General features: G+C 43.7%; 1 protein-coding gene across 1 annotated transcript; it reads right to left on the bottom strand.

Moving 5' to 3' along the window:
- Positions 1-8,985: 8,985 nt before the first annotated feature.
- LOC124776009 (actin cytoskeleton-regulatory complex protein PAN1-like) lies at positions 8,986-119,085 on the bottom strand. Its single transcript, XM_047250850.1, has 11 exons — positions 119,062-119,085; positions 84,013-84,258; positions 71,504-71,764; positions 69,536-69,643; positions 58,001-58,285; positions 49,801-50,057; positions 40,616-40,883; positions 30,606-30,809; positions 28,425-28,955; positions 17,978-18,184; positions 8,986-10,075 (listed from the first exon to the last, which is right to left on the bottom strand). Exons 1-11 carry the CDS (start codon positions 119,080-119,082, stop codon positions 9,662-9,664), a joined length of 2,802 nt encoding a protein of 933 aa, XP_047106806.1. The 5' UTR covers positions 119,083-119,085; the 3' UTR covers positions 8,986-9,661.
- Between the last annotated feature and the right edge of the window lie 10,670 nt (positions 119,086-129,755).

Here is a 129,755-nt window from a genome sequence, read left to right as displayed (position 1 = left end):
ATACACTCCAAAACCCTGCTGCAAATGAACGTTAATGATATAGGCCTGTAAATTAGTAGATTACTCCTACTACATTTCTTGAATATTGGAATGGCCTGTGCAATTTTTCAGTGTTTGGGTATGGATCTTTAGTCGAGCGAGCGGTTGCATATGATTGTTGAGTACTGTGCTACTGCATCATCATACCCTGAAAGGAATCTAATTGGTATACAGTCTGGACCGGAAGACTTGCTTTTATTAAGTGACGTAAGTTGCTTCACTACTTCGAGGATACCTACGCCTAAGTTACTCATGTTGGCAGCTGTACTTGATTCAGATTGTAGAATATTTAGTTCGTCTTCTCTGGTGAAGGGATTTCAGAAGGCTGTGTCTAGTAACTCTGGTTTAGCAACACTGTCGTCGATAGTATTACCATTGCTACCGCGCAGAAAAGGCACTGGCTGCGTCCACCCGCTAGCATACTCTACACACGAATACCGTCCATACCTGTCATGTAAGACCAAAGGTGTCTTCAACGGGGCGTAACTTTTCCCAAATCTTCGGAATGGGCCAGAACACCGATTGAAAGTCATATCTCTGGCCAGAACACGGATTAAAAACCATATCTCTGGAGAACGTGTGCTATCTTGCCAGTCGTCCAGTCAAAGTGAGAAAGAAATGTTGATGTCAAGATCTTTTTCTTTGATTGACGAAGCGCCCTTCGCCGATCACACGTAGAAGCATTCTCGATCATATATGCAACACGTTTATCTGTAACTGTCGCTCAGATTCTTGGTATTTTGTCTTGTCCGTTATAGTGTGAAGTAGGTTACTACACCGCACAACACAATTGAAGGATCACTTTTTCGAAACCCCGTAATTGTCGCCCACTGAGAGGCATAAGTTTAAATTAGTTTAAAAATGTGCGTTGATAGAGATAACATGCGAATAATCCTTGATACCTGCTGGAGTGTCAAGTGGTTCCCTACCTCCAGATGTATAGGACTATTCGCAGGTTTTCTCCGTAAAGTCACACTTTTAATTTATCAGTAAATGTGGGCGGGTGCTATCGATGGAATTGCCCAACCGGGGGGCCTTAGAAAGACCCTTTGCCAGTGTCCCTCCCTTCCGTGATCTGTCATAGGAGAGCGTAAAACAGGAGGGATGAAAAAGTATAAGCACCCTTTGCTGCTTCAGATCACATTTAAAATTCATCGAGTAGTTTCTGACGGCCCCTAGTGGTTCCATCCTACACACCAGACCAAAAATTGCTGTCGCACTACACTCCAAAGGGGAGCGATCACGTTCAGTGGGGACGTTGGTCGAAGAAATGGTTAGAGGAGCGTTGCAGCGCCCGTGAATAGTCATTAGCGTCGACAGTTGTCAGAAACATCGCCCTGTTGCTCATCGTACTGAGAGCGGTCGTTCTCGGCCACAAAGTGTGTGTGAATGAACGCCCAAGAGAAGTGGTGGTTTCATTGACACCCTCTTTGGCACCTACTGAGACCTTTTCGTGTCGATTATAAACGTCTGTGCATAAGAAGGTTGTGTGACGACCTACCCATTGAAGAATTTTTGGGAAATTTGGTGCCTACGTGACTTCATTGATCCACCTTACACTTCACATGAGCTTCTGATCACTGGCCTTTTTTTTTCACATGTGATGACACTTAGCTGTTTGAAGCTTCGCCGACTCGAGAGTGACGTCGCAGGGCGCCACGCTTTTGCACCGTTATGCAGGAAGATTGTGGGCGGCTTTGAGCTAAACTCCAAATTTCACGGACCAAATGGCTGTAAGCACTATGCGACTTAACATCTGAGGTCATCAGTCCCTTAGACTTAGAACTACTTAAATCTAACTAACCTACGGACATCACACACATCTATGCCCGAGGCAGGATTCGAACCTGCGACCGCTGCAGCAGTGCGGTTCCGGACTGAAACGCCTAGAACCGCTCGGCCACAGCGGCCGGAATTTCACGGACTGCTGTCTGTTACTTTATATAGCTGCTCCGATCGTGCACCGTTGTTGGTAACCGAATTTTGACTTAGCGCGACGTTAAGGGGATACGGAATCGGATTTTGGGTTAAAAAATCGAATTTTTTTTTATTGGCGTATTATATTCTGCCATGTTTCCTCTTTAAAATGACGTATCATACATAGCTCTACTACAATTATAACTATTTTATTTTTATATATTTGTGAGATCGGGTATTGCGCTTTAGTTATACACGTCTCTCGTGGCTGACCATGAACTTTTTGGCAGTACCTTTAAAGTGACATGAATTCAAATATCCCGGTTTCCAGCGACTATTTATACACTAGTTGCCCGAAAATGTTTCTCTCTGGTTTCCTCAAGTTACTCTTTGACTTTGTGGCGGGACTGTTTTGTAAACAGTGTGATATAAGAAAGTAGTTGTTGTTGAGTTATTTCGTATTTAGTGCTTCATTTTTCGCAGTGAAAATGCCTAGAGCTAAAGTAAAAGTATTTAAAAAGCGTGTGAACTGGCAAAAGAAAAGAAATAATGATTCATTAGCAAAGCAAAGCAGTTCATCATCATCACTGTTGGAAAATGTGAATCCACTTATTACTGATTTGCCGAACGAACTTACACCAAATGAAAACAGTGCTTCTCATAAAAAACTAAGAGATTTGGAAGAGAAATATAATTTACTTGATAGAGGGAATGAAGTTTTTGAACTCATTGATACGAATATATTGTGTGAAGCTCTTGAAAACAGTTTGTGCTGCAAAAAATGTCATGGAAACGTTTCTCTGAAAGCAGAATCCCATGTTGGCCTGGCTGCCCAGTTTAATTTAATATGCAGTGTTTGTAAATACAGCTGTAAGTTTCCAAGTTCGGTTTCAGTAACTGTAAATAATGGATACAAGAAAACTGAACTTTATAGTGTAAATATTAGGTTAATTTATGGATTGCGAGCAATTGGTAAGGGCAAAGCAGCTGGTGATATGCTATGTGGTGTTCTAAATCTTCCAAGTGCACCTTCAAAGTTTGAAGCTTACAATTATGTACTAGGATCTGCAGTTGAAGATGTAGCACAGAAGTCAATGCAGGTTGCTGTGGAAGAAGCAGTGGAAGAAAATGACGGCAGTCGTGACCTCACAGTGGCGTTTGATGGCACGTGGCAGAAAAGGGGCCACACCTCCAACAGTGGTGTTGTAACAGCAACTAGTGTTGATACTGGCAAGGTTATTGATGTTGCAATAATGTCTAAATACTGTAGGTGCACAGGCAGGCTGAAAAATGAACACAGTGATGACTGTATTGCTAATTATTATGGTAGTAGTGGTGGCATGGAGGTTGCTGGGGTGAAGAAAATTTTTCATCGCTCTTCACAGTGGTATAATGTTCGCTATGTCAAATATCTGGGAGATGGTGACTCTAAAGCATTCAAAGAAGTTTTGGAAAGCAAACCATATGGGAACAGTGTAAATATAAGCAAACTTGAATGTATAGGACATGTGCAGAAGAGAATGGGTGCCAGGCTGAGAAGGTTAAAATCAGTTATGAAAGGGAAAAAACTAGATGATGGGAAAACCTTGGATGGCAGAGGAAGATTGACTGATTCCATAATAGACCACATTCAGAACTGCTATGGCCTTGCAATCGGGCAAAATACAGGCAATCTTGAAGAAATGAGGAGAGCTATATGGGCTTTATATTTCCACACCGCATCCACGGATGAGCATCCACAACATGGTTTGTGCCCCAAAGGTGAAAACAGCTGGTGTAAATACAATAGGGGACTAACAACAGGAGAGAAATACATTCACCACCACAGTCTACCATCAGCCATCATGGCAGAAATAAAGCCCATTTTCAGAGATCTGGCTGACAGAAGTCTTCTGATGAAATGTCTTCACGGAAAAACGCAGAACCCCAACGAGTGCTTGAATAGTGTGATATGGCATCGTCTCCCAAAAACAGTGTTTGTCGGAATTAATACACTACATTTTGGTGTGTATGATGCTGTGGCAACCTTCAATCTTGGAAATATAACTAAATGCCAGGTCCTTCAAAAGTTGGGTATGTGTGTTGGTTCCCGTACGGTACGTGCTATGTTCTTTTTAGATCAGCACAGACTAAGGCATGCTGATAATATAATCAAGACATTAGTGAAAAAAGCAAGACAGGTGCAGAGGGGTGCCAAAAGAAGACTTGAAGATGATTATGAAGACTGTGAAGGGGGTATTAGCTACGGATCAGGAATGTTTTAATCTTCTTTCTCCGTTTCCCGTAAGTTTACTTTTTACTTCATCTAGGAACATTATCTCAGGTACTGGTCAACCTAGAAGTCTGAAATTTTTATGACGTAGTGACATAGGTCCCTATTACATACTGAAACAACGATTTTTTAATTACTTGATTTACAAAAGACTTAGGGGTGATAGTCTAGTAAAAAGCGATGGAAAAAATTTACTTAAAAATAAATGTACAATATCTCTGTAAGAAAATACTTTGACAATAAACTGTTGTTTCAGTATTGTTGTAACATATGAATGCACATACAGTAAAATTTTTACCTCTCTGTCTCCAGTAGTTTGTGAGAAAATGTTCCCTATAGTAGGCATATATTAACATTGCGGGGATAGGTGATTCCGTATCCCCTTAAGCCCCTGTTACACGACGGTAGTCTTTACATTACCCTTCTTGCTTCCTTTTTTTGTCATTTTCCCTTCTACTGCCAATCTCTTCTCTACCTATTTCCTCATCACCTCGTCTTTTCCCGTGCATGCTAGGTTCCACGTTTTGAATCTCAGTGTCCATTGCAGGATCTACGACTTTTTGTAAGTGGAGACTGTCATATTAGCTGTTGGATTAGACCACTGCCGTAGTGAACTACAACGCGCATCACAGTCTATATTTTGAAACGTAAATAACATATTCAGTTTGGATTACGAGAATTCACTGCATCTGGAAGGAAATTCGTATAACAGTTATGATGCTTTGTCACGTGTCACTAAGAGTGACATTTAACGGGTCAAATACGAATAGAGGGCCTTAAAAATAACTCTAGATTTTTAGTAGAGACTCTGACACACAGTACGAACTAAAGTAAAAATATCGTAAGGTAATTATAGTTGCTATCTGAAAATACATTTCGTAATTACAACTCAAGTGGAGACTGCTATAAGCCTTTAGGAATATCTGCCTGTATTAGGAATCAAGCGAAGTAGTTATTACAAAAAGAATTGTTAAGAAAACAAATCGTGAAAAAAGTCCTATAACTGTGGGGAGACTACGGTGTCGATTTAAAAGATACTCCAGGCGCAATGGTCAAACTTTCTGGGAATATTACTCAAACATGAGCAAGACAATGTGTTAGGAGGACACGGGCCTGGAAACCTTTTGTTTCCATGTCAGAGTTGAATTTCTACAACTCTTCAACAAGTTAATCATTCACTTCAAAACGAACCCTCATGCGTGAATAGCGCATTTTCACAAAAGTGAGGGTTGACGCATTGTTCAATGAACCATACGCAGAAGCGTGCTCGTGCCGAAAAATCAGCTGCTGTTGATGCCTGAAACACTGTGCCAACAGTCATGGGGTCAACATAACTTGTTGCAGCTAACTGTCAGATGCTGAAATTAGGGTAATAGTCAACTGCACGGTGAAATTCCTCGTTAAATTGAGGTGTCCTCGTCCCTCTAGCCCTCCCCCAACTGCGAGTATTAGGCTTGAACGTCTCATGGTCCCTAAGACGACGATCAGCTGCTTCAAATGTCCTCCTCTCAGGGCACTGTCGTTCTGGAAATCTCTCCCGATACAAACGTTGAGCTCCATGGCCGCTATTATCTGCGAATCCTCACAGCAAATGGGTATCTGCGAACTCAGCAATTGTGTGCACTACCATTGAATTATTATGGAAACCAGATCCATGATAACCACGAAACAGTTGACGCTACGTGCTTGCACAGTCCGTGGTGAACACTAAACATCTGGTGATACATGCCTGATGCTACGAGTGAGTCACATATCAAGATGACCTTCGTTCAGTTGGAATAACGAACACTGGCGGTGGACCGAAGAATTACAACTTGCTGTACATTATTACCGAACATAACCAAGAGGATATGTTGAACGTTTCGTGTAAGAAAAACTAATGCTGGTACGCTCTGTTTCCGAGTTTCCCGTAATTAATTTAATTATGAAGATAAGTAAAAAGTAAGCTCTAACATGTAAATAAAGCGTTTTCGCACCCATTTCGATAGAACGTATTTTATTTCTCTTTGCGTGAGGAATGTTTCCTGAAAGTATGGCCATGCCTGTCTGTCACACCTTGTGTGTATTTATCGTACAGAAGAAGACTGAGAAATCGACTAAGTATTATAATTTCCTCTGAAACATAATATTGTATCTCACGAAGCCGACAAAATACACAGGAAATAACACTATAAAGAAATTAAATTGAAAATACAGACCCTAAAGTGACGTCACGGCAATCATTACCGTTAGGTCAGTGGTCAAAGCCGACAGCGGATAAAGAGGAAATTGCGAAACAAGCCGTCGGTTTTGACCACCGACGTGATGAACGCATAACAGACGACGTAAATAATATGCCGACTATAACGTCATATTATTGGCGATATTTTGAAACGTTCACGTCGCAGGCAGTTTCTCTTATTGGAGTTATCTTCAACGGAAGAAAAAATAGTTCGAATTACCACTATGATCGATCGTACATAAATAAAAGGAAAATTTATTGGAAATAAAACGAATCGATTACGGTAAAAACAAGTTGTACAGCTGTATAGGTCAGCATGGCGCGTACTACGAACTAAAAAATTTATATGTCGTAAATAAATCGTAATTAGCATCGGAAAGTACACTTTAGCTACATAACTAAAGTGGAGACAGTGATACACAGTTCCCAAATATGCGCAGTAGTAAATAAAAATGATTACCAAAAGAAGAACTTTAATTATTTATCGGAATGAAAACGAACCAAGTATCGCGTAGAAAGTATTACAGCAGTAATGGGCGACACGATAAACAGTTCGAACTAAAAAAGAATTTATTCTAAAGACTGATAAAAGACTGCTAAATGAATAAAATATTATCACTTCCTGCGAGACAGAGTAGACAGTATCTTACTTCTCTTTCACAACAGAGATTAAAAATATAATTTCTCTCTTAACCATCGAAAATGATTTAACAAACAACAACGTAAAGAAATGAAATTCAGAACCTCCGTGGTCAAAGCCGAGGGTCAGTATCGCAAATTCTTCTTGACCGTCGACGGCTATTATCGCAAAATTGTCTTGGCCCGCATTTTGTTAGCGCGTCGCGGTTGAATGTACTTACAGTTTGCATGGCAGCATCTGTAACTGTTGGTACCAGCGGTGATCCAACCGTATATCTGAATGCCGAGGTGGGGCGCCTCTTCCCTCGCCGTTCAAATGGTTCAAATGGCTCTGAGCATTTTGGGACTTAACATCTGAGGTCATCAGTCGCCTAGAACTTACAACTACTTAAACCTAACTAACCGAAGGACACCACAAACATCCATGCCCGAGGCAGGATTCGAACCTGCGACGATAGTGGTCGTGCGGTTCCACACTGAAGCGCGGCCCTCGCCATTCTACCTGGCCCACACATCGGCAGCTGCTGGGATGGCGATACTCCATGTTAGGATGTTGTGCATCTATACTTTCGGCGATTCGAAACGAGCTTGCTAACAGACCGTGTTCGGTAACAATGCACTTTCGAACACTTCTCCATATAACCCAAATAATTTAGCAACTTCTATAAAATGACCATTGCTTAGCAACTGAAGTGCGACGTTCATTGCGACTCACTTGATTTTACCATTGTTGGGAGTAATCATCTGTGTAGCAAATAAATCTGAAACCTTCCATTTCAGTGCTCGAACAGTAACGCCTCATTATAATATACATTGTTAGGTATTGTGAGATGGTTCTGTATGTAGAACAACATATTCAAATTTCCTTTAACAAAACGCTTACGTACAGAGCAGATTAATATTTCTATTGTTAGTCTGGTACAGCTTCTGTTGGATACTGATTAGCGCAAACTTTTTTTATCGCTGTTAAATGAAATTAAATTAAATTTTGTTACATTGAGCTGATTTCACATTTTCATCATCTGAGAAAAGTGTCAGTATTACAAGTTATGTCTTCTTGCTTTTTGAAGTCAGTACATTACAATGTGCCTACTTCACATACAGATTCTATGTGGGTAGAGTTCTCATACATCGATTAGAAACTATTTGCCAATGGGGAGAGGTAGACTACTTCTCTCGCTATTGACTGAGTGTTACGTCTTAAAAATTGGGCAAAAAAGAAAACGGGAAATGAATAACGGCTCTCCAGCGTTAATCAACTACCGAGGGCGTTTAGACTATCAGGTCTCATGATGAACCTAACCCAATTATGTTCTATACTTCTGTACCGTTCCTGGAGACGCTAACGCTATAAGAACCAAATGATGAGAATAAGCTGTACATTCTCCTATTTTCGAAGGCAATATAATTGTATCATCAAACCGAGGTTGGTTGTCGTCATGGAAGACAGTAACTGAACTGTACCTCGGCACACTTTCAGGATAAAAATGGAACAGCAAATAATTGAAATATGTCATATTTATTCACATATAGTGTCATGTACAAAAGTATAAAAATTATATAAAATTACTAACTTACGTATCACACCAGTACAGTGACAATAAATACTTAGTGATCTACAAGTTCAGCGTCACAGTACCATTTTTTTTTTTTTTACAATTTTCCATTTGAATTACAGGGACGTGTCGTACTTCCTATCGAATAACAGTTTTTGGTTCTTTTTTCATAGTTATGTAATGGGTAGTGCTAAAGAAAATTATAATGCAGATGATTAAAAAACTCACGTACTTCTATGTAAACAAACATGTTCACAGCACAGAAGTACATATAGGAAGTCTTTTTCTGCACATTGTTGACAAAAATGTACACAAAAGCAAGCAATAACAATAAGCTGTGATTCATACGCTATATCTAACGTACAGGACAAAAATTGTGATAAGAAATCAGTTTGAGGATTGTTGAACACAAAAATTTTGAAGGATCCTGATATAACGTCAAAAATGGGAAACGTTCACCAAATCCAACTGGTAATTCGCCAGGCACATCAGAATAAGTACAAGTGAACTGAGCTGTGTACAAGTCTTTAAGATAATGTGTGAGGGTCACTTAAGGTAGTGCTGAGCCAAGCAAAATAAGTCATAGTGCAGTTAATAGAAGAACCATTGCAGCACTCAGGAAATACATCGCAATTTTAAATACTTCAGTCGGTTTACTTTAAAGCAACACTTGCTGAGTCTTCGATATAAGCAGAGTCTACGCTTGTTTCCATTAACATTGTTTCTACGGTAGGTCCTTCTACGACTGATTCGTAAAGGTAATTCTACCTTACTGCTGAAATTCATATTACAGGAACTAAACTATGCTAGCCGTAGAGAACTAATGTTACAAGGAGACAAAAGCAGAGAGCATCTTTGGATTTGTGTCCGGCATTGGTGACATAATTAAGTTCTGTATGTCATGAGGACAAAAAAAATACTTGTAGAGCATCTCCTATGCTCCATTACATCAGCTGGGAGTTCATCTGATCCCTGCTGGAATCGAAGGTTCGTGTGCTGCGCTGACGCGCGCTGTCGTCAAGCCACCGGCGCCTTCTCGCTGGCTACCTCTGTCGTGTTTTCCACCGCCTTCTCGCTAGTTGTTTCGGTGGCGCTGCCAACCGCCTTCTGACTGTTTGTTTCAATGGCGCTGTCCACAGCCTTCTCGATAGCCTCTTCTCCAGCCTTATGGTCAGAAGCAGCAGCAGCAGCGCCCTGGCTGGCCTCCCTCTTGCCCTTGGTGTCTGTGGCTGCGTCCACGGACCTTTTGGAGGAGCCCTCAGTGGCGGGATCCGTGCCAGGGTCGAGGATCTGCACGCTGCGCACCGGCGTCGGTGTCCTGTAATACGTGGGCCTCACTGTGGTCGTCGATGTGCTCGGAGTGGTCGAGCTCGTCGAGCTGACGGAGCTGGTGGAACTCTCAGATGACTCTGTCACCTGATACACTGGACTCTGCGATCAAAGAAAGAAAGAAATTTTTACACATGCCACGCTACTGAAGGCTGTTTATTAGAAAGGATTAATTACTTATTTTCTGTAAAAAATGCTGCACAGCTTCAGTGTATTTAAATAACAGCATCATGGTATCATCAAAAGCTGGTGTATCGTATATTTCTTCGCAGAGAACCAGTGTTGGTCAACCGACCGTTTTTAAATCATCTACACATGCATGAAAGTACGTAAGAAACTTTATGGACATTGTGTAACTGTTTCATTTAGTCACTGCAGCTAAAAGCAATTGCATGTTCCAGTCACATTAATGCGATCACCGCCTATATTCTTCGTCATCGTGCAGTAACCATTCAGAAGCAGCAGGTGGCAGCACTAACAATGGAGGGTATACAGGGTGTTACAAAAAGGTACGGCCAAACTTTCAGGAAACATTCCTCCCACACAAAGAAAGAAAATATGTTGTGTGGACACGTGTCCGGAAACGCGTACATTCCATGTTAGAGCTCATTTTATTACTTCTCTTCAAATCACATTAATCATGGAATGGAAACACACAGCAACAGAACGTACCAGCGTTGACTTCAAACACTTTGTTACAGGAAATGTTCAAAATGTCCTCCGTTAGCGAGGATACATGCATCCACCCTCCGTCGCATGGAATGCCTGATGCGCTGATGCAGCCCTGGAGAATGGCGCATTGTATCACAGCCGTCCACAATACGAGCACGAAGAGTCTCTACATTTGGTACCAGGGTTGCGTAGACAAGAGCTTTCAAATGCCCCCATAAATGAAAGTGAAAAGGGTTGAGGTCAGGAGAGCGTGGAGGCCATGGAATTGGTCCGCCTCTACCAATCCATCGGTCACCGATTCTGTTGTTGAGAAGCGTACGAACACTTCGACTGAAATGTGCAGGAGCTCCATCGAGCCATGAACCACATGTTGTGTCGTTCTTGTAAAGGCACATGTTCCAGCAGCACAGGTATCCCGTATGAAATCATGACGGGGAATCGAGGAAGTACAGTACATACTGACGAAACTAAAATGAGCTCTAACGTGGAAATTAAGCGTTTCCGGACACATGTCCACATAACATCTTTTCTTTATTTGTGTGTGAGGAATGTTTCCTGAAAGTTTGGCCGTACCTTTTTGTAACGCCCTGTATAAAGCGTCTCAGAGGATGTGGAAAAAAGTGCAGTCGTTGACTTGATGCGGAAACGGAGCGAATTATCTGACGTCCAAACGGGTATGGTCATTGGGTTTCGAGCCAAGGATGGAAGCACTTCTGAAACCGCTTAGTTTGTAAATTGTTTGCCTGTTATCATAGTTAAAATATACCGTGAATGGCAAAATGGTAGTACCCCAAATCAGCGTCAAGGCAACTGTGGTGCACCATGGGCCATAAATGACAGTGGTAAACAACGACTGGGAAGACACGTACGGGCGGATAGACGTGCGACTGTTGAGCAACTTATCGCTCAGATGAACCAAGGAGCTACCAATTCCTCAACGAACGTTGCTGCGTGTGGGACTCCGCATTAGGTGTCTGGCCCATGTATTCACGTTGACTGCTGTTCATCGGCGACGAAGGCTGGAATACGCACGTCAGTATCGCAACGGGACTTTCACCGAGTGGATACAGGTGGCCTTTTGAGATAACAGATGTCTACTTAAGCAACAGTAATGCCTTCCTCTACACATGAATGCAATTCACCTCATTAGTTCCCTCTTTCCCCTCCTTAAATCTCCCTTCCCCAAAACTCGCTATACTAGTAAACATCTACTTTACACACCAAGATATTAACGTACATATGCAAAAATCTTCATTACTATTGCCAATTTTTCTCATGTTTATCATTATCATTTGATATTTTTTACTGTTATTATTATTGCTTTTATCATAATTTGTATGTATAGCACCTGTTGTAAAATACTGCTAGCATTTACTTTATTAGGTCTTAGTCATCACTCTTTCTTCATACTGTCACTAGAGTAATCTAATTTTCTTATTTAAACTATTGTCATGATGTAACTCTGATGTGTGAAATGCTGCATGTGTGAAACACTGGTCTGATGTAACAGAGGGTCTTATGGTCCTAATCTGATCGGGTTAAATAAATAAATATTGGCGTGTGGTCTGGGGAATGTTTTGTGGAATTCCCTGGGTGATCTCGTCATTCTGAAAGGTATGAATGGCGTGGCCACAACCCGCCTGCTTAGCTGGATGGTAACGTGCACGCCTCCCATGCAAGCGGGCCCTGGTCCGATTCCCGACCGGGTTGGAGATTTTTTCCGCTCGGGGACCGGGTGTTGTGTTGTCCTCATCATCATTTCATCCTCATCACCGGCACGCAAGTCGTCCAATGTGGCGTCGAATGAAATAAGAGTTGCACTTGACGGCCGAACTTCCCCAGCTAGGGGCCTCCCGGCCAACGATGCCATACGCTCATTTCCATTTTTTGCCTTGGCCACAGCGTCTACAGGAAACCTACACTCACCGATCTGTACTTGCATGCCATCAGCCATCACCATCCGGCACAGAAGCTGTGATACAAGAACATCAGAGATCGACAAGCTTGCCCCTGAGGTGAGCTATATACGCTAGGTATTCAGGAATAACGGCTACAACTATCACCAAATGAATGAAATCATTTTAAGTAAAAGTAGCAATCAGGTTATCGACGAGGAGCAGGAAAAGAAGCTTGCCATGCCGATAAGTAGCCTGCTGAAGAGACACAAAATCAAATCGATCTTCAGGCGACCTCCGTCGAAAATCCAACAGTTACTCAGACCAGTTGAAGACGTGGCTATTTTAGAACACCTGGGGTTTAAAAAACACGTTGAGTGTGCGACCAGTCTTTGGTCGGACCAACAGTGGATAATGTAGAACAACGCAGGCAGACGCATGGAAGTTTTATCGCCTACACCGCCCCAAAATTCCGCTTTAGCTGCACATGCTATTGAAAACGGCTACTGGATCAAATTTGACAACATCTCTGTCGTGACTCGCACCAGCGATTTCTGGGACAGTGTAATTAAAGAAGCAACTGAAATAAAAGTCGCTGACAACACTTTTTATACGGACGGCGGCCTGCATGTCAATGTGGGGCATCGAAAGTGAAACCAACATATGCCCATACATAGCTATCGCTAGCACCAGTGACGTCACAAGGGGCAACTACGGTACGTTTTATTCTGCGTCACTTTCACGAAACTCTGCATTCTTACTTACTACATGCTATTCACATAACTTGTCTCAACCATGGTAACTGGGCAGATGAAACTCTGTCGTAGTCAGACAGGGATATTTCCTGCCTAACAAACTACAAGGTGATTCCATGATGATGTTACAAACATTGAGAGATAATGGAGAAAGGTAAATGAACCAGTCTGATGTAAGAGGCCCTGATCCGAAATATACCGAGTTGAAAGTTTTAAGCGAAAATCGTTCTGATACCTCAGACAGTGGACTTTTTCTCTTAAAAGCACTTTGCTTTTCATATTTTGGGAGGAGGTAGAACAGACGAAAACAAGAAAAAATCTCTAGTAAACATGGACTTTGCATACCTTAAGAGCTATGAGCACTTATTCAACTTCGCTACTTTGGAACTGAAGTCTTTCACCAAACCAAGTGTCCATAGCACTTAAGCTATGCATTTTAGAACCCCTGCTTACTACAACATTTTTTTCTTGTGTTAGTTGTTACTGCCTTCTCCCAAAATATGGGAAGCAAAGAGCTTTCAATAGAAGCGGTCCACTGTTAGAGGTATCAGAAGATTTTCGCTTATAAATTTCGATTAGATCTTTACCGGATCAGTGTCCCTTACCTAAAACTGATACATTTATCCTTCACAAGCAGCCCAGAAAGTTTGTAACATCATCAAGAAATCGCCCTATATAACTCAAAATAATTTCCTTCTTCGTGACCTGTGTGAACAAACTCTTCAATTAGTTACCAGAATGAGATTTTCACTCTGCAGCGGAGTGTGCGCTGATATGAAACTTCCTGGCAGATTAAAACTGTGTGCCCGACCAAGACTCGAACCCGGGACCTTTGCCTTTCGCGGGCAAGTGCTCTACCATTTGAGCTACCGAAGCACGACTCACGCCCGGTCCTTACAACTGTACTTCTGCCAGTATCTCGTCTCCTACCTTCCAAACTTTACAGAAGCTCTCCTGCGAACCTTGCTGAACTAACACTCCTGAAAGAAAGGATACTGCGGAGACACAACTGTACTTCTGCCAGTATCTCGTCTCCTACCTTCCAAACTTTACAGAAGCTCTCCTGCGAACCTTGCTGAACTAACACTCCTGAAAGAAAGGATACTGCGGAGACATGGCTTAGCCACAGCCTGGGGGATGTTTCCAGAATGAGATTTTCAATCAACTGTCTGTGCTTTACATACTGTTTGTAAATCACTTGCTTGGTGGACTCCTTGCTTCTGAACTGACAGAAACTGGAAGACTTTAGCACATATGCTCTGTGTCTGAACAGTGTCAGTAGTAATAATAATAATAATAATAATAATAATAATAATCTGTGCTCACCAACAGAGAATTCAAAAGATGACTAGAGCATTCTGGAAAACTGGAAACATTTACAGTAAATCATGTCTATCACTTAATGTGAAAGTGAGACAATGAAACACCGTCATCAAGCCAGAAACCTTACACACATGAGAAACGTTGATCATGTGCCTGAAAGTTGCACTTGTAAACATGATGAAACTAGAGAGGAGAAACACTAGAAAAATCCTAGGGTCCAATAAGCAGAAGAGCGCTACAGATTGCGGGGTAGATAAGAGACCGAACACATTTGTAACATAGTACATAACATGGGGAAACATCGGCTGAAATTTTATTGAAATACGGAGAGGATGACAGTCTGACAAAACAAACAGACCTTGGAGTACACAGAAAGCATTAAGAACAGGAAGTCCATCAAATGTTTCAAATGGCTCTGAGCACTATGGGACTTAACACCTGAGGTCATAAGTCCCCTAGAACTTAGAACTACTTAAACCTAACTAACCTAAGGACATCACACACATCTTTGCTCCAGGCAGGATTCGAACCTGCGACCGGAGCAGTCGCGCAGTTCCGGACTAAAGCTCCTAGAACCGCTCGGCCACCGCGGCCGGCAGAAGTCCATCACCTAAGTCGGAAAACACTGCAAGGATGCTGGTATAACAGACATTGAGGCATTCTACGAGAAAATGCTCAAAGTGGAATGTGGGCCAAGAAGTCAAGAAATTCAAGACAAGACGAACTTGGTCAGAAGAAAGGAAGAAAATGCATAGTGAGAAGACAAAAGAAGTGTGGTACCGGGGAATATGTCACATCAATTAGTCCTCTTGAAGCCTGTACGTATATAATAATAATAATAATAATAATAACGTGTAGGCCCTACAGCAATCTAGTAGCTATTATGCAGTTACTGTTGTGCTCTCAATTAGTTCGTTTAACTGTTGAGAAGTGAATAGCGAAGCAGTTTGTGAACCATTGCGAGAACTACAAGCAACGTGGAGAACGCATTTTTATGAGATATTTGAAAGTATGTGATGTGTATGTCCCAATTTTACTGTCATAGATGCATATCATATAGTACAAAGTGTGTGTGTAGCGACTGGACTGTATGAAGAAGATGTTCATAAATTCATCTCACAAGCTGTAATCTCAACCACATTGTTGATTGTTTTGGGGGAGGAGACCAAAGGTCGAGGTCATCGGTCCCAGCTGATTAGGGAAGGATCGGGGAGAAAGCCGGCCGTGCCCTTTCAAAGAAGCCATCCCGGAATTTGCCTGAAGCGATTTAGGGAAATCACGGAAAACCGAAATCAGGATGGCCGGACGTAGGTTTGAACCATTGTCCTCCCGAATGTGAGTCCAGCATGCTAACCACTGCGCCGCCTCGCTCGATTGCTACCACATTGTGTTAGGCGTTAATGCCACTATTTGAAAGCTATATAGTTAATGGTGGCTTATTCAGGGTGGTCCATTGATCGTGACTGGGCCAAATATCTCACGAAATAAGCGTCAAACCACTTTTTTCGTTTTGTGATAGATGGCGCTGTAATAGTCACAAACGTATAAGTACGTGGTATCACGTAACATTCCGCCAGTGCGGACGGTATTTGCTTCGTGATACATTACCCGTGTTAAAGTGGACCGTTTACCAATTGCGGAAAAGGTTGATATCGCGTTGATGTATGGCTATTGTGATCAAAATGCCCAACGGGGGTGTGCTATGTATGCTGCTCCGTATCCTGGACGACATCGTCCAAGTGTCCGGACAGTTCGCCGGATAGTTACTTTATGTAAGGAAACAGGATGTGTTCAGCCACATGTGAAACATCAACCACGACCTGCAACAAATGATGATGTCCAACTAGGTGTTTTAGCTGCTGTCGTGGCTAATCCGCACGTAAGTAGCAGACAAATTGCGCGACAATCGGGAATCTCAAAAACGTCGGTGTTGAGAATGCTACATCAACATCGATTGCACCCGTACCATATTTCTATGCACCAGGAATTGCATGGTGACGACTTTGAACCTCGTGTACAGTTCTGCCACTGGGCACAAGAGAGATTATGGGACGATGACGGATTTTTTGCACGCATTCTATTTAGCGACGAAGCGTCATTCACCCACCAACAGCAGTAACATAAACCGGCGTAATATGCACTGTTTGGCAACGGAAAATCCACGGTGGCCGCGACAAGTGGAACATCTGTGACCTTGGCGGGTTAATGTATGGTGCGGCATTATGGGAGAAAGGATAATTGGCCCCCATTTTATCGATGGCAATCTAAATGGTGCAATGTATGCTGATTTCCTACGTAATGTTCTACCGATGTTACTACGAGATGTTCCACTGCATGACAGAATGGTGATGTACTTCCAACATGATGAATGTCCGGCACATAGCTCGCGTGCGGTTGAAGCGGTATTGAATAGCATATTCCATGACAGGTGGATTGGTCGCCGAAGCACCATACTGTGGCCCGCACGTTCGCCGGATCTGACGTCACCGTATTTCTATCTGTGGGGAAAGTTGAAGGATATTTGCCATCGTGATCCACCGACAACGCCTGACAACATGCGTCAGCGCATTGTCAGTGCATGTGCGAACATTACGGAAGGCGAACTACTCGCTGGTGTTACACGTATTGCCAAAGGCATTGAGGTTGACGGACATCATTTGGAGCATTTATTGTATTAATGTGGTATTTACAGGTAATCACGCTGTAACAGCATGCGTTCTCAGAAATGATAAGTTCACAAAGGTATATGTATCACATTGGAACAACCAAAATAAAATGTTCAAATGTGCATACGTTCTGTATTTTAATTTAAAAAACCTGCCTGTTACCAACTGTTCGTCTAAAATTGTGAGCCGTATGTTTGTGACTATTACAGTGCCATCTATCACAGAGCGCAAAAAGTGGTCCTACTAAAACATTCATATTTCTTTACGTACTACACGAATAAGTAATAAAAAATGGGGGTTCTTATTTTAAAAAACGCACTTGATATCCGTTTGACCTATGGCAGCGTGATCTAGCGGGCCAACGATAGCGCCATCTGGTTTCCCCCTTCGCGCTAGACAAGTTTCGTTCTTTGTAGTTTTTTCGTTTGACGCCTATTTCGTGAGATATTTGGCCCGGTCACGATCAATGGACCACCCTGTATAATCAGTATTATAATCTTACGAAATAGTGATATCGGTAATTATCTTTAAAAATACTCCAGTGTCATGATCGAACGACAATTGAACCCTTTTCTTTTTGCCCCTCAGAAAATTTCATTTTAACCCTCAGGGAACAATTACGCTGCAAGTAACCCTCAAGGGATATTTCACCCCGTGTGTTTGGCACTGGTGTAGACGTACGGACCGACTCACCGGCGTGGTGGAGGAGGATAAGGCTGCCGCTTGCTGCTGCTGCTGCTGCTGTTGCGCTGCGCGAACCGCAGCGAGCATGCGCAGGAAGAGCGCCTCTCGATACTCGTCGGGCATCAGCTCCCTGGGGGTGCCCACGGCCGAGCGGGCGCCGCCGGTGCGGTGCTGGATCTGCGGGATGTCGTACGGCAGCGGCTGCGGCGCCAGCACCTGTGCGCATACCACACCACACACCGTAGCTCCACTACTTCCGTCTGAGGTGCGTCCCTTGTAGCCAACGCTACTACGAGGGGGTATCCAAAACAAACCGGATTTTTCTTAAAGTTATATATTTTCAAATTGTTTACAAAACAACCTTATTCCCTTCAAAATACTCTCCATTACAACTAATACATTTGTCCCACCGCTGCCTCCACTGTTCGAAACATTTTTTGTAATCTTTAGAAATGGCTGACAGTTCCTCCCCGTTTCTTTCCTTGACTTCTTCAATGTCGTCAAACCGGTGTCCTTTCACAGGCCTTTTCATGCTTGGAAATAAGGAAAAGTTGCGCGGAGGCAGGTCAGACGAGTAGTGTGTTTGGGGCATCGGAATGATACCATTTTTAGATGAAAACTGTCTAACGAAGATGGCTGTGCGCCCAGGTGAGTTCTCGTGGTGGTAGAACCAGTCTCCTGTGTGCAAAATTCGGGCCTTTTTTAACGAACACTGTTGCACAATCTTCATAAGACTTCCAAATAAAAGTTCTGATTGACGGTCTGACCCGGGGGAACAAAATGTGAACGCCCTTGGCAGCAAAAAGCAAATCACCATTGTTTTGATGTTTGATTTGACTTGACGACATGTTTTTGGACGGGGTGACGATGACGTTTTCCATTGGCTTGCCTACTGCTTTTTTTCTGGGTCGTAACCATAGCACCATGAGTCATCACCAGTAATGGCCTTTGACAGAAAATCTGGATCAGTTTCAAGCTGTTGTTTCAAAGCACGACATGTTTGAACTCAACGTTCCTTATGATTGCCAGTCAGAACCCGAGGAACAAATTTGGCACCAGCCCTTTTCATTCCCAAATCTTTCGTTAAAATTCGCTGATAACCCACTTATGTCTGACAGTTGATCAGTTATCTGTCGACGGTCTGTGAGCACAAGCTCTCGAATAATTCAATATTTTCGTCCATTCGGGCAGTTGATGGGCGTCCAGAACGAGGTTTGTCATCAATCGACATGTCGCCATTTTTAAATCAAGCAAACCACTCGTACACTTGAGTTTTTCCCATAGCGTCAGCTAGGTAAGGTTCACTGAAAAGTAATTCCTCCACCTTCGTAACTCTTCAACAGCTGGCAGCACTGGTATGCGGCAGGTACTGGTGGCTTGTTCCGTAGCCTCTTCTCTACAACCTCAGTTGGCGGGAAGCCTTAGAATTGAACAGTTATGTTGCTAGAGTGTAAAGTACGGAACCCTGCGCAAACGGTCTGTCAATGCAATTTAAGCAACGTACAGTCATTGATTCTTGACAGCAGAAGGTGTCACCCCAAAGGTGATTCATTAGAGAATGAAGGCACTTTATGGTGATTATGTTGATGTGAATACTGTGCGTCGTTGGACGAGTAGGTTTAAAGATGTTGTGGCGGGAACATCTGACCTGCGTGACAAACAGAGTTGGATGTCGTGTGACAGCCAGCACCGAGTTTCACAAGCAAAATGTTGACAGATTGATTCAGGACGATCGTCGTATTACTCAGAAACTGCAAGCGCAATCGGCATTTCACAATGACGTGTGGGTCACAATATTGCCTTGCTTGGCTATCGGAAGATCTGTGCACGATGGGTACCACGGATGCTATCACAGCAGAACTTCAGAGACTGAATCTCACCACCGTACGGCATCCTCCATACAGTCCAGATTTACCACCGTCTGACTTCCATTTGCCGATAATGAAAGACGATCTGCGGGAACATTACTATGCTTCCGATGAAGACGTTGAGAGGAGACTGTGGTTGCGGAAACAGAGTGTCGACTTCTTCCACGACGGCTTCAGATACAGGTCGCTGAAGCACGATAGCTTTGTAGTAGGCGCTGAAAATCCTATAACCTCTCCTTCACCTCTTCCCTCCCCCTTTCCCTCGCAGATGCCCATGTTTTAGGGGGCGACTGCTGCTTATACAGACTTCGGAACCACTGTAACTGAAGGAGCGTTTATTGAATGGTGTCGACTCCTGACAGCCTTTCGGATGACGAGTGGAAAAATACTTTGCAGTGTTCCAAAATTCCATCCTAAAAGAACGTGGCATTCAAAGTTAAAACTTTCAGGACGACATACAATATCAGTCATACGATTGCGAAATGGAAACGTGTGTTATCCTGTACATACCAACAGAATTGGAGTTTTAACCGCTCCATAGCGAATATCACCCCTCTGAACTGGCAGATCCAAATTACCTACGGCTCGTTTGTTCCCACTACTACAGTCAACAACAGGCAATCGTCAAACTGGGAATGTTCCTACCAACAAGTGTGACCAACCGGAAAACTATGGGCACTTCGCAAGATGCTTCCAAGAGACGGAGATGCATCTTCAAATTACAAGATGCGAAAGCACTGAGGTACAGCCACCGAAATACTTGTTTGGCTCCACAAGTGTACATCAGCGACTGTGTAAGGTGTCTGTAAGATAAGAAGAGGCAGTAGTTTTTGTATTGTTTGCCAAAGAGAGTTTTGTCCCTGAGTACATGGGTGGAGTAAATGTCTTTGGCAATCAGAGGTAGTGTTTCGTGCGTGGACCTCGGTTTCGTGTAGGTAACGTGACTTGTTTCTTGCCAGCCAAGCTGGTTACTATTGTTACGTTGGCGGTTATAGTGTGGAGATTTATTTTCGGGTGCTGTTTTTTCATGTCTTTATGTATGGAGTGAGGTAACAAGTATCATAAGTTTTGCATTTGCTGCAGTCGATTACTTTTGAACAACATTGTTGTCTTAGTAGCCATCTCATATTGATCACGTACCTGTGAAGGAAATGCTTATATCACAACTTAAAATTCTTTGTGTCGAAGGATTGTTCGGTTGCACAGGCGGAGATCTATAGCCTCTGTTTCCAATCTTGACACGAAATATCAGTTTATTTCTGTGCTTGTTCAATACTTTCAGGATCTGGAACATCTAATTTTGACACGAAATATCTATTTGCTTCTACGCTTGTTCAACACCTGCAGAATCCGTAGCATCTATTTATAATGTGAAGACACCTCAACGCTTTGTATCAATAAGTTACTTATTATTCAAAGTCAAAGAGAGACGCCTGCGAGTAAGCTTAAATTTCTTAGACTCACAGCACTGCTATGTAAAAACACATGGCTGCATGCAGCGTTCACTTGCATCCTAGATGCTAAAGATAGCAGTCGGCTTATGAGAGAGAGAGAATTTTTGTCAATATATAGCTCTGTTGCGAGTTGCCATTGCGAAATTTCTGGTGTAATGAAAGTTAAGATCATTCAAACTCAAGAAATAACATTGGAACTATTCACAATTTTGTAGGGTAAGTATTTTCTGGAAAATACAAGCTAACCTATAATTAAAAGATACGTGTTAGTGATTTATTCTGGGGTAATCTCGGCTCAATGATACAAAGTATTACGCTGTCCTCTAGGTCGGTCGAATTAATGCAAACTGGATTGGTGGTACGAACATTCACACACAGTTACGCTTATTTGAAAGAAGATTAATGTTCCTTTCAAAGGGATTTAATGAAATCTTACTCACGGAGCTCCAATCCATTTTTCATTAAGAACGCTGTCATAGCGCATCGACGGATTCCGGCCGATCTATAGCTAAGGAGTGACAACACCTAGTATGATTTCAGATTTGGCCGAGAAATTGCAGCTTCATCGACGAACAACCAAAGATGTTTTCTAGTGAGCTTTAACGTCACTGCATTACTCAAAGGAAACATACATTTTCGCCCATTACTACATTATCTCAAGACAAAATAAGTTACGACGCTAACTAAGAATGTTAAAAGTTCTTTTCAACATTCTTCCGTCTTTAAATATCATAATGCTCCCATATAAAGAACTGTGTAAGATCAGGACCACAAAATCAAGCAATAATTAATTTAATTGCAATTAACGTCATTTGAGATAGTTCACTTCTGACGAAGTCATTGTTAACTACAATATTAGCTGAGGCGTGTACTTCTATTCAAATGGTAGAACATCTAACCGTCCCTGTTCTCTTGATTATAATATGGGAATGAAATCTTAACTGTCCTTGTTTTCTTGGTTTAAATGCTTAATTTCGAACATTCATATTCCCTCTTGATGAATGAAAGCATACTTTTGACACGAATTACACAGTCATGAAATTAGTTCCTTAAACCTCTATTCACGCATTCCACTCAGCGTGATTTATTTAACAGGCACTGCATAGCAGCGCTCTGCAAATTTATTTCAGGTCAATATTTAGCAACATTATTGATTTCAGGCATTGTTGCAGTACACAGAGAAGGACTGTTGCGCATTAAGGTCAATTCTAGGACCACGATTAAGAAGTCTGGAACGTGTTTAGCTTGCAGTGATCCTGTATCTATCTCTGTATAATTTCCAACGAAGTGTCAGTTTTTCCACGTGAATTTAACCGACGACAGATAGCCTTCCTAAGTCTTGATTGTTAAACGGAAAGCTAAAATATCGAGTAACACAGATAGTAGCTTCTCACGGTAAAATTATTAAACTCGGGGAACAGATAGCAAATTACCATTTTAAGTCTAATGTAACAGAACAGTCACACACATACTAAGCTCTGCAGTATTAGTTACAGTATACGAAATTCATGTATCACAGCAGTATAAAAGCAATCATTAATAAGTTTTCGTGTGTTCGAAAAGTAGCTACCAAATCCTTTTTAACAAATACTAGGCCACGTTCCGTATTACATTTAGAGCACTGCATTTGGAAAATTCAGAACTATATTCAGAAAGCTGCACACTCATGCTATGTTTATTTTACAGTATATAGGCTACATATCTTAATAATTACACAACGGTCACAATTAGAACATTCCACTCTATATTGTGAATATTACGCCTATATATTACATTTAGAATACTGAAGTATTATAAAATTAGAAGTTAAAGTACAAAGATTACAGCTAATACCAGAAAAAGAATCAGCTTTATGTCATTTTTAGCTGGGTGTTTATGTTCAGTATTAATTTCTTGCCTGAGTTATTTATTTCCAGTAATGAGCCCCATAAAACCTACTGGAGTGAAATACGGTTGTAAACTATCAACGCTCTCAGCTTAACCTGGAGGAAGCCGTTTTCCTGTGTAGGCTGTTTTACCTTGTAAATAATCACTTCATTTCATGGTTTAGTTGTTAGCTAATTCACTTCCCCTGTCCATTGTCAAGCTACCTGGTGGTAAAAACAATATCTAAAATTACAGAAAGAATAAACAAGAAATAAAATTAAAATATACATTTATAAAAATTTACACATCTATGTTACCTACATTACAGTAAAAAATCGTAAGACTATAGCATCGTATACCACTCATCTGCGTTATGTTAACGTCTTTCAATGCGTTATATGCTGATAACGTGACAAAACATTCGTAAAGGTCTTACTTTTCCCTTGCCACTCACGAATAAGTTGTAACGTTATTTAACGGTAATTCCAGATGAAATACAATTGCAGGTTGCCTATCTATCTAAAGGCTTCCTGGGGCAAAAGAAAATTCGTTTTACTATAATTCGCGTACTTATTGACCGAGTTTAAAACTTTAATGTGCTGTCAAAATCTACTCATTAAGAGGCATAAGCTTATGTTAACAGTGTAACACAATGCGGTAAGTATTACTGTTAGAAACTATGTGTTCATCTTGAGGCGCTCAAATACCCAAACTTTATTCATCCAGTGTTAGGGAATGAGAGCACTAACGACTTTCAGCAAACCATATACATAACCTTAAACCTTTACGAATCTCTTACTCGCTGACAATCACCACAAAATGATGAAAGGAAAAACGTTTATCACTTACATCATTTTCGCTGTTCTTATAGAAAAAATTCAGCATCAGGACATGATGTTTTAATTTATTACTTCTTTACTACCAACTCAATTTGCGGTCATTATCCACATACGCCACAGAATGCAGCAGCAAAATTATATCATTGTACTACGTATACTTCAGGGTATGTGACATCATAGACATTTAGATGCGCGAAATACTAGTTTCTGTTTAAAACGGTGAACCGTAAAAATTCAGCATCAGGCATGAAGTGTTAATTTATTACTTCTTTTACTACTAACTCTATCCGCAACACACTTTGCAGACAGTACCTACATATATCACTCATAGAAACTGCAAAACTATATCATTCTACGACAGGTATTTAAGGAGATATGGCGTCATAAACACTGAGGCGTTGGAAAAACATGTGCTTACTTAAAATGGGGCGCAAATTACCAAGACTATATTCGCCCAGTGTTCATAATGAGAGCAATTAGCAACATCCAGCAAACTTTAACCTTAATTCCAATCCTTTTCTAAACTCCTTCCCTCTTACTTGCTTAATGTCAGATATTTAACACATTAACTCGTCTGTAAAGTAAGTATACGTTTGAAGCTGTTTTACGTGTGAGAGTTCGACTCTTAAAGAATGAGGGGTTTCCTCGTATGATACTACATGCTTACAAATTTGACTGTGATGCGAGTAACAGAGGTGTGTAGATGTTTATATATGTACATATGTGATTGTGTTTTTTGTTTCTTCTTGAAGCTGTTGCAACTTTTAGTATCGTTTACACCACAATATAGTTTGGTGATGCCAAAGGGGGTGAAATCAGCTAATCGTTAAATTATGAAGTAAAGTGGTTATTTCAAAACTAAAACAGCCTACGAAGGAAAACAACTTCTTTCAATAAATTCACAGCGGCTGTGGACCCATACACGCAAAAGAATTCTCAGGATAAGAATAAGAAAGTTTATATCTTTGTGTTATTTGTAGGGATATTGTGTAATGAAGGTGGACGTTCATGAAATACACACAGTTTAGAAGGTGCACCAGATACAGAATTTTGAAGATATGACAATGAACTTTTGTACCATGCTTTACATGATATTAGCAAATGTACTGTTACGTTTCTTGGACTTAAATTTTTTATGGGATTTAAAAATTTTATTTTGAAAAACTGTATACGTTCCTTTTTCTCAGAAAATATTCTACTCTTGTTTTTATAGAAATAAGTGTACAAAATTTCGTAATTCTAGCCTTCATGGATTCTGAGAAGAAAGTACACAAATTTTAAGAAACAAAATTTTCAGGAAATGCAAACCAGCGTATTTTCTTATCTCATCCCTTCAGAAGGTCACAGATTTATACTCAGGATCCTCTTTCCCTTCAAGGCTTCTCTTCTGGTCTCTTGTTTTCTGCTTTCTTTCCTTCACCACGGAGCGAGGTGGCGCACACTGGACTAGCATTCGGGAGAACGACGGGTCAAACACACGTCGGGCCATCCTGATTTAGGTTTTCGTTGATTTTCCTAAATCGCTTCTGGCAAATGCCGGGATGGTCCCTTTGAAAGGGCACGGCCGACTTCCTTCTCCATCCTTTCCTAAACCAATAGAACCGATGACCTCGCTATTTGATCCCCTCCCCCAAATCAACCAACCAACCTTTACCAGGTCTTCAACTGATCTTTCAGCTGCAGAGAGGAGCTGTAAATCTGTTTTTATCACGATATCTTAAGTGAAATTTCCTACCTTAAAAATCTTTCTCTCTAATAATTTCACCCTCCCTACATACCCATTATTAAATACAAGAACTGCACCACAAGTTGCAATTCTGACAGCTGTAGCAGGCGAAAGCGTGGCAAAACAAGAAAGATATGGAGCAGATTCACAGATCATGTATAAAACCAAAGAGTATATATCATAGCGTTGTAGATGTATCCCGCGCAAGTTTGCTTCAAAGCAATCCACAGAATCGTTGTTCACTGTGGTAGTACTTAAGTATTGCTTCAAGAAGTGAGTATGGCATGAACGCAGTGTCACACATTTAATTATTTTTTTAGGCACTTCGGATGCTACTTCATGATTGAAGCTTTCGGAACTTATTGTCAATGAGTTCTACTGATAAATAAAAGAAAAATTGAAAAATTGATATTTTTGGTAAGATATAATAAATAATGAGATTTGGAGTTGAATTTTTAAAGAGGACATTGAAGGCAAATGGGTATGATAGTTATTCAATCGACAGGGCTTTTAGGCGGAATATTTATATCGTTAATAAGAATGACGAGGAACCGCCTTCTCACTCCGTCAGGTTGCCGTTCGTTTCTGGGGTCACTGACCGAATAAGCAGAATTTTAAAGAAAAATGGTATTCAGACATCTTTCTTTAGTCAAAACAAAATAAAAGACTTTTTCCGACGGAAAACGGATGCACCTGATTACCTCCACAATGCAGGCGTCTATCAAGTGTCATGTGGCTGCGGCAAAGTGTAAATAGGCGAAACGGGAAGAACTGTTAAAGAACTCATTAAGGAACACGAACGGCACGTGCGGCTAAAACAATGTGCAAAATCGGCAGTAGCGGAACATCACGAGAACTGTGGCTCTGACATCGATTTTAATAACGTACGTTTACTGGCTAAAGAAACAAACATGTATAGAAGAAAGCTCCGAGAAGCAGTTGAAATTTCTAAGAAAGCATCTAATTTCAATAGAGAGGACGACTATAGGCTTCCGGCATCGTGGCTCCCCGCCATCTATGAAGTAAATACGCGGCCACGGTGTGTGAGCAACGTAAACAACGCGCTAAAAGTCACCTCGGCGGACAATTATATTTTGGGTAATCATTCCCCCCTCTTGCTCTGTCCGTTTCGAATCTGGCCACTGATGACGACCAACCAATAGCGGTAGCAGGCATTTCAACCAATAACCCTTCTCCAGCATAAGTGTGGAATAGTGCCTTTCTACCCAATGACGATGGACCGCTAATGGTATCCACAGATGAGCTACCAACGCCCCTTCTTCTGCATCAGAGTGGGAATATTAGCCTATGACTATGACCCACCAATGGTAGCCATATGAATTTTAACCAATGCTATCACTTCTCCAGCACGAACGCCAGAAAACTCCCCCTTTATAAGTGGACGCGACACTCGTCTCTGACAACTATCCCTCCTATCAACTCTGATCCTCACCCCCCCTCTTTTCCTCCGTCCTTTCTCTGGGCTCCCTTCCCCACCCCCTTCCATTCTGTTTTCTCCCCGCCAAACCTTTCCCTAACTCCCTCCTCTCCCCCCCCCCCGAGTCCTTTTGTATTCCCCTCCTCTGCCTTCCCCACTCCCTGTTGCGTCTGCCCAGCACCGCCCACCCCCACCCCTCTTATCGGTCCTCATCCTCCATCGGCTCCTTTCCCCCCCCCCCCCCCCCTTCGCTTTACCTCTCTTTCCCCCCCCCCCTTTTTTTACTTTTCCATCATCTGTCCAGTTTCCCCCCACCTGTTCTCAGCTGTGGTATGTCACATTTGACAAGTTTTTAGTGCAGTGTTCCAGTGACTGTTCATTGTTGTTCATCTTTCTAGCGTTGCGAACAGAAACCATGCTGCTGCTGGGTTGAATTTTATGTCTTTTGAGAACGGAAACCAGACTGTCGCCGTGTTTTTTAATTGTCTGTCTATTATTTTACCTGTCTGCTTCATATGTATTTTATTCGCATCATCATCCCTTTGTTCTATGGTTTAAGTTCCACGATTTTTTTCGCCATGTTCCTACTTAAGTCTCCGATTTTGTCGCCTGTTTTTATTATTTATTCTCTTCATCTTTTTAACAAAGTCGTCTGTAGGCTGAAGAGCGGCATACTAAGCTGCTGCCAGCCCGCCCCCTTTGGAGGGAATCTAAACTCAATAAAGAAAAAAAAATCGTCTCTGACAGTAGTGGAGACCAAAAGATCCTGAGGAAGATCCCAGCAGAGGGGTCGAAACGTAGAACATTTTAGAAGAAACGTGATGCGGACTAATAATCCAGAAGATTTTAACTTCAAAAAATGAGATGTATGAAAAATTCACTGTTAGTAGAAAAATGGAAGTATAATTATAAATAAATTATATATGAGCGTACTTGGCGAAATAGCTGGGCAGCTAGAGACCAGATACCGAAAACCAGAAAAGTGTGCTGCAAGCATTCCTCGCGAAAACGGTTCAAATGGCTCTGAGCACTATGGGACTTAACATCTGAGGTCATTAGTCCCCTAGGACTTAGAACTACTTAAACCTAGCTAACCTAAGGACATCACACACATCCATGCCCGAGGCAGGATTCGAACCTGCGACCGTATCAGTCGCGCGTTTTCGGACCGTAGCGCCTAGAACCGCTCGGCCACCACGGCCGGCTCCTCGCGAAAAGTGTTAAGTTATATTGGGCATACAGAAACGGTAGGTAGTTGTACGAACCTGCGGATCGCCGTAGGGTCCAGGCACGAAGTACGGGTAGGGTCTGGCGTATATCGGAGGCGGCAGTGGCGGCGGAGGTGGGTACCTGGGCCGATACCGCAGAATGCGGCGCTCCGGGTCGTAGATGACAGAGTAACTGGGGTACCCTGGGTACGCCCGCGGGTCGACGCCCACCTCTGGGCTGTACGGGGGCGGCGGCGGTGTCGGCGGAGGAGCCGTGGGCGGCGGGTAGGCGCCCGCTGGAGGCTGCCCGGGGGCGGCGCCGGGCGGCGGCAGGTCAGGCCGCGGTGGGTAGCCGGGGGGCGGTGGGGGCGGGTACGCTGCAGGCCGCGCTGGTGGGGCTGGAGGCGGCGGTGGTGGCGGCGGAGTCGTGGGTGGCGCAGGGGCGTACGTAGGTGGCGGCGGCGGGGGTGGAGGGTAGGGCGCGTAGGCGCTGGGCGGTGGCTGCGGTTGGTAGGGGTACCCTGCGGGTTGTCCAGGATATGGGCCGTACGGAGACGCCGCATAAGGCGGCGGCGCGTACGGCGGTACCTACACAACATTGCAGGTGTTTGTTACATACGAGCATGCGACAACAGAGAAATTGACAGTTTTATATACACCTTGTTTGAAACATATTTAATAAACATAATTCCAAAATTTGTGCTGATTAATTCAAACAGTTGTGGAAGGGTAGAAAATTTTAGTGATTGGAGATACAATACTGGCCATTAAAATTGCTACACCACGAAGATGACGTGTTACAGACGCGAAATTTAACCGACAGGAAGAAGATGCTGTGATATGCAAATGATTAGCTTTTCAGAGCATTCACACAAGGTTGGCGCCGGTGGCGACACCTACAAAGTGCTGACATGAGGAAAGTTTCCAACCGATTTCTCATACACAAACAGCAGTTGACCGGCGTTGCCTGGTAAAACGTTGATGTTATGCCTCGTGCAAGGAGGAGAAATGCGTACCATCACGTTTCCGACTTTGATAAAGGTCGGATTGTAGCCTATAGAGATTGCGGTTTATCGTATCGCGACATTTCTGCACGCGTTGGACGAGATCCAATGACTGTTAGCAGAGTATGGAATCGGTGGGTTCAGGAGGGTAATACGGAACGCCGTGCTGGATCCCAACGGCCTCGTATCACAAGCAGTCGAGATGACAGACATTTTATCCGCATGGCTGTAACGGATCGTGCAGCCACGTCTCGATCCCTGAGTCAACAGATGGAGACGTTTGAAAGACAACAACCATCTGGACGTACAGTCCGACGACGTCTGCAGCAGCATGGACTATCAGCTCGGAGACCATGGCTGCGGTTACCCTTGACGCTGCATCAGAGATAGGAGCGCCTGTGATGGTGAACGACGAACCTGGGTGCACGAATGGCAAAACGGATGAATCCAGGTTCTGTTTACAGCATCATGATGGTCGCATCCGTGTTTGGCGACATCACGGTGAACGCACATTGGAAGCGTGTATTTGTCATTGCCATACTGGCGTATCACCCGGCGTGATGGTATGGGGTGCCATTGGTTACACGTCTCGGTCACCTCTTATTCGCATTGACGGCACTTTGAACAGTGGACGTTACATTTCAGATGTGTTACGACCCATGGCTCTACCCTTCATTCGATCCCTGCGAAACCCTACATTTCAGCAGGATAATACACGACCGCATGTTGCAGGTCCTGTACGGGCCTTTCTGGATACAGAAAATGTTCGACTGCTGCCCTGGCCAGCACATTCTCCAGATCTCTCACCAACTGAGTTGTCTGGTCAATGGTGCCCGAGCAATTGGCTCGTCACAATACGGCAGTCACTACTCTTGATGAACTGTGGTATCGTGCTGAAGCTGCATGGGCAGCTGTACCTGTACACGCCATCAAAGCTCTGTTTGACTCAATCCCCAGGCGTATCAGAGCCGTTATTACGGCCAGAGGTGATTGTTCTGGGTACTGATTTCTCAGGATCTGTGCACCGACATTGCGTGAAAATGTAATCACATGTCAGTTTTAGTATAATATACTTGTCCAATTAATACCCGTTTATCATCTGCATTTCTTCTTCGTATAGCAATTTTAATGGCCAGTAGTGTACTTTTCGCAAAGTGGCTTAGTTTTACTGAGAGGGAGAATACACCATTTGATAAGGCGGACACTGTACGTGAGTCGGTGACAGAAGTGGTACCTGCGGCCTGAGCAGCTCCTGTAGCAGCTCCGGCGGCAGCTCCGAGCCCAGCAGCGTCTGCATCAGCGCCTGCTGGAAGGGCGTCAGCGACGGCGAGGCGGGCAGCGGCCGGTACGGGGGACCCCGCGGTCTGGGCCGGCGGGCCATCAGCAGCCGCAGCAGCAGCTGCTGGGCCTGCGCCTCCAGCTGGCTGGGATCACCCACCTGCAAACACGGGGCAGGCGCACCCTCACCTCGAGTCTTCAGCTACTACACGAAAGAGCATACAAAGACATAAGATACATTGTCAGCAAATGAGAGTTGAGGGTATCATCTGGAGTGCCCCATGGAAGTGTGGTAGGTCCGCTGTTGTTTCCTATTTACATAAATGATCTTTTGGATATGATGGATAGCAATGTGCGGCTGTTTATTGATGATGCTGTGGTGTATGGGAAGGTGTCGTCGTTGAGTGGCTGTAGGAGGATACAAGATGACTTGGACAGGATTTGTGACTGGTGTAAAGAATGGCAGCTAACTCTAAATATAGATAAATGTAAATTAATGCAGATGAAGAGGAAAGAGAATCCCGTAATGTTTGAAAACTCCATTAGTAGTGTAGCGCTTGACAAGGTCACGTCGATGAAATATTTGGGCGTAACATTGCAGAGAGATATGAAGTGGGACAAGCATGTAATGACAGTTGTGGGGATGGTGGATAGTCGTCTTCGGTTCATTGGTAGAATTTTGGGAAGATGTGCTTCATCTGTAAAGGAGACCGCTTATGAAACACTAATACGACCTATTCTTGAGTACTGCTCGAGCGTTTGGGATCTCTATCAGGTCGACGATTTAACACATTCTTTTCATTTTTAAAAACGAATTTTTTTTTTACGCAAAACATTTTGACACACCAAAAAACACAAGGGATGTTTTAAATCTCCGATGAAACTTACATTTACATCGCTTTGGTTTGAAAATGGCAAACTATCAGTGCTGGACACTACAGAGTTGGTCCTGTAAAAACCACATAATGTAAAATCACGGTAAGAAGCAAAACGAACGAAAAATTTCTTTATGTCCCAGTTTGTTAAATCAATGATAACCTAAAATATTTTCACTTTTTACAGTTGTTCAGTAAACAAAAAAACCCACTGATGATGGAACAGAGGTGATGAAACATATTTGGGTAAAAAGAAAAAGCAGCATGTTTGCGAAAAGGCGGAACCCACATCCTATAATTTAACTGCAAATACTGACAGAAAAGACGAGATCTGCAGATCCAAAAGATGAACACAAATGTTCAATATTGCTTTATTGTCAATAATGGACAAAACAGTAAACAAAATTGATTTTGTTCTCTCAGGTACAGTTAAAAGAAAATGAAGTGATTCTTTTCTCCCGGTGTATTTGATAATCAAAATATCCACGGGTGTACTGCCGGTCTACAGTGTCCAACTGGCACAATATTTCGGCGATGATACATGTCGCCATCATCTGGTGAACTGACGGACTGAGCTCCTGTGAACGTGCCGGTACGGAGATCCGTACGCTATGGCTGCTCAGGGAGAACTGGGTTCGGTCGCGGCGGCGGCCGATTTAAATACCCTCCGCCCGCGGCGCACTCCCTCCTCCGTCCGCGCCCCGCGCCACGGTCACGCGGTGGAACAGATTGCGACGGCGTCTGAGATGACGTCGGTGTGATGGCTCTGTCCGCCGTGGTCGTCACAAGTATACGTTTGCTCGATTTACTCTTGATTAACCCAATCGCTGGTTCCCAAGCCTTGCTAAGATTATAGCCACAGTCACGGTTTATGAGGTCGTCATTGGTGCGAATTTCGATGGCCTCTCTAACAACGCTGTACCAGAATCCTCGTGCGTTCATACTCCATAGCGTGATTTTCCGACAAACAATGTTCAGCGACCACCGACTTGCTCGGATACAACAGTCGAGTGTGCCTCTGGTGTTCACGGCATCGATCCTCGACGGTACGCATCGTCTGACCAATATACGACTTGCCACATTGACACGGAATCTGGTACACGCCGGACTTACTCAAACCGAGGTCATCTTTGGCGCTCCCCACCAGTGCACGAGTTTTATTCGGTGGACAAAACCCAGTTCGGACCCGGTGTTTCTTCAAAATGCGGGCGATTTTCCCCGAGAGTGCGCCTGTATATGGAATAAACGCAGTGCCTACCTCCTGCCTCGTGATTTCATCCATCTCCACAGGTTGTGCTGTAGTGGTAGGGCGGAGAGCACGTTGAATCTGCCACTCTGAGTACCCATTTTTTCGAAATACAGTTCTCAGATGTTCCAATTCCTGGGGTAGACTCTCTGCGTCAGAGATACTGCGCGCCCTATGTACTAGAGTTTTAAGTACCCCATTCCTCTGTGAAGGGTGGTGGCAGCTGTCTGCGTGCAAATACAGATCAGTGTGCGTTGTCTTCCGATACAACCCACGACCTAGGGTGCCGTCAGCCCTTCTCTTGACCAAGAAGTCAAGTAAAGGTAATTTGCCCTCCGTTTCAGTCTCCATAGTGAATTTGATGTTGGGGTGTATGGAGTTTAGATGTGTAAGGAAGTCAAGGAGTTTATCCATACCATGTGGCCATATGACGAACATGTCGTCCACGTAACGGAAAGAGCAAGTAGGTTTCCATACGGATGACGATAGGGCTTCCTCCTCGAAGTTCTCCATGTACAAATTCGCTACCACCGGTGAGAGTGGACTACCCATGGCGACTTCCTCCGTTTGTTCGTAGTATTCTCCATTAAAAAGAAAATACGTGGAAGTCAAGACATGCCTAAAAAGGTCAGTGGTCTTCTCGTCAAACTTCTGACTAATCAATTCTAGTGACTATCGCGGAGGCATCCTCGTAAACAAGGAAACGACGTCAAAACTCACCATGATATCTGACTCATCCAACCTGAAGAAGGCGTTTAACAAAATCCACGGAATTACAGATGTAATGAGGGCATTTACCCACATAAGGACTTAATATTCCCGTCTGGTATTTGGCCAACAAATATGTAGGTGCCCTGATGTTGCTGACAATGGAGCGTAATGGTACCCCCTCTTTGTGAACCTTCGGGGGTCCATATAGTCTGGGCGGTACCGGACCTTGGGGTAACAATTTCTTAGCGTCACCCTCCGGTAAATCTCTTCCTTGAGAAGCGACCTCGGCTTGTTCTCCACCTTCTTTGTAGGGTCAACGCTGATCTTCCGGTAGGAATCGTCATCTAGCAGGCTCTGCATCTTATCAGTGTAGTCCTTATGGGAGACAACAACTGTAGCATTGCCTTTGTCCGCCGGTAAGACAACAATTTCAGAGCGCTCCCTCAGATCACGAATGGCCGCCCTCTCTTTACTGGTGATATTTGACTTCATCGGCTTGGATTTCGTCAACGCACGGACGGCGGAGGGAGTGCGCCGCGGGCGGAGGGTATTTAAATCGGCCGCCGCCGCGACCGAACCCAGTTCCCCCTGAGCAGCCATAGCGTACGGATCTCCGTACCGGCGCGTTCACAGGAGCTCAGTCCGTCAGTTCACCTGTTGATGGCGACATGTATGATCGCCTAGATATTGTGCCCGTTGGACACTGTAGACCGGCAGTAGAACCGTGGATATTTTGATTAAAGAAAATGAAGATAAACACCCTTCCATTTTATAAACACAGACAAAATTGCAAACACAGCAGTTTCTTCTCACTGTCATATTACATAACACATTCTTTATGAATCAGTTGGTCCTCCTCGTACTTACGGACACTTTTGTGTGTGGTTAGGGATACTCCTTACCATGCACCTAATGGAGTGCAGCGACTGCAGGTCCGCTGATGTTAGCGCTTACCCGCACGCTCCTTCAGTGCAGCTTGACCTTAGGGTTATGGAAGCCATTTCACATTTCGCTCAAATGCCTCTGTGTGCCAAGATGGTATTCACAAGATTGAGACGGTGCAATCGCGCATTGCCATCCATCAGCGCGAATCCCGCTCCAGTATGTTCACCAAATGGAACCATAACGTGTGTGAGGTTGTCGTCGCAATACTTCAGAGCATTCGCCCTGCCATGTGCTGGCATAAGGGGTGCCCTGCATCCACTCATCATTCCATCCCAAAACACGACCGAACCGACCTGCTAAGGGTGGATATGTACGATACAGCCGTGGTGTAATCGTTGTCCTCATTGTCTTCACACACGAATATCAGTACTGTAACGACGGCGTCTGATACGGGCATCATCAGAAGAAAGCGTAGTGTCCCATTGCTGCCCAGTACACAATGAGAGATTTCGTGCCCGTGCGACACTAGCCCCTCTTTGAAACCGATTTAGAGGAGCCTTTAGAGATATTCAGGCACCTAATCCCTGCTCAAGGAACCTATTTCGCGTCCTTTGGACCGACAACTGCACTCCTGTAGCTGTTTGGAAGTACTACAAACTTGTACCCAGGGCCGGCCTTAGCCACCCAGGTGCCCCGGGCGAGTCGTCCAGTTGGCGCCCTTTATTGTATAAATAGCGAACCTGGCAGTGCTTTGCAACACGGTATTTGACTGTTTTCTAGAAATCGTCTTAAGTGGTTAATGGTGTCATCTTATGATCATAATATGGTTTTTTCCATCGTAAATTTGAGTATTTTATTTTTTTAAATGGAAATGAAATCCAAATAATCTGAAAGCCTGCTAAGGCGCTCCATGTGAGTCTTGTGTAGCCTGTGACGTCAGTCCAGCATGCTGCTGTCGCTGCCGTAACAGTCAGTATAGCAGTGATATATTGTTTGGGCATTCACGTTTTGGGAAATTGTCTAAAAATATTGCGTAGTACTGCACTGTACATCTGCAACAACTCCAGAAAATTGTTTTTGCGTGTTCCAAACAAAGAAAAGATGCGTAAAATGTGGTTGAAACAGGCTCGTATATCCCAAATATTTCTTTTCTTTTCTGAAGCACCCCTGTACTAAAGCGAACAAAACAAAACAAAAATTATTCAAATTGGTCAAGCCATTTCTTTGTTTTGGTGAGACTAACACACAACAATTGATTTTTATATATAGGAGGTAATATGTATAACGAAAAAACACTAATTATGAATTGGGTACCATATTTTTATTGAATTTAATATAACTGTAAGCCATAAACCTATATTTTCTGTCAGTCATCTGAACACAAAACATATTACGCCTAATGAAAAACAATTATAAACGACTAAAATTTTACTTTTCTCGCTTTTCTGTCGGCAAAGTCTCTGATCAGCTTAGCAAAGTCCAGGTTTTCTGCAACTTCATTTTCAATGGACAGTGAGGCCAAACTGGTTAGTCTTGTTTGAGACATTGTAGACCGCAAGTGCGTTTTTATCAACTTCAGTTTGGAAAAACTGCGTTCGCCGCTTGCGACAGTCACTGGTATTGTTAGCAAAATACGTAACGTTATCCAGATGTTGGGATATAACTCTTGAAGATTATGCTTTTTTATGAAGTTTAAGGTTTCAATAGGCGTTCACTGGCTGTCTTCGAGATAGTGTTGCAGGCCTAAAATTTCGTCGCACAGCAAATTTCCATCAATATCTGACTTCATGTTGACAGTTAACTTTTCTTGTAGTTTAGAACAGCATTGTATTAGTTCTTCTTTATTTTGATTTTTTTAAATGTCAAACAAGAAACTCCACGTCGCAGAAAATTCTTGCATGTGTTCAAATCTTTCTTTCATGGATATGTGCACGGTGTCCAACAGTGCACTGAAAAACTCTACTTTAAACTTCTTTTTTGGGTCAGTTATTTGATCATCAACAGCCTCTTCACCCGGCCTGCGTTTAATACGTCTTAATCGCATTTGTGGTTTAAATAATGGCTGCGTATCAAGATCCGAAGCCAGTTCAGTTGCTGTTACAATAGCTTGTTCGAAACCTGTTTGTCTATATGTTTCCAAATAAGAGCAACATTTGTCAAGGATTCCCATAAACTCGACAGAGTTGATTGTGGGTGACTGACTTGCTTTACTCACAACGTTAATTTGAAACAGAACATCATACCATGTCACGAGAGAAACAATGAAGCTGAAGTCTTTTAATTGTCCTCCTAGTGTTGTCGCTTCGTGTGACACCGCAGCATCGCTTTGTTCAGTAGCATCGGCCAAGGAAACCAAAGCGTCATGCATTTCGCATAATTGATAACGAACCGCTTTGACGCTATCAATTCGAGCTTCCCAGCGTGTGTCACTTACATTTTTCAGGGTGTATATCTTCAAATGGTCGGTCAAAATTTTCCATCTATTTACCGATCCAGCAAATAGATTAAACATTTTTTGTAACATTCCGAACAGTGTCACGGATTTTACTGATGATTTTGCCGCATCACACAATACCAAATTATAACTATGGCATCCACATGGCACAAAAAAAGCTAGTGGATTTAACTTCTTAATTCTGTTCTGGACGCCTTTATTTTTCCCCTTCATGTTCGCGCCGTTATCGTAGCCCTGTCCTCTGCAGTCATTAATGTTAAGGTCAAGATCACTCAATGTTTTTAAAATGCTTTCTGTGAGGCCTTCACCGGTTGTATCATCTATTTGCAGAAATGAGATGAAATGTTCTTTTACACTTACGCCATCCTCTGCTATGTCGGCGCATCTTAAAGTTATCGAAAGTTGTTCTTTGTGGCTTATATCTGGAGTACAGTCAGCTATGATTGCATAATACTTTGAACCCTTTATGCGGGATACGATTGTAGACATAACGTGTGATGCCATGAGTTCTATTAATTCATTTTGTATATTTTTGCCGCAATAATGGTCAGCCAAATCACCATTCAATGCCAGTCTGACGTGCTCTTCCATGATTGGATTAAACTTTGCCAATAACTGTACAAGACCTAAGAATTTTCCACTATTTGGGGTAAATAATTTATCTGATAGCCCTCTGAATGCCATATTATTTTCAGCCAAATACAAAGTAATGTGCATCAATCTTTGAAGCACATTGCTCCATCGTAAACTTTCTTTAGAAATTAGCTTTTGTTCTTCCTTGTCAATAGTTAATCCAGCTTTAAACCTGATTTCAGCTTCAGTCCATTGAGTAAATGCTTTTTTGTGGTTAGGACTATTTTCATGCAGTTTCAGAGCTTCACTTAAATGTTTCCAATTTCTGAAACCCACAGTGGTAGTCAAATTAGTAGTTGACTTTAAATCAAACAATCGACAACAAAAGCAAAAGACACTGTCGTTTGATACAGAATAAACTAGCCGCCGTCGTCTGATAGTTTCTTCGTTTGATAGTTTTCTTGTGTAATGAGTTGAAGAGAAATGACGCCCATCTTCATCTTTTGGAAAGTTATTTAGACATACTTGTGAGGGTCCACATATTATAATGCGATCTATATCTCTAGCATTAAGTACATTTGGCCACGTACCTACATCAGAAACATTGTATTCTTTTATTGCAAGAACGTTGATACTTTCATCGACCACAGATGTCATGTGTTGATTTTGACTTGGAGAAATATCAGAGGATTCATGCAAAGATGTACTGCGCTGGTCAATTTGATCACCTTCAATAGGTGATTGTAAATTTTTTGTGTATAATTGTTCACAGTCTGAAGAAATATTTGCTGATACATGGACTTTTGATTCAATATCTGAAGTATTTGCCTTAGAATTTCCTTTAAGGTACTTATAAATATTCATGTGCTTTTTAGTTTCTTCAAGAACTTTTTATTTTTCAGCTTTTCTTTTCCGATTTTCTGAACCAGAAAGCTTTTTTTTAATCATTTCCTTCTCTTCTGGCATGATTTAATAATTTGACAAATTATTGCTTGGACACTGCTCTATTTCGCGACCACAATATTCGATCTATAACAAATAAAGAAATTCACCTATCAGTAGACGTAACTAGAAAAAAACCTGAACTGAAAGATAAAAATGTTTTTCGCACCTACCAGAAAATTAAAATGTTGACACAGTCACGACACTCGTTTCACTCACAATTATTCAGCCACGAAAACATGACCGCTGCCTCCGACTCTTACTGACAATTACTGACATGCGTGTGCAAATCGTAGCGCTGCCAACATATGCAGTCTAACAAACATTGTGTGGCGCTGTATTATTTCAGTAAGTTAGGGGAGAATTCTCTATGAATGCAGTGCACGCATTGCATGATCTATTAATTAATGTACATGAGTCATTAAGTCACAAATATTCGATATAAATACATTCGTATTAATTAAATCATAATGTAATGTATATTTCACAGTCTGTATTTTCTTTTATTTGGAGCGACCGGTAGTTTCTGTTGTAAACGAGAGATGGTGCGGCTGCATGGGCTCTTCCTCGTTGCAGTTCTTGAAACAAATAAGAGAGGCGCTTTGGTAGAGCCCGTGCTAGCCCGCGTCAAACATGGATGGTTGCAGACAATACGAAGATTGCATTCAGCATGATTTCTCTTCTGCTACCCCGAATTCATCGCGCATTCGTGAGATTAGCGACGTATGTTGAATGAGACTGAATAATATTTTAGTTTCGCGAAATGGGTGATTGTAAATTGTAATTTTTTTTTTACTTGCGTTTAGTACGTGGCGCCCCTTGGGCCCCGGCGCCCTGGGCGACCGCCCGAGTCGCCCCACCCTAAAGCCGGCGCTGCTTGTACCATTGAGTTCATGGATTCTGCTTGATGTTACACTCAGATATCGATCCTGAAAACGTGCTGTCCTTCTTCCGCGGCCACTTCTGTGACGATCCTGAACTGATCTTGTGGCTAGAAACTTGTCCCAGATTCTAGAGACATCACTTTGACTCACAGCGATATTCGCTCTCATTCCCTGCTCATTAAAATCACTATACGGAGCTTCTGAACGTACCTAATTGTTGTCCGAAGGATACTGAAGCAGCATCAGTCTCAGCGAGTGAGGTCAATTGGCTGGCCGGCCGCGGTGGCCGAGCGGTTCTAGGCGCACATCCATTCCCGAGACAGGATTCGAACCTGCGAGCGGTCGCGCGGTTCCAGACTGTAACGCCTAGAACCACTCGGCCACTCCGGCCGGCTCTCAATGTTTGGTTCCACGTATATTTGTGAGCGCTTTTTCTCTCTTTGAAAGCTTGCTAAAACTAAGAACCGTTCATTCCTTGGTGATAAAAATTTAACCAATTCCTTGAAGTTAGCAGTCTCACGGAATATTGTAGCAAGCCTAGACAAAATCGTTTCCTCGAAAAATAAAAACGTGTAAAATGTTAATTGTCTTCTTTAACAATGTTGACTGTAAGAATTAAAGAGCTTTGTAACCTTAATTCTATTTTAATAAGTTTTCAAACTTGGTCAGTTAAAATTATTACGTACAAAACAGCAAACTAAGGATCCGATTTCTAAACTCTGAAAAGGGATACATAAAATTGTAACACGTAGTATAACAAAAAATAATCACTTGTAACTACTAACAGTAAGAATGAGACTCTATATCCCTTACATTAAATTTATTGTAAAATAGAATATTTTGTTTACGTTAGATCTGACCGTGGGACAGTCCAGCGCAGAGCAGTGCTGTGCGGTCTCACTCGCTCCACAGCTCTCTCTCTCTCTCTCTCTCTCTCTCTCTCTCTCTCGCTCTCGCTCCTATGGCGACAATAGCAACATACGGTCGCGGACAGGGCGCTGAACTACACTGTCTTGCGCCCGCGGGGCGCGGGCGCGCCCGCCGGCCGCAATTCTTGGATGAGCCTGGTCTAGCGGGTCCCGTTAAGTCTTTTCGGTACAGTTATTTTTCTATAGAAAGCGATATTTTTTCGACTGTTGTTTGTGTTTGCATGAAAACATGGAAACAGGCTTCCGACAGGTGGTCACATTAATGTAAGTCGTCAGTGTGTAAACAGTTCGGCTTGCTGAACTTATTTGAAGGTGTAACTGCTTTCTGAGTCGTTATAGCCTCTGAGGATGTGTTCAGCACTGGAAAACGAAATGTTGGGCAGAGACATACGACTTGGACCACAGCTTCATGCCCACAAATAAATGTCACCGAAAACGCAGATGAGATTCGGTCGGCTGCACTCACCACACCGGCAGGGTCTCTAGGGTCGGCGGGCACGGGGAGCAGCCTGTAGCCGGGCTCCTGCTGCGGCAGTGGCTCCTGCTGCTGCTGTTGCTGGGAGCCGTCCCTCGCGTAGGCGGCCAGCGCCTGCAGCAGCTGCGCCGGCGACGCGCTGCCCGGGGGCGGAGGCCTTCCCGCAGTGAAGAGGCCGCGGAACGGCGTCTCCGGCACCGGCCTCGCCGTCGTTGTGCCCGGATCCACGTACGCTTCGTCCGCCTCCTCTGAACGGTACCTGCCGCGCACACACACACGTACCGCCCACGTCGCTGTTTTAAACTTCATCTTATAACGGAACAGTGCTACTTCACATGGCTCATAGTGTGTTATAGAAATGTGAAGTATGATTATTTAGTGATCCTAGTGGTGCAACTGTAAGATTATTTAATACCAGCTGCTCTAGACACTCGTTGATGTGGCTCAGTCTGGCTAAATGGAAAACAAAGAAAACAGAAACTACAAGTATCAGACATGTACGGGAATTGTATATATGCCCTAATCTCCCTCTCCCACCTCCCCTACCTTCCTCCTCTTTGTACATCTCCTCCTCTACCTCTCCTTGTCTCTCTCCTCCTCCTTGCTTCTCTTTCTGTTCATCACCTCCTCCTCCCTTTATCTGTCAATCTTCTCCTCTGTCCTCTCTCATCATCTCCTCCTGCCCTCCCCCTCTCTCTGTCCATCACATCCTCCCCCTTTCAATGTTCATATGTTCCACCCAACTCTCTCCATCTCCTCCGCCCCATATCTGTCCACCTCCTCCTTTTCACTTTCTACGTCCATTACCTCCCACCATTTTGTACATTACCTCTTTCTTTTCCCCCTCTCTGACCCTGAGCCTTGTTCATTGTTATTTTATATTCAGATTCTATCATAGCATTCTGATCATCAGTCGAAAAGCTATAAATACAACTTTGCTGCTTGCCAATAACGTTTCACTATTATATATATATATATATATATATATATATATATATATATATATATATATATATATATATATATAAGAAATATGTAGCCTATGTTCATCCGAATGTTTATTAGAGTACTTCGTAAAAATTTAAAGTGAAGCGACCAATAATTTTTCGATTGTTTCGGTAGTAACGTTTCCACTTAATATATTACATATTTATTTATGTATACAATTTTTTTAGAAAATAGGTATATAAAAGCATGCACAGTTTCAAAGAAATTGGTGAAGAACTTTCGAATATTTAAGATTATGAACACATGAACATTTACATTTTATTTATATAGGTTGTGTATTTAACTATTATTCCAGCAACACAATAAAATGGTCAATATTTTGAATCCCCTTAATTGTCTCCCATTGCGCCGCAGAAGTTTGAAATGGGCCTCAAAAGAACATACAACTTCCCTCGTAATGGTGCAAAAGTATGTCGCACTGCGACGTCACCCTCAAGACGGCGACTTTTCAAACAGCAAGGTGTCGGCACATGCGAAAGAAAGGCCAGCTCTCAGAAGTTCGTGTGAGGTGTGATAGTGGTTAATGATGTAAAATTGGCGCCGAATTCCACTGCACTTCTTCCCAGTTCCACCGTGCATGTTGTCACACGATGGCAAGGTCGTCACATCCCTTCCTACCCACATTCCACCCCTTTTCAGCTTCTTTGCGATGGATGTCAGAACCGCGATGCCCAGCGCTGAATTCACGTAGTTACCTTATGGGTCACCGAGGAAAACATTTCAGATACACCACCGCTCAGTACCGGCACGAAAAGGCCTCAGGGGGCTGTGACGCCATGTAAATATTTTGTTCCCACATTTCCGGTTTAGTGAAGTACTTTATAGTGACATAAAAACATGTTAGTGTTCAGTAACATTAATAATAATGTTGATGTTGTGGTCTTTAGTCCCAAGGCTGATTTGATGCAGCTCCCCACGCTAATCTGTCAGTGGAGCCATCTTCATCTCCGAACAGCTGGAACCTACATCATTTTGAACCAGTTTTCTGTATTCATCCCTTGGTCTCCTTCTAAATTTTTACTTCCCCGTTCCCCCGCTTCCTTCGATCATCAAATTTACGATTCTTTCGTACCCCAGAACGTCTCCTGTCATAAAATTCCTTCTTTTGGTCTAGATGTGCCACATATTTGTTTTTACGGCAGTGTGATTTAGTATCTCCTCATTAGTTGCTCTATTTACCCCTCTAATTTTCAGCAGTCTTCTGTAGCACCACTTCTCAAAACCTTATATTCTCTTACTGTGTGAACTACTTATTGTCGCCGTTTCACTTCTGCACAAGGCTACGCTCCAGACAAACAGCTTCAAAAACATTCCCTTGTACTAGGTTTTCGTTCTATTGCTCCGCAGGATGAACACAGCACATGCCAAGATTGCACAGAACAACTTTGTTTTGCCAGTGTAGACTATATTAGAAGTTTTATTGTTGTTGTTGTGGTCTTCAGTTCTGAGACTGGTTTGATGCAGCTCTCCATGCTACTCTATCCTGTGCAAGCTTTTTCATCTCCCAGTACCTACTGCAACCTACATCCTTCTGAATCTGCTTAGTGTATTCATCTCTTGGTCTCCCTCTACGATTTTTACCCTCCACGCTGCCCTCCAATACTAAATTGGTGATCCCTTGATGCCTCAGAACATGTCCTACCAACCGATCCCTTCTTCTGGTCAAGTAGTGCCACAAACTTCTCTTCTCCCCAATCCTATTCAATACTTCCTCATTAGTTATGTGATCTACCCATCTAATCTTCAGCATTCTTCTGTAGCACCACATTTCGAAAGCTTCTATTCTCTTCTTGTCCAAACTATTTATCGTCCATGTTTCACTTCCATACATGGCTACACTCCATACGAATACTTTCAGAAATGACTTCCTGACACTTAAATCTATACTCGATGTTAACAAATTTCTCTTCTTCAGAAACGCTTTCCTTGCCATTGCCAGCCTACATTTTATATCCTCTCTACTTCGACCATCATCAGTTATTTTGCTCCCCAAATAGCAAAACTCCTTTACTACTTTAAGTGCCTCATTTCCTAATCTAATTCCCTCAGCATCTCCCGACTTAATTAGACTACATTCCATTATCCTTGTTTTGCTTTTGTTGATGTTCATCTTATATCCTCCTTTCAAGACACTGTCCATTCCATTCAACTGCTCTTCCAAGTCCTTTGCTGTCTCTGACAGAATTACAATGTCATCGGCGAACCTCAAAGTTTTTATTTCTTCTCCATGAATTTTAATACCTACTCCGAATTTTTCTTTTGTTTCCTTTACTGCTTGCTCAATATACAGATTGAACAACATCGGGGAGAGGCTACAACCCTGTCTTACTCCCTTCCCAACCACTGCTTCCCTTTCATGTCCCTCGACTCTTATAACTGCCATCTGGTTTCTGTACAAATTGTAAATAGCCTTTCGCTCCCTGTATTTTACCCCTGCCACCTTTAGAATTTGAAAGAGAGTATTCCAGTCAACATTGTCAAAAGCTTTCTCTAAGTCTACAAATGCTAGAAACGTAGGTTTGCCTTTCCTTAATCTTTCTTCTAAGATAAGTCGTAAGGTCAGTATTGCCTCACGTGTTCCAGTGTTTCTACGGAATCCAAACTGATCTTCCCCGAGGTTGGCTTCTACTAGTTTTTCCATTCGTCTGTAAAGAATTCGTGTTAGTATTTTGCAGCTGTGACTTATTAAGCTGATAGTTCGGTAATTTTCACATCTGTCAACACCTGCTTTCTTTGGGATTGGAATTATTATATTCTTCTTGAAGTCTGAGGGTATTTCGCCTGTTTCATACATCTTGCTCACCAGATGGTAGAGTTTTGTCAGGACTGGCTCTCCCACGGCCGTCAGTAGTTCCAATGGAATATTGTCTACTCCGGGAGCCTTGTTTCGACTCAGGTCTTTCAGTGCTCTGTCAAACTCTTCACGCAGTATCATATCTCCCATTTCATCTTCATCTACATCCTCTTCCATTTCCATAATATTTTCCTCAAGTACATCGCCCTTGTATAGACCCTCTATATACTCCTTCCACCTTTCTGCTTTCCCTTCTTTGCTTAGAACTGGGTTTCCATCTGAGCTCTTGATATTCATACAAGTCGTTCTCTTATCTCCAAAGGTCTCTTTAATTTTCCTGTAGGCGGTATCTATCTTACCCCTAGTGAGATAGGCCTCTACATCCTTACATTTGTCCTCTAGCCATCCCTGCTTAGCCATTTTGCACTTCCTGTCGATCTCATTTTTGAGACGTTTGTATTCCTTTTTGCCTGTTTCACTTACTGCATTTTTACATTTTCTCCTTTCATCAATTAAATTCAATATTTCTTCTGTTACCCAAGGATTTCTACTAGCCCTCGTCTTTTTACCTACTTGATCCTCTGCTGCCTTCACTACTTCATCCCTCAAAGCTACCCATTCTTCTTCTACTGTATTTATTTCCCCCATTCCTGTCAGTTGCTCCCTTATGCTCTCCCTGAATCTCTGTACAACCTCTGGTTCTTTTAGTTTATCCAGGTCCCATCTCCTTAAATTCCCACCTTTTTGCAGTTTCTTCAGTTTTAATCTACAGGTCATAACCAATAGATTGTGGTCAGAGTCCACATCTGCCCCTGGAAATGTCTTACAATTTAAAACCTGGTTCCTAAATCTCTGTCTTACCATTATATAATCTATCTGATACCTTTTAGTATCGCCAGGGTTCTTCCATGTATACAACCTTCTTTCATGATTCTTAAACCAAGTGTTAGTTATGATTATGTTGTGCTCTGTGCAAAATTCGACCAGGCGGCTTCCTCTTTCATTTCTGTCCCCCAATCCATATTCACCTACTATGTTTCCTTCTCTCCCTTTTCCTACACTCGAATTCCAGTCACCCATGACTATTAAATTTTCGTCTCCCTTCACAATCTGAATAATTTCTTTTATTTCATCATACATTTCTTCAATTTCTTCGTCATCTGCAGAGCTAGTTGGCATATAAACTTGTACTACTGTAGTAGGCGTGGGCTTCGTATCTATCTTGGCCACAATAATGCGTTCACTATGCTGTTTGTAATAGCTTACCCGCATTCCTATTTTCCTATTCATTATTAAACCTACTCCTGCATTACCCCTATTTGATTTTGTGTTTATAACCCTGTAGTCACCTGACCAGAAGTCTTGTTCCTCCTGCCACCGAACTTCACTAATTCCCACTATGTCTAACTTCAACCTATCCATTTCCCTTTTTAAATTTTCTAACCTACCTGCCCGATTAAGGGATCTGACATTCCACGCTCCGATCCGTAGAACGCCAGTTTTCTTTCTCCTGATAACGACATCCTCTTGAGTAGTCCCCGCCCGGAGATCCGAATGGGGGACTATTTTACCTCCGGAATATTTTACCCAAGAGGACGCCATCATCATGTAATCATACAGTAAAGCTGCATGCCCTCGGGAAAAATTACGGCTGTAGTTTCCCCTTGCTTTCAGCCGTTCGCAGTACCAGCACAGCAAGGCCGTTTTGGTTATTGTTACAAGGCCAGATCAGTCAATCATCCAGACTGTTGCCCTTGCAACTACTGAAAAGGCTGCTGCCCCTCTTCAGGAACCACACGTTTGTCTGGCCTCTCAACAGATACCCCTCCGTTGTGGTTGCACCTACGGTACGGCTATCTGTATCGCTGAGGCACGCAAGCCTCCCCACCAACGGCAAGGTCCATGGTTCATGGGGGGGGGAGAAGTTTTATTAACGTATTTAAATCATTAACGTAAGTCAACGAATTTTGTTACTGCTAGCAGTCTCTGAAATACCTTTCATATTTTTTGAATTAATAGCCAATATGATTTTAAAATGTCAGAAATATTCGTGAAAAGTAATAATCAGTTAAACTTAGCTACCTGTCGCCGGGCAAAATAACCACAAAACTTATCATGTGGAGATGTGAAACATAGATAGCATATTTAGTAAGTTTACTGAAAGCTGAAACACGTTCTTAGTCATTACATGGTGATGATAAAAAAATAGTAACGGAGTTCAGTAATTGGTTGCGATGGTGATTGCTAGCCTTACTGGTGATGTAAACTCCTAAAGATATGTAACGGACATGAAACGTGTAAGCAAGATAGTTGGTACTAATCGATGCAACCAATGACAGGAGGATACATGGGAAACCGGGTTCGACTGTCGTTGACGGATAGTGAGAAACGACACGCTAGAACGATTTGGATAACTGATTTATTCTACAAAAGGAAAACTGTCTAGAAACAGAAATCAGGGATGGACCAAGAAAGAGAGAGGTAGTTTTACACCTCTGGGCGAAGGGGTGTTACTGAAGAAAAGGGAAGCAATGCTGACACTGAGAAGTATACGGGGACGTGGGACGTGGAAGAGACCTCAGTAAATGTCTAAAGTCAAAATACATAATTAAAAGTGGAATAAGAAAATGATTGGCCCCTCATTTCCATGTTGGCATTAATTAATTGCCAGTGTTTTGTCTAAGACCTCCTGTAATCGCTGTATTAAAAACCTGGGTACCTTACTATACGATTGAAAATTTGAAAAGAAACTACTCTCAGACAGAAATCGAATCCTCTTAGTCGGATATTCTAACGCAAGATTTCTCCCACGTCACTGACTGAGCACAACAGTTACACAGCACTGAATGAAGGCTCTTGACGAACATGTTATTACAATGTTGTCAGATTGCCTTTCTTTGACGTTCATTTCCTACCGAGAATATGCAAGAAGCGAAATTTTGTTATAGACACTTCTTTGCACAGTTTACATTCAAGGAATGACACTGTGGCATCAGAGCGCGAGAATTTTACTCCACCCTGTATATCTCTATTTGACGCCATGCCAAATTTCATTTTCTATTCTTTATTGGATTTCAATTCTGGCTGCAGCGTAATATGCTGCTCTACAGCCTACAGAAAAGTTAAAAAACATAATGAGAATAGAAACAAACAAGAAAAACAGGCGATAAAACGGTGACATTGTAAAAAACTGTAAAATGGCGGTAAGATGTGGAATTTAAAATATAAAAACACTGCAGTGACGATGCGGATGAAGAAGTAGACAGGCACAATTAAAAAAACACGGCGACAGTCTGATTTCTATTCGCACGAGATAAAAAACACAACTAGTGACAGTATGGTGGCTGTTCGCAACACTGATAGGGGACACACAACACTGAACACTCACTCATAACAGCACTACACAGGTGACACGGCGGCAGATGGGGGTGGACCCGGACCTATGACGGGAAAAAGGGGAGAGGAGAGGAAAAGAAAAATGGGGGAGCTGATGGAGGGAAGGGACAAAAAAAAGAGGGGGCTGGGCGGACGCGAGAAGGAAAGGCAGTGGAGAGGAGAGCAGAAAGGACTCAGGGGAGAGAAGGGAGGCAGAGAGACGGTAGGCTGAGAAAAAACAGGATGGAAAGAGGGGGGGAAGAGGGAGCCCGGGGAAAGGACAGAGGAGAGGAGGGGGAGGTGAGGATCAGAGTTGATAGGAGGGATACATGGAGGGAGAGAGGGCGTCTTCCAGGAGGGGGAGTTGATGGAAGCCACCTTGGGAAAGGAGATGAAGGGTTTAGAGATGGAGGGTAGGGGGGACACAACAGTGAAGGCGCGGCAGAGGGCATGGATTGGAGAGGAGAGGAGCAACTGGGGGATGAGGGAGCTCAAGGTGGCGGGAGGTGTAGAGTATGCCGGTATGTTCGAGGAATAGGAGCAGATGAGGGAAAGGAATCAGGTTGTAGAGGATCCGCATGGGGGATGAGAGGCGTATATGGAAGGCGAGGCAGAGTGCATGGCGCTAGACGATCTGGTGGGACTTATAGAATTTGGGGGGGGGGGGGGGGGGCGCCAAACTTCACATTTTTCAGGAAAAGAAACTGTGAAACCGTACTGTCTGTCTGTCTGTTTGAACACGCTAATGTGCAGAACGACTAGACGAATTTTCACAGGCGACTTGAGAATAGCTTGGAGCAATGTATAGGCTTTATTTCATAAAAATATGATCAGGAAAGAAAAGGTATCTTAATTTAAAGCTTTATCTAAAGTCGTCTGCTCAGCTTAGTAGTTCAAGTGTTTAATCATCATGGTGTAATATACCAAAGAACCAATAGATGGCGCTGTTAGTTCTGTAGTACACCTAAGAATCAATAGATGGTGCTATAAATTTTCTTACCTCAGTGGGACACATAAGGTTTACTTTGCTGACCGAATTAAGCACCAGTCTTTTCTTTACGAATAGAGCCTAAAAGTGAATTCACTTGGCAAATATATAGAAATTTACTGGTTATTCTTTGTGTATTAAAAAGTTCATGACATTACTTTGCTTCGTTTGATAACTTTTTTTCATATTTTTTTCTAGTAAAAACGGATTTATTAAGTTTACTTGGTGATTTTGTTGCCTTCCCATTACATTTTGGTTTCATTTTGCTTACGAATAAAAGTATGTGGAAAATGGTCGAGTCTTTCTGAATACATTAGAATGGCTAAAGGACTGGGGATTACACAGTCTCAAGAATCCAAAGAATATCGTGATGCGAGACTTGCTATAGCTCGAGAACAGCAGGCGTTAACTCACTTTTTGAAAACTCCTGCCAAACGCGAGGTGCGATGTAACTCTGATAGAGGATGTGGTATGCATTACCTCACTCCTCAAAACCCTTCACTCACAGAGGCTTAAAGTTGCTTCTCTGCAACATAACATAATATAAGCAGAAATTTTGATGGGAATTAGCGTTGGCTTATCCCTAATAGTTTACCACTCCGTTTTAAATATGTACAATTCCTGGCGAGACTGTGTTATGGCACGATCACAAATAATGCGCAAGGCCAGACGCTGCGTGCTACAGGCGTGGATCTTAGTGTCAGTTGCTTTTCGTATGACTGACTCTATGTGGCTGTCACCGTCGTTAGTGAAGCAAACAAGCTCGTCGTTCATCTGCTATCACACTACTTCAAAAATTCTGTATAAAGAAGCTTTGCAAGTCAAAAATAAATTCCACATTTACGAAGTCTCGAGAAAAGCTATAAATAAATACTCGGGGAACATCGGGTTTCTCGGATAGTGTCTTTAGTAATTGTAAAGAAATTACAGACCGTATGATCACACAAACGAAGGTTTCGGTTCCTGAAGATGGGCTGGAATATCGGAAACGCGAGGCGGCCCGGTCCTCACCTGGTGAACAGCGGCTGCGCCGGCACGTAGTAGTATAGTGGCTGCTCCGGCGCCAGCTGCCTGCGCAACGCGTTTCCCCTGGCGGGAGACGGCCTGCCACGCTCTTTGGCCGCCGCCTCCTGCTGCTTCTCGTGGACTATAGCGGCTGCCGCCTCTTCCGCCTGCGTGTTCTCGTCCTCGCCGTCTTCGTCGGCTGCCTGCGTCGCATCCTCCTCACCTTCTTCCTCTGCGGATGGCCGTCTGGTCACGAATACCACCTGTCGGTACATAAACAGATGCACACTTTGAAACAATTACAAATGAATTAACAGGAATGAATTAAAATGAATCTACCAACAGGGATGAAGTCGAACGAAGATGCAACGATGACAGCAAATGCTATAAGTGCAAACCACTAAAAAAACACTACCTTATCAAAACTGTCCGAAAACGCTACGTAATGCGGAATTTATGAGGGCTCTTCGGAAAGTAAGGTTTGATCGATTGCGAAATGGAAATCACAGCGGAAATCTGATGAGGCTTTGCATAGATATATTGGACATTGTCTCTAGTATGCCCGTCGATCGCGTCACGTCGCTATTTTCAGTTCTAAGCGCATAGTGAGCATGTAAAAATGCCTAGAAAAAAGTGCCTCTGAGAGATTTCGCCTGATTTCATGCAGCCCGCGCAACGTCACTGTCATACACTCCCTTCTTCATGACTGTTCTCAGCCGCATGCTGCAGGGGCATTGAGGACGCTCCTGCAGCGTTTTCGATGGGAGATATTTGCTCACCCACCATACAGCATAGACTTGTCTCCCTTTGATTTTCATCTCTGCTCTCATGAACCGTTAGCTATGATGAATACATTTTTGACACAGACAACACGCTGCAGATCAGCGTACAGAATTGGTAGAATGCACAGGCGGCTGCCTTATATGTCGAGGCAATTGGAAAGTTGGTACAATGCTATGACAAATGTCTCAGTCGGTGCATCGATTATGTAGCGAAGTAGCTGGGAAGTACAGCTAACTGTTGCAAATAAAAGGTTTATGATTTTCACTGTGATTTCAATTTTACCACAGATTGAACCTTACTTTCCGCATAGCCTTTGTGGCACTAGATTTCAAGAGAGGCGGACCAGTCGGTATAGAACAAACAGTGGAGTATTTTGTTGCCAGTAGAGACGCAACAACAGCAAAATTCATCTATCAGGAGAACTTAGTAACTTCAAACGTCTACTTGCCATTGGTTGTCACCTGAGTAACAATACCTTGAGTGACATTTCAGTCCTTCTAAAGCAGTCCAGACTGACCGTAAGTGATGAGAATGTGAAGTGGAAACACGAAGGAACGATCACTGCTCAACTATGAACAGGCAGACCTCATATACCGACAGACAGGGATCGTCAAACATTGCACGGGGTAGTTGTGGAAAATTGCATGAAATCAGTGGAAGGAATCACTTGTCAGTTCCAAAGTGCTACCGCCACTGAAGCTAACATAATCTGTGTACAGGGAGTTAAAAAGAATGAGGTACAATGATTGAAAAGCCTCTTATAACCCAGACATTTAGTGAAGTACGGTGGAAGTAGCGCTACAATATGGCAGTGTTTATCGTGTTTCCGCTAAATGTAGAAAATTTGAACATACTGTACACCGCTGTTTACTGAATGCAGTAGAGAAAGAGTTCGGAGACGATGATTTTATCAGCATGACAATGCACCGTGTCATAAGGCAGCATCTCTGTGAAGCAGCGGTTTATAGACAATAACATTCATGAAATGAACTGACCTGCCCAAAGTGCTTCTTTGGTTTGAAGAATGCACTGTCAGTCCTCCAAAGACATTCAGACGCCACAATGAAAGAGTTCCCACCACAGTTCAAGCCATCATATAGGTGAATGGTGGACGCACCTCATTTAAGGTCCACTGATTTGTGTCCGGATACTTTCGATCAGTGAATCTGCAATTTAATGAATATATATAGGGAGAACTGAAAAATTTTATAAGACTGGGACTCCAAGACGCTTTTCCTGCTTATTGTGAACAGTCCCTTTAGGGTGGAAACATCAGTGACTGTTGTAAGACTTCCATGTCTGCTGTGCTCGTACTCTTTGGGTGAGTCTGACATTCTGCAGCCAATGCATGACTTCTCCAAATATATGTACACATTTTCAATACATACCTTGTACATTTGACTTCTTTCAATGGACTCAAATAAATAATTTTCAAATATTCCTGTTTCAGTAAATAAACTGCTAATTCAATAATTACCATGCAAATTAACAACAATAATATTCAATTACACAATAGAGTGTAACAAACCAACAACTTCCGTGAATTCTGTGATGCCCAACAGGCGAGAGACTTGTGCGTGATGAAAATATTGAACATTTACAGATGTGAACATGAGGTTTCTATTGAGGAAAAATATTTCTGTTGCTGTTAATACATGCTAAATATTAATTTACACGGTTGTAGTCAATGGGTCTGAAAGGGTTAACTACCTCTCTATGAAATTTCCCTTCATCAGTTAAGAAACAGTGAAAGCTGGATTCACTGTTGATCCTCCAATTCACAAACTGACTAAAAACGAATTTGAGAATACAACGAATGTTACAGAAAAAGATGCGTGGATTACTTCAGCTCTGTTACTGCAGTTTTTATAGTGAAGAAGAACATTCGTATTACCTTGTTGGAAAATTTCGTGACAGACTCCTATACGCTCTAAATCAGCAATATTGTTTACTATGTGACATTTTGGACTAACGTCACTGGTTGTGATATGCACTGAAGATGACAATGTAATAATTGAAATCTAGAGATGCTGTAATAAACGACGGATTTCGCAATAGATTGCTGTTCCTTTCTCCATTGTCTTAATTTGAAGAAGTTGAGTTGTAAGATGAGTATAAAATTCCTCTCCCTACTCTCGCATATTGACTATTTCCCTTAAACAGTGAGATATTATAGTAAGGAGTAAGGAGAGCATTTCCACAGGATATTAACGAGATTGAGACGAGGTACCAGAAAAGACTGACTGATAATATCATGGTCGTATTGTTGGATGTTGAAGAGGGACAGTAAAGAAGAAGATGCTCTGACGTACCCAAAACCGAGGAAGTTTGGAAATTAAATGTAACAGAGCACTCATAATATTTCTAGGACAATTGTGGTTTTAGTATATGTCTAAAACATCAGACAATAACTATAAAAGGATATAGCTTGATTGTAGCTTTAACTTAAAATCCATGGTTCATTTAGTTCAATCTTTAAAATACCAGACCTTATTCTGCAAGAGGTCCTGGGATGATAGACAGATGAAAACGTATCCTAGATACCATAACCTGTTTTTCAGAATCATCTAATGAGGAATCAGCTAAAAAAAATCTTTTAAATGCACGGTTGTGTTATCACTTGTCTGTACATGTGAAACAGTTAGGACAACGGACGAAGCTGCGCAAACGTTGTAACGATAAGGATTTGTTAATATAGAAATACAGATAGCGAAAACGATTAAAGGTATGGTAGTATGCTCTTTAATTTGAGTTTTACTGTGGACGAGTATGAGATGAAAAGTCAATAACAGTATTGCTCATTACTGCAAACCCTGTTGGACATGGGACGCTAAATTTCTCTTCTGACACAACACCAAATCGCTCTGTCAGATACAGGAAGTCCAACAGTTGAACATGGAGCCCGAACAGCGGAGTAGTTCGGTATTTTTCACCAAGCACAGACAAAAGAATAGCAGTAGATGAGAGAAAGAATATGCATTGCCACCAGGGTTTTGGAACTCCAGTTTCAGCATTACTAATGACAAACTGGGAAGTACATCAACCGGCATAACGAACACGGTCCGGGATGTCGAAGGAGAAAAGGAGATACCGTGAAAAGTGCTGGTAGGCACTACATATCACCCTTCGAGAGCTATGCTCAATAGCTTTTGCATTTCTGCATACGACGAAAAGACGTGTATCACCTGGTTTTAAAGTTTCTATTGAGTGGATAAGACTGTGACTCGAATTTGTTTGAAATGAAAGATTCTTCAGTAATCTCATCGTTCATTTCTAAAACCCTCTTGGCGAACTCGTAGTTGTCGTTATCAGGGCAACATCACCACGTGCGCTACCGCAGAGACAGGTCTTTCATGGGAAGCCCAGAATTCGGTGTTCTTTCATTTTTTTCTGCCATCCATCCACGAGGGGCCTTCAATAAGTTATGTAACATTTTTTTTCTCGACCAAAGTTGAAAAAAATGCGGGGTGTGTAGTGGGACAGCGTGTAGTACTCTCGCTTCAGCCGCTATAGTTTACAATAGGTGGCGGCGCTGTGCATAGCCTTCAAAATGGCGTCTGTAACGAAGGTGCATTCCAAGCAGAGAGCTGTCATTGAGTTTCTTTTGCAAACCCAGTGCATTGCAGATATTCAGAGGCGCTTGCAGAATGGCTACCGAGACTGACAGTGTACAAAAGCAAGTTGAGTCATTGAGAGGGGCGTCTGCCATCATCTGAGCAACGTCGTGAAAACCTGTCCGATCTCCCGCTTGCCGGCTGGCCGCACACAGCTGTGACATCTGCAAAGTTGGAACGTGCGGACACTCTCATTCGACGGATCACAATCAAAAATCCAAACGAACTTCTCCTTCCGTTTGACAATGCAAGGCCTCCCACAAGTCTGCACACCCGAGGGGAGCCCACAAAACTTCATTGGACTGTTGTTTCCCATCCACCCTGCAGCCTGGATCTCGCACCTTCCGACTTCCATGTGTTTGGCCCAATGAAGGATGCGCTCTGCAGGAAGCAGTACATGGATGACGGGGAAGTTGTTGATGCAGCAAGGCGTTGACTCCGACGTCAACCAATAGAGTGGTACCATATAGGAATACAGGCCCTCCCAGTAAGGTGGCCTAAGGTGATCGCGTTGAAAGGGAATAATACTGAAAAATAGGATTTTGTACCAAAAGATTGGGGAATAATATGGTTTATAGGAATCGTGAATAAAACTGACCTGCTTTCAGAAAAAAAATGTGTTGCATTACTTGCTGTTCGCCCCTTGTAGTTAAGCAAAGTGACAATTCACACCTTTTATCTAGTATTTTAACGAAGTTTCGTAAGCTTCTATATATAACTTTATTGTTAACTCTTTGTCAGAGGAATTATACAAATTTTGTTTTGCTTTGCTATTTGTATTTTCACTTCTCCTTGTATTTCTTGTTTACCCTGTATCCAAAACACTTTCTGGTTTGCCATTTCACTCCCAATTCTTATTGCCGTCTTTCTTTTCAAAATTTACCTTTAACATTTGCCTTTGTTTCATGTTGTTCACAGCTACTCTTCAATTTCATCATCAGCTAATAATGCAGCATTACCTCCAAGTTTGATACAGTCTGATACTGGAACTCCCAAGAGTACCTAACATGATAAACAAGAGCAGGATTGCACTGTAGTTTATCTGTTCCCCTCCCTCTTCACACACACACATACACACACACACACACACACACACACACACACACACACACACACACACATGCGCGAGCGCGTGCACATACATACATACACTCGCGGATTTGCCAAATTAAGTGTATGAACAGGGGTAGACATCGTTCATTTTAAGTTCGCTTAAACTGGACGCTCTCGAGGTACCTCGTGATTCATCTCTCGGCATTTTTTTACTGTTTTACGGTTCTGTGTTTGCTCTCCAAAAACTGCATGGGACATCGAGTGGAATTTGTCAATACGATGTGTAGTTAACAATGGAATAATCACACAAGTCGGACAGCCATGCCGAAGGCAAGCAAGATTTATGATTCATATCCCGACGACGACGAGATCATCACAGCCGGTACGCAGTCACGCAGTTCTGAAACTAGCTGCTTCCTTCTTCAGAGGAACGAAGCCAACAATTCACCTTTCAACTAAATTGTTTGAAAGTATTTTCTAACGGCTATTGTCATTTTTACTAAGACGTTTCCGGATAAGTGACCTTGTCTCATGTTTACAACAGAAACGTTTCGAACGTTGTTGCGAGTACCTTCATCAAGGTGATGTATTCAATTTTTATGAACAACATGACGATGCCGTCAAGTTCCATTGAAGGTTCACTATGGTCAACATATATCTGGCTAGCCGGACGGGAATTTCAACGTCGCTTCAACCGAATACCAGTCGTTTATCACCAAGCCACCTCGCTTCGAGGAATCTAAGAAGACGCCTCATCAGATGAAAGGACTGTTCTTTTCTCACTGAGAACGCCAGCAAGCCTAAAGCTTATGATGATGAATATGATGATGAAAACTTCTACATCTGGTCGATAAAAAGGGCAAAGGGGTAATTAGGATTGGGGAACCTAAATCTGGGTGGCCGGAAGGGGATTTCAACCGGTTTCCTCCTTGCCATTTTGCCATCTCACTCGGTCAGTCAACTGACGAGATCATCAGAGACGGATGCCGTCAGTGTCGAGCATAGCACAGACTACATGATAATTTAATTGGACAAGCATGACCCTTCACCAGACGGGAGGACATGAAGGACAACTTTCCACGGTTGGTCCCGGCGGAGGTTCGAGTCCTCCTTCGGGCATGGGTGTGTGTGTTTGTCCTTGGGATAATTTAGGTTGAGTAGTGTGTAAGCTTAGGGACTGATGACCTTAGCAGTTAAGTCCCATAAGATTTCACACACATTTGAACATTTGTACAACTTTCCACGAAGCAGGAACAAGCAAGCAGGACTAAATCTATCTTAATGATGATGAATAATTGATGATTATGGATGATGTATAGTGAGACATCATAAATAATAGACAATGAACTGATCGATGTCGGTTGATGGATGATAACCAATGACGATAGTTGTGGTGATGATGGTGGTGACACTGATGACAATGAATTGTACTTGCTCTGGACACGAAAAGCGGAAGGAAGATTAAGAGTTTCGACCAATCGACGTCAGCATAGAGAAAGATTCTTTCCATTCCAATATCATTCAGATGGAGATAAGGACGAACCCAGCGAAGGGAAAAGAAAAAAATTTTGGCAAGCCGAGCTCGCATCCTACTCTGCCCAGCAGACGGATGTATCAGTTTAGTATCAGTTTCATGGAAGCCAGAACATGCGATGTGTGTTGAGCAGTAGCAAGTCCAAGGCGAGCCATTTGTAGTGAAATCTCAAAACTACTTCTTCATTCACCACGAAACTAACGTGAATGCCCCTCTCTCCAACCCCCACCAGTTTCCCTTCTAGCTCAGGTTTTGGGTGTGCTCATGGAAGAAGCAGTATGATAGATGGACAAATATGGCGGATGAAGTCGGCAGAAGTCCACCTCAACAAAAAATTGCAGTACTTTTTTAAAGATCATCATGTTCGCCGTAGATAACAAAATTATTCATGTTTAAAATCCAGTACTGCTATTTCGGCACTGTGACCATTGTCAAGAGCAGTACTGCGAAACTGTGCTTCAGTTCAGAGTGGCCATACAGCAAAATTGCAACAGTGGTTATTGTAAATACATAATTTTTCGTGGGAATGCAGACTTTGCCTGCAAATTTCACTGATGCAATAATCTCGGGTTATTACCCGAGTCGTATCGTCCTATTGTCGACACGTTTCAAATAGTTTCCTACTCGTCATTTTCAGCCGAAAGGTCTTCTGGTTCGTTCCTTTATAAGCTTTGGACCGCAGCCTCCTCTGCGAAGCGGACAGCGAGTGACACAATCGCATGCCTCCGGAAGAGATGTAGCGACCTGTGGTGGAAAGTCCAGGAGTCGGGTCTCTAGTCTATCTATTCCGTTCATAGTGGCGGAGGCAGGACCATCCCACCGGGGGAGGGGGGAGGGAGGAGGAAGGCAAGCTTCTCACCAGCGCCCACGATATGTCTTCCGGTGCACGCGGTTGGCCCATCCGTTGGGCCCACGACAGAGAAAGCTGTGGCCCAGCATCTATAAAGGAACTAACAGGAAAGGAACACGACGCTTTGCCTGAAGATGATACCTCTGAAACTCGTCGAAACGCTGCGTCAACGCGACGAACGCGACGCCACGACTCGACTGAAAAGTCGAGAATATTTCATAAACAAATAACTATACTGTCGAAGGCGATTATGGTGTCCGTTAAAAGATTGTACATGATTGTGATCCGCAGCCACAAGAAGTTGATCAGTCCCAGTAGGGTGCTGTTTTAGACGAGGTAGTTCAGATGTGATAACCGGTGGGAGAGCCGCACCTTTCGCTGCTGCGCCGCCTGCTGGCGCGCCGCCAGCTGCCTGAAGAGCGCCGCCGGGTCGTGCAGACGCTGCCGGCGCCTGGCGTCCAGCACGGCGTCGCGACGCCCGGCGTCGCCTTCTGGGCTGGGCGTCGTGGTGGCGGTGGGCCGGCCCACCAGCAGCGCCGGGTGGTACAGCGAGCGCCTGGTCGACGACTCGGTCGACGTGGACGTCGGCTCCTGCGTCACGGTCGTCGACGGCGCCGTGGTCGTAGTGGAGCCCTGTTTGCGCGTGCGCGGTATCACCTGTCGGGACGGAGCAATGCGTCAGGCCGGAACCTTCGCCGATTCACTTCCGCTCTGTCGCTTAGTGATCAAAATGTGAGTATTGTACCAAATGTTTGACGGGATTGAAGACTCGCTGGCAGATGGAACTGAACACGTTCTTCGTAATGGGACGAAATAGACAAATATGCTGTTATACTGGCGGTACTGTTTACAGCACGGATGGTTAGCAGCACTCTCTTTGGTGCGGAAGGACTGAGTTCAATTCCCGGCACCACCTCTACAGGCAATAACGGCTGGAGGGATCGGCGATTCGCTGGTCACAAGTCCCACGACAATAGATCTCTCCTCAGTCTACTTTGCAGGTCGCATTCGGCTGGTTGGAGCAGGCCTGATGCCTAATCCCTGAGTGGCATACATGTTTCAATTTATTTTTTGTTTTGTGACGTATACAAGCAGACTGAAGCGACGAAAGAAATTTTGTACAAGGCCGGGATTCGAACCCGGGTCTCCTACTCACCAGGTGGATGCGGTAACCATTACGGCACTCTGTAACAGTGTCTTTGCACCACGCATGGACTACCCTAGCATGCCTCCCTCCTTAATCAAAATTCCTATTCAAGCCTCAGCCCACTTTGTACTCTCCCTAAACTCGAACAGTATTCCAGAGATTCTCCAGCGTATTGGAGTAGCATCTTACACATCGAACGAAAACGAGGATCCTGCCTGAAACCCTGGCACAAGTGCTTTCATCAAACTACATTGTATGGTTCGAGAGACCTTTTCGCGTATTAAATATCTATGATCAACTGAGGAGACGAATTAAAATTTGTACCACGGCCAGGATTCGAACCTAGGTCTGTTGCTCACTAAGCAGATACGCTACCCAGTATCCCAGAATGGCGTAGTAGTTAGTGCATCTGCTTAGTGAGCAGGAGACGCCGGGTTCGGATCCTGATCTTGGTACAAATTTTAATTCGACGCTTCAGTCTGCATGTAATCATAGATGTTTGATACTTCAAAAGATCCCTTGAATCATATGGTTTCATTTGATATTTTTTGTTTGTTTGTACATATATTGTCTGCAGCCCTGATATGCATTAGAAGCCTCACGTCACAGCACTACAGCACGAAAAGAAAATGACGCAGCCCATTGATAAAATGTGGGTGGGCTGTTCCGCTGACTTGTACCTCCTCTATCAGCGTGCGAATGTTATGTAGTGCACACATGTACGGGTGGTTGTAATTGAAGTGCAGCTATTCAAGGAGCTCCAGTGTGAGGTATAATTATCGTATGGCAGCGAAACTTGGAAGATAAGCTAATGCGTTAATATGGAACCCAGCTGTAAATAAAATTGGTTTCAATTGTGTGCATCAGTTGCAAATCTGCCGCTGTTTACTATCTGTATGACACCCACGCTGTCATCTGACAAGCCGTAACGTGAGAGCACAGTATGACTGTCTGGGAGAGAGACCGTGAGCTGCTAGTGAAACTGTTTTATGCGAACAGCAGCAATTACAGTGCTGCATTGTGAGAGTATCACCGACTGAAAAGTCTGAGGAGAGGCCAATTGTCGTTAAATGGTTTAAAGAAGATGATAACGAAACTCGAGAACACAGGTGAGCTTGGTGTGGCTCTTGAAGAGGAAGGCGTCCTATCCCGGTATGAAATGAAATTATCGTACGGCATTGTTGGCCGGGAGACCCCATCCTGGGAGTTCGGCCGCCGAAATTGAAAGTCCTTTTTAGCTGACGCCACTGCGGCGACTTGCGAGTCAGTGATGATGAAAGACACACAACACCCACTCATCTCGAGGCAGAGAAAATCCCTAACCCCGCCGGGAATCGAACCCGGGACCCCGCGCGCGGGAAGCGAGGACGCTACCGCAAGACCACGAGCTGCGGACAGTCCGACCCCGATGGAAGTTATTGACGGTTCATGCTGTAACCAAGCATGCAGCACGGGCCCCGGGAAATGCTAGTGCTTGTGCAGTGTCACGAGAATGTCTGCAGCTGTTGCTCAATCTAACACCATCTACCACATTGGGTGGAAAGCATTGCATTTCATCGGGCCACTTCGCCTTCACAGTACCTAATAGCACTTGATTTTTGAAGTTTCTGGCGTCATCCTCTGTTAATTGTAAGATTTGTACTTCGGAATAATCGTAACTATGGAGAGTGTACGTCGAGGAATTAGAACAACAATTTCTAACTGTGAGAGCTGACAACAATACGAAATTATTCGAAAGATCGTCGGTTCATATCCCCGCCAGATCTTCCTTATTTAGATTTTTCGTCATTTCCCTAAATTGCTTACAGCAAGTAGCATCATGATTCCTTTGAAAGGGCACATGCAATTTCCTTCCCCACCCTTCTCCAATGCGAGCTTGTGCTTCGATATTTAATGATCTCGTCGTTGACGAGAGCTAAACCCTGGTCTTCCTTTTCAGTGGGTTATTTAGGGAAACATGCAGAGAAACAAATGAAACAGACACCTGCTGCGGCGGGTATTGAGAACTGCCATCAACGGATGTAGAATGGTATGTGGATACTTCAAGAAAAAGAAGAACAAGAAGATGTAAATGTGCTGATGAAACTACAAGAGAGAAGCAGTCGGATCTTGCGACACGTCACGGAAATTACGAGAATGAGCGTACATTATGGAGAAACAGGCTTGAAAATCCCGTCTGGCCATCCTGGTTTTCCACGGCTTCCCTACGTCACTTGAAGTGTCTGCCACATTAGTTTCTTAAGAACACCGCCAATCTCAAGCGCCATTGTAGTCTGATTATTTTAGTGCTCGATCGCCACAACAGGCGTTATTAAGGAGAAGTTTATATGACAAAAACTGAACACTGACCACACCGATTCTAAAAAAAAAAGTTGGTGACATTATTAGAAAAACCAAATTTAATTTTGCATAAAATTGGCACGGAACTAGTTACGTCCAGAAAAAAAGAGAGATTATGAAGAGCCTAAGCGTAAAATGGAATTATTGTAGGCTAACAATTCCCAACCTGAGGTTAATTACTCCCTAATGGGTAAAACGTAATTTTCTGAGGGGCAAGAACAAAAGGTTTCAACTGTGTTTTGGTCATAAAATTGAAGTGTTTTCAAAAGATCGTTACTATTATTACTATTTCGTATGTTTGTAAGTGACCAACGAATAGCCGCGCGGGATTAGCCGAGCGGTCTAAGGCGCTGCAGTCATGGACTATGCGGCTGCTCCCGCCGGAGGTTCGAGTCCTCCCTCGGGCATGGGTGTGTGTGTTTGTCCTTAGGATAATTTAGGTTAAGTAGTGTGTAAGCTTAGGGACTGATGACCTTAGCAGTTAAGTCCCATAAGATTTCACACACATTTGTCATTTGACCAACGAATACGTCGTTGTCAAATACTAACATTAACGTGTGACACAGTGTGGTATAGATTACAGCTTGTGAGACGAATTCATCAATATCTTCTTCATATACTCCACCCTCTACGCACATACTTCGTAATACGCCTCTACGACTGTAAAATTGAGACATTTGCATCACATACGTTTAAATAACTCGTGAAAATGCGTTCTCCTAGCTGTAGGTACTTCCCGCAATAGATCACAAGTTGCTTCTTATTCCGCTTCGCAACAGATAAACGAACAAATAGACAGAACAACACAACAGTAACTATATAATGGCTACTATATTGCTGTAGAGCCTACTCACTATTATTGTTATTGTTGTTACCATTATACGAGGGCTGTCCAGAAAGTAAGTTACGATTGATCGCGAAATGAAAATCACAGTGAAAATCAGAAATGTTTCATTTGTAACAGTTAGCTACATCTTTCAGCTACTTCTCTACGTAGTCGCCGTTCTGACTCAGACATTCATCGTGGCGTTGTACCAACTTTCCAATACCCTCATCATAGAAGGCAGCCGCCAGTGCTTTCCGCCCATTCTCTACGCTGGCCTAAAGCTCGTTGTCTGTGCCAAAATGTTGTCATCATAGTCAGCGGTTCGTTTGGGCTCTATTGTGGGTAACCAAACATTTCCAGTTGAAACGATGCAGGAACATCTTCATTGCCCCTGCAGAATGAGGCTGAGAATTGTCTTCTAGAAGAAACCGCACTACAGTTATGTAATGTTGGTTGCATAGCTTCAGGGGAAAATTCTCACCAGGCCCTCGTACTTGGCGGGAGACACTATTTTGTATAACATCTTTACACGCTCACTAAGAGCTCTGGAATGAAAAGAGCGACATAATTCTACCTAGAGTCATACTAGAGACACTGCCCAACACATCTTTGCAAAGCTTTACCGGATTTTCATAGTCGTTTCCATTTCGCGACCGATCGTAACTTACTTTCTGGACAGCCCTCGTATACGTATAGGCCGATAAAGGACCACGCGTTGCGTCTAGACGATGTGAGTTTTTCTCAAGTGTCAAAGTACTTTCATCTTCTCACTATGTAGTTTCTTCTTTTCTTCCGACTTGTGCCTCTCTTGAATTTCTTGACCTCTTGACTCACATTCCACTTGAGTATTTTGTGGTTGAATGTTTGTCTCTCTTGTACACGATGATTATTATTAAATTTCTGATACATTACACGACCCGCATGAAAGACGGGTGATCGCAGGGCAGTGAAACTTTGTGGAAACAGTTGTAAGGACATGTGGAAGGGAAATAACGAATAACCCATTGAAAGAAACACATTTTAATTTCGACATAGGAATGGAACATTTGTTAAAAAGAAACACATTTTAATTTCGAAATGACAGGGTAACATCTGATAACTGCGTACTACGGTTACGTTCCAGGTTACAAACGTTGCTCGGTTGCACGATCGTCTGACTCAACGACAGAGTCGAACTGAACTAGACATTGGTCTACTGCTGCCCGAAACATCTGAGGCAGAGGCTACCTTCCTCACTGTGTTGATCTTTATCCTCCAACGTGTGTTAGTGTCCCGTCCTTCAGAAAACCCCACAGCCAGTAATCACACAGGTTCAAATCTAGCAGCCATGCAGCTTGAAACGATCGGCAAATGACTGGGTTTTCACCAGATGTTCTTGAAACCCTGGTGCGGAAAGAAGACCACCCCGTATTCCTTTAATACGCCGCTATTGACTAAGAGCAGCAGCACTGTTGCTGTTGTTTTAAAACTGCACCTTTACGACTAAAGCTCTGTTCAGTTTGTCGAGACCCATGTCGACTGTCTGCAACTGTAATGTATACAGATGCTTGTGTTCAACCCCACGGTGCCGTACCAGTACCGACGCCTAACGGCAAGTCATGACATTGACAGTACTAACAACGAAAATCCTACAGCGCACAGTCTGAACGTCATTCCTATAAGGTTGCGTACTCATACAATAGTTTCCCGTCTACACTAGAGATGGGGGATCCACTCCTGAACTGATTCATAGAGTTGAATCTTTCAAAGGAGTGAACAATCAGTGATTCAGAAAAAGAGAACGGTAGCTCCAAACGTTTCCCACAGCAGAGAGAGAGAGAGAGAGAGAGAGACGGAGCATATCAGCGGGGCCTCTGCTGGTCAGAGCACACTGCAGGCCACAAAACACAGCCAGCGCCGGCCTCTGCCCTGCTTCCTCCTTGGCTGCCTGCATTGTGCAGTGCCCCATTGGATTTTGTGTGTCACATATGCTGCGCTGTCTCTGTGCTTCCTCTGCCGCGTGCGGTGTCTGGCGCAGCTTAGCATCGCACTCCGTCGGCGATCGTTTCAGTCGCACGTCCTGCCCTCTGGGCAGTTTATGCGAGCAACAGGACAGAGAGCCTCCTAGCGGAGAACATAAGAACTACTTGCAACAACCTGCTCGCAAGAGAACGGAATATTTGTCTCGAAGCGGGTGACTGGTGGCCGTTCACCACTCCCCCCAACCATGGAACTCGCCAGTTCACCGCTCCCCCCACCCACAGAACTCGCCCGCTCAACCCTCATCCCACCGTTCTCGACTCTAGCCAGAGCGTTGAGCAAAGCAACTCAGGTGTCACTCTGGTCTCTGCGGTCTTAGTTCACGCAGTAATACAGCTCAGGGCTCGACCTGCTTGACTCATCGCCTCTGCATCGGAGTTCGTCTCTACTGGATATTGTTCTTCGTAGTAATACCGCTATGTATATTACATTATTATGTTATGTATACATCATTTATTTTTATTTTATTTTTATTTGTTTAAACCGATCAGTTTAGGTTCCTGACGACTCCTCTTACTATAGGATTTTTATTATGGACGCTCGAATTTACGCTTTAATTACGAGCGAACCAATAAACGTATCGCAAAATGTGATACACCAATATTTTCCTTGTTTTATTCTGCGTAAGGCTATATGCAGCACTTTAGTCTTACACTCAAATTTATATTTTTTTTTATTATTCTGGTATGGATTTTGCGATTTTAGGCGTCTTCGGAAGGAAACGTTCACTTTAAAAATATATGGCTTGCAATGTATTTGTACGAGGTTAATGAAATTTTAATACATTATAGCCAAATATATTGTTAATGTAAATCTCAAGTTACAACATTTTCCGATCACCCAAAAGACCTCGATAGTGCAAAATAAATCAATAATCGAAAACTTTGTCATATCGTGGAAATTTCAATAAACAATACAAAATTCTTACTCATTATCTGTGTTACTGCAAAATAGGATCAAATAAGATCAAAATAAAGGTATAGTACTGGAATAAACCAAGTTTAAAAGACAATGTGCCTTCCATTTATTTTCTATTGTGAATGAGTGGTGAGTCATGAAAAAGAGCTAGTTCATTTCAGGGAGTGAACAGTTCTGATCCGATCTCTGAAAAGAACAGTTTTGCCCATCTCTAGTCTACACTGACTGAAGTAGAGGAAGTTTAATTATAACCACATTTTATATCCATATCTGTTGTACCAGCATCCTTCCTGTCTTTTCTGACCTCGGTGATCCACTTCATGTTCTTAATGCGCTACATGTACTCAAAGATCTGTTTAGTTTTGTCTGGTGTCCGGCATTCTCTTGATATTCCCATTAAATTTCGGTCGACGTTTCTTCATGTCATGTGCTACCCGTAAGTTACATATCTGTTCAGTCTCTTGTTTGCTCCGCAGTCTGAAACCTTCAGCTGTCTTGCTGCACCCCAGGATCTTTCTAATGATTCTTCTCTCTAGTTTCTTGATATTTTAAGTGCATCTTTCCGTTGCATGACCAAAGTTTCTGATGCGTCTAAGGTTTCTAGCTTGATGTTGTAATGTCTCACTTTTACAATTCATGATACGCATGGTTTATTGTAGATGTTTCCAGTCTTCTCGAATTCTCTAATCGTCTTTTGATTTCTCTGTTCGTATGTACACATTATTATTATTATTATTATTATTATTATTATTATTATTATCATTAATACCAGTGGTCAGACACGAAGTACTGGCAGCCAAGATCTTCCAGTTTCTGACAGTTCAGAAGTAAGGAGTCAAGCAGGAGAGTGATTTGCTAACAGTAGGTATAGTACTCACATTTTAACGTGTTGATTTTAAATGTGGGTGCAGGTTGTGAGCGAATCAGGTGTCACTATGGGTACAATTGGTGCAGTGTTGCATATTTCATAACTCCTGTGGATGGTTAGCTTTCTTCTCTGAGTAGCTGTGGGTAACACTTGCGATGCATTGAGAATTGCTTAACCATACTGTAAATAAAGTTTGTTATAAATAACCAGACACATCGTTTCACTGACTCCTCAGTGCGTTATTTAATAAAACATCTTCGAAATCTAAACGTAATTTAACTTCCATCAGTTTAAAAATTTAGGTCTTCAAAGTTTAGTTAGGCGGTAATGTTCACGATTGGTGGGCCGGTACTAGCTAATATCTGATTACGCTCATGGGTAATGGTCCCGGTAAGGTTGAGAACGACTGGTGTAAACGGTAACTGTTTATAGTATACCACCGTGGTGTAGGGGAAGTCGAACCGTTCGATATAGGATACTTGCTATCAGGGACCGAAGTCACCTCTGATTGGCTTACAAAAGTCAGGTAAACAACAGCGCATTTAAGCTGCGCGAGATTTTCAATATCCTCTCGTTCTCTTAAGGGCCCTTTACACGCTCTTATCTTTCTTCATTTTGTTTAAAGAACTCGCTTTCAAAGAAAATTGTTTTTCATTATAAAATTTAGTTAGGCGGTGATGTTAAGGTGGAATGATGGAGAGGGGGATAGAGGTGCAGGGGGGAGGGAGGGAGCAGAAAGGGGGACGGCGTAACATCTTATATCTGACTGCTGCACTCAACGCTAATGGTGCCAGTAAGGCTGGGAGCAACTGCTGTGGGATGGATCAAGCTATGCACAGGAGAGGTCTTCTTTCTTCATCTCATATCCTCCCCAAAACCTTTCAGAAAAAAATTAAGGTCTTTTCAAATCGATCTCGCAACCTGCCTCACCACACAGAAAAGTAGATACACTATCTTTTTTACTTACCCACTCACAGTTGCACGTTACCTATCTAACCGCTTCCAGAGGCAACATAAATTTGATTTCAGTGGTACAATCAGTGACCAAATTTAAAAATTTAATATGCTCTCATAATTTACTCATTAAAAGGTATAATCTTAAGTTAGAAATATAACACACTAAGTGAAGTAGTAAAGCAACTGTGTACATGTCTTGAGGGAGCATCCACTGTCTGATAATGAGAGCACTTTTTTGCGATATATTCAAATGTTCAAATGTGTGTGAATTCCTAAGGGACCAAACGGCTTAGGTCATCGGTTCCTAGACTTACACACTACTTAAACTAACTTACGCTAAGAACAACACACACACCCATGCCCGAAGGAGGACTCGAACCTCTGCCGGGAGGGGCCGACTTGGCGATATCTTTAAGACATTAACTCATTTCTAAAGGCCGGCCGGTGTGGCCGAGCGGTTCTAGGCGCTACAGTCTGGAGCCGCGTGACCGCTACGGTCGCAGGTTCGAATCCTGCCTCGGGCTGCCTCGGGCTGTCCTTAGGTTAGTTAGGTTTAAGTAGTTCTATGTTCTAGGGGACTGATGACCTCAGAAGTTAAGTCACATAGTGCTCAGAGCCATTTGAACCATTTGTAAAGAATCAAACATATGATCAAAATTATTTTTACAGCAGAATTTCGCGTGCTCATTCGATATTGGGGTCCCAAAACAGCGAAGAGCGATATTCAGTTTAGCGATATGTATTAACGGGGACAGTAGAACACGAAAAGTGCACAGTATTCCAGAGGCGACTGAGTAGCGCTGCTGCATGGCCGTAACAGACAGAGCGGGCTAGGGAGCACAGAAGACCGTTTCAACCAGGCAACGAAGAAATTTTTACCGTCCCTGTTGATACATACATCTCTAAACCGTATACCTCATTGGATTGATCTGGGACCCCTCCAACAAATAGGTACGCTTTAAAAACAATTTTGTTTGTATCGGATAATAACCGATGCTTTCCATTGACACAGCGACATTAGCCGTTGTATGAAAGACGTGATGAGCGGTATTGGAAATGGAAATGAGCGTTTGGCGTCATTGGCCGGGAGGCCCCTTACGGGGCAGGTCCGGCCGCCTTGGTGCAGGTCTCATTACATTCGACGCCACATTGGGCGACCTGCGCGCCGGATGGGTATGAAATGATGATGAAGACAACACAACACCCAGTCCCTGAGCGGAGAAAATCCCCGACCCAGCCGCAAATCGAACCCGGGCCCGTAGGACGGCAATCCGTCACGCTGACCACTCAGCTATCGGGGCGGACGTGAGCAGTATTTTTTTGGGCTGATTTCACACACCGAGGGAGGTGGCGCAGTGGTTAGCACACTGGACTCGCATTCGGGGGGACAACGGTTCAAACCCGTCTCCGGCCATCCTGCTTTAGGTTTTCCGTGATTTCCCTTAATCACTTCAGGCAAATGCCGGGATGGTTCCTTTGAAAGGGAGTGGCCGATTTCCTTCTCCATCTATCCCTAATCCGAGCTTGTGCTCCGTCTCTAATGACCTCGTTGTCTACGAGACGTTAAGCACTAATCTCCTCCTCCTGATTCCACACGGCAAGAACTGAACTCTAAATATCTGCTGAAACACGAGATAAAATGCATCCGTCGATTCTTGGGACCGACACCCGTTACATACAGGGTGTTTCCAAAATGATTTTAAAAATGAGAGAGCTCATAACGAGTAACTTTCACTTAGCAACCCATGTACGCATCCCTTATCGTTCGGCGCCAGGCGTCATTCAACAACAACGCACACCGCCGGGAAGGTAGGCATACAGCTCACCATGCTTGTCAAGATAGTAGCAGATCTGCATGGCAACGTTGTCAGTTTCTTTGTGACATCAAGGTAAAACAGCTACAGAAACTGCTCGAAATTACACCCTCCTGTTTGAATGCGCGCGTGGAACGAAGCCTTAGTGAAGGTTGCCCCGTTTCAATCACACCTGGGAAAGTGGGGATTGCATCAGAGGCTGCCATAAATCGCGCTATTAGTTCTTCATTTGTCTCGTTAGATGTTTCGGAAGCAACAGATTTAGGGTGTCTCCAGATGAAGAAAACAAATGGGCGTCAGGTTGGGAGAACGCGCAGGTCATGTCATCGGCCCACCACGCTTTCTCCAGTTCTCATTCAAATGATTACGCACTGCATGAGTGAAATGTACCACAAGCGTTGTTGCACGTTGAGTGGAATATGTTCCAGCAGCTCTGGAAGTGTTTCCCTAAAGAATATTAAGTATTTACTTGCGTTCAGTCATAGGGGGAGCATGTATGGCTCAGTCAGATTAGCGCCAACAAAACCAACCCAAATATTGAGGGCCATGCGCTCTTGGTGCCCACGAACAAAGGTAGCTTATGAATTTTCCCGTGTTCACGATGCTGTCGAACGCACTGTCCCTTGTTAAGGATGCCTCATCAATAAAAAGTATAAGGTGTGAGAATTCAGGGTGAGTGGCACACTTCTGCAAACACTACTGGCAGAAGTCAATGTGACGTGGCAGATCTTCCGGATTAAGGGCTTGAACTTTGTAAAGGCGGCAAGGGTGCAAGTCACTTTCATTCCACACATGCAAGACCGCAAAATCGCTTACACCCATTTCCCAAAGAACACTTTGCGATCTTCTTTTACAGCAGGGCTAACGCCTTCTCTTCAAATTCCGGTGTAAGAACTATGCGTTGACGATAGCATCCATCCAGCCTTCGCACCTGTATCACAAAACAAAATCATCTGGTTTCGCTATAGTCCTTAAATGCAAATGCGCTATTACGATACGTTGTCAGCGAACAACTCACCTCAAGTGCCTTGGGGCCTGTGGATGGCAGAGAACGTGCATGGATCTGACACTCGACGATTTGGAAACCACTGAACGTAGAATCATTGAGCAGCGAGAGCATTTCCATCTGCAGCCCCGTAAGCACTGTGCATTTTCTGCCCTTTCTTCCCAAGAAAAGCGCTCCATTTACAGTCCGCTCCGCACAGTACTAAATACAAGAGTGTCCCAATTTTTTGACACACTGACACAGGGCGGACCACAAACTGCAGCATTCACAGGTGCCGTACTCTTTGCGACATCATATGAAACCAGTATTTTCACTGCCAAACGCATCGATTTCGTGTCCCAGCAAATGCTGGAAGAAACTGTGTGGTACTGTCCCACCCGGAATACCTGCTACCATATCGACTCGAATGGCGGGTTGTATGCCTAACTTCCTAGCGATGAGCGACGCTGTTAAATGACGCCTAACGCCGAACGCTAAGGGAAATGGATATGGGTTGCTAAGTGAAACTTGTTTGTTGTGACTCACTTTACCAGCCCTCTCATTTTTACATTTATTTTAGAGGCGTGGGAACTAGAGATGCCATTGGGCTACTGAGAGTGATTGGGGAGAGGTACATGGAGAAGAAAAGGAAGGTGTATGTTGTGTTCATTTATCTTGAAAAGGCTTTTGACTGTGTCAATGGGACAAACTGATGGAAGTCCTAAGGAAACATGGAGTTGCCTGGAGTAATAGACGGCTAGTTAAAATTTTATATTTGAACCAGAGAGCAGGAGTAAGAATAGGAGGTGTGATGAGTGAAGAAATAGAACTGGAAAGAGGTGTAAGACAAGGCTGTTGTTTATCACCAGCACTGTTCAGTATACATCTGGAGGAAATTATTAGTGAAAGTTTTGACGGAAGGAGAGGAGCTTGTATAGGGGGTCGGAGAGTGGAGTGTATAAGAGTTGCAGACAACATGGTTGTGATGGCAGAGAGGCAAGAGAGATGGAACAAATGTTAGAGGATCTAAACAGAAAATTAGAAGAATGTGGAATGAAGATTAACAAGAAGAAAACGAAAAGCATGGTAATTGGAGGAAAGGGGACAAACTACCGTATGAAAATGGGGGGGAGAGGAAATAGAGCAAGTGAATAACTTCAGTTACTTGGGAAGTGTAATAATGGATGATATGTATTGCTCAACAGAAATTAGGAAAAGAATTGCAATGGCGAAAGAAGGATTCAAGTGGAAACAGAAATTACTTTGTGGACCACTAAACATAGATATGAGAAAAGACGTGCCAAATGTTACATCTGGAGCGTTGAACTATATGGTGTGGAGACCTGGACGTTGAGGAAGGAAGATGAGAGGTGATTGGAGGCACTAGAGATGTGGATATGGAGAAGAATGGAAAAAGTGAAATGGGAAGACCGAGTAAGGAATGAAGAAGTATTAAGAAGAGATGAAGAAGAAAGAAACATACTGAAAGTCATCAGAAAGAGAAAACGGAACTGGACTGGACATTGTTTGAGGAGGGACTGTTTATTGAAGGAATGAATAGAAGGAATGGTGGAGGGAAAAAGGGGAAGAGGAAAAAGAAGATATCAAATGCTGGACAATATAAAAGGAAACAAATATTCAGAAATGAAAAGACTAGCTATGGACAGACAAAAGTGGAAGAGGCTTAACCCACGACAAGACCTGCCGTAAAGCAGAATAACATACTACTACTACTTTAGAAACACGCTGTATGTACTGTATTACGCCAATTGCAGACGGGTGAAAGGTCGAAACGCGTCTTGACAAAAATAAAGCTATTTGGAAACGTGTCTGGTTAACTAATGTAATCTACAGCAACATAAACTGCATAACTTAATATTGTGGATCTGCGTTTGCAGGACTTCTTTTTCTAGTTTTGACCAGTACTCTCTGTTGCAAGAATATCGGGCACTTGTTTTCAGTCGCCCTGTGAGTGAAGCGGTAGTTGCTGGGTTGCCGTACCTGTATGACCCCCGGTCGCGGCGCCGGCGTGGGCTCCAGCGCGTTGCGCAGGCCGAACTGTCGCAGCGACGGCCTGACGACGCGTGACGTCAGCGGGTGCGCAGCCTGCGTCAGCGGCGCCTGCTGCCCAGCCGAGGTTGCGTGGGCGGCGGCGGAGGCGCGGTCGTTCGTCTGGAAGCCCGTGCCGTTGCTCGCAGAGTACGAGACGCGTTTCAGAGTGCCGCTCTCGTCGATGAAGCCGAACATGCCCTTCACGTTGCCCTGCAACGAAACCATCATTATGACACCGATGTCCCACATGGTTATTGCACTTCCTTGTACAGTAGTCCAACATAAATAGTGGCCGCGTATGACAACCTTTCTGAAGACAGAGCAGCTCGTATGTAGGAATGTATATGGTGTCTAAAAGAAGCTTTCTTGTCAAAACCAGCTTTTCCTACAAGTTCACCGAGCGAGGTGGCGCAGTGGCTAGCACACTGGACTCGCATTCTGGAGGACGACGGTTCAATCCCGCGTCCGGCCATCCTGATTTAGTTTTTCCGTGATTTCCCTAAATCGCTCCAGGCAAATGTCGGGATGGTTCCTTTGAAAGGGCACGACCGACTTCCTTCCCCGTCCTTCCCTACTCCGATGAGACCGATGACCTCGCTGTCTGGTCTCCTCCCCCAAAAACAACCCAACCCCCTACAAGTTCAAGAGATCAGAAGGCAATTGAAGTGGAACTCATGTTGACGCTATGTTGATTTACAGAACCGTGACATAATAAAAAAGGTCCGTGAGTGCGGAATATCTGAACAGATACCTGATTGCATTGAAAACTTGCTATCACATAGCACTCACAAGGGAAACGTAGACAGAACTTATTTATTTTTTGGGGGAGGGGCCACCTACTGGTCTCCAATTTGGGTGTCTCAGCATTCCTATTATAAGAATTTGACAGATCATAGGCATCAGCATGATGTCATTTGTGCCGGCCGGGTTGGCCGAGCGGTTCTAGGCGCTTCAGTCCGGAACCGCACTGCTGCTGCGGTCGCAGGTTCGAATCCTGCCTCGGGCATGGATGTGTGTGATGTCCTTAGGTTAGTTAGGTTTAGGTAGTTCTAAGTTCTAGGGGACTGATGACCTCAGGTGTTAAGTCCAATAGTGCTCAGAGCCATTTGATGTCATTTGTGGCAGGCATTACATCACGGGCCAGTACAGGCTTTTGGCGTGTTGTGTTCGCCTGCGTATCGACTGATGTACACCCCTCTACACTGCTCGGTAGATTCTGGCACTAAATGCCTTCGTTTATTTGACTTAGGTGTGGCCAGTTGTACTCTACGGTGCTCCTGTAGTCTCGCGGCGCCAGTCGTGCTATGTCCATTCATTCTGTTGGTCGCTCATAGACTGCAACCGTTGTGCACAGTACGATAGCGCACGCAGATGGTAAACATGCGGATATGAACCTCCTTCACGGCACAGCAGAAGGGAATGAACGAGCAGCAAGACGACGAATGAAAAAATTTCCAAACAGAAGAATACCAAACAATTAGACTCTTAGAGCTGTGGACAGGGGTTTAATGGAATATGTAATTTGTGGTGTGCCACGGTTAGGTCAGCCTCAGCTGAAAGGAAAGGGTTCTGAAAAAATTGCTGGAAGTGGTAGATGAAGATCCGACCATATGTACCCGCCGTATAAGTGCCACTGTAGGTGTTACTTAATCAAATGTATGGGGCCACATTTTACCGGTAGAAGGTAAAAGAGCTGACACCTTTAGACTACCCTACACCTCAGAATTTCTGCAGGGGTTACTCGAGCACCTTGCTGATGGTCGCATACGCGTCGAGGTTCTCTCAGCAGCGGAGGTTAAATACCCTGTACACGAGTTGGAAGCAATGACACTTTTATTTGGCCTGGAGAAATAAGTTCTATTTGGAGCACAGACATTTAGTATTAGAAACTGACAATCAGATGCTACGCTGGGTATTGGCTAAGCCTCCTAAAAGTGGAAAGAGAGCATACTGGGCAGTTCTAATTTCAGATTTCCATTTTGTTGTAAAGTTCATGAAAGGTTCTGACAACTATCCGGCCGATGTCCTGAGCCGTATGTTTAGCGGGGATCAGAAGTCTGCTGAGATCATGCAGTCAAATGCTAATCACTACTGTAGTGCAGCTACACTAATCGATGCCTTCGGGATCCGGAAGAGCAATAGCAGCGGGATCAGGCGCCAAGAGTATTAAGGATCAGCTCCTTAGTGGGAAATGAGTAGCTGCGTATCATTTTAACAAAAGTTTCGCATTTATTGTACCAGCTACAACGGGAAGTTAAAGATGTGTCTCCTCAGAGAGTTATTCCAGCCTGTATTTAAATATCTTCATCATCCCTTGTGTAAGAATAGTTCGGTTAATTTTAAGACCATTATGAAAATTGAAGAGCATATTACGTGGCCATCCCTTATTTCACATGTTAAGAAGTTGGCCAATGAATGTCAGGATCGTCGATCGGCCAATCCCACTCCCAGTAGTCACCGTGATTTGTTGCTCTCTAGTCGGGAAGAGAGTCCGATGAACAAATTATTTCTGGATTTTTTAGGTTTGTTTCCACCTACTAAGAGTAGCAATAAGTATATTTTCCTTTTGAAGGGTGCTTTCACCTGGTTTGGTTCAAATGGCTCTGAGCACTATGGGACTTAACTGCTGAGGTCATCAGTCCCCAAGAACTTAGAACTACTTAAACCTAACTAACCTAAGGACATCACACACATCCATGCCCGAGGCAGGATTCGAACCTGCGACCGTAGCTGTCACGCGGTTCCAGACTGTAGCGCCTAGAACCGCTCGGCCACTCCGGCCGCCTCACCTGGTTTACCTAGCATGTCCCAAGCAGAGGGGTGGTTGTGACTATGATGATACAGCATTTAGATAACTCAATTTCTCACCTTGGGCTTCCCAAGATATTAGTCAGTAACAATTCATCTATCTTTACTTCCAGATAATTTAGCAAATTCTGTTTTGATAGTGCCATAGCACCACCTATGCTTTTAATTTCGCCAATGGTAGTTTTTACTTTTGTATTTGCTGAGTCAGTTCTCCCGACATTTATTTCTTTTTCGATTTCTTTTTCTTCTTTCTTGCAAACACTTCGCCTTGACTGCCCCGCATTCTTGTGTTTCCTTCTTTCGTCGATCAACTGAAGTATTTCTTCTGTTAACGGACGCTTCTTCACGTTTACCTTCCCTTTACCTACGTGTTTCTGTGCAACATCTGCGTTTAGCTTTTTTAGAGATGTCCATTCCTCGTCATGTTAACTGCCTACTCTGGTATTCCTTTTCGCAGTAACTATCCACATCCTTAGCGAACTCCTCAGTACTTCAGTATCCTACTTCCTCCCACACTGATTCTTTCGGACGATTCTCTAATATTCGGTCTACTCTCCGTTACTAAATTGTGATCTGAGTCTATATCTGTCTCCTGGGTACTCCTTACAATCCTAAAATCTGTTTTCGGGATCTCGATGTGACCATGATGTAATCCAGCTGGAATCTTCCCGTGTCTCTGGGGGTTTTCCAAGTATACCTCCTGCTCATATGATTCTTGAACAGATTATTCGCTATTACCATCTGTAATTTATTGCAGAACAGAATTATTCTTTCTCCTCTCTCATTCGTACTGCTTAGACCATATTATCTCGTAACGCTTTCTTGTCTTCCTTTCCCCACAACCACATTCCCATCCCCCATGATTATTAGATTTTCAACCCCCCTTTACATACTGAATTTCTCTGTATCTTCATCTTCTGCTTATGACGTTGGAATGTACACCGTAACTATCGTTGGTGGCGGTGGTTTGCTGTGAAATCTGCTGAGAAGAACCCTATCGCTCAACTGTTAACGGTTGCTCACTGCGTCTTGTCACGGTCCGCACGGCTACCCCCGTCGGAGTTTCGAATCCTCCCTCGGGAATCGGTGGGTGTGTTGTTCATAGCCTAAGTTAGTTTAAGTTAGAGTAAGTAGTGTGTAAGCTTAGGGACCGATGACCTAACCAGTTTGGTCCCATAAAAAAAAGAAGTAGCTCACTGTCTGCTCTACTTCCCCATTGGCAACAAGTCCTACTCCGTTTACACCACTTTCTGCCTCTGTTGATATTACTCTATATTAGTCTGTACAGAAATATGTATCTTTTTTTTCGATTCATTTCACTTATCACGACTGTTCTAGATTGCGCCTTTGCACTTTCCTTTTCAGATTTTATAGCTCTCCTACTACGTTCAAACGCCTGACATTCCAAGCTCCAACTCCCGCCGTTGGTCATTCCATCTTATCTCGTGGTCGGAGATTCGAATTGGGAAAAAATTCGGAATCTTTTGCCACTGGAGAGAGCATCATGGCACTTTTCCAATTAAAGGCCACATGTGAGTACACACTGTATATCTTTAACACAATGATTGCTATTGCCTTCTGCATCCTCATGCTGTTGATCATTGCTGATTCTTCCGCTTTTTAGGGGCAATTTCCCACTCCTAGGGCAGAGATTGCCGTGAACCTCTGTCCACTCCTCCACCATCTTTAAGAGGGCCGTTGATAGAACGAGCGTGAATCGTTATGTCGGAAGTCTTCGGCTGTCACTACTGATGTTTTTTTTTTTTAATTTTTTTTAACTTAAGCAGTGTCTGGCTTCGAACCCTTGACTCAGATCGTTCTGATTACTAGTCAAAGACGATCCCCTTTTTTTGTCGTTGTTCATTGCATTTGGGCGTGGCGGACGTTACATGACACCCATTCATGTTCATCGTAGACCCTTTCACTCAGTTAGCGCTCTGACCGAACACGATGAGCTACCGTGACGGCGTTCGTGGGTGTATCTTATTTATGATCGGTCAAATAATGTTTCTCTGGTGAATATTTTATATTGTTTTATAGTTGTTCCTTGCCTGTTCTAGTTTCCTGTCTGTACAGTTATTTACCGTATCTTTCACCAAATGTTTTTCGATGCCTGATGTATGTTTTTGGGAACTTGTGTTAGTTAAGATGTTTTGGCCTTTTGCAGTAGGAATTGAAGTCATATTGCACTTCGTTGGTTTTACATAGTGGGGGAACCATCTGAGTGAGGTCAAGGTTCCCACCATCTGTAATTGCTACTTAAAATTCAAATATCAATAACTTATTAGTTCATCTGAGCTTGTTAATTTCACACGCCAAAAGAAATTTCTAACAACTTTTTGAAGAAATTTTTATGCAATATTTTTATCTCTATTAGATAAAGTGTTACGTCTTTTGTAACCTGGCACCTTATCACTTCCAACTTCTCAGTAGCTGTAGTACTACATTTTAATTCCAGCCCCATCCAGCAGTTCACACCAGCATGCCTCATGTTGTCCAAGAACTCCTGGGAGCATGCATATCTTCTGGCCGCTGAGAACAGCGCCATACGCGAAGAGGAGCCGCGTGAAGGCAGAGCTGATGGCTCTCTAACTACGGTGACTGTAATAGCACCATCAGCTCGAGCCGGCACCGTTCTGCCATGGGCAGTGGCGGACAAGGCTTCAGTTCGGCACAGGGAACCATGCTTGGCTCGTTGGCCGAAGTTGGTTTCATTGACACAGATGGCCCAGGGATTGGTCACTGTTGTCAGCCGAGACAGGCAGACGCAGTCAAGTGGCGGAGATGGGGATCGGCCAGTGAATGGAAACTACTAGCAGCCCTGAGTATGAGAACCACCTGCCGAAGAGACGAATCAGAAAGTGTTTGGCAGAGCAGCGTCCCTGGCAAACGGACGACTGAGACTGATAGACGTTTTCTGTCATCAGTGGGCAGCGTTCCGGCTGGAGTGGCGGATGGAGCCAGGATTCACGAATCCAAGGAGTGCAGCACAGTCGGGAATGAAGAGCTGGTTGCTGTTGCGTGTTTTTGAGTTCAGCGGTTGGAGGAGTGTGCGTTTGCTCTGTTAAGTGCTGGCTGTTCAAAATGGTGCAAATGGCTCTAAGCACTACGGGACATAACATCTGAGGTCATCAGTCCCCTAGACTTAGAACTACTTAAACCTAACTAACCTAAGGACATCACACACATCCATGCCCGAGGCAGGATTCCAATCTGCGACCGTAGCAGTAGCACGGTTCCGGACTGAAGCGCTTTGAACCGCTCGGCCACAGCGGCCGGCAGTGCTGGCTGTAGTGCAGACGAATGAGGCAGGACTGGCCTACCTGAGTTGCCTCTTGATCGTACGGTGAAACACGAGGAGACCACTATCGGACGTAGCGTGTTCAACTGAAAGACTACTGGCTGAGCGAAGTGTGCCTAGTGAACATTAAACTGTCGTTTCTGTTGGGTTTCACTGCTTTACCGCTATGATGTTGTGTATGCTGAAGAATGTATAGATCGTTCGTCTGTTCTCACATTGTGCTCCCTTATTGTAGCGTTGATTGATTCTACTGGAGGAAATTAAACTCGCAAGTCACATTTTGTTGCTCTGAGCTCTTTGGTCTCGATTATTTTCCATGCACTCTGGATAGTTTATATTTGTTAACAACATTTTTTAAAATCTGATTACTGATTTCTTTGGTTGTTGCTCGTTTTGTATTCGATTGCATTTTTTATACCTGTTAATAAATTGAATACATTTACTTAAGAAGTAACATCAATCCCCAGCCATTTATTACTCCCCTTAGTTCCTACATGGCAACGGCCTTGCCGCAGTGGATACACCGGTTCCCGTGAGATCACCGAAGTTAAGCGCTGTCGGGCGTGGCTGGCACTTGGATGGGTGACTATCCATCCGCCATGCGCTGTTGCCATTTTTCGGGGTGCACTCAGCCTCGTGATGCCAATTGAGGAGCTACTCGACCGAATAGTAGCGACTCTGGTCAAAGAAAACCAGCATAACGACCGAGAGAGCAGTGTGCTGACCACACGCCCCTCGTATCCGCATCCTCACCTGAGGATGATACGGCGGTCGGATGGTCCCGATGGGTCGCTTGTGGCCTGAAGACGGAGTGCTTAGTTCCTGCATCCCTGATGTTTTACCGAATGTGATGGCTTAAAGTTTAATCTTCAGATATCAAGAATAAAAACCGTATGCACTGGGATGCTGCCGTCTCTCGGTCTGCCATGGGCCACCGCAAAGGTATGCTGCTGTTTACAAATCATCTCAGATACATATAAACTGTGAAGGGAAGGGGGAAAGGCGGAGAGATTAGAGATTTTTTATGAATCTTCTGACCGGAAGAGTTAAGCCCATATTAGAAAAGTAGATATATGCTCTATGGAACGACTATTAATATTCTTACGTACAAGAACCAAGAAGGTACAATGACAGTGGAAGATCAAGATAAAGGGTTCTGATTAAAAAGGGCCTAAGGTAGGGTGCGGTCTTTCTCTTCCACTTACTATTGGAACTGTATTTCGAAGAAATATTGAAGAAAATAGATGGGAGATTCGGAAATGGAGTTAAATTTGAAGAGCAGGACTATGTAATGACTCAATGACAACTTGCCATCATCTGTGAGAGCTAGGAAGAATTACAGCACTTTCTGAATGGAATGAAAAGTCTACAAGCACAGAGTACGGATTTAGAGTAATCCAAAGAAACACAAAAGTACTGAAGAGTAGCAGAAACTAGATCAGAGACAAAGTTGACAGCAAAACTGGACACGATGCAGTAGACCTAGATTTCTGAGAATGTGCGTCTGGGTCACGTCATTGTATGGACGAAAATAATGTTCTTTGAGCAAGACTGGTCAGCAAGTCAACAAGGAAATTGTTGCAACAGACATTTCCCAGTCACGTGATTCTGTCGTTTGGTGACACTGAATGGCCTCTTTGTTACCCACACATCCCAGCAACAAAATTTTTTATGAGATTGTTTAAAGTCTAAAGTACGTGGCAATAAAACAACTTAGTGGGTCTGAAAACAGCTGTAAGGAATGAAACTCAACTGATACCAAATGAAACACTTGAAAAAGTTATGTAACAAGAGCTAGTTCAATTTAAAAAAAGGCAGTGTTTGTTATTTTCCTGAGTTTTCATGTACCATATTACTCACTACTTAAATTTTTGAATAAAATCACAGTAAGTATACATGTGTTCATTATTTATTATTACCATGTATATGAGTTGTGGCATCACGTAATAACTTTCATGAAGATGAAAGCCACTGATTATGAAATCTCTTGAATGGAGGGCCTTGTATGAAAATAAAATACAGAAATACGATATTTTACCAGAATTCCTAGCCTCATTCGGCTAGCAACGAGAACATGTTCTAACCTTTGATGATATCGTACAGTGCAAAATATTTTCCAAATTTTTAGACTGAAATCGACGTTTTGCTCAACACCGTTTTCCTGAATTTGTCACAAATTTATGTGAATGGATCGAAGACCATCGACGGCAATAAAGTAGGAGGTGCATTATACAACAGCACAAAACATTATCAAGCCCTGTATTCTCTACCAAAGGAGTCAACAACCCATTACAAGGAGGCCGTCGCAGTTAGGAATGGAGCAAAATACGACAAATCTCGCACACGAAGCAATTCGGTGATAATAATCAGTTCCGTAGGCGTACTCAAGAGCCTTATAAATCCAAAATGGAATGAATATGTGTGCCTTATTATTACAGGCATTATTAAAAAGCAAGCAAGAGTAGTCACAAATTTCTTGTGGATTCCGTGGCACAGAGCATGTTTCACAATAAAATAGTAGACATGTCAGCGAAATCATCGATGAACTAGGATGAAATCTTAAATGAGAGACTTCCTTATCAACGTATGCTGAGCTTAGTCCATGAAAAAGCGAGAAACGACTGACAGATGCAATCGGATTCGACCAAGATGTCAAAAGGAATACAATGTGGTCAGCTGCAACCTAGAATAGCTTTGTCCCCTTGGTTTACTGATTGAAAAAGGAGCAGACGATTCATATGAACAATAACGTGCATGCGATTAAATCATGGCAAAGTCCCAACCCACCTGTCCCAAACAGGACTGAAGGAATCTCCATCGTGTGATTTACAGAATGAAGAAGGAGACGTGAATCGTCTACCATTCTTGTGTACCATATACAAGACACAACAGAAACCCTTTATCAGCGCATTGGTTCATCCCAAGATTCCTCTTCCGACGTCGGCTGCAGTGTTTTTGTCACTCGGAGTGCATTAGTATTAAATGTGATGTTCAACCAGTTATATATGTGTGACCTAACTATCTAGAAACACTGCACAGATGATGTGTGGATATTTGTATGATGATGTTACATTTTCCTTTTATATTGGTATAGTATAATCACTTTATGAGTAGTATGTAGTGGCGACATTTATCAATCACTTATTCATAACCTAATTTTGTTGTAAATAGCTATTCACGAATTGGACAGTAGAGTAACCATTAATAAAGATGTTTTGTAAGTATAATGGATGACTGTATCGCGATCTACATCTACATCTACATCCATACTGCACAAGCCACCTGACGGTGTGTGGCGCAGGGTACCTTGAGTACCTCTATCGGTTCTCCCTTCTATTCCAGTCTCGTATTGCTCGTGGAAAGAAAGATTGTCGGTATGCCTCGTGTGGGCTCTAATCTCTCTGATTTTATCCTCATGGTCTCCTCGCGAGATATACGTAGGAGGCAGCAATATACTGCTCGACTCCTCGGTGAAAGAATGTTCTCGAAACTTCAACAAAAGCCCGTACCGAGCTACTGAGCGTCTCTCCTGCAGAGTCTTCCACTGGAGTTTATCTATCATCACCGTAACGCTTTCGCGATTACTAAATGATCCTGTAACGAACCGCGCTGCTCTCCGTTGGATCTTCTCTGTCTCTTCTATCAACCCCATCTGGTACGGATCCCACATTGGTGAGCAATATTCAAGCGTTTCCTTAGGATTCTTCCAGTCAACCTCAGTCTGGCATCTGCTTTACCGGCGATCAACTTTATATGATCATTCCATTTTAAATCACTCCTAATGCCTACTCCCAGATTTATGGAATTAACTGCTTCCAGTTGCTGACCTGGTATATTGTAGCTAAATGATAAAGGAGCTTTCTTTCTATGACTATGGCCAAATACCAATAAAATAAACTAATAAAATAAATCTTCAATATTACTCTCAGGCAAATTGAAAATAGCACACCCAGAGGGAAGAAAGATACAAAGGCGAAACTTTGTGCAAATAAGTACAGTGAGATCCGATATGCAAATGATCCAAGTTTGGTGCCAATGCGCTTTCCCACAGAACCAGCACTGGCGCTGCAAGTGGGCAGGATAGGGTCTTTAAACGGCGCACAGTGGACGAGTCACCACATACCTTCTCGAGGGGGACTCTAGTAGGTCCAAAATGCCAGTTAGACGTGTTAGACGACCCTACTCACAAAAAAGACAGTTTGGGAGATGCCTAATCACCGGCAATAAAACCAAAGGCTTGTCGACACGCCGAGCGGCTAGCCAGGTCGATCGTTCAGTATGTTCTGTCAGACGATGTTGGGAGCAGTGGACACGAAATGTCACTCACGTATCACGTACGGAGTATGGAGCGACCAGGAAGACGACGAGGCGAGAGGATGGAAGGATCGTGCGGCAAGCGATCAGAGATCCTACAGTGACTAGATGTACCGGAGCCAGTTGTTCCACAAACCATTTCCAGACGTGTTGTGGAAGCGATTTTGCAATCCAGGCGTCATTGTGTACTGCCGTTAGCAAAGAGACATCGTCAACTCCGTCTGCATTGGTGCCAAGCCAGAACGACGTAGACTGCCATAGACTGGCGACACGTGGAGTTTAGTGATGAATCCCGATTCGTTGGGGGCGAATGGTAACCTCATACGAATGTGGAGGCAGTCTGGTTAACGATACAGTTTCATTCACGCTGTTCGCACGTCACACTGCTCTCACAGCCGGTGTAATGGTCTGTGGAGGGAAAGGGGGGGGGCGGAGATATCATAGCCTTCGGTAGCCGGTTCTCTCTAATTCTGGTATGTGGAACATTAACTATCAACGTTATCTTGATGAAAGTCTTCAACTCCATGTAGGACCCTTCGTACACGATCTTCCAGGGGCAATTTTCCAGCAAGTTAATGCTCGTCCGAATACCGTTCAAGATGATCAAAACTTCCTTCATCATGTTCCGAATCCTCCGTGGCTGGCCTGCTCCCCAGACTTGTCCCGTTTGTATCTACATCTATATATATACTCCGGTAGCCAACATGCGGTGTGTGGCGGAGGGCACAATTCGCGCCAAAATCATATTTCCCCCCTCTGTTGCACTCGCGGATCGCACGAGGGGAAAACGACTGTCTGAACGCCTCAGTACGAGCTCTTATTTTCCTTATCTTTGAATGGAGATCATTGCGCGATCTGAAAGTTGGTGGTAATAATATATGTTCTACATCCACGGTGAAGATCGGATTTCGGAATTTAGAGAGCAGCCCTTCTGTTTAGTGCGCCGTCTATCTGCAAGTGTGTCCCATTTCAAACTTTCTATGAGATTTGCAACGCTCTCGCGATGGCTAAATGTACCGGTCACGAATCTTGCCGCTCTTCTTTGGACCTTCCCAATCTACTGAATCAGACCCAACTGGCAAGGGTCCCATACAGACGAACAATACTCCCAGATTGGACGAACTAACGTATTGTAAGCTATGTCCTTTGTTGAAGGACTGCATCGCTTCAGGATTCTACCAATAAACCGCAATCTAGAGTTCGCCTTACCCTTACTTGTGTAATCTGATCGTTCCATTTGAGATCATTTCGAATAGTCACACCCAGACACTTGGCGAATGTTACCGCTTCCAAAGACTGGGCATTTATTTTGTACTCGTACATTAATGGGGATTTTCGCCTTGATATATGCAGTAGGTTACACTTACTAATATTGAGAGATAACTGCCAGTCATTACACCACGCATTTATTTTCTGCAAATCCTCATTGATTTGTTCACAACTTTCGTGTGATACTACTTTCATGTAGACTACAGCATCACCGGCAAACAGTCTCAGGTCGCTGTCGATACCATCAACCAGATCGTTTATGTAAATCGTAAAAAGCAGGCGACCTATTACGCTGCCCTGAAACGCCAGATGCCGCTGTGTCACGCTGCACATTATTTGGAGGTGGCTGTTCAAGATTTGTGACTAGGACAACACCAGACGTCTCTTCAACTCGAAGCCGGATCGTGTTGCGACGTGCATTGCAGCAAAAGGTGGTCCAACGTGTTATCGATGTTCCACCGTATCTGTCTACTTGTTGTACTCACTGCATTTGTTCATATGTGTTAATTTGAGGATGTCTAAAAAACTTCATTTCGGTCAGATGCTCCCTCCTTTGTGCCCTATTTTCAAAGTTACTGAGTGCAGTAACGGGAGCCATAAACGGCAAAAGTTATAGAGAAAGACAGATAACAGGTGTACAAAAATAACTGAGGACGTTGGTGTAAGTTGCATCCTGAGATGAATAGATTGGCATGTGAGAGGACATCGCGGCTTGCCACATCAAACCAGAAGACTGACGACTCAGGAAACAATGTGGGCGACTGACCTGCACATCCCTGGTTTCAATCTTGAAGGAGCCGTCGGCGGCCTCGTAGCCGAAGGTGTAGGAGCCGTCGTCGTTGACGCGGTTGATCTGCTTGAGGATGGCCACCTGCTCCTGAGCCTGCGCCTCTTGCTGCTCGTCGTCACCGCTCAGGTCCTCCACGGCCAGTGGTGGGGGTCGTGATGGGGGCCCGCAGCTGCCGCGCGTCGCCCAGCACGCCAGCAGGCACAACAGCCACAGGACACATCTCTGCAATACCATCACCACCACCTTAGTCAGGAGTCACTACTGAATGTCCAAACTCCAGTATCACACAGAGCATAAGGTAGGACACTTGGTTCCTACAGTGTCGAATCACTGAAAACTAAACTTTCTCAATAATACGTAGGTGGATATCCCTCAACATTACGTATAATATCTACAAGAGACTGAGATTAAGTCCACAGGGGACATATCTGGGGATCGAGCAGGCCATGATACAGGACCACCTCTGCCAATCCACGTTTATGGGAACCGTCGGTCCAGGAATCGACGCACACGAAGACTGAAGTGTGCCGGCGCCCCGTCATGTCGGAACAACACGTGTTCCCTTGTAGGGAGCGGGAAGTCTTCCAGCAACTTCCTCAAATTGTAGCGTTCTTGCCGTGCGACGGCGTCCCTGTCCAGGTAATCTGCTAAGTGACCCGGTCTCACGCAGACGTTGGTACACAGCAACAGAGGTCGTATGATGCCGGATACGGCGATTAGGATATTGTTGTTGATAAACCCGCTGTACAGCTCGTCCGTTGTGGTGTGCTACGTAGTAGGCACCAACCATATCAGTGTACTCACTCCAGGTGTATCGATCCATTAGTAAACAGAGACAATGGACTACTACACTGGTGGACAGCAGTTGCCTGCAACTGAAGATCGTAATATGGCCTCTAACGACTGAAGAGCGTAATATGACCTCCACTGGTTTAAATAATCCTCATAGGAAAAAATGACATTAGGGAAAAATATTTTTTTTTATGTCCCCTACAACCTCCTAGAGTTTGTCGGTTTAAATACTTTTCACCCTGTAGAGTCAGTAATCAGAAACAGGACTTAGTTTTTCATTGCTGCCCGTCTTCAGTTTTGTACGACATTCATATACGCTCTCGGTGGCGCATCTACAGGGTGAAAAGTATTTAAACCGACAAACTCTGGGAGGTTGTAGGGGACATCAAAACAAATATTTTTCCCTAATGTCATTTTTAACTATAAGGATTATTTAAACCAGTGGAGGTCATATTACGCTCTTCAGTCGTTAGAGGCTGTACTATGATCTTCAGTTGTTAGAGGGCGTATTACGCTTTTCAGTTGTAGGCAACTGCTGTCCACCAGTGTAGTAGTGCATTGTCTCTGTTTACTAATGGATCGATATACCTGGAGTGAGTACACTGATATGGTTGATGCGTACTACGTAGCACACCACAACGGACGAGCTGTACAGCGGGTTTATCAACAACAATATCCTAATCGCCGTATCCGGCATCATACGACCTCTGCTGCTGTGTACCAACGTCTGCGTGAGACCGGGTTATTTAGCAGATTACCTGGACAGGGACGCCGTCGCACGGCAAGAATGCTGCAATTTGACGAAGTTGCCGGAAGACGTCCCGCTCCCTACAAGAGAACACGTGTTGTTCCGACATGACGAGGCGCCGGCACACTTCAGTCGTCGTGTGCGTCGATTCCTGGACCGACGGTTCCCAGATACGTGGATTGGCAGAGGTGGTCCTGTATCATGGCCTGCTCGATCCCCATATATGTGCCCTGTGGACTTTTTTGTATGGGGAGAGATGCGCAACCTTGTTTAGGCAACTCCTGATGCATCAGAGGATCTGGTTGCCCGGATAGCAGCAGCAGGAACAATTCAGGATACTCCTGGGGTTTTTGCCCGTGTCAGACAGAATATGATACGACGGTGTAGCCTTTGTTTACGTGTCAATGGAGGCATTTTTGAACATGTACTGTAATTGAAATTGGGTTGTGTTGTCTCTTGGTCATAAAAAAATGGAAAAGTGTTTGTTGGTTTAATTAATTTGCCGCCAGGTAAATCTTCCTCTACCGGTTTAAATACTCCTCATAGGAAAAAATGACATTAGGAAAAAATATTTGTTTTGATGTCCCCTACAACCTCTCAGAGCTTGTCGGTTTAAATACTTTTCACCCTGCAGAGTCCACCCAGTAATCAGATGTGCCAGCAAAACCTTCAATGGATAGAATCATTTGCAGGCTTAATTTTTGCTAAAGATTGTAGCTTACCAGTCATAGTCAGCAACTGTTATCGTAATTGTATACAAAACATTCTGGTTACAGATAACGAACTGCAATGCAGTCCAGTGTAGAAAATTGCCGAAAAGTGCAGGAGGCTCCCTTCTATGACGAGTGTATTGGAAAGTTGGTGCAAAGCTACGACAGATGTCCATTCCGAATAGCCCTCGTATTTTCTGGGCCACATTAATTTTGCCCACTCTGTAGTTTCGGGTAATCGAAGAATTACTGGTTTCGATCCGTTGCAGGTATAGCTGAGAAAGGGGGCCTTCGCAATGTTCCTACAAACAATCATGACACCTCTTTGATTCACACTGCAGACCCTAATTTTTTCTGTTTTTTTTTTTCGTTGAATATGTTGTCTTATTTAGTGTATGAGAAGATGAAAGAAGCAACCAACATATATTATGAGACAGGTTCACAATGGGAGATACGGACACACACCTTTCTAGGTTACTTAATCGCTCATACTGGGTGGGAAACAAGAAGTGTGTTGAGTTTTATCCACAGGATTTTTCTTTTATAGCACGACAGGTATCAAATAATAAGTGAGCCTTCGAGAAACAGTAGGAGAAAGACAGAGAGAGAGAAGGGTGGGGCGGAGGGTGGGGCCATGGAGGCAGGAAGTTACCAGTAACAATCACCGAACGCTTTTGGATGCTTTTTCTTCACATTCCCTAAGAAAGGATAAAACACGCATTGTCAAATTTCTGTGCATTTCTTCCTGGTTTACAATTAAAATTTATTGTGCATAAGCTGTCAATACATAAACTATGTGACAGCTTTCATTCTCTTGTCAAAGACTACAAAATATTGCAAGCGCGAAAGTTAACTGATCTGAAAGGAATTCTTACACCAGTTGGACAATGACCCAGTTAGCAAGATTCCCTCTCCTCAAGCGTAGCTTCAACGAACTGAAATCACTAACTCCTCGATTTCTCGAAAGCTGTTAAGTAGCCAGCCTAACACGTGTTAGTAAAATGTTGTTTTCGAGCGTACCCACTGCCACACAATGTAAAGTGATCTGTGGAGCATAGATGTAATTGTAACAGTTGGATATATATATGGCGAGAAAACTTTTTTAAGTAAAAACGAAATAAAAGTTATTGTTTCTGTTGACGCAAGCAAATTATATGCCATTGCCCCTAACTGCAGGATGCTTGAAAACATCTTTTACTTTGAGAAGTAAAATTAGCTTCCATCTGTTGGAACGCCGTTATCAGTGACTAGATAAGGTCAGATGGGAATATAGCATTTCATAAAACGATTACTATTCATGACGTCAGGGCAGGTAATAACGGGAACTCTTTGAACGTGGTCACTGTCGATACAGGTGTAAACAGGACAGTCACACCATTGGTAAATAATTGCGAAATGTAGAAAAAACAAGAAAGGTTATAATGTAACAAAGAAATATTAATGTTTAACGTTCCGTCGGCGGAGCAGTAGCTCGAATAAAAAACGGTGGTGAAGGATTCCCATTCAAAGGCAAAGTTTATCGCTTACATTTTCGCTGTTCAAATTAGTAAAACTGCAGCATCAGGCACGTCGTTTTAATTTGTTATCTCTCTTCCACTAACTTTGTTCGCAAGACATTTTGCAAGTAGTATCTATATATATCACTGAATGTACCTGTGAAATTACATCATTGCACGACACATAGATCAGAAGGTACGGCGCCAAAAACATTCACTGGACTGAATAACTAGCGATTTTATACATGAGATCTCGATTGCTTAAATAATCGTGGTTAGGCAAGCAGCGCCCTGATCCTGTTAGGCGGGCAGACCAGGGGGCTCCTTAGAACGGTCAAAGATGATCTGGCATTAAGGAAACCTGGTATCTACATATACCACGTGAATGTTGTATGTCTTACATCAGTCAAAGCGCTAGAACAGTTGAAATAAGATGTAAAGAACACCAAAGACAAACCAGTCTACAACAGGCCTCTGAATCATCAGAACAGAACATTGCCTGCAGCTTGAACACGCCACGCATTCTTCCATTCGCTCCAGACGTTCCTTCCAGTTTTATTTATGTTCTGATTTGTTTTAAACTGCAAAAACATTCAGTGTTGCCTAATGCTTTCATTAGGCATCCTGTCCAAGTTAATGCAAACTTCGACTGCTCGTAAAAGCTTCATTTCAGCTGTCTGAACAAGGCTACAATCTTAGCTCTTCATAACCTATGTCTGACTTCAACACAGTAGAAAAGGTAGAGCAATAACCTCATAGAATTTTAATTTTGCGTGTCTTCGTGTATTGTTTAACGTTCTGTTCATAGTGGCATATATATTGCGATATCTCTGTAATTTAATGTCTTCATTCTTATCTTCGTTAAAATGATATAGCTGCATAGGTACTAAAATGCGAACTTATTCCAAAATCTGATCTTCAATTTTGTTTCGTACTGGATGCACACTAAGACAGAAAACAAGAAAAAGAAAAATCTACGCACTCCAAAGGGATTCCCCTAATGGGACGGAAATCGGAAGGTGTGACGTACATGTACGGACAAACAAATGATTACAAATTCAGAAAAATTGGATGATTTATTCAAGAGAAAAAGCTTCACGACGCTCTGACCCTAATGCAACCAGTTATTCAGCTTGACACTGATTGATAGAGTTGCTGGTTGTCCTCCTGAGATGTATCCAGCCAAACTCTGTCCGATTGGAGGATTAGGTCGTCAAAATCCTGAGATGCTCCAAATATTTTCAGTTGCGGAGAGATACGGCTATCTTGCTAGCCAAGGTAGGGTTTGGCAAACACGAAGACAAGCAGCAAAACTCTCACCACGCGCGGGCGGGCATTATCTTTTGAAATTTTGGAAATGTGTGGTAAGAACTTATGGGACCAAACTGCTGAGGTCATCGGTCCCTAAACTAACACACTGCTTAACCTAACTTAAACTAACTTACGCTAAGGACAACACACACCCATACCCGAGGGAGGACTCGAACCTCCGACGGGGGGAGCCACGCGAACCGTGACAGGACGCCCCTGACCACGCCGCTACACCGAGCGGCTCGCTGAAATAGAAGCCCAGTTGGACTGCCATGAAAGCCAACAAAACGGAGTGTAGAATATCGTCAACGTATCGCTCTGCTTCGGGGGTACTGCGGATGACAACCAAAGCGGTCCTGCTGTTTTAAGAAATGGCAGCCCAGAGCATCACTCATGGTTGTCGGGCTGTACGGCGAGTGACAGTCAGGATGGTATCCTACCGCTGTCTGGGACGTCTCCAGACACGTCTCCGGCCTGGAATCTCATTGTCTGGAGTAGAATTATCTTCAATGATGAGCCCCACTTTGAAAAAAGCCCCGATGACCAACGAAGACGTGTCTGGAGACCTCCTGGACGGCGGTGGGATGCCTATCTGACTGTAAACCGCCATACTGCCCAATAGCCAGGAATGATGTTCTAGGGTGCCTTTTCCTTTCATAGCAGAACCCCTTTGGTTGTCATCCGCTGCACCCTTACAGTACAGCCGTACGTCGACGATGTTTTATAAACCGTTTTGTTGTGCTTCCTGCTGAGCCATGCCATCCTGGACGCACATTTCAGCAGGGTAATGCCTGCCCTCAGACGGCGAAAGATTCTACTGCTTGTCTTCGTACTTGCTATATCCTGCCTTGGCCAGCAAGGTTGCCGGATCTCTCCTCAATTGAGAACGTTTGGAGTATTATGGACAGAGGCCACCAGCCATCTCGGAGTGACAGCCAATTGGACAGGAGTTGGCACGATATCCTTCACGAAGACATCCAACAACTATATCAATGAATGCCAAGTGGAACGACTGCTTGCATAAGGGCCAGAGGTGGTTCAACGCGTTATTGACTTGTTGAATTTGTGAAGCTTTTTTCCTTGAAGGTCCTTGAATAAATCATCGAATTTGTATGAAACTGTACTCATCTATTTGCCTGTAGATGTACATGTCGTCAACCGGTTTCCGTCCCATTCTGACAATTCCTTCGTGGTACTTCGCCTTTTTTTTTTGAATCGTTTAGAATTAAGTTGCGGATTGATTTTTATAGTTCATTAAAATTTGTCATTAAGTCAATATCATCAGTGTATACTAGTATGTTACTATACACAGGGTGTTTATTAAACTTTAAGATATGCGAATTTGAAACTTTACACACATATTTATGAACCTCTCAATATCAGATTACAGATGTACAATATGTCCTCCATCAGCGACACGAACAATACCACATCGATACTCAAATTCCTCCCATATTCGGTCAAGCATGTACTTCGTCACTGATGTTATGTCCGCCTCTGGTAGCTGAGTGGTCAGCACGACAGAATGTCATACCTAATGGCCCGGGTTCGATTCCCGGCTGGGTCGGAGATTTTCTCCGCTCAGGGACTAAACGTTGTGTTGTCCTTATCATCATCATTTCATCCCTACGCAGTACCCGTGGTCTAGGGGCGCCGGCACGGTAGCTCAGCGTGTTCGGTCAGAGGGTTAGCACCCATCTGTAATAAACAAACTGAGCTAATCGATCAACAACGAACTTACGACGTCCGCCCCGAGCAGATGCAACGATCAAACGCGAACAAAATGAGATTAAAAAAAAAAAAAGGGTACCGTCTTTGACTAACGATCAAAACGTCTTCGGTCCCGGGTTCGATCCCCGCCGCTGCCTAAATTTTGATAAATAATCAGCAATGGCGGCCGAAGACTTCTGGCATAAGAAGTCAGCCTCATTCTGCCAACGGCCTTGTCAAAGAGGGCGGAAGAGCAGATAGAGGTTCAGGGCACTCTCTTGTCCTAGGGGTGGGAAATTGTCCCTAAAGGCGGAAGAATCAGCAATGATCAACGACATGAGGATGCAGAAGGCAATGGAAACCACTGCATTAAAGACACGTAACGCGTATCCAACGGACATGTGGCCTGTAATTGAAGAAGTGTCATGATGATCTCTCCATTGGCAAAAGATTCCGGAATAGTCCCCAAAAAAATGGTTGAAATGGCTCTGAGCACTATGGGACTTAACAGCTGCGGTCATCAGTCCCCTAGAACTTAGAACTACTTAAACCTAACTAACCTAAGGACATCACACACATCCATGCCCGAGGCAGGATTCGAACCTGCGACCGTAGCAGTCGCGGAATAGTCCCCCATTCGGATCTCCGGAAGGAGACTGCCAAGGGGGAGGTTACCATGAGAAAAAGATTGAATAATCAACGAAAGGGTAACGTTCTACGAGTCGGGGCGTGGAATGTCAGAAGCTTGAACGTGGTAGGGAAACTAGAAAATCTGAAAAGGGAAATGAAAATGCTCAATCTAGATATAGTAGGGGTCAGTGAAGTGAAGTGGAAGGGAGACAAGGATTTCTGGTCAGATGAGTATCGGGTAATATCAACAGCAGCAGAAAATGGTATAACAGGTGTAGGATTCGTTATGAATAGGAAGGTAGGGCAGAGGGTGTGTTACTGTGAACAGTTCAGTGACCGGGTTGTTCTAATCAGAATCGACAGCAGACCAACACCGACAACGATAGTTCAGGTATACATGCCGACGTCGCAAGCTGAAGATGAACAGATAGAGAAAGTGTATGAGGATATTGAAAGGGTAATGCAGTATGTAATGGGGGACGAAAATCTAATAGTCATGGGCGACTGGAATGCAGTTGTAGGGGAAGGAGTAGAAGAAAAGATTACAGGAGAATATGGGCTTGGGAGAAGGAATGAAAGAGGAGAAAGACTGTAACAAGTTTCAGCTAGTAATAGCGAATACCCTGTTCAATAATCACAACAGGAGGAGGTATACTTGGGAAAAGCCGGGAGATACGGGAAGATTTCAATTAGATTACATCATGGTCAGACAGAGATTCCGAAATCAGATACTGTACTGTAAGGCGTACCCAGGAGCAGATATAGACTCAGACCACAATATAGTAGTGATGAAGAGTAGGCTGAAGTTCAAGACATAAGTCAGGAAGAATCAATACGCTAGGAAGTGGGATACGGAAGTACTAAGGAATGACGAGATACGTTTGAAGTTCTCTAACGCTATAGATACAGCAATAAGGAATAGCGCAGTAGGCAGTACAGTTGAAGAGGAATGGACATCTCGAAAAAGGGCCATCACAGAAGTTGGGAAGGAAAACATAGGTACAAAGAAGGTAGCTGCGAAGAAACCATCGGTAACAGAAGAAATACTTCAGTTGATTGATGAAAGGAGGAAGTACAAACATGTTCCGGGAAAATCAGGAATACAGAAATACAAGTCGCTGAGGAATGAAATAAATAGGAAGTGCACGGAAGCTAAGACGAAATGGCTGCAGGAAAAATGTGAAGACATCGAAAAAGATATGATTGTCGGAAGGACAGACTCAGCATACAGGAAAGTCAAAACAACCTTTAGTGACATTAAAAGCAACGGTGGTAACATTAAGAGTGCAACGGGGATTCCACTGTTAAATGCAGAGGAGAGAGCAGATAGGTGGAAAGAATACACTGAAAGCTTCTATGAGGGTGAAGATTTGTCTGATGTGATAGAAGAAGAAACAGGAGTCGATTTAGGAGAGATAGGGGATCCAGTATTAGAATCGGAATTTAAAAGAGCTTTGGAGGACTTGCGGTCAAATAAGGCAGAAGTGATAGATAACATTCCACCAGAATTTCTAAAATCATTGGGGGAAGTGGCAACAAAACGACTATTCACGTTGGTGTGTAGAATATATGAGTCTGGCGACATACCATCTGACTTTCGGAAAAGCATCATCCACACAATTCCGAAGACGGCAAGGGCTGACAAGTGCGAGAATTATCGCACAGTCAGCTTAACAGCTCATGCATCGAAGCTGCTTACAAGAATAATATACAGAAGAATGGAAAAGAAAATTGAGAATGCGTTAGGTGACGATCAGTTTGGCTTTAGGAAAAGTAAAGGGACGAGAGAGGCAATTCTGACGTTACGGCTAATAATGGAAGCAAGGCTAAAGAAAAATCAAGACACTTTCATAGGATTTGTCGACCTGGAAAAAGCGTTCGACGATATAAAATGGTGCAAGCTGTTCGAGATTCTGAAAAAAAGTAGGGGTAAGCTATAGGGAGAGACGGGTCATATACAATATGTACAACAACCAAGAGGGAATAATAAGAGTGGACGATCAAGAACGAAGTGCTCGTATTAAGGAGGGTGTAAGACAAGGCTGTAGCCTTCCACCCCTACTCTTCAATCTCTACATCGAGAAAGCAATGATGGAAATAAAAGAAAGGTTCAGGAGTGGAATTAAAATACAAGGTGAAAGGATATCAATGATACGATTCGCTGATGACATTGCTATCCTGAGTGAAAGTGAAGAAGAATTAAATGATCTGCTGAACGGAATGAACAGTCTAATGAGTACACAGTATGGTTTGAGAGTAAATCGGAGAAAGACGAAGGTAATGAGAAGTAGTAGAATGAGAACAGCGAGAAACTTAACATCAGGATTGATGGTCACGAAGTCAATGAAGTTAAGGAATTCTGCTACCTAGGCAGTAAAATAACCAATGACGGACGGAGCAAGGAGGACATCAAAAGCAGACTCGCTATGGCAAAAAAGGCATTTCTGTCCAAGAGAAGTCTACTAATATCAAATACCGGCCTTAATTTGAGTGAGAAATTTCAGAGGATGTACGTCTGGAGTACAGCATTGTATGGTAGTGAAACGTGGACTGTGGGAAAACCGGAATATAAGAGAATCGAAGCATTTGAGATGTGGTGCTATAGTCGAATGTTGAAAATTAGGTGGACTGATAAGGTAAGGAGTGAGGAGGTTCTATGCAGAATCGGAGAGGAAAGGAATATGTGGAAAACACTGATAAGGAGATGGGACAGGATGACAGGACATCTGCTAAGACATGAGGGAATGACTTCCATGGTACTAGAGGGAGCTGTAAAGGGCAAAAACTGTAGAGGAAGACAGAGATTGGAGTACGTCAAGCAAATAATTGAGGACGTAGGTTGCAAGTGCTACTCTGAGATGAAGAGGTTAGCACAGGAAAGGAATTCGTGGCGGGCCGCGTCAAACCAGTCAGTAGACTAATGACAAAAAAAAAAAGACACGCAAGTCGCCGAAGTGGCGTCAACTCGAAAGACTTGCACCAGGCGAACGGTCTATCCGACGGGAGGCCACAGCCACACGGCATTTCCATTTACTGATGTTATGGCAGTACGGGTCAAGGTCTTCGACTCTTCCAGGTCCTGTGGGAGTGGTGGTACAGAAACGTTGTCTTTAATGAAAACCCAAAAGAAGGAGTCAGAGGGTGTCATCAAATCCGGTGGCAGTGGGGTCCAGCTGAGACATGCTAAGTCACCAGCTTCTTGACGACCAATCCAACTGTTCGGTAGAGTTTCATTCAGATATTCACACACTTGGCGCGACTCCAGTGAGGGGGTGCCCCGTCTTGTTGAAAAATGTAGTAGTCTTCGTGCAACCTCGGAAACAACCAGTTTTGTACCGTAGCTAGATACTGCAGACCGTTAACCGTGTTTCCATCAAAGAGGAATGGGCTGTAAACTGATGATCGGGATGTCGCACAAAACACATTGACTTTGGGCGAATCTCGTACATGTTCAATGGCTCCATGTGGGTTCTGTAGGCCCCAAATTCGGACATTGTGTTTTTTTACTTGACCACCAACAATGGAAAGTCGCTTCATCACTGAACACTGCGTTTTGCGAAGGTGTTATCATTGTCAATAACAAGAAGAATTTCGCTACAAAATGCCACACGTTTGCGTGTGTCATCAGGACGCAGCGATTGTAACAGCTGTAACTTGTACGGCTTCATAACCAACCGACGTCTCAAAACAGGCCAAATTGTTGTTGTAGGCAGTTGTAACTTCCGACTGTCAAGACGAGTTGATTTTGAAGGACTACGTTGGAAAGCAGATCGAATTCGTGCAACATTTTCTTCAGGAACACGAGGGCGGCCAGGACTCTTTCCTTTACATACACACGCTGTATCTAGAAACTGTCGATACCATCTGCGAATGTACCTCAACCTGAAACGTTTTTGCACTGTAATCACCGAATTGCACTTCGTAAACTTGAGAACACCAAATTAATTTCTGCTTCGGAGTAGCCATTTTAAACATATGACGGTTACCAAGCAAACCGTAGACAACTGACATCTAGCGGCTATTAATATAAAGTTGACTATGTATTCGTTTCTCCAATAGCCGAGCCGAGACACAGCATCGATAGTTTGGACAAAATAATACATTGTAATACGTATATTCGTTTTGAAACACCCTGTATATTCTTACCAAATTCTTGTCGGGTTTCCAGCCGGATCAAACTGTCATCTGAGCACAATATTTCAGCGGCCCACCTGGCCGCCATCATCAGGTGAGAAAAGCTACGCTGCTGTCGCCGATAACTGATTCCACTCGCAAATGACTGCACCTTTATATGCATTGGAAGTACAAGGGCGCATGCGCTAGATACAGTGAGCTCGCGCTCAATCATTCCTGCTGCCCCCTGGCGCAAAAAGAGTTGCAGCTTCTTCGGTGGTGAACACTGTTGAAAACGATATATCGTTACAAATGATTATTCAAAGCCGGCCGATTCAGATGCCGTTGTTTCTTCATGTCTAATAAAACAGGATTCCACGTTCTACTTAGCGGGTACCCATTATCACGATTAATGATATTATCCGCTAGTCTGGCTTCAACAGATTCTTTTAAAACACTATCCTACTGGGATTGCGTCTCATGGTATAACACCCTGTGTCCCTCTGTAAGGCAATACTCAACCACCGCAGATTTATCTGGTTGTAATAATCGCGTATGGCAATGATGTTCAATACACCTGTCGTTGACGGTGCCAATAGTTTGGCCAATGTAAATTTTCCTGCACTCACACGGTATTTTGTTAACGCCAGGCTTCCTCAAACCTAAATCATCTTTGACAGAGCCAAGAAGTTGTTGTTGTTGTTGTTGTTTTTTGGGGAAGAAGACCAGACAGCGAGGTCATCGGTCTCATCGGATTAGGGAAGGACGGGGAAGGAAGTCGGCCGTGCCCTTTGAAAGGAACCATCCCGGCATTTGCCTGGAGCGATTTAGGGAAATCACGGAAAACCTAAATCAGGATGGCCGGACGCGGGATTGAACCGTCGTCCTCCCGAATCGAGTCCAGTGTCGAACCACTGCGCCACCTCGCTCGGTAGAGCCAAGAAGTGCTCGAATCTTTGCTGGCGGACGAAAAACACACCTGATCTCATATTTCTTCAAAAGTCTACCTATCTTGGCGGACACGTTCCCAGCATACGGAAGAAAAGCCACAGACCTAAAGGTGTCTTCAGAAGGTAGAGGTCCAAACTCGAAAGCACGTCGAATTTGTCGGTGCGTATAGCCGTTATTATTGAACACGTCCTTAAGATGTTGCAGCTCCTGTGGTAAATTTTCAGCATCCGAGACAGCATATGCTCTTTTAAGCAGGGTCTGAAGGACTCCTGGACGTTGGAAAGGTGGGCGGAAACTGGTAGCTTGTAAATACCTGCCGGTATGAGTCAGTTTCCTGTAAACACTCTGTCCAAGAGTTCCGTCTTCTTTTCTATAAACTAGTACATCCAAAAAGATAACTCTTCCTCCTTTTCAATTTCTATCGTAAATTTGATGTTCGGATGAAGACATTTAAAATGGTCCAATAAAGAAAAGACCTTGGTTAAACGAGCATATGCTGTCTCGGATGCTGAAAATTTACCACAGGAGCTGCAACATCTTAAGGACGTGTTCAATAATAACGGCTATACGGACTGACAAATTCGACGTGCTTTCGAGTTTGGACGTCTACCTTCTGAAGACACCTTTAGTTCTGTGGCTTTTCTTCCGTATGCTAGGAATGTGTCCGCCAAGATAGGTAGACTTTTGAAGAAATATGAGATCAGATTTGTTTTTCGTCCGCCAGCTAAGATTCGAACACATCTTAGCTCTGTCAAAGATGATTTGGGTTTGAGGAAGCCTGGTGTTTACAAAATACCGTGTGAATGCGGGAAAATTTACATTGGCTAAACTATTAACACCGTCAACGATAGGTGTATTGAACATCATCGGCATACGCGATTATTACAGCCAGGTAAATCTGCGGTGGCTGAGTATTGCGTTACAGAGGGACACAGGATGTTATACAATGAGACGCAATCCCAGTAGGACAGCGTTTTAAATGAATCTGTTGAAGTCAGATTAGCGGATAATATCATTAATCGTGAAACCAAGTAAGGAGAATCGTGTCTCCCATAAGTCCAACCCCTCGTCCAAGTCGTGGGAGATGGGCAACGGCTCAAAGTAGGGGACTGCCTATAGGGGCGGTGTACAGCGGGGACTTCGTGTGCCCCAGGACCGCTACGGTAGCTGGGAAGGCCCTATGGGAACGCTGAAACGTGACGGCTAACGGGGCTCTGGTGAAGCTGCGGTAGGCCTAGCAAGCCAGTAGTGGATAAATCAACTGCTTTCAAAAAGGGAACATGCCTCGGACCACGGAACGGATTTAAAGGAAACCGACCAAGCAATGGAAAAGGATTACGAGATGGTTTACGACTGGGCACCTAAAACGTAAGGACTCTAACTGGGAAGTTAGAAGAAATTGTAGAAATGATGGAAAGGAGGAAATTGGACATCTTGGGACTTGCTGAGACTAGGTGGAGAGGAGTTGGTGAAAAACCACTAAGTAAAGGATGTAAACTGTACTGGATAGGGAATGAGAGGGGAAGAAATGGAGTGGCAATAGTGGTCAGAGAGGGTCTGCAGGAGGAGGTGGAAGGTATCAATGATCGAATGATAAAAGCCAGAGTACGAGTGAAAGGAAAAAGCATTGAAATCATCCAAGCATATGCCCCACAGGTGGGGTGTACAAAAAAGGAGAAGGAGGAATTTGAAGATGACATGCAAAAGCAGCTAAATGGAGGTAATCAGATTATAATAGGGGACCTCAATGCACATGTTGGCACAGACAGGAAAGGATTCGAGGAGATAATGGGACCAGAGGGCTGGGGGAACCGAAATAGAGAAGGAAAATTGTTGCTGGAATTCTGCAAGAGGAATGGGCTGGCGATCGCAAATTCCTGGTACAAGAAGAGAAGTAGCCACAAAATAACTTGGTACAGTGGAGACTGGTCCCAAACTTCAGTAGTAGACTATGTACTAGTGGATAGGCAGATGATGAGCAGCCTCACAGATGTTAAGGTCATTCCATCTGAGGCCTTAGACAGTGACCATCGGCTGTTGGTAGCCATCCTGAAGGAGAAAAAAGATAGGAGGGCAACAGACATACAGGAGAAAAGGTTGAAGACATGGATGCTGAAAGAGGATGAACGGAGGACCCAGTACCAGACACTGATCAGGAAGAAGCTGCCAAAGGAAGATCAGAGAACAGTGGAAGAAGAATGGGGAGATTTTAAGAGGGCTCTAGTTGAGGCAGCTGAGACTGTGTGCGGAAGAACTAGCACAAAGAGGAGAAGTAAGGAAACCCCATGGTGGAACAACATACGTAAAGAGGCAGTACTTCGAAAGAACAAAGCCTTCAGAGAATGGTTCCAGACCCGAACAGAGGAAGCTAGGGTAAAATATAAGGAAAGCAAGAAAGCGGCACAGACCATAGTAAGGGCGAAGAAGAAGAAGTGGATGGAAAAATGGACAAGAATGTTAGAAGAGGACAGTGAAGGGAACAAAAAAGTACTTTACACCATGGTAAGAAATAAGAGGAACGACAGAAGCGAGTGCCTGAGGATCATGGATAATAATGGAAGAGTTGTGGAGGAAATGCATGAGCTCAAAAAGATTTGGAAGGAGTACTTTGAAGATCTGTTGAATGCCGCCAAGCGGGTAACTAACAGCGATGGAGAGCCTAAGGCAGCAGACGATTATAATAGTGGGGAAATTGATGATCTAACTTGGAATGAAGTGGAAGAAGCCATAAAGAGGATGAAAGGGGGCAAGGCACCAGGCTGGGACGAAGTAACAGCGGATATGATACGAGCAGCAGGAGAAGTAGGAACCCAGTGGCTATACAGAGTGCTGAGGGTGGTGTGGAAGGAGAACAGAATTCCTGAGGATTGGAAGAAAGGAATTATAGTCCCGATCTACAAGAAAGGGGATAAAAGGAGATGTGAGAACTACAGAGGAATCACCCTGCTATGCCACTGTGGAAAAATCTATGAAAAGACCCTGGAGAAGAGAATAAGAAGCAGTATTGAAAGTAGACTGCAAGAGGAGCAGTATGGTTTCAGACCGGGAAGATCAACAACGGACCTCATATTTGCGGTAAGGCAACTGCAGGAAAGGCACTATGAGTACGGGAAGGACTTAATCATGGCCTTTTTAGATATTGAGAAGGCGTATGACAGTATCTATAGGGACAAGCTCTGGGATGTGCTGAACGCAAAAGGGATAGATGAAGAGATAACACGAGAAGTCAGAAAAATGTATGAGGGAAGTGAGAGTTGTGTGAAAGTGGGGAGGGAACGTACTGCATGGTTCAAGCTGGAAAATGGGCTGCGACAGGGAAGTGCACTTTCGCCTTTATTGTTTATTATTGTTATGGATGAAATCCTACAGCAAGTATCAGATGCGATTGGAGATCATAAAATGAAAGCAGTGCTTTTTGCCGATGACCTGATGTTATGGGGAAATTGCGAGAAGGAGGTGCAAGAGCAGTTAGATGTATGGGAGGCAACGGCAGCACAATATTGAATGCATTTATCTGCAAAGAAAAGTGAAATAATTGTCACAACAAGGAAGAAGAATAGGCCAAATGTGAATATAACTTGTGGAGGGGAAAAACTACAAGTGGTAGAGAACTTCAAGTACCTGAAAAGCATGATTGAAAGTAAGGGAGGAAACGCAATGGAAATAAATGAAAGGTGCAGAAAAGCAGGGCAGTTCTTCAAATGCATTAGGGGGCTTATTTAGAGCAAGGAGGTGCCACAGAAATCCAAGGGAATTATATACCGAACCTACTTTGTCCCCATATTGGCATACGGAAGTGAGACATGGGTAATGCACAAAAGCGACAAAAGTAGAATACAAGCTAGTGAAATGAAGTTCCAGAGGAGCAGGTTGAGTGTAACAAGACGAGACAGATTGCGAAATGTGTATGTGAGGGAAAGACTAAAGGAGGAACCAGTACAGGACAGGATGGAAAAATCAAGACTGCAGTGGTATGGACACATGAAGAGAATGGATGAGAGAAGAATTCCAAAGAGGATGTTTGATGTGCAACTGGAGGGGAAGAGGCCCAGGAGAAGACCAAGAGATAGATGGGTGAAGAGAGTGAAGGAATGTGTGACGAGAAGAGGAGAGAACTGGACGAAGGTGGAAGAGGGGGAATGGTGGAAAGACAGAACACGGTGGAGAGGCTTGTGTTCCCGACAGACCCAGCCAGTGGCTGGAAACTGTCCAAGATGATGATGATCATCATTAATCGTGATAATGGGTACCCGCTAAGTAGAACGTGGAATCCTGTTTTATCAGACATGAAGAAACAATGGCAGCTGAACCGGCCGGCTTTGAATAATCATTTTTAACAATATATCGTTTTCAACAGTATTCACCACCGGAGGCCCTGCAACTCTTTTTGCGCCAGGGGCAGCAGGAATGATTGAGCGCGACCTCACTGTATCTAGCGCATGCGCTGTTGTACTTCCGATGTAGTCATTTGCGAGTGGAATCATATATCGGCAAGAGCAGCATAGCTTTTCTCAACTGATGATGGAGGCCAGGTGGACCGCTGAAATATTATGCTCAGATGACAGTTTGATCCGGCTGGAAACCAGACAAGAATTTGATATACTAACACGCCGGGGAAGTCTGCATAGTCACACGCTGTATATTCTTGTATGTATGGCTACCTTTTTCGCTTCCTTTATAAGACGTTACGTTTGAAACCCTCATGTTCACCCCAAACAATTACACTAAACGGCAGCAACGAAATTACAACAACAATAAACAGCAAAGACGAAATAACTACAATACGAAATAGCAACGAAGTATTAACAGCAACTACGAAAGCATGTGTAAGTACACAACATGGCGTCAAGAAACGGGATATATGGTTACAAACAACTTTGGCGTGATACCACTTTCTCGGTCTCTAATCGTAAACGCAGGCGAGTGCATCCTGTCGCGAGACACTCCCCCAGGCTCGGTGCGTGCTGAGCAGTGGGCAGCCGCCTGGAGGCCGGTTGCTGAGCTTTCGCAATGCGCTCCGGCAATTAGCGGTGTGGTAACGGCAGACAGGACACAGCGCGGGAAGTGAGCCGCCACACAGCACAGTATGTGGAGCGCGAGAACCTCGCCCCGGGGACCGGATACTCGCAACGCGGGCAGCGGCGGCGCCAAGTGGCCGGGGCGGGCGCAGTGGCAGCCGCTGGCGGCAGCGCGTCGGCCGAGCGCCGGATGCTGGGCGCAGGCTGCGCTGCTCCGCGATACCGCGGTTCTCAAGACCCTGCGGAAGTCGCAGCGAAAGCACCCGCTTCCTACGCGTAACTTCAGTGCCTGTCTCCGTTGAGGGTCCTCGACGAGATATTACACTACTGGCCATTAAAACTGCTACACCACGAGGATGACGTGTTACAGTCGCGAAATTTAACTGACAGGAAGAAGGTCCTGCTATACGCAAATGATTAGCTTTTCAGAGCATTCACACAAGGATGGCGCCAGTGGCGACACCTACAACGTGCTGACATGAGGAAAGTTTCCAACCTATTTCTCATACACAAACAGCAGTTGACCGGCGTTGCCTGGTGAAACGTTGTTGTGACGCCTCGTGTAAGGAGGAGAAATGCGTACCATCACGTTTCCGATTTTGATAAAGGTCGGGTTGTAGCCTATCGCGATTGCGGTTTATCGTATCGCGACATTGCTGCTCGCGTTGGTCGAGATACAATGACTGTTAGCGGAATATGGAATCGATGGCTTCGGGAGGGTAATACGGAACACCGTGCTGGATCCCAACGGCCTCGCATCACTAGCAGTCGAGATGACAGGCATCTTATCCGCATGGCTGTAACGGATCGTGCAGCCACGTCTCGATCCCTGAGTCAACAGATGGGCACGTCTGCAGGACAACAACCATCTGCACGAACAGTTCGACGACGTTTGCAGCAGCATGGGCTATCAGCTGCGGTTACCCTTGACGCTGCATCACAGACAGGAGCGCCGCGATGGTGTACTCACCGACAGACCTGGGTGCACGAATGGCAAAACGTCATTTGTTCGGATGAATCCAGGTTCTGTTTACAGCATCTTGATGGTCGCATCCGTGTTTGGCGATATCACGATGAACGCACATTGGAAGCGTGTATTCGTCATCGCCATACTGGCGTATCACCCGGTGTGATGGTATGGGGTGCCATTGGTTACACGTCTCGGTCACCTCTTGTTCCCACTGACCGCACTTTGAACAGTGGACGTTGCATTTCACATGTGTTACGACCCGTGGCTCTACCCTTCATTCGATCGCTGCGAAGCCCTACATTTCAGCAGGATAATGCACGACCACATGTTGCATGTCCTGTACGGGCCTTTCTGAATACAGAAAATGTTCGACTGCTGCCCTGGCCAGCACATTCTCCAGATTTCTCACCAACTGAAAACGTCTGGTCAATGGTGGCCGAGCAACTGGCTCGTCACAATACGCCAGTCACTACTCTTGATGAACTGTGGTATCACGTTGAAGCTGCATGGGCAGCTGTACCTGTACACGCCATCCAAGGTCTGTTTGACTCAATGCCCAGGCGTATCAAGGCCCTTATTACGGCTAGAGGTGGTTGTTCTGGATACTGATTTCTCAGGATCTATGCACCAAAATTGCATGAAAATGTAATCACATGTCAGTTCTAGTATAATATATTTGTGCAATGAATACCCGTTTATCATCTGCATTTCTTCTTGGTGCAGCAATTTTAATGGTCAGTTGTGTATAAAATTCAAGAAAAGGTAACTTATTATCTTAAATACCCGGAGACTTACGATATCGCAGAGGCTTTTGTAGAAACCGAAGGTACGAGTATAATAATAAGCTTCAATTGTCACGACTTTTATTCAGCAGATACTTTTTTAAACAACTATGACACTTCAGCTTCCCACGAAGCACGTTTCAGTATTTGCAATCTGTGCATTTCACCACATTTTCATGCCGCAGTTTTGTTCTGGTTAGCTTTTTTGTACGGAAACAGAGTTTAGCCGACTGTAAGAGGAGTTTGTGCTCATTTCAAGTTACTCGCAAGAAGGGCCCAGGCAAGCAAAGGAATTAAACGAGAATGAAAACACTTGTACTCATTTGACAGCATCAGTGCGTACGGTAAATCGGAAGAAGAAATTAAAGCACAGTCGCAAGTTTGTGTGAGCCATTGGCGGTGTTCACAGGGATGCTAAAAAACCTGACCTGGCAGACACTTGAAGACAGCCGTGGTCCATTACGCGCAAGAGTACTTAAAAGTTGCAAGAACCAGTATTAAATGAGGAAAATGCGAATATACTAGAACCCCTATGTATTGCTGCAGCAGGAATCCTGAGGATAAAATTAGTAAATTTACAGTGGGGACAGAAATATTAAAGTGATCACTGATCCCACGTTCCACATGCAAATGGAACGGGAAGAAACCCTAACATATGGTACTGTGGGTAGTACCCTCCACCACACCCTTAAAATTGGTTTGTAAATGTAGATACAGATGTCGAGTCAGTAGGCCATCTGCTCAGTACAGTTAGAAGAAATTTAGTCAACAAGGGAAAGACATCGAAAGGGACATATTGACTTGTGTGTAGGTCTACAACAAGGTGTTTAAATCAAGTGTCATATATTCCTACAGGATGTAGTATTGGTCAAAACTAGAAGAAAAGATCCTATAGTTATGTGTCTAGAAACCAGTTCCTTTTGAGATACGGGCTGTTTCACTTGAGGCGAGTAATGTGTAGGATTTGGTGCGGTAAGGAGGATCCACAAGAGATGGCACAGTAAATTGCCACAACACGCATGTGTTCACAGTTGCAAATCCTCGAGCAGTCATGGACCTGACACACCAAGATCGTTTCATAATCAGTGTATGGGCAGGTATTGTCGGTGGCAGACTCGTAGGAGCACAAACTTCACCAAAAACATTAACAAATGCCGAGCGGTTCTAGGCACTACAGTCTGGAAACGCGCGACCGATACGGTCGCAGGTTCGAATCCTGCCTCGGGCATGGATGTGTGTGATGTCCTTAGGTTAGTTAGGTTTAAGTAGTTCTAAGTTCTAGGGGACTGATGACCTCAGAAGTTAAGTCCCATAGTGCTCAGAGCCATTTTTTGAACGATTTCTGGAAGATGAATTACCAACGGTACTAAAGAACGTTACCTCTCCAGAAGGATAGCAACTGTGGTTTATGCATGACGGACACCACCCTATTGTCTACGCACTGTGTGCCAGTGTCTCATCGCGGATTTTCATGGGCGATGGATTAGTCGAGAAGAACCAGTAAAATGGCCTGTCCGTTCATCGGATCTGACTCTGTTCCATTTATGGCTGTTGAGACCTTTAAAGGTGTTGATATACTACCAACTCGTCGGCAATATGCAAACTTTACAGGAGCGTGTGAACGTCGCATGTGACGCAATCCAAGTGGGGCCAGGTGTATTTGAAAGAGTGAGCGATTCACTGCGAAGAAGGGCCGAAGGACTTGTCGGTATGCGTGATAACTTGTAGTGTCTGCTTCTATGCAACAGAAAGATGGGAATGACAGGACAGATTGGAGCATATCTCAGCAGGTGTTGGTTTCCGGAATGTAGTTATCAGAACTTTTTTTCTAGTTTTGACCAAAACTATTTCGTGTAGGAATATCTCAAACAATTTTTAAGCACTCTGTGTATTCCAGTATTGTAATGTGGCTGTAAATATTGGATTATGAGTAAACGAACAAAACGCCAGAATCTAAGAGCGGAAACAACGAAATGTCCCTGTAAAACGAAAAAAAAAACTACGAGAAAATTATGATGGACGACAAAATAGAAAACAAGATTACGACGAACAGGATTCCAAAACGCAGTTGGACTGTTCCGAACAGACACAATAAATGTCGACTATTCAACCGCGACGGTTAATGGAGGATGTAAGGCCAATAAAGAAAGACGTGGGAAAAAATATAAGATGGGCAAAATAAAATTAGGTCAGAAAATATTTCATGCACTTTAAGACAGGCAACCCAACATACATCATCTGTCCCGGTTTGCAAATGATGTATGTTGGGTTGCCTGTCTTAAGGAGGATGAAATATTTTCTGAGCTATTTTTATTTTGCTCATCCTGTGGAAGAGAAACTGCAGAGGAGCGGACTGTCGGTGAGAGAGCCAGCAACTGCGACTGCAGACAGGAAGGGGTGCAGTTCCCTAGTATCCTCTCCATCGCGAGGCAGATGACGACCACATTAAGTAAAGTAACGGAAAATATGTGACAAATTTCATTACTTTTCATTAGCATCGCATTCCGAAACCTTCAAGACTGGAAATTTGTGGAAAGGTCTTATGGGACCAAACCGCTGAGGTCATCGGTCCCTAAGCTTACACACTATTTAATCTAACTTACGCTAAGGACGACACACACACTCATGCCCGAGGGAGGACTCGAACCATCGATGGGGAGGGGGGAGGAGCCACGCTGACCGTGGTGACAGGAGCCTGAGACCGCACGTCTATCTCGCGCGGCCTCAATACTCTTCTTTGCATTTCCGATTATCCAAATTCCTCTTCTATACTATTTCGTACTCCAGACGTACACTTTAAAGACTTCCTTGTTAATTCACGTATTAATATCCGACACTAGTAGAGTTTTTCACTAAAGAAACTTTTCTTCTCCTGTGCCAATCTAGTTTTAATAGCTTTATTGCTTCGATCATGCTGTGTAATCTTACCCAGTAGATAGAATATTGGTTTATTACCTCTACTGGTAAGTAGATTCAGACTTTTGAGGTCATTATACGATTCCGTAACTGAGCGGTAAGAGTGTCTGACTTCCATTTGCAAGGCCAGGGTTCAGTCCCCGGTACTGCCGGAGATAAATGGGAAGGCAGGGAGAATGGAATGAGATGTATTATGCTCGTGATACCAACTGAAGAACTACCTGAAACAGAAGTAATGGCTCCAAGATACGCAAACTGTTTGGAGAACGATGTACTGACCGCAAGTCCCTCCATACTGCAGCCGAGTGACGACATTGCTCACCCAAGTGACAAGGCGAATGGTCAGCATGACATGCTCTTCAGGAGTAAGAACAACCTCTAATAAAGTGTGCCCACATGAAACCTCCCTTAATTCCAATGCAATTAAGGAAAGCCATGAGGTAAAGATACTTCAGGTTGATGGCATCATTTAAAGAAAATCAAAAAGGTATGTGTAGATTTTTTTAATCGACTCTTTTTGTTTTTTTTTCAGATGTTAAATAATTACCTGAAATGACTACATATCGAGAAATTAGTGGTGGGGTAAATCAACTGCTGACCGCGCAATTTCCGACGCTAGTTTCTAGAGGAATCAGCAGACGTTAAAACGACTAAGGCTTGGCACGACAAGTTTCTAGCTACTATAAGTGTAAACAGACAATCACGTTGTGACAGAAAACGCACATATGATAAAACGGTAGAGGAGACCAGAGAGACTATCGAAATAAGCCTATCAAAGTCAGTTCTCCGAGCATCACGAGAGCTAAACATCCCTCGCTTAGCAGTTCACAAGGCGATACAGAAACGACCTCGGATTCACACCTACAAAGTTCACACTGTGCGAGCACTGAAGAGAAACGACTTGCAGCTCTGCCACAAATTTTCTATGCAGGAGTTGGACCAAACTATCTAGGAAATGTCGTTTTCTCTGAAGAAGCAATCCTTCACATATGCTGAAAGGTTAACCGGCACAACTTTTGCGTCTGGGGTTTAGGAAACCCCCACTGTTTGCAGGAATATGCCAGAGACAACGAAAAGATGAATGTGTGATGTGCGCTGGTGTAAATCCACATAGCTGGACCGTCTTTCCTTATCGAACTAACTGTAACAGAAACCATTGTAATGGACATGTTTGGGCAATTTGAGATCCCTCAGGACCTTCCAGCAGCATGGTGCGCCACCACACTGGAGTTTTCATCTTTATGACTTTCTGGAACTAGAATTCCCGCAGCGATGCAGCGTAATGCACCAATCAAGCGGCCACCGCAATATCCGGACATACCGCTCTGGATTTCTTCCTGTGGCCGTATGTGAAAGACAATGTCTATGCGTCGCTTGTATGAGACCTTAACGTTTTCGGCAATGTCCTTGTATGCACCCGGGCTAACAAACAGTGCATTATAAACAATTTACGGGTTACGATTGAAGTTCATGTAGAGATGTATTAAATCCAATGGTAGGACAGAAATTGTCCTAGTGGGAAATTTCAACATAGGAAAGAAAGTATTTGACTGCGAGAGCAGAGGGAAGGGACATCATTCTGTGGCTCCAGGACAGGGACTTCGATCATGAACGTCACTTCCGCTAACTCTGGACGTCCAGCTCTGGCCGCGCCTTCCGTGGTGTCGACGCCGCCGATGGGAGATGCTGCCGCCGACTCCAGGGTGCATTCAGCCACACCGCTAGCAAACAGCCCGAACAACGACCGGTAAATGACCCGCAATGACCACCAATGTCCGTCTGCCAGTTCTGTTCGATTCTTAGCAACCACGATTAGAAACACTGGCAACAACCCTAAGCGATTTTTATTGCCAATATGCACATTACTTTTTATCTCACTGGTGACAGTGGAAAGAGGTGAAGTGTTTTGTACTGGAAATTTGTTAAGTATTTGTAACCTTAGTCCAAAACACTTTGATTTGCCAAAATGAAATATGTCTGTGATAACCTACAACAGACATTTCATAAATAATACAGACTAACTTTTTTACGTGCATGTTCATTTTTTAATATCTCTTCACAGTCCTTCAATATAGTCCCCTGCTTCTCCATGACTGAATCGTAACGTCTCGGATGCTCTGTTATTCCATCCGGGATACCACTTCCGTTTATCTGTCAAATGGCTCGATAACGGTGGTAGAAAGCTCTTCCAGAGAAAGGTAACAACGTCGACGCATGGGTTTTATCAACTGCAGGAACAAATCGAAGTCTATGTGAAGATGGTATCTGTTCTTTCGGACATGTCCGAAAGAACAGATACCGTCGGTGACCATGCAGCACTCTTAGAATGAAATTGTAATTAAATCAAGACCATAACCTGTCGACAGGCGTTGATATACATCAAAGGGGACAGTTGAAAATGTGTGCCCCGACCGGGACTCGAAACCGGGATCTCCTGCTTACATGGCAGACACTCTATCCATCTGAGCCACCGAGGGCACAGAGGATAGTGCGACTGCAGGGATTCATCCCTTGCACGCTCCCCGTGAGACCCATATTCCTAACTTAATGTCCACACACTACATTCGTAGTGCCCCTACCCATTGCACTCATTACTCGCGGCAGACAATCTACCGAGTCCCGTAAGAATTCGGGCAATGCGTGTACATCCAGCACAGAAGAAGAAGGTCAATGGCCTGTTAGCCTTAAGTATATGAAGATGGTATCTGTTCTTTCGGCCATGTGCTGGATGTACAAGCATTGCCCGAACTCTTACGGGACTCGGTAGATTGTCTGCTGCGAGTAATGAGTGTAATGGGTAGGGGCACTACGAATGTAGTGTGTGGACATTAAGTTCGGAATGTGGGTCTCACGGGGAGCGTGCAAGGGATAAATACCTGCAGTCGCACTATCCTCTGTGCCCTCGGTGACTCAGATGGATAGAGCGTCTGCCATGTGAACAGGAGATCTCGTGTTCGAGTCCAGGTCGGGGCACACATTTTCAACTGTTCCTGTTCATGTATATCAACACCTGTCGACAGCTCAGGGTATCGATTTAATTATCATTTCAAGTCGAAGTCTGGTGAACTCATGTCCGTGCTGTAGGGAGGATGCGCCAACATTTCCCATCTGTATTCGCGCAGTGTTTAGGCCACAACTTTGCCAACATGCGGGCGAGCATTGCTGTGGAGAATAAGTGGTCCAGCCTCGAGCAGCTGAGGTCGGATTATGTGCATGTTTCTGCGCAGGTTTTGCATGAAATTACGATAAGACTCTGCTGTGACACTTGTTCCAAATGATCATAAGCAAAAGTCATCATTTGCTTAAGCTTTGATTGAGCATATCGATTTTTTTTACCATGGAGGGTCTGAAGTTCTCCACTCATTGACTGTGATTCCAACTCGTTTGAAGTCTCTAATCCACGTTTCATCAATAGTGACAATTCGACACATAGAATCCTTGACCTTCACGGTCGAATCGTGTTTTGAGCGAGGTTGCAATGTCCGGGCGTTTCCGTTCCTCTTCAGCGGTCAAACAGTGTGGGACCCATCTCGCAGAAATTTTTCGCTTTTTCAGATCATTTGTCAGAATACGGAATACTGATGTTGGTGGAATTCCCTTGGTTTCAGAGAGTTTCTCACAAGTCGCACTGTGATCTTTTTCGAGTGAATCTGATACATGTTTCACACTTTGTTCATCTGTTAACGGTTTTGGCCTTCCGGGTCTTGGATTATCATCTGTGCTCATACGGCCACCACGAAAGCGATTAACCCAACATGAAACTGTTCTACGGTTCAATGTAAAATCACCACAAACTTCACTCAATGCACTGTGGATTTCTGTCTGGTCTTTACCGCCTAAATTTTCTATCTTTATGTAAGCAGCAGTCACAGTACCTGAGACACCTGCTGCGTTCACTTCTACCTCTCGGAAATTCTATGTTAGAGTACACAGCGAAAGAAACAAAAACACGTGTTTCTTCCTCATGCTCCCAAACACATCTGACGTATTTTCATTGCTGTTGCATCAAACAATCCACAGTACCAACCTGTGGATTACTTATGAAATGTTCATCGTAGTTACGTTCTAATGGTGGTCGTGTTGTTGTAAATGATTGCGGGTTGTAAATGATGGCGGAAACTGTTGCCTGCGCATAGCTGATCATAATAGTATGGCGTGGCTCAACGGTCGACTGCAGATCTTAACTTGCTACCACTTCGGCGAGATGCGAGTACACAGCGAAAGAAACAAAAACACGTGCTTTTTCCTCAAGCTCCCAAACACATCTGACGTAATTTTCATTGCTGTTGCATCAAACAATCCGCAGTACCAACCTGTGGATTACTTATGAAATGTTCATCGTAGTTACGTTATCTAACCACGGCAAGCCAGCCTGTAGTTTTCCATGGGATCCGAACCACGTGTCGTTTCTGGGGACCCCATAGCCCCATCGTTCTCAGATTAATGCTGGAATGGAAATTTCCATGGTCCGACCGTGATTCGACCCCGCGACCTCTCGGTTACCGGGCACACGCTTTACTGCTAGACCAACAGGCTCGACATCATTTACGTTTAATTCCTTTCGAATAACATGTAGAGGGACGCTGCATGACTTTCCTATCCGACGGACGGATCATCACTACCTGTACCCACATACTGCAGAGAAGTTTTGTATTTAAGGAAGGAAGTTCAGATTTTAATGCCCCGTTGTCGATGACGTCATTAGAGATGGCGCACAAGTTCGAAGGGGTAAGGATGGAGAAAGAAATCGGGCGTACCCTTTCCAAAGAAACCATTCCAGCATTTGGTGTAAGCGATTTCAGGTAATCATAGCAAATCTAGGCGTCCGGCTGGAGGTTTGAACCACTGTACTCCCAAATGAGAGTCCATTGTCTTACTTTCCAAACATTTAATCTTTTGAGATGGTAATCTTGTCAAGATACTGGTGTTCTCTTATTTTATCGTTGTGTCTTGGATCTTTCTTTCATTGACTATCTTTCAACCTTTCAATGTATCTAGCAATACCTTCCATGATGCCATTCATTTTCGTTCTTCTTCTGATCTTCGCATGGTCGTGTGGTACTCCTAGAGGGAAACAAAGTCCTAATCTCTACATTTTTCTTCAAGCTACTTATAGTTTCATCACTGAATGTCTATTTAGGGGTGTGGATTTGTGTCCGGTAATTTAGACATAGCTACTCTTCACATTTACTGATTTTTCTTTCATTACCCGTCTTGTCCATAATCTGTCTTATTGTTTATCTTAAAGAGAGTTGACCATCATCCAATTCTCCAGCAGTAATCGTGCAGATCCATCCAAGAACATGTTAATCCACACGAAACATAACTGAAACGTTATAACGTCACACAAAACGCACTTCATCATAATTACGTTTTTATAAGATTTTATCATTCTAAATTATCTTTCATTGAATATTAATTACATGTTTTAACTGATTTTAATTTTAACAATTCTAAAATTTAGTGCGCAAAAACTAATGGTTTTTTGATAGGCTGTGAATGGCAGGTCCAAGAAATTACTGAATTCTGCAAGCCGAACTGGCTTAATCATTACTGGGTAGAGGACCATTTTAATTATTCTCTTTCCTTATGTCTGTGGTAGAGATCGATGTATTTAAAATAAACGTTGGCATGTGACCAAAGGTAGCTTTTCCTGGTATCTAGCGAGCGGAGTCAATTTTTAGTTGGGGCGTTTAAAACTGTGAACATCAGCGATCTTATAAAAGGAATCCCGTCTCCGGCCATCCTGATTAGGTTTTCCGTGATTTCGCTAAATCGCTTCAGGCAAATGCCGGGATGGTTCCTTTGAAAGAGCACGGCCAATTTCCTTACCCATCCTTCCCTCACCCGAGCTTGCGCTCCGTCTCTAATGACCTCGTTGTCGACGGGACGTTAAACACTAATCTCCTCCTCCTCCATTTTTTTTATAGAAGGAAGAGGTAAAGCTGTCAAACCAAGCGTCGCAAATGGGAAACTAAAGCACTAAGATTCTAGAATTAAACTATCACACACCAACGGAGTGTGTGTTGATTTTAAAGGCGAAGGTTTCAGGTTCGATTCCTTGCCTGGCACCTCGTTTTGATCTACCAGGATGCTTAAAGAACGAAGATATGTGATCATTAAGAAATACCCTAGCTTACCATAACCATGATGAGTGAATAGTTCCGCTCTCATACCTACATGAAGAATTACTCATGTTATTCTAATGGTAAAGTACAGCAACAAAGGCTCGTGTTCTCATAATAGGTTACGGTCTCAGGACATTTTACAAGGATTAAAACATCGAAAACAGCATTCTATCGCTGGAGAAGGCAACAATCTTGTTTTATTATTTAATGGACTATACAGTCTGTGCTACACTTTATGTAACTGTTACAACTGATTTCAACCGAAGTGGACCATCCTCACATTTTAAACTACAGTAAAGGAGTGTTGCTAACACCAATATCAGCTGGTGTGCGTCGCTACCATTTGTTGTAACAGGTACTAATAGTCACATAAAACGTGATACTGGCTGTTTTGTTCATAAAATTATAATATCAGTTGCTAAAGCGAATCAGATATTCTTGGTAAGACGTATGCTGACTGCGTATATGTCATACGTGTCACCCTGACCAGTTCCGATGAAATAGTGCTAGGTCAAGAGAATATAATTTCATTTCCATCTTCACTGGCATCTAACAAAATCCTGTCGGCATGTTTGGTATATACGTTTCCATATACATGTGGTAAGATAATTGGAATTACAAAGAGACGCGTTAATGTCTGAAGGAATACAAAAGTGTTTGTCGACTGAGGAAAGCGAAATCAGCTGCAGCCCAGCATGTTTTAAGTCAGGTACTCATGAAGAGAATTTTCATAACCCAAAATTTTATCTATGATGACGTAATGTTATTCATGGCTATAAACAGAAGACATACATGCAGAAGAAATATAAAAACGTAGGTCAATTTTAACAGAGAAGAACAAGCCATGGAACTTAATGGTATATGGACAGTAGCTCTACAGAACTGAAAGACAGTTTTTGTTTGACAAACGATAGTTGAGTTTTATCTCTGACAAGGATTATCTCTACTAAAGACGAGTAAAGTTCTACCACGCGCTCTCTCCGCGGTGTTAGTATCGCCCTCCGATGTCTGAGCTGACAGTTGGGAAGACTGAGTGCAATCAGGAGCAGCTCTGAAGATGTTCAAAATGGTTCAAATGGCTCTAAGCACTATGGGACTTAAAATCGAAGGTCATCAGTTGCCTAGACTTAGAACTACTTAACCTAACTGACCTAAGGACATCACACACAGCCATGCCCGAGGCAGGATTGGAACCTGCGACCGTAGCAGCAGCGCAGTTCCGCACTGAAGCGCCTAGAACCGCTCGACCACAGCAGCCGGCTGAAGATGTTCAGCACAGCTCTAGACGAAGCGTCAGGACCAAAAAAGTTTAACGAGACTTGAACGAACAACCCGGATGATTCACCAGCAGATAAGAAAGTGGCCATGAAAAGCTTCATTGTATGAGTCTTAAATGAAGCTGTGATCCTTTGCTGATATCGTAATGACATTGTTGTTGTTGTTGTGGTATTCAGTCCTGGGACTGGTTTGATGCAGCTCTCCATGCTACTCTATCCTGTGCAAGCCGCTTCATCTCCTAGTACCTACTGCAACCTACATACTTCTGAATCTGCTTAGTGTATTCATCTCTTGGTCTCCCTCTACGATTTTTACCCTCCATGCTGCCCTCCAGTACTAAATTGGTGATCCCTTGATGCCTCAGAACATGTCCTACCAACCGATCCCTTCTTCTAGTCAAGTTGTGCCACAAACTCCTCTTCTCCCCAATTCTATTCAATACCTCCTCATTAGTTATGTGATCTACCCATCTAATCTTCAGCATTCTTCTGTAGCACCACATTTCGAAAGCTTCTATTCTCTTCTTGTCTAAACTATTTATCGTCCATGTTTCACTTCCATACATGGCTACACTCCATACAAATACTTTCAGAAACGACTTCCTGACACTTAAATCAATACTCGATGTTAACAAATTTCTCTTCTTCAGAAACGCTTTCCTTGCCATTGCCAGTCTACTTTTATATCCTCTCTACTTCGACCATCATCAGTTATTGTGCTCCCTAAAAGCAAAACTCCTTTACTACTTTAAGTGTCTCATTTCCTAATCTAATTCCCTCAGCATCACCCGACTTAATTCGACTACAGTCCATTATCCTCGTTTTGCTTTTGTTGATGTTCATCTTATACCCTCCTTTCATGACACTATCCATTCCGTTCAACTGCTCATCCAAGTCCTTTGTTGTCTCTGACAGAATTACAATGTCATCGGCGAACCTCAAAGTTTTTATTTCTTCTCCATGGATTTTAATACCTACTCCGAACTTTTCTTTCGTTTCCTTTACTGCTTGCTCAATAGCTTGAATAGCATCGGGGAGAGGCTACAACCCTGTCTCACTCCCTTCCCAACCACTGCTTCCCTTTCATGTCCCTCAATTCTTATGATTGCCATCTGGTTTCTGTACAAATTGTAAATAGCCTTTCGCTCCCTGTATTTTACCCCTGCCACCTTCAGAATTTGAAACAGAGTATTCCAGTCAACATTGTCAAAAACTTTCTCTAAGTCTACAAATGCTAGAAACGTAGGTTTTTCTTTCCTTAATCTTTCTTCTAAGATAAGTCATAGGATCAGTATTGCCTCAAGTGTTCCAACATTTCTACGGAATCCAAACTGATCTTCCCCGAGGTCGGCTTCTACCAGTTTTTCCATTCGTCTGTAAAGAATTCGCGTTAGTATTTTGCACCCGTGACTTATTAAACTGATAATTCGGTAATTTTTACATCTGTCAACACCTGTCTTCTTTGGGATTGGAATTATTATATTCTTCTTGAAGTCTGAGGGTATTTCGCCTGTCTCATACATCTTGCTCACCAGATGGTAGGGTTTTGTCAGGACTGGCTCTCCCAAGGCTGTCAGTAGTTCTAACGGAATGTTGTCTACTCCCGGGGCCTTGTTTCGACTCAGGTCTTTCAGTGCTCTGTCAAACTCTTCACGCAGTATCATATCTCCCATTTCATCTTCGTCTACCTCCTCTTCCATTTCCATGTCATTGTATCCAAAGCAATAAACGAAAAACTATATACCTATTTTATCGAAGGGATGTCAGTAGCATGCAACACACATCATAACTGAAACAGTTCCTCTTATTCTAAACGCTGGGCTATAGGAAAATCCAGTCAGTTTCATTGTTGGGTGTCAATATCTTCTGCCGCGAATCCTGCTAATAAATTTACATTGGCAACTGTATCAGAAATGGAAATAATTTTAATTCAGCAACAGAGAGCCCTCTAACGTGGATAAGGAGTTTCTGACCAGATACTACGTAGTTGGACTGAAGGTACTTGGGACTACCCTTCGGGGGCAATATGGAAGACATTCCGTTATCCGTTTCAGAAATACCAAGCAGCACCAAACCTGGAGAACTTAGAGATATTAGAGCAATATATTTCACGTACTGAAGTTTCCAACAGGTAGTGGTCTCTTCATTTTCTACTGCAGTGCGGTATCAATAATTACAATTTATCATTTTTACACGCAAAAATTTCAGATAAATTATTAGAAATTTTTGTTTTGACTAATGGTAACTGAAGAAAATTTCGCAACCCAAGAGAGCTAAAAAAGTGTTGTATTGGATAACCAGTCTTGACAGAGGTACGCCGTTATCATCGGATCTTATGCCTTAATATATTAGCCGGCCCGAGTGGCCGAGTGGTTCTAGGCCTACAGTCTGGAACTGCGCGACCGCTACGGGTGCAGGTTTGAATCCTGCCTCGGGCATGGATGTGTGTGATGTCCTTAGGTTAGTTAGGTTTAAGTAGTTCTAAGTTCTAGGGGACTGATGACCTCAGAAGCTAAGTCCCATAGTGCTCAGAGCCATTTGAACCTTAATATATTACAACATATTGTCCGTCACTGTTGTAAGTCTTTTCACATTGCATATAGGCTTCCCTCTTCGACAAATACCAAACATCGTAATGTCAAATGTAATATTACTGTTTACGAACGTAAATATGACTGTATTGCCCCGATAAAAAGTATTCATGTTCACAGTAGCTGACCCAGTGCAGTCATGTTTATGTTTGTACACAATAGTTTTATATGTGCCGATTTGTAGTGCGGATGTGACACGACTTGCAACTCTGATGGACGATATGTTGTAATATTTTAAAGCATAAGATCTGATGATGACGGCGTAATTCTGTCGAAAACCGGTCATCCAATAAAGTGCTTTTTTAGCGATCTTGGCTTTTAAACTTCCGTTAGTCACACTATGCTGAAAATTTATTTAACATTGACAGTGTGAGGAACATATAGTTTAAGTAACGACTGCATAAATAAAGATTACGTGTGTGACTATCAAATACAAGATCCGCTAATAAACTTTTTATTTAATGTTTCTAATCACGACATAAAATTAAATTTTTGTTTCATTTTAAAAAATTAATTTCCATAAATCCGAGTTATTATAATAAGTATATCAGAAGAAACCTAAATCGAAAATTATTATTATTTATCAACTCAGAAAAATCGTAACTTCGATTTTTTTGGCATCGAACTATTTTGGCACGAGTGTTACCACTGGTGTATCACGGCAAGCGGTGTATTAAGTTGTGGCTGAGCAAGTAGTGTGCAAAGATGTGCTAGAAATCAGTTATGCAATTTATGATGGAGTTCGGTTGTTTGACCAACTAGTTAAGCGCAAATGGAAGTATTATTCGAAAACGGACGTTGAAATTAATTCAAAAGTCAATAGTTTCACATATTGCATGCAAAATCCAAAGAATCCAAGCATCTAACGGGATGACTACAACCAACAATCGTCGATATCAAAAAAAGTGGTTCAAATGGCTCTGAGCACTATGGGACTTAACATCTATGGTCATCAGTCCCCTAGAGCTTAGAACTAATTAAACCTAACTAACCTAATGACAGCACACAACACCCAGCCATTACGAGGCAGAGAAAATCCCTGACCCCGCCGGGAATCGAACCCGGGAACCCGGGCGTGGGTAGCGAGAACGCTACCGCACGACCACGAGAGTCGATATCATTGATCCGAAAAGGTAAGTAAAATGTATGTTTCTCTTTCTGTTAGTCAATAATTATAAATGCATTGCAACAAAAACTTTGTTTTGGAGTAAATTGCAATTATAGTGATTAGTGCGTTGTCTAGTCGAGAACAAAGATAGCAGGAACGTTACAGTATGAAACGCGAAAGGACATAAAACTGTATGGTTATCTGCCGGCCGCGGTGGTCGTGCGGTTCTAGGCGCTCCAGTCCGGAGCCGTGCTGCTGCTACGGTCGCAGGTTCGAATCCTGCCTCGGGCATGGATGTGTGTGATGTCCTTAGGTTAGTTAGGTTTAACTAGTTCTAAGTTCTAGAGGACTGATGACCACAGCAGTTGAGTCCCATAGTGCTCAGAGCCATTTGAACCATTTTGTACGGTTATCTGACTTCGTCATTCAGTGCAGGAAGCGATCTGTAGTTTCGTACTGCAGTCTTTTTCGGAAAATCAATATATTGGCCAAGATTGTTATGTTAATACAGTTAATATATACATACCGGGTGATCAAAAAGTCAGTATAAATTTGAAAACTCAATAAATCACGGAATAATGTAGATAAAGAGGTACAAATTGACACACATACTTGGAATGACATGGGGTTTCATTAGAACCAAAAAAATACAAACGTTCAAAAAATGGCCGACAGATGGCGCTTCATCTGATCAGAATAGCAGTAATTAGCATAACAAAGTAATACAAAGCAATGATGATGTTCTTTACAGGAAATGCTCAATATGTCCACCATCATTCCTCAACAATAGCTGTAGTCGAGGAATAATGTTGTGAACAGCACTGTAAAGCATGTCCGGAGTTATGGTGAGGCATTGGCGTCGGATGTTGTCTTTCAGCATCCCTAGAGATGTCGGTCGATCACGATACACTTGCGACTTCAGGTAACCCCAAAGCTAATAATCGCACGGACTGAGGTCTGGGGACCTGGGAGGCCAAGCATGACGAAAGTTGCGGCTGAGCACACGAACATCACCAAACTACACGCGCAAGAGATCTTTCACGCGTCTAGCAACATGGGGTGTGTTTTTTTTTTGTTCTAATAAAACCCCATGCCATTCCAAGCATGTGTGTTAATTTTTACCTCTCTATCTAAATTATTCCGTGGTTTATTACGTTTTCAAATTTATACTGACTTTTTGATCACCCAGTATATATATATATATATATATATATATATATATATATATATATATATATATATGTGTGTGTGTGTTTGTGTGTGTGTGTGTGTGTGTGTGTGTGTGTGTGTCAGGAGTGAGGTGCAGGGCATAGACAACAGCTCAGTGACAAAATTTACATACTCATAAAACCGGGCAGTGGTACCTACATCATACAATGCTCACACCATTCTGTCACATGAGGACTATTTTACGGCGTACATTGTATGATGTAGCTACTACTGCTCGGTTTTATGAGTATGCAATTTTTGTCATTGAGCTGTTGTGTATACCCTACTTCATTTCTGATATGATTGTAAGCCAGTAATTTCGATGTATATTCATTTTATAGATCTGAGGATGGAAATACATATTGCCTACACTAGTAATGCAGTGCCTGTGTTAGCATAGCGATCTTGACAAATAAATTGGTTTTCAAAAGCAAATTACAATACATACAACTTTGCCGGTACACCACACCGTGGTTTTCAGAGCGGAAACATAGATCGTGGCAGAAGTGGTAATACACCAGAACGTCATCACTTGAAACTCGTCACCGTGTTTTTGTGGACTCACCTGATGCGTGCTGGAGGCCATGTGTGGAGCGGCCGGAGAACTGCGGAGGCCGGGGCGCAGCCCGCCCCGCTATATAGCGTGCGCTAACCTTGGAGGAGGTGGAGAAAGCCACTTGCAAAACGGCGTCCGCACTGCCGGGGCAGCGCGCTGTTCCCACGTGGTCCCCACGCGTCGCGCGACGTACAGCGGCCCGCTGGCTCGGCCGCCACCGCCTGGCGCAAGCCGCTTCGCCTCCCAGATTAATCTGCTCCCACGACCAACTCCGCCCGTGTGCCGCGTTACAAAACACCACAGACGCCCACTAAACACGGGCTCGCCATGGCGGCTCACTGTGCTGCCCAGTGATCTCCGCACTACACAGATGAACTCTCTGAAAAGCTTCTTCTCGCGTGTCATCTAAAGAGTTCCCGTAGCATCTGGCTAAGACGCCTATACGGCCGTAACCAGCCGCCCTCCCACGGAACGAGGCAGCTACGTTGACGTGGACGCGACATCCGAGAGACAGCCCCGTCGGCACACGGGATGAACTGCTTAACGTGATATGCGTCCTCAGCGCTCTTCAGCGGCAGTTGTCGGCGTTATTTGATTCGCAAGCACACAGTTTCTTTACGAAAATGTGCGCGCTTGATGTACCTGCGTTAACTTTGGTAGCGACTGTCGAACAAGACAAAGTAAACGGCGAAGAAGATTCTGGACTCTTCAATAGCTCGAACAGCGAACTGCTGGTCGAGGAGCATTACATAATGCTATACAACCATCTGGGATACATACTAGTAGAAGTTATTCGACAACGCAATAGCATTTTCATTCAATTTTCGGTTTTGACTTGTAGTTAAGGTATAGCGTCTAATGTCATTTTGTGCACACACAATGTCCATATTGTCGATGTTGCATTAACTACCAACACTCTGAAATAACTTACTTCATCACATAGATTTCAAGATCGATATTCGTTTCGTAATTTCATTCGAATGGAAGCAGAGGTTCTTTCGAAGCTGCTCACCATCACTGCAAAAGATGTTTACCGTCAACATACAAACATGAACCAGTCCACAAACCCAGAGATATATAATATGCGTTACAGAAAACTTCGAACACTTCCAATGTATAACTTGTGTCTACTTTCAGACATAGAATGGCAGTCACGTTTAGATTTCTGGCCACTGTGGAAACATTCCAGTCGTTAGCCTGTGCAATAAGAACTGCCGCAAATACATTATTTATAATAAATAACACCGACCTTTTAGACAATATTTGTATTACATGATTAAGAAAGACAAAGAATATTTTAGAAAAGAAATGGAAAAAAGATATTTGGACCGAAGTAGATGAGAACCTGCTATCTTTGTTTTCAGCACTTACACCTCAGACGAGGGATCCTGAATTGGCTGATGCTTTGAAACAAGTTGTATTTGTTGTGGACTGGCAAGACAGCCAATCCACAGTGACGGGTAGCCGAAAGGCACGCGTTTAGCTCACGCAGGCTGGCGTGAGGTCTGGAACAGGTCAAGGTCTTATAGTAGCAAAAATAGTACGTGATTTCTGGAATACTTAACTTTAATCCATAATTCGTGAACATCGGTCTGACGGTACATGCATCACAAGATAAATAGCAATTGATAATGGCTCCTTGCTAGGTCGTAGCAAATGACGTAGCTGAAGGCTATGCTAACTATCGTCTCAGCAAATGAGAGCGTATGTAGGCAGTGAACCATCGCTAGCAAAGTCGGCTGTACAACTGGGGCGAGTGCTAGGACGTCTCTCTAGACCTGCCGTGTGGCGGCGCTCGGTCTGCAATCACTGACAGTGGCGACACGCGGGTCCGACGTATACTACCGGACCGCGGCCGATTTAAAGGCTACCACCTAGCAAGTGTGGTGTCTGGCGGTGACACCACGGTATTCGTACCACGTACTTTATGAGAAAGAAAGCCCACCAAGTACGATGTTTACTGCCATACAATATGGCGGCTCCTCTTTTCTGTTTGTGACGTAAAACGAGGTCACAGCTCACTGCGCGCTTTCCTCTTACAAGACAAAAATCTAACATACTAGATTCTTCATTTCAAACTCCGTCGTACAATGGAACGTGTAATTCCAGACTACAACGTCTCCAGCTTCTCATCCACAGGCGTTTTCAAGTCCCGTGAATGGAGACTTTCCGCCGTGAGGTACAAGACACAAATCACGCTTCGTATTGCTCCGTATATGTGGAAAAATCTCCGCGTCATTCCGACCGACCGCTGCGCCATCTATCAGCCAATGACGTCACTTGTATTGAGCATGGACAGGCGTGTAGTCAGCACAACGCTCTACTACGCTATGTCGATTTAGGAGACCTGGAGCTACTACCACACGGTCGAGTAGCTCCACCGTTTGCGTCACAAGGCACTCCTCTCACTGTGGAAAAATCCTTTGCAGTACCGGAAATCGAACCTGGGTCTTCCACATGACAGCCATGACCACTGACCACTCGGCTACTGAGGCGGACGGATGTGGGGAAGCGAGTGTGGATGTCTCTCAGTCACCACCATGTCTAAAAAAAAAGTTGTTCAAATGGCTCTGAGCACTATGGGACTTAACTACTGTGGTCATCAGTCCCCTAGAACTTAGAACTACTTAAACCTAACTAACCTAAGGACATCACACACATCCATGCCCGAGGCAGGATTCGAACCTGCGACCGTAGCGGTCGCGCGGTTCCAGACTGTAGCGCCTAGAACCGCTAGGCCACTCCGGCCGGCCCACCAAGTTTTAGACCCATAATTAACCTGTTTGTCCATCGTCGGCGGCGAGAGCGCACCAGTGGCGTCACAACCCATTCCGCGTTCACTTAAGAGGCGGTGAGAATTATTTTGCAGTAAATACGAGGGTTGTCCAGCAAGTAGGTTCCGATTGGTCGCGAAATGGAAACCACAGCGAAAATCTGGTGAAGCTTTGCACAGATGTGTTGGGCAGTCTCTCTAGTATGCCCATCGATCGTGTCGCATCGCTCTTTTCAGTTTTGAGTGAAGAGTGAACACGTAAAGATGCAAAAGGAATAGCGTCTCCTGCCAAGTATGAGGGCCTGGTTAGAGATTTTGCCTGTGTGCTGCAGCCCACATAACACAACTGTCGAGCAGTTCCTTCTTCGTGCCAATTCTCGGCCGTACACTGCAGGGGCAATGAAGACGCTCCGGCAGCGATTCCGATGAGAATTGTTTGATCACCCACAGTACAGTCCGTAATTGGCTCGCCCTGAGTCTCATCTCTGCTCACAAAAACCGCTGGCTGTGAAGACAAACTTTTTCCACGGACAACGAGCTGAAGACCAGTGCAGATAACCGGCCGAAAGCACAGGCGACTGCTTTCTGTGACGAGGATATTGGAAAGTTGATACAACACCCGACAAAACTCGAAGTTGTAGTGGCGACTATGTAGAGAAGTAGGTGCAAGGTGTACCTAACTGTTGCAAATAAAACGTTTCTGGTTTTCACTGTGGTTTCCATTTCGCGACCGATGGGAAATTACTTTCTGGACAACCCTCGTATAATCTGGTCAATGCATAGAGCGTACAAAGAAAGAATGCTTTGCAAAGTTTCCTCAAAGTGAAACATATTGGCTGATTCCCTGATGACGTCACAAACTCTCAGGAATTGTGGAGAATGGTAAATGCATCAAAAAAGTCTAGAAAGCGTGGGCACTAACAGGCATACTTTATGAGCTACGAGCACTTCTTTATGTTCGACACTGTGAATCAAATCGATCCTATTGCAAGCTCATTGGTTTCCATATTTTGAGAACTGGTATTATGGACCAAAAGCATGGGCCCAATAAACATGGGCTCTAAAGTGCGTATTAGGTATTGCCAGCACTTGGTCCTCTTCGCTACTGCGAAACACTTCTCTTCTACTGGTCAAGTGCTTATAGCCCTAAGTTATCCATTTTAGAGCCATGTTCGCCACACATTTTTTGTTGTTGTTTTTGTCAATACTACCGCCTCCCAAATTATGGAAAGCAATAAATCTTGCAGTACAAATTTGTTTCACTGCATAAAAGATGAAGAAATGCTCTTACAAGGGAACCTCCCCATCGCACCCCTCTCAGATTTAGTTATAAGTTGGCACAGTGGATAGGCCTTGAAAAACTGAACACAGATCAATCGAGAAAACAGGAAGAAGTTGTGTGGAACTATGAAAAAAATAAGCAAAATATACAAACTGAGTAGTCCATGTGCAAGATATGTAACATCAAGGAGAGTGTGAGCTCAGGAGCGCCGTGGTCCCGTGGTTAGCGTGAGCAGCTGCGGAACGAGGGGTCCTTGATTCAAGTCTTCCCTCGAGTGAAAAGTTTACATTCTTTATTTTGGCGAAGTTATGATCTGTCCGTTCGTTCATTGACGTCTCTGTTCACTGTAATAACTTTAGTGACTGTGTTTTGCGACCGCACCGCAAACTTCGGAAAATATTCATTGACCTTGTTATTGAAGTCGCGAGCTATATTTGCTGGATTCATATTGCCCACGGAATCATCTCACGTATTTAATGCACTCTCGTCCAAAGTAGCGAACAGTCAACTGCCAGCCAGGGAGCCTCGTTAGCAGGAATACTCTCTCTTCCGTGCGCTGTAGTCGACTGACGTCGTGTGTTTCGATGTTTGTTTAGGTGTAGCGTCCCCATAGTACGGTGCAGTTACCTCGCATCGGACGGACGGACAGATAATAATTGTCTGAAAATAAAAAATTAAACTTTTCACTCGAGGGAAGACTCGAACCAAGGACTTTTCGTCCCGCAGCTGCTCACGCTAACCACGGGACCACGGCGTTCCCGAGCTCACACCGTCCTTGATGTTGACTATGTTCCGCATGGACTACTCAGTTTGTATATTTTGCTTATTTTTTTCATAGTTCCACACAACTTCTTCCTGTTTTCTCGATTGATCTGTGTAGAGTTTTTCAAGGCCTATCCACTGTGCCAACTTATAACTAAATCTGAGGGGGGTGCGATGGGGAGGTTCCCTTGTTAGCTCTTGAGGTATGTATCTCAGATCCCATATTTATAGCTTTTTGTGACAAGTTTACCCTTCTCCACCATCCCTGAAAGTTTGTAAGATCGTGTCGGAATCACCTTCTATACTTTCGGAGATATTCGGGTTTTGTCGATGTGTTTATGGCTGCCCCTCTTTCAACTTGATCAAGTAAGTCTCACAAAAAAGAGATTCTGGTCATAGATAAAGCACACCAGTGGCAAGACGCAATGAAGACCTTCACTGCGTGATAACAACGGTAAAGTCACTGATGACAGTGCCACTAAATCAGAGTTATTAAACACGGTTTTCCGAGACTCCTTCACCACATAAGACGAAGTAAATATTCCTGAATTCCAATCAAGAACAACTGCCAAGATGAGAAACATATATGTAGATATCCTCGGAGTAGCAAAGCAGCTTAAATCACTTAATAAAGGCAAGGCCTCCGGTCCAGATTGTATACCAGTCAGGTTCCTCTCAAAGTATGCTGATAAAATAGCTCCATATTTAGCAATTATATACAACCACTCGCTCGCAGAAAGATCCGTACCTAAAGACTGGAAAATTGCTCAAGTCACACCAATACCCAAAAAGGGAAGTAGGAGTAATGGTCACAGGCCTATATCACTAACGTCGATTTGCAGTAGGGTTTTGGAACATATACTGTATTCGAACATTATGAAGTACCTCGAAGAAAACGATTTATTGACACATAGTCAGCACGGTTTCAGAAAATATCGTTCTTATGAAACACAACTAGCTCTTTATACTCATGAAGTAATAAGTGCTATCGACAGGGGATGTCAAATTGATTCCATATTTTTAGATTTCCAGAAGGCTTTCGACACCGTTCCTCACAAGCGTCTTCTAACCAAACTGCGTGCCGACGGAGTATCGCCTCAATTGTGCGACTGGATTCGTGAGTTCCTGTCAGAAAGGTCACAGTTCGTAGTAATAGACGGAAAGTCATGGAGTAAAACAGAAGTAATATCCGGCGTTCCCAAGGAAGTTTTATAGGCCCTCTATTGTTCCTGATCTATATTAACGACATAGGAGACAATCTGAGTAGCCGTCTTAGATTGTTTGCAGATGATGCTGTCATTTACCGTCTTTTAAAGTCATCAGATCATCAAAACGACTTGCAAAATGATTTAGGTAAGATATCTCCATGGTGAAAAAGTGTCAGTTGACCCTGAATAAGGAAAAGTGTGAAATTATTCACATGAGTACTAAAAGAAATCAGCTAAATTTCGATTACGCGATAAGTCACACAAATTCGAAGGCTGTAAATTCAACTAAATACTTAGGGAGTACAATTACAAATAACCTAAATTGGAACATTCACATAGATAATACTGTGGGTAGAGCAAACCAAAGACTGCGATTCATTGGCAGAACACTTAGGTGCAACAGGTCTACTGAAGAGACTGCTTACACCACGCTTGTCCGCCCTATTCTGGAATATTGCTGTGCGGTGTGGGATCCGCATTAGGTGGGACAGACGGATGACATCGAAAAAGTACAAAGAAGGGCAGCTCATTTTGTATTATCGCAAAATAGGGGAGATAGTGTCACAGACTTGATACGTGAATTGGAGTGGCAATCATTAAAACAAAGGCGTTTTTCGTTGCGACGGGATATTCTCTTGAAATTTCAATCATCAGTTTTGTCCTGCGATTGCGTTAACATTCTGTTGCACCCACCCACATAGGGAGAAATGATCATCACGATAAAATAAGAGAAATCAGGGCTCGCACAGAAAAATTTAAGTGCTCGTTTTCCCCGCGCGTCGTTCGAGAGGGGAACGGTAGAGAGACAGCTTGAAGGTGGTTCATTGAACCCTCTGCCAGGCACTTTATTGTGAATAGCAGAGTAATCACGTAGATGTAGATGTAGACATTAATGATTCCACTAAATTTTATAAGACCTGTTTCGATTAGGTACCCACCCTTTTAAGCCCCCTAGCATACACATTTTCATGTGTTGTACGTTATAGAAAATCGCGGGGATCTATGACTTTGGGACAATTTCTCCAGCCCAAATGAAGCCCTTGGGTGCTCTTTCAGAGCGCAGAGCCGACCATACCGCGTCTTTAAAAAATTCCTGTCCCTTTGTTTTGCAGAATAGGGTGACACGTGTCCCTGCTCTTCACTCAGCAAAAGATCCATGAATGTGAAAAAAATTTTAAAACCATAGTAGAGACGCAAATGGGAGCGCTATGAGTAATCTAGTTGGTTGGATGGAGCATATTTTGCTCGGGTTAAAAGCAGCCACTAGAGAGACGAGAGTGGATGTCGGGTCCACCATCCGCTCTGCCAGATGAAAGCTGCGCCCCTCGCCGGCCAGAACTGAATTGTGATAGTAGAAGGACGCTGTTACTGCGCCGTTCTGCGCTCTGCCTCAAAAACCGCATTGTCTGTGAAGTTCGATTTTTCATCTACTCACTCGATTTCGGACTCTAAATTATGTCGAGCAGCTGAAGTATTGCAAACATCATAAACTGTTTCTTGCCTAAAGCCAACATAAACCACCGCATTGCGAGTGGATTCTTTTCATTTTAAAGAACTTTAATTGTACACTACTGGCCATTAAAATTGCTACACCAAGAAGAAATGCAGATGATAAACAGGTATTCATTGGACAAATATATTATACTAGAACTGACATGTGATTACATTTTCACGCAATTTCGGTGCATAGATCATGAGAAATCAGTACCCAGAACAACCACCTCTGGACGTAATAACGGCCTTGATACTCCTGGGCATTGAGCCAAACAGAGCTTGGATGGCGTGTACTGGTACAGCTGCCCATGCAGCTTCAATACGATACCACAGTTCATCAAGAGTAGTGACTGACGTATTGTGACGAGCCAGTTGCTCGGCCAGCATTTACCAGACGTTTTCAGTTGGTGAGAGATCTGGAGAATGTACTGGCCAGGGCAGCAGTCAAACATTTTCTGTATCCAGAAAGGCCCGTACAGGACCTGCAACATGCGGTCGTGCATTATCCTGCTGAAATGTTGGGTTTCGCAAGGATCGAATGAATGGTAGAGCCACGGGTCGTAGCACATCTGAAATGTAACGTCCACTGTTCAAAGTGCCGTCAATGCGAACAACAGGTGACCGAGACGTGTAACCAATGACACTCCATACCATCACGCCGGTTGATACGCCAGTATGGCGATGACGAACACGCTTCCAATGTGCGTTCACCGCGATGTCGCCAAACACGGATGCGACCATCAGGATGCTGTAAATAGAATCTGGATTCATCCAAAAAATTACGTTTTGCCATTCGTGCACCCAGGTCCGTCGTTGAGTACACCATCGCAGGCGCTTCTGTCTGTGATGCAGCGTCAAGGGTATCCGCAGCCATGGTCTCCGAGCTGATTCTCCATGCTGCTGCAAACGTCGTCGAACTGTTCGTGCAGATGGTTGTTGTTTTGCAAACGTCCCCATCTGTTGACTGAGGGATCGAGACGTGACTGCACGATCCGTTACAGCCATGCTAATCAGATGACTGTCACCTCGACTGCTAGTGACACGAGGCCGTTGAGATCCAGCACGGCGTTCCGTATTACCCTCCTGAACCCACCGATTCCATATTCTGCTAACAGTCATTGAATCTCGACCAACGCGAGCAGCAATGTCGCGATACGATAAACCGCAATCGTGATAGGCTAGAATCCGACCTTTATGAAAGTCAGAAACGTGATGGTAGGCATTTCTCCTCCGTACATGAGGCACCACAACAACGTTTTACCAGGCAACGCCGATCAACTGCTGTTCGTGTTTGAGAAATCGGTTGGAAACTTTCTTCATGTCAGCACGTTGTAGGTGTCACCACAGGCGCCAACCTTGTGTGAATGCTCCGAAAAACTAATCATTTGCATATCCGAGCACCTTCTTCCTGTCGGTTAAATTTCGCGTCTGTAGCACGTCATCTTCGTGATGTAGCAATTTTAATGGTCAGTAGTGTGTTTCATGTCTCCAATGCTCCTCTTTAGGGCGAGCTATTAAATGAATTTTACCAACGTAACTTGCAACTTTTTCACCTTGTTATACACTGCGGCGGCAAAAACCATCGGATTGCGATATGCACATTTACGGATGGCGGTCGTATCTCACATACAAGGTATACAGGAGCGGTGCATTGGCGGAGCTGTCATTTTTACTTAGGTCATTCATGTGGATAGGTTTCCGACGTGATTACGACCGAACGATGGGAGTTAAAAGATTTTGTACGCCGAGTGGTAGTTGGAGCTAGACGCTTGGGACATTCCATTTCGGAAATCGTTAGAGAATTCAGTATTCCGAGATCCACAGTGCCAAAACTGTGCCGAGAACTTCAATTTTCAGGCATTACCTCAAACCACGGACAACTGTGTGGCCGACGGCCTTCAGTTAACAACCGAGGCGTTTACGTAGAGTTGCCAGTACTAACAGACAAGTAACAATGCTTGAAATAACCGCAGAAATCAATGTGGAACGTACTGTGAACGATCCCTTAGGACAGTGCTGCGACATTTGACGTTCTTCCTTTCTTTATTCGTGTCAGAGGTACACTAAAATGAACACGTATACAATACATACAAAGAAAACTATGCAGTATTCACCAGGAATTGGGCAACTTTGACAGCACTGGGTGCTGCAGACGTTAAGTCCTTCATGCAAAAGCTGGTTGGGCATGAGTTACATTTGAAGAGATGCCGATTTGTCTGCAATTCATCGCATTCGCACAGTGTTGCATTAGCAGTCGGCAGTTGGAAGTTCCATTTAAGGAATTGTCCCTCGATCTTGCGACTTCGGTCCGTAGTCTGTTCAAGGACTGCCAGATGACCCAATTCTCCATGTGTCCAGATAGCAAGGATTCTTATGGTGTCATCCAGTTTGATAGGTGTTGGCATCTTTCTTTTCCACTTGGTGAGTCGGGTAGCTGCAGCTGATTGTTCTAAGGGCTGCGAGGTTGTCAGGATACTTTTCTTGGACTTCAGTCTTGGCTTGGCAGGTTGAAGTCCAAAGGGTGGATGTGAGGTCACTGTATTTGATTTATGCCTCTCGATGTTAGCGGCAACCTCTCTTCTGATGTCACACGGAGCAATCCCAGCCGAGGCATTGAACTTTGCTCATGGGGGTTGGCCTTAGGCAGCCTGTAACAATTCTACTTCTGTCATTTAAGTCTACATCAACCTGCTTTGCAAAAGAAATGTTCAAATGTGTGTGAAATCTTATGAGACTTAACTGCTAAGGTCATTAGTCCCTAAGCTTACACACTACTTAACCTAAATTATCCTAAGGACAAACACACACACCCATGTCCGAGGGAGGACTCGAACCTCCGGCGGGAGCAGCCGCACAGTCCATGACTGCAGCGCCTGAGACCGCTCGGCTAATCCCGCGCGGCCCTGTTTTGGATGAAATGAATTGTACCACAATGGGCTAGCATACTCTCCTGCAGAACAGCATAAGGCAAGAGCTGTTGTTCTTAATGTTTGTAGATGTGTACCACAGTTCGATCCCATCAGTTTCCGAAGAAGGCAGTTTCTGGAGAATACTTTCTACTTCAGCTTCAGACAATGTTCCTTGTAGGTCAGAGTACGGCCGAGAGTTAATATGCTATGGCAGCAGACAAGCGATGCAAGTGCCTTTGATATCAGCACGACATCGTCTGCAGCGCCTCTCCTGC

Source organism: Schistocerca piceifrons, chromosome 2 (assembly GCF_021461385.2).
Source record: "Schistocerca piceifrons isolate TAMUIC-IGC-003096 chromosome 2, iqSchPice1.1, whole genome shotgun sequence".
NCBI lineage: Eukaryota > Metazoa > Arthropoda > Insecta > Orthoptera > Acrididae > Schistocerca > Schistocerca piceifrons.
This window is presented reverse-complemented; position numbering and strand designations above follow the sequence as displayed.

Coding starts and splice junctions, on each gene's coding strand:
- LOC124776009 (XM_047250850.1), bottom strand. CDS start 119,082: ATGGCCTCCAGCACGCATCAG. Junction 50,058..58,000: donor AGGCGGCGCAGCAGCGAAAG/GTGCGGCTCTCC, acceptor ATGTACCGACAG/GTGGTATTCGTGACCAGACG. Junction 40,884..49,800: donor GCGCAGCCGCTGTTCACCAG/GTGAGGACCGGG, acceptor TGTGCGCGGCAG/GTACCGTTCAGAGGAGGCGG.